The sequence below is a fragment of the Equus caballus genome, chromosome 4 (genome assembly GCF_041296265.1).
Source record: "Equus caballus isolate H_3958 breed thoroughbred chromosome 4, TB-T2T, whole genome shotgun sequence".
In the NCBI taxonomy this organism is placed as follows: Eukaryota; Metazoa; Chordata; class Mammalia; order Perissodactyla; family Equidae; genus Equus; species Equus caballus.
The window spans coordinates 49816041-49960219 of NC_091687.1; the positions used below are offsets into that span (position 1 = coordinate 49816041).

Consider the following 144179-nt stretch of genomic DNA (forward strand, 5'->3'; position numbering starts at 1 on the left):
TATTAGCTGTATGACTGAATGCAAGTTAACTTCTCTGAGCTGCGGCCTTCTCACCTTAAAATTGTGATGTTACTTCTCTTACAGGGTTATGTTATGAAAGGTTTGTGAGTCATCTGGCATGGTTTCTGACACATAGGTCAAATATTCACTCAAGAAGTATTTGAATGGCTGCCTCATGCTGCCAGGTGTTTGGGATCCAGCAGCAATCACAGCAGAAGTGGGTACTGTGTCTGTCCCCTGTGCTGGAAAGTGAGCTCCACCAGGACAGGGAATTCACCCATCGTTGTATCCTTAGCTCTTAAAACAGGACGCAGCACATACACATACTAAACACTGAAATATGTACATAATGAGCAAATGAATGAAGCTCAGTTTTGATGATGGAGCCAGACAAAAGTTAGTAAACAAAATAAAAACGTGAAAAGTGCTGTGAAGGAAACAAAGGGCTGAGGAACAGAAAACAATAGGGATGACTTTCTCTCGATAAAGTGGTTGGAGAAGATTTTTCTGATCTCTCTAAAGAGTTCTGAGGAAGACTAGAGGGAAAACATTTCTGGCAGAGGGAACCTTGTATGCAAAAGCCCTGACATGGAAAATCACTTAATGGAGTTGAGAACCAAGTGTACACCAGCATAGTTGGAACTGGTAAGCAACAGAGAGAATGACAGGATACTAAGTTGAAAGATTAGAGTAAAACATTTATCCAGTCTGACAACTGGCTGGTTTCTTTCCCCTTCACAAACCCCCAGTACTTGGTTGTCTATCTAGTTGTAAGTCCTTCTAGTTCTTCTGTATGAGCCGCCATCACAGCACGGCAACTGACAGGTGGTGTGGTTCCATGACCAGGAAATCGACCCGGGCTGCCGAAGCAGTGAGAGCACTGAACTTTAACCACTAGGCCATCAGGACTGGCTCTAACAATTGTATCTTTAGGGGCCAGCCCCATGGCCTGGTGGTTAAAGTTCAGTGTGCTCTGCTTCAGTGGCCTGGGTTTGCAGGTTCAGATCCCAGGTGCAGACCTACACCACTTGTCAGCTATGCTGTGGTAGTGACCCACATACAATGTAGAGGAAGGTTAGCACAGATGTTAGCTCAGGGCTAATCTTCCTCAAACAAAAAGGGAGGAAGATTAACAACAGATGTTAGGCCAATCTTCCTTAGCCAAAAAAAAAAAATAAAAAAGAATTGTATCTTTAATGAGAGTATTTAGTTTGCTTTTATTTAGTCTTTATATACCTAATTACAAATTATTACTATTTGTGTTTAAACCTACCATAGTATTTTTTCACTTGACCATTTCTGTTTGTTTTTAATGTCCTTTTTTTCCTTCTTTTCCATTTAAGTATTTTTATTTTTTTCACTCAATTTGCTTCTTGTAAATTCTTCTATTCTTTTTGTTGTTGCCATAGTTACAACATACATGCTTGATTTACTGAAGCCTAATATAAATCAGTGCTTTTGCCACTTCCACTTTTTGGAAAATACAAAAACATAAAATTTTTAACTTGTGACGTATGACTATTTATACACATTAAAGATCTTCTAAGACATGCTTGCTTACTTATTTATTGCATAGTTATCATTTCTGCTCTCTATTTTTTCTTGAATCTCTTGGGGTGTAGTCTGGGATCATTTCCTTCTACCTGAAGAACTTCCTTTACTGTTTTCTCTAGCGTGATCTGCTGGCAAGAAATCTTTCCATTTTTGGTTTCTGAAAATACTTGTTTTGCTTTTATTTATTGATTTATTTATATTTTAAGATTGGTCCTGAGCTAACATCTGTTGCCAATCTTCTTTTTTTTTATTCCCCAAAGTCTCTCAGCACATAGCCGTATATTCTAGTTGCAGGTCCCTCCAGTTCTCTATGTGGGACGCTGCCTCAACATGGCTTGGTGATGACTGGTGCTAGGTCCATGCCCAGGATCTGAACTGGCAAAACCCTGGGCTGCTGAAGTGATGCGCATGAACTTAACCACTCGGCCATGGGGCTGGCCTCTGCTTTTGTTTTTAAAGGATGTTTTCATTGGGTATAGAATTTAGGTTGGTAGTTTTTGTTTTTTTAGCACTTCAAAGCATGTCATTCTATTGTCTTCTTGCTTCCATTGTTGTGAGTGGGAGGTCAGTAGTGAGTATAATTTTTGTTCTTATGAAAGTAGTATGTCTTTTATTCTCTGGTTGCTTGCAAGATTTTTCTTTGTTGTTAGTTTTTCCAGTTTGCCTATGTGTCTAGGGATGGTTTTCTTTGTATCTCTTTTGCTCAAGAGTTGTAGAGCTTCTTGAATTTATGGCTTGAAGCCCCTGTCAGATAACACCAACATCTGGTTATCTGTGAGTCTGTTTGTCTTCTGCTTTTAAATCAAATTTCCCCTATTGTATTTCTGGTTTTCTTCTGACTATCATACATTATAAATAAAATTTTAAGTGATATTTGAGTCTTTATAAATGTCATCATTTCCAAAGAGAATTTACTTTTGTTACTGGCAGTTAGCAAGGGTTAGAGTAGATCATCTCTCTGGCTTTCCTTTTTCTTTTGAGCCTTTTCCCCAAATCCTCAATGTCTGTGTAGCTCTCTGATCCCCTTGAATAGATTTAGAAACAAAAATTGTCTAGCTTTTCTAGTTTCTCTTACTAGAAGGTTGGTCTGAAGGGGAATACAAAAATAGATAAATTTTATTCTAAAAGCAATGGGAAAGTATTAAAGAGTTTTAAGGACTGACATAATCTGATTCCCATTTTAAGATGATCTTAAATTATTTATTTTGTCATCTCTTCCCTGAAAATGGCTCTAAAGTTGCCTTTTGTAATCGTTTCCACTGTTATCATCCTGGTCTCATCTCTTTCTAATTACCAGCTTGGAAGGATGCTTTTATCTCACTTTCTTGGTCCCTGAAGGCCATCTAACATATCAATGGTAGATTCTTTTTCCCCCAAGCCCTGTTTCTTTTATGTCTAGATTTGGAACTTAAAAATACCTATGTAGCCTTTAAGTAAGTAGTTTTACTAGTCACGTTTTATAGAAGAGTCAATCCGCTTGAGGTAGTTGAGGAGCTTGCTCAAGGTCACTCAGTCAGGGGGAGCCATGCGTTCAGTCTAGGGCTCTTGGATGTCAGGAGGCAGATCCATTATTTTGTGTTATAGAGAGAGGTTCTGTTCAGATTATATTTACTATAAACGTAGCAGCATTTATATTCTGTTGCTGCTACAGACAAAACTTAGTTAAAATTTAAATAAAAAGGTAAAACTTTTATTGTTGTTCATATTCACTGATGTTGAAGTTGCTTGAGCTCAGCTTTTTTTCAGAAATGTTCAGAGATGTTTAACACTGGCCTATGTAATTGTTTGTAATATTTTAGAATATGAATCCTTTCTATTTATACATAAACAGATTTAACGTTATTTCACATACACACACAACACACACATATATATATGCACACACGCATGAGTTTAAAGTTTAAAAAGAGGGTATAAGATATAATTTAGTGCTTTGTAATTCCTTATTATCTAATCAATATTTTTTTAAAGGATTGGAGAAATTTGTTTCCTGGACTACAAATTCTCTCTTTAATTTGATGTTGCCTAGGTAATATGGTATTCTCATTTTGGGGTGTTTTTAGATACATTATGTGCTTAAATCACCTATTTCATCATATATTGGGATACATGTATGCCTCTAAACCTGGGCATGCATTAGGGGGTGTGGGGAAGCAGAGTTTTTGTCGTTTTTCTAAAAAATAAAATTGGTATTAATGTTCTCCTTAATCTATGCTCTGATATCTACCATTTATAATTATTAGATTAAAGCTTCAATTCCATTTCAAGTATACTTTAAATTCTAGATATCATTTGAATTTAGTTAAGATATTTTGAACAATAACTGGATTCCCATCTATCCTAGAGACTATTTTCAATTACCTAGATTTGAAATGCTATAATTTCAGACCTGATAGAATAGAAAAAGTTTGACTAAAATAGTGGTGGTGATTACTTGTAAAGCTCTCTAAGAGAGAGGTATGATATTATTGTTATGAGCTTGGGTTCTGGAACCAAACTGACTGGGTTCAAATGCTAGTTTTACCATTTATCAGCTGTGTAACTTTGGATAGGTTACTTAACCTCTCCGGGCCACAATATTATCAACTATAAAGTGGAATAACAATAATATGCCCTTTTAGAGTTGTTATGAGGATTACAAGAATCATTACATGTTAAGTATTTAGAATCTTGTCCTGCCCTTAGTAAGCATTCAATTTATTATTATAATTATTATTAGTTTACCAATAAAATGTTCTCTGAAGTGCCCCAGATATAATAGGATTTGCATAGATGATCTCTGCAATCCTGGCATTTGTCAGTTGATGTAGTTTCAAAGATTCTTCAGCAGCTGGAATGAGCTATGGTTCTCTCCAATAGGACATTGTTTATATCTGTACCAGTTCTATAGATGGCAATCTGCGATCTGTATCATAATAAGCAAATGTTTATTTAAAACTCAGTGTTGGAAGAGGGAAGCGTTGATTTTGACATAAATAAACATGAGAGAATTAGAGGTTTTTCAAGAGGCAGCACTAAAATTCTGCCTCCTGGCTGCAGAGACGAGTGTTCAGGCAACTCTGCTTTGAAGAGATGGGCAGCAGCCAGCCACAGGTTTCTCCGGGTTCAGCCTTTATTGGGCTCCTCTGACCCCACCTGTAATGAAAGTCAGGTGGACAGAGGGCTTCTGATGCCTCCTGGAAGTCACCAATGTTTCTAGGTAGTAAGTGGTGCCACTTTAATTACACTGCCTTCCAAAATGTTGGTGACCTGGGGTTTCACAGGTGTATTGTCATAGTAAATTCGCCATGACCACAAACAGGATGTCACTGTCATTCCTTTCAAACTACAGAGCAGTGATTTGGTAATGTGCGAACACCTGGATTTGCACCTCCTTTAACCTGAAATAAGAGAGAGAGGAATAGCCTGAGTCTAGTTTTGTCTTTGTGAGATCTGACCCGTGGCTCTCTATCCCTTTATAAACATCGTAGTTGGATATGGGCCTACGTCTACATAAGCTTTTATTTTTTAGAACAGTTCTTTGAGGGAACCATTACTTTAGCTCTATTATGGATAACAATGTGGGTGCTAGATCAATGCTAAGTGCTAATAATGACAATGCTAGTAATTCACAGGTGAGGCACTTGGTGAGTCACCATATACTGTGTGTTCAGTGTTTAAACTTGGTTATGCAAATATATCAGATTGTCTCTTACATGAACTTGACTATTAGGATAGTCAATCCCTTGAGTCATAGTTAAAGAATAGCACTTTAATTTTTTTTTCACTTTTAATTTTGGAACAATTTCAAACTTGCAGAAAAGTTGCAAGAATAATACAAAAACATTTCTGTATAGCCTTCCCCCAGCAACTTCACCGAAGGTTGGCCAGTTGTCTCAATAATGTCCTTTATGACACAGGATGCAATCTAGGATCAGTTGTGGTACCTGGTTGCCTCATTTTTTCTGGAACAGTTCCTCCTTCTTCCTTTAACTGTCTGGGCCATATCATTCTTTTCTTTTCTTTTTTTGAGGAAGATTATCCCTGAGCTAACATCTGCTGCCTATCCTTCTCTTTTTGCTGAGGAAGTCTGGCCCTGAGCTAACATCTGTGCCTGTCTTCCTCCACTTTATATGTGGGACGCTTGCCACAGCATGGCTTGATAAGAGGTGCATAGGTCCACACCCAGGGTCCAAACTTATGAACAGCAGGCCGCCAAAGGGGAGCGTGCAAACTTAACCACTATGCCACCGGGCTGGCCCCTGGGCCATGTCATTTTTGAAGATTATAGGCTAGTTACTTTGGAAACTGTCTCTCAATTTCGATTGTTTCTTCATAATTCTATCCAGGTCATGCACTTTTTGGACAAAATCTCACAGAAGTCGTGCTTTGCTATTTTCCTTGCATCCAATCGTGTGGCAGTTAGTGTCGATTGTTTTCATTACTGATGATGTTAACTTTGATTGCTTAAATAAGATGGTGTCTTTGAGGTTTCTCTACTGTAAAAGTATGATTTTTTTTTACATTTTGGAATTAGTAATTATTTCCTGGGGAGAAATTTTAGGGCTTGTGAAATACTATTCCTCAGCCCACACTCACTCATTAGTTTTAGCGTCCATTGCTATTTCTTGCCTTATTAATTATTACCATATTGGTTGAGAAATGTTGATTTTCTATTTCTTTCACTCCTTCTAAATTCTTAGTATTAAACAGTAAGAAAGAGCTTTCCTTTCTCTCCATTTATTTATTTATCAATATCATTGAGGATTCATGGATTCCTGTTTTATTCAATGAGCTATAATTTAGTATTATCATTATTTATTTTGATGCTCAAATTGTCCCAGATCTGACCAGTAGGAGCCCCTTCAGGCTGGCTTCTGTGTCTGTTTGTCATGTACCGGTCATTCTTTGAGTACTTCCTTACTTTCTGGCACAGTCAGATGATCCAAGCTCATCTTGTTCTTTTGTTGTTCCAGCCCTGGCATCAGCCATTTCACCAAGAAGCCCTGTCTCTTTTAGTAGAGTGGCATTTAGAAACCAAGATCTGGGTGCAAAACATGCTCATTGCTTGGATACTACTGCTTCTAGCCTCCTCTATTAGAAAAAGGAAATTTATACACATTGATACCACTGTTTCTCTCTCTCTCTCGTTCTACGTATGTATATATGTATATGTGTGTATATGTGTGTGCGTATATACATACGTATATATACATGACACACATATTCATTTATAACCATGAGTACACACCAATACCTCCAATTCCCATTTCCTGTCACAGAATTCATTATATCTTTCTCCCTTTCCATATTTGTACCTTCCTTCTCTGACCATAAGAAATCTGGCTTCCATTATCTCAATATATTATTCGCTCAGTCCTCCTATATGTAGCCAGTGTTACTGGGCTGCCTTCCTGCCCTCTTGGGCCTGCATAATGGCTTCCACTGAAGAGTAAATAAGAGACAGGATAGAGGGAGGGAGGAAGGAAAGAAGGAAGAAAGGAAGGGAATAACACATTTTTAAATTTAAAAATAGATTCTTTTGCAGATATTGTTTATGTATAGGTATTATAGAAGTGAAGTTATGGAATTGGAGTTTATTAATTTTTCTCAGATCTTGAATGAATATTCTGTTACTTTGTGTTTATATATTCATTCACAGTACTTAATGGTAACAGGCATTGGGTGTCAAAGACAAATGAGACATAGTCAACAAAGAACTCAGACTTTGATAAGGCAAGCAAACATGTTAACAATTCCTGTCATAGTGTGATAAGGGTTACAGAGAAGGACCATCAAGAGTTCCAGGAGCACAGAGGAGACCAATAGCTTTGGACAGAGGCGGCTGAATGATTTTCTTCTTTAAGGGTAAGAATCGACATGCTAGAAGGTTAATTTCCAGTTGGCCTTTGGAATTCTGTCTTTTTCCTTAATCTTCTTTTTTCTCTGCCCTATCTTTCTCTAGAAGGCCAGAGAAGGTCAGAAGACAAAGTCTCCCTCCACGGGCAGTTAGGACAGTTACTGAGCAACAGGAAACACGGCTGTTCCTTCAAGGCCTGGTGTCCTCCCAGCCCCGAGGGTGGGAGCCTTTGGCATATTTTGAGTGTAGCTTCTGACTGCAATGGATCAGAATTTTATCCTATTTAACACCATATAATTCTTTTGAATACTATGTATTTTTCAGTGATTTTAAAGCCACTATTATAAAAGTTCTTATATTATCAAATAATGCTAATATTCTAGAATTTTTGTGCAAATCAATTGTCATTATATATAGTTAATGGACTTATAGACAGATCACGTCAATTTTTATTTTTTTCGTTAAAGTGCTCTTCATTGTATAAAGTCTCTTTAAAACATGCTTATTAGTTAAGCCTCTCAACAATGTGGAAATGTGGGTTGGTTTTATTATTCTCCAATTAAAGCTACTGCTCCGTGGCTTCCAAGGAAGGAAGTGAAGGCATTTGGAGAACTTGACCCAGTTTTACATGATGCAAGTGGAATAAATAAATCCCCATGAATGAATCTTGACCTGCTTTCTGCCCCAAGTCATCTGAGAGATAAATATACCCCCTGCTCTAATAATGAGTCTCAGATTCTAGCTCAGAAAGCCATTGTGCTTTCTCAGCATTGGCCTTCAAAAACTTGGAAAGCTCAGTTTTCAAATAAAATCAATTTACAAGGAAAAAAATATTCTTTGAGATTACAAAAAAGGCAATAGTAAAGTAATAAAAAATCTGTTAAAACTACCTTTCTCCTTGTGTTGCAGAAATCGACAACTCTTTAAATATATTAAGCATATTATACCCCCCATTATGTATTTGACAGTATTAAGATATTCCTTACAACTGCAGTTGTCTGTCTATATTTGATGTGGAGCGTGGTTGCTGAATCACATCTTGACAGGGATCTCAGGCCTGTTGAAAGCTGGTTGAAACTCAGGATGGAGTCTGCATGAGAGGCCCATATCATTATGTCTTGCACACGGCACAGTGACACTTTCCTTATAGCTTACAGGTTCACAGAGCACATTCATGTGTCGCTTAACGACAGGAATACATTCGGAGAAATGCATTGTTAGACGATTTTGTCATTGTGCAAACATCATAGAGTGTACTTACACAGCCTACATGGTATAGCCTACTACACACCTGGGCTATATCATATAGCTTATTACTCCTAGGCTACAAAACTGTACAGCATGTCACTCTACTGAATACTGTAGGCAATTGTAACACAGTGGTAGGTGTTTGTGTCTCTAAAACATATCTAAACATAGAAAAGGTACAGTAAAAATAAGGTAGAAAAGATAAAAAATGGTACCCCTGTAGAGGCACTGACCATGAATGGAGCTTGCAGGACTAGAAGATGCTCTGGGTGAGTCAGTGAGTGAGTGGGGAGTGACATCACTGTTCCCTACATTAGACTTTATCAACACTGTACACTTAGGCTACACTAAATTTATAAAAAAATATTTTTCTGGGGCCAGCGTGGTGGTGCAGTGGTTAAGTTTGTGAACTCTGCTTCTGTGGCCCAGGGTTCGCCAGTTTGGATCCCGGGGGCGGACTTACACACTGCTTATCAACCCATGCTGTGGCAGGTGGCCCGCATATAAAGGGGAGGAAGGTGGGCACAGATGTTAGCTCAGGGCTAATCTTCCTCAGAAAAAAAAATATATATATTTTTCTTTCTTCGATAATAAATTAACCTTAGCTTACTGTAACTTTTTTACTGTATAAACTTTTTAACCTTTTGACTCTTTTGTAATAACACTTAGCTTAAAACAGAAACACATTGTACAGCTATACAAAAATATTTTCTTTCTTTATATCCTTATTCTATAAGCTTTTTTTATTTTTTACTGTTTAAACTTTTTTGTTAAAAACTAAGACACATGTTAGCCTAGGCCTACACAGGGTTGCGATCATCAGTATCACTGTCTTCCGCCTTCACACCTTATCCCACTGGAAGGTCTTCAGGGGCACTAACACGCATGGAGCTGCCATCTCCTGTGATAACAATGCCTTCTGGAACACCTCCTGAAGGACCTGCCTGAGGCTCTTCTTGAGGAGGTGTCACTCTTTTCAGAAATATGTCCATGGTGGTTTGCTTGGTTTCTTTCTTATCTTCATCATAGATTAGCTTGTAAGCAGATAATGTGCCATAAACATTCCTCTCTATTAATGAAGACATATGGTGTTATGATGGCTGTGACATCGCTAGGCGATAGGAATTTTTCAGCTCTGTTATAATCTTATGGGACCGCTGTCATATATGCAGTCTGTTGTTAACCGAAATGTCATTATGTGGCACGTGACTGTAAACTCAAAATCTCTGAGTAGTCACATAAGAGACTATTGGCATGTTGAGAGCACCCAGGTCTCAGTTTGCAACTCATCTCTGTATGTCTAGAACCTGCCACAGTCATCACCTTAGAATCCTGTCTTAGTGTAGGTACGATGAACTCCCATTACTTACTTTTGATCTGGGTGATTTTACAACCAGAAAGTCACTGCTACTTTCAAAACTAGAAAGTCACTAAGTCCAGCCCAGTCAGCTTGTTCATTCTTTTGGAGTTTTCTTCCTATTCACTTTGGTTTCACTCATAACTCTGGTAAAAATGATAAATGTCGTGTGAGTAGATGATAATTTTTGAAAATCTGTTTTCAAGCTCTCAAAGGAAGCTACTCTTCTGAAATTTCCCTTCTGGATTGCTTTAGTCAGAAGAATACTATGATAAATATTTTCACAATTCTTTTTTCAAGCATAATTATTCAGCAAATTATAATACTAACATTATTATAGAGAGTCTTAGGAAATAGGTAATAAGGCGTAGTATTTTGTATTTAGTGATAGAAACATTAAGGCTGACAACAACAAGTGATTTTAAAACGATTAAATTCCAGCTCAACTAGTCTTTTGGCAAGCATTTACTAAAGGCACTTGAGGAAACAGCAGCAGTAATGACAGCAATAATAAAACATAGCAGGATAGACTTGCCTCTTTAATGGCCATGACTCTTGTGCAATGTGTATAATTAACAATCCATCGAAACCACTGGAGGAACATCCTGTAAATGGTTTAGGGAGACCTTTGTCCTCAGATTTACTAACTAACGATGTTCTGTAATGATTTGGTAAATCATTGTTTTCTATTGATTTTAAAATATTTGGAAATATAGAGTTAAAAATATAAAGTCTGACAGAGGACTTGGAGTTGGTACCTTTTCATTTAAATTCTTTGCCATAGCTCCCAGCGTGTTCTCAGCATCCGTGGAATGCTGGAGGGTCTATCTCTCAGTGTATGAGAGAAGAGCCAACGATAAATTTTTGTTTTGAAATCCAGCAATTTCATAAGCCTACTGAAACTGTGTTCATCATTACTAAACTCTACTGGTATAAATATTACATGACAAATAAAATTATGGCTTACTGGTAAATCAATTCATTCGTTTGAACTTTTGTAACACAAAGATCAAGAAACAATGCAGTGTGCATTTCTTTCTGCTAAAGAATATCTAAAGTAAATGTCTTTTTAAATTATAATATCTGCAATCGTATAAATGTTATAGGTCTTTAAAAATGTAAAATTTTGAGGAATAAAATTTGTATGAGGTGTACCAACTCACAGTGGCAGTAAATATGACTGCTAAACTGAAATAGGAGAGTCTGGCTGAGGACTTGTTGAGAATAAGTTTGTAAAATATGTTTTCAAGAAAAAAAAAGTAAAGATAGATTCAAAGTAGTTTTTTTTGGTATGGTTTCAATTTAAATAAAAAACAACAAGAAGCCACGTCTTAGTACCTTCCCCCTGAGATATTGTACACACAGAGGTTCATTTAAGGATGTTCCTAGCACAGAGATTCTCAAACATATTTGGTTCATGACACATTTAGTGTCCCAGTTATTTTTTCGTGGAGACCCTAGGACAAAAGAAACATCTGATGGTTCTGTTTATTGAGTAGCCCCAAATTTAATAGTAGTATTGTATTAGTAGTTTGTGTAGCGTCTGGCAGATGCACCTGTGCTTCCCTCAAAATTTAAAAAGATTCCGTGACCCTCCTGTATGTTTACAGCAGCCAGCACAGTGTGGGATCCATGGTCCAAGCAGCATTAATGGCAAAACACTGGTAATGACTCAAATGCTCGTTAATTGGAGGATGTTTAAAGGATAGTGTGTCTGTGTAATGGAACACTATGTAGAAATTAAAAAAAAATTGAGGTGATCTATATGTACTGATTTAGAAAGTTCTCCAATACATGTCATTGAGTGAAACTTGGAAATGTGCAGAGGAATAGCTATATAATATGGTACCATTTAAAATACATACATGTATATGGAAAGCCAAACTGTGTATATCTATACAAACATACACACGAATATATATATCTATTTTGTATATACACATATTTTGGGCGTTGTGGGTGGCACACACGTTTTGTACTGGTCCTTGAAGCTCCCTGCTGTGTTCAGAGTGCTCCCACCCTGTGCAGGCCGCTCTGACATTTGGAGTGGGTAGCCCAGGCTTCCCCCTCAATAGTTGCCTTTTCCCTTTTTCCGAAACTGCTATGTCTGCCTCTGCATATTCCATTCGCTTCTCTTCCCTACTTTTTTAAATAATTAAGAAAATGTTAAAAAGGAATTAAATTGTAAAGGAAGTAAATTTAAAGTTATGCTCTGTAGGACTTTCCTGATGATAGAAGGAAATCACTTAAAATCTTAAAACCTTCCCAACGAACCCTCAGTTTGGAGCCTCCTTTCCTAACTCAGTTTTCCTGACCTCAGCTTCACACTTTTCTCTCAAAGAACCGCCTCCTCCTTCCAGCCTTTCCTGTGAGGGTCTCTTAATATGTTACACAGGAAACTCCCAACCCTGCTGAGTATGCAGCCTGATTCACTGCAGGATCTCTCCTCCCTCCACAGTCCATCTCTCTGTTCTTCCTTAGTGTGTTTTCCATATGCCAGGCCTCTTGTACAAGGCGGGGAAGGGTTTTCTTGGTCAATCATTTCCATCACAATTTCTCAACAATGGATTTTTGCACATGTTCTCCATCTACCAGGCACACACACTTGTTTCTGCTTTAGGGCTTTTGCTGGAGCTTATTTCTGGCATGCTGTCAATATCACATTCTCGCAGAGGCCTCTCCCAGCATCCCCGTTTAAGAAGTCTCCCAGGTAGGGTTGCCAGATAAAATACAGGATGCTGAGCTCAATCTGAATTTCAGGTAAGCAATGAATAAGGTTTTGTAAAAGTATGTCCCAAATATTGCATGAGACTTATTTATACTAAAAAATTATTCGTTATCTGAAACTCAACTTTAACTCGGTCTCCTGTGTTTTTATTTGCTAAACCTGGTAACCCTACTTCTAGTCATTTTCCAGTGCAACAGTGCTGTAATTTTCTCCTTGCACTCACTACTAAGTGATGTTCTCTTGTTTATGTAGGTGTTTGTGTGTTTAACGCCCCTCTTCCTCCACAGGGATGTGGGGTCCATGAGAGCAGGAACGCTGTCTGTCTTGTTCCCCACTGTGGTCCCAGCACCTAGGACAATGCCTTCTGTACCCTAGATATTTAGTACACTCTCTTGAGCGGTTGAATACACATCTTCCAAAGACAAATGTTAGTTCTCAAGGATAACGCTTTTTAACTGAAATATTTTCTTTCTGCTTTGTATTTTGTAAGGAACCTGACCTTTCATGGAGTTCTATTGTCACGTAATTATAGACAGCACAGTTTATCCTTTACTGCTCCCAATTGTGCCTTTCAGAACTTCTAGAATAAGAAAAGAGTCATGTAATCCTGTTACAGAAAGAAAAGCTTTGAAAAAACCATTCTAAAAAGCCCCCTAAACCCTATTATGTTAAGTAATGTTGATGAAGAGAAGGGAAGTCGTGTACTTTACCAATTATATATATTTTAACCATTTTTTAAAACTTTAATAAAAAACATTCAAGATTGTATCAAATTTTGATTCATAGGAAACTGTCAACACATTGGGTTGCCCTGGGGTTAACTTTAAATGGTTTTTGGCAAAAATCTAACAATAAAGCTTCTCTTCTCTATCCATGCATATTTTGAACTTATTTGTGAATGTGGTATTCTATGAAATTTATGAATTTTTTAAGAAAGTAATCGGCTTTCTGGTTGTTTAAGGAAAGGTAAATTAATTGCGTTTGTTGTTCATCGTAGCAAATAATTTTTTTTCTGAGTATATATTTCCTTGGAATATAAGTTCCACAGAATGTTACTCTTATTGATAGAATATAAAGCTCTATATGGTCTTTTTCACAACAAGTTTCCACATCTTCTTTGGATAAAGTTGACTAAGTGGTCTTCAGACAGAATGATGAGTAAAATTAACAGTTGAGTAATTATGAGGGGAATCTAATCAGTATGACCTGATTTTGTGTAATCCAGACCTCCTTTTTCTTAATTCCAGATATAGGGATCAGAGTATTTTAAATTACATAACAGTTTTTGTCTTTGGGTTTTTTTGTGTGAAGAAGATTGGCCCTGAGCTAACATCTGTTGCCAATCCTCCCTTTTTTGCTTGAGGAAGATTGTCTCTGAGCTAAGATCCATGCCAGTCTTCCTCTATTTTTTGTGTATGGGACACCTCCACAGCATGGCTTGATGAGTGCTGTGTAGGTCCACACCCAGGATCTGAACCCGTGAACCCCGGGGCCACCAAAGCAGATAATGTGAATTTAACCACTACAGTACTGGGCCGGCCCCCTAAAATGCACTCTTTATTTATATGAAGTCTAAATTGGTGGTGGTAGTTGTGTGTATGTATTGAACTAAAAAAGTACATGATTGAAATGTTTGATAGATTTTTAACTCTCCAGTTAATTTGTATGTTGCAAATGTGTAACATATCAATATTTTGCTTTCAAAACACAGATCTCTGTTGGACACTGATAGTCAAAGCATCTAACTATCACGATAGTCAGAAATCCCAGCCAATATTAACTGGGGCTGTCTGATTTTGCAGCCTCTTTCCGAGCAGCTGCTAAAGGTGGGTCAGCAAATTAGAGGGCCTCCCTTCCTCAGTTTGTGAGAGCAAGCAGGTTTTGATCGAAGGAAACAAGGAAAAACAGGAGGCTGCCCAGATATTGTGAAGAGTGACATTGGTCTCCAGCAGAGTTCCTCATGGGCGTGTCTCATCCTCTTTTGTGCTTAGTGTGTGTGTGTGCGAGTGTGCACACTGGCTGATGAAACCCCCTTCCTGTTGAACTGGGACGGAACTAAGTGGGGAGGGTGTAGCTTTGGAGGGTTCTGAAATCTAAGAACAAGCTTCCTTTCCCACCACTTTCCGCTGAGTCAGTTCACTGCAGAGTGCCCCGCAGGATCTAGAGGCCTTTGTGTTCTGATGATTTTACTAGCTACAAAAGCCACACCCTCGTGCTACACAAACAGAACACTTTGTCCTTCCAGGAGGTCCGACTTTGACCACAGCCCCGTGATTTCAAAGCTGCCTCACGGTGGCTTGCCTATTGCGATGTAAAGTGTTGGGCCAGTGCGTGTCTCCAGTTATAATGCAGATTCTTACCCTTGCTAGCTCTGGGGCTCACAGGCTAGTGGAAGCTTTAATCACTTAAAACAGGCTCAGAAATCTGTTTATTACAACACACACAAAAGAAAAAGCCCAATGACAGTGAGAAAGAAATGGAATAACGTGTTTTGATTTAGAAAAATTCATGCTTTTATTTTTTAACAACACGTATTCATTTATCACAAATACGCACTTATATGTTAGGATCGTACATGATCCATGGTCTACAGGCAGCTATAGGAAAGAAGTGATGGAGTGGAGGAGGGCTGAGCCTGGAGACTGAGCTTCAACTGGCAACCTCAATCTCCTGCTTCGCAGCACAGCAACAATCCTCTTTATGAGATTTTAATCATATTCCTATTCTCCCCAAACCCTACTACAGGCTCAAATGCATCTTACATAATATTATATTCTGAACTCAAGAGGATAGATAATATAAAACTCCCTTCTATTGAATGGTGACTACAGGCGCTCTGCCAAATGCCATGTTCATTTTCGTGTTTAATATTAGACATAACTCTGTGAAGTAACTTCTATAATCCTCTTTTCACTAATGCGGAAAAGGAGCCTTAGAGGTGTTAATCTCTAGACATGGTCACTCAGTTAATAATGGGAAGAACTGGGGTTCTCACAAGGCCCAGTAGACTCCAGAGCTTAGGATCTTAACCACAATGACATTCAGCCCATTAACTGCACCAGCCTTTGCATTAAGAAGAGCTTGGGGCTGCGGTCCCATCAAACTGGGGGCCAGAGAGGAACGATGTTGATAAATATTACCAGGCAGCTAAGCACCTCCCCACATTGGCCTAAGAAGCCCTCTCCTACCCTTGGCCAAATCAACATTGCCTTTTCTATTGCTTTGCAGCCTTCATAAAGCAATTTGGGATGTCATTTTTGCTCCAGCCAAGCAGACCCTATGAAGTCTCCCTTTTCACTATCAGACCCCCCTCACCATCGTCCATCAAGCTATATCCTAAGCCTTCTGCAAAGTGAATCTCACAAAAATGTATTATTGACGTTGTTCTAAAGTCTCACACTTAGACTAACTCTGCCAATTTCAGTCATTACAAGAAATATTGTAAAACAAACTACTCTTGCTTTTTTTCTTAATGAAACCAATTCAATCTGAGGCGTTTTAAAAAAAATTTTGGTTTATGTATGCTTATGTTTTTATTTTTTATTTTGATATGTGACTTTAACATCAGCCAAAAAAGAAAACAATACAAATATCGTCCATTTGGTGAGCCCTCCAAATAAATACCAATAATTCTATTTTTTCATTTTGTTTTACTTTTTGTAAGATTGAGCCGATTTGATGGTTCCTTCTGGAAGCACTGTATTCTTGTGGCTTCTGCAGCACACAGTCATCTGGTTTTCTTTCTGCCTCACTTGCTCTCCTTTGCTAGTTTTTCCTTCTCTACTCAACTGCTCGGTGCTGGGTGGCTTGGATTTGACTTTGATCTCTGTCTCCATCCATTCTCTATCCCTTTCTGACCTCATCCAGCCCCATGAATTTAAAAACCATCTCTATGCTGATGAGTCTAAAATTTCCATCTTCAGTCCAGACGTCTTCCCTAGTTCCAGATGTCTAGTCCACATCTCCCTCCATATGTACAATTACAATGTTTGTCACATGTATAAGGAGGGACTTTTAATTTTCTTTCAAAACTATTTCTCTCCCAGTCTTGTCCATCTTAGTTAATTAAACTACTGTCTACCCTGTTGTTCAAACTACTTCATAGTTTCTTGTTTCTGTACCTCTCCACATCTCTTTCATTCTTTTCTCTTTCTAGAGACTAGCTCTTCTGCTATATATTTCTTCCCAGTGCTTGCAGCCAGGAGAAAGGAACTGAAACTTCTGAATCCCGACTCCAGCCCTGGCTTGGGAAAGAGGGTCATTTGAGTGAGCTCTTGTTAGCTGTCTGCCCTGATCCACACAGCCAGAATGGGACTAAGGGCATATTCTATAATCAGGCCTCAGGCCTGGTTACGAGTAGGGTGATTTCCAGAGAAGGGGATTTGTGGTACTTGGGTTGGGCAAACATCCTAATAATGTTAACTGTACAGTCTTACCAAGTTTTCAATAATTTTTATATTCATGACCCCCTTGACTTGAACACTCATGTACAGAAGTAGAAAGAATCATGGTTTTATCAATGATTGTAGTCAAAAAGACTTCTTTTTCTGCTCCATCATTTCCTCTTTTTCCTAATTGATTAAGAAAGAACTCAGACTATATGATTTCCTGACTCTCCTTGACATAAGCTCTTCCTCTAAGCTCAGCCCAGCAAGGTTTGTTTCATTTTATTTCTTCACCAAATGTGCATGCCTAGTTTAGTCTACCAGCTCTTGCCAAGTAGCCTTTTGGGGGTAATCAAATGTACTAAGAGTGCTGGTGACTAAGTATCCTTGAATTCAACCAGAGTCTGTTAAAATGGACTTAATTATAACTTTTATAATATGATTCTGAGTAATTGGGAAAACATGCCTAACTACTGGAATTCCCCAAAAGAAAAGAAATCTAATGAGAGAAAAAAATAGAGCAAATACTCTTAATTTTGACAATTCAATGAGAGTCTGGTGGATGGTATTCACATTTCCTTCAGCCAGGATCTTGATCCATGACAAGTCAGTGCATCACTGAAGGTAAAGCTAGATTGTACTATGATTTATCTTTCTAAAAGAATGTGGTGTTCATGCCAGAAAAGAGGGAGAGGAGCCTCTGTCTTCATGAACTAGAATTATTCACCGTATTTCTTACCTCATCAATCTCTCAATAGTAATTTTCAAACGGAAGTCTACTGGTTGTTTTTTGCTGGGATGGGCCTTCCTGTCTAGCAATGCAGCTATTTCCATTTAATAATTACATAATTGTTATGGAAATTCCCTTTTAAAAGCATTGCTTAAGAAAATTGTGCAACATTTCTCCCCCAACTTCCTAAAGGATACATAAGTCACACCAAGGATAAATGATGTGAAATTTCTTTTCTGGGACATTGTTGCCATTAGAGAGAAATGAAAGCAATGTTTTAGTAGCCTTTTGCTTCACAGAATAAATATCACCCTTGTCATTCTCATGAATTGATTTTTGCCTATTTGACGACAGAATTCTTCACGTTATAGCTAAATTGTTTTGATTACTCAAAATGTCACAATATGAAAGATGGTACAACTATAATTTCCTCACCTTTCTGTCTTTATCTGATCCAAATTATACACTAAAACTGAGAAAAACAAGTCCATGGATAATGGAGATATTCACAAACAAATTAAAACTGGAGAATTAAAAAAAGGATGAGTCATAAAATATATTTTGTGTTAGATAAGATTTGTTTATTCTCATGAATGATATTTCCACCGGTTTTCAAGCAAGCCAATTACAAATCTTTGGTAGAATAAAAGAGACTATGGAGAAGATTCAGATAGGGGTCCCTGCTCTGCCTTCTTCATTGTTTTCTTCAACTGCTATTCCATTGCTGAAAAAAATGGGGAAGCGTCACTGATAAAGCTTCAGAATTTCCCCAAAAGGAGAGAGTTAGAAACTCTTCTCAGAACACTTGCTTTGGATAAAGAGTTCTGTGATCAGATGAGTTTGGGGATCACTGTTGTATACATATTCCATGGTTTCAGCCGTGGCCCAGACCTCTTCTTCAGAGCCAGTCCCATTCAGCCAGCCTCCTTTGTAAGGTGTCCTCCTGGAAGTTCCCCAGGCGATTCAAACTGCAAAACTGAACTCACAGTTTTTTCTCTCCATATCTGCTTTCCTCCATTCATTTCCTGCCAGCAGTCTTGTTGCCCAAGTCAGAAAACTGGTGTTCATCCCATATACCTCTATATCACCCACTCCTCTCCACTCGCTTGATCAAAGTCATCAGTTCTTTTTATTTCACACCTTCTGATCTCTCTGACAGCCGTTCTTTTTCTCTATTGTCAATCAGGCCACTGTCCTGGCTCTTGTTTGGTTGGCTTGCATTCGTTCTCCTCCACTTCCTCCAATTCCTCCTTCACACTATTGACACAGATTTCCTAAGCAAATCTGCCCCACTGAGTCCCTTATTTAAAATATTTAAGTGGTTTCCCTTCAAGATAAAGTTCCTACCTCTGCTCTTTCCCTCTTAGATTCCCTATCTCCCTTACATGAACCCTGTGCCTCGCAGCTTCCCTGCAGTTGATGCTCTCTCTTTCCATTGCTGACTGTACGTACTGTTTTGCTGAAAACATCCTTCCCACCCTTGTGTGACTGGCCGGTTCCTCCTCACTTAAGGCGCAGCTCATGTGCAACTTCCCTGACACTTCTGTCTCCCCTTCTCTGAATAATGCGCCCCTCTTTTATCCTTCCTAAGCACCTAGTACATAGCTCTGACATAACACTAAAAGGCAACATGATACTCTATCACTGAAAGAGTATTGCCATTGGAGTCACATTGAATTGTGGGTCTACCATTTATTAAATATAAACCCAGAATATAGTTTAACCTCAATATACCCCAATTTTTCATCTGTAATTAATTATGGTGATAATACCTGCTATATGGAGACTATATAGGTTTTGACTAAAATAAAGTATATAAAGCATAAAAAAATAGCGCCTGGTATGATAGGCGAATGTAGTTGCATCTCCCCCATACCTGTGGATGTATTGTGTTCTTGGGGTTCTCAGGGCTGGGAACAGAATTGGTCTTCAGAAATGCCATCAGCATTTGATGCTATTGCCAACTTCTTCTAACAGATACTTTCCTGGGGCCAGCCAGTAGCGTAGTGGTTAAGTTTGTGTGCTCCGCTAAGGTGGCCTTGATCACTGCTTCACTAGCCTGGATCACAGGCGTGGACCTAGACACTGTTTATCAAGCCATGCTGTGGCAGGTGTCCCATATATAAAATAGAGGAAGATGGGCATGGATGTTAGCTCAGGGCCAATCTTCCTCAGCAAAAAAGAGGAGGATTGGCAGCAGATGTTAGCTCAGGGCTAATTTTCCTCAAAAAAGAATTAAAAAAACTAACATACACTCTCCTGTCTTGAATTTCCTGACACAGTTCTCATCTATGTTCCTCCTACCATTCTGGCTGCTCTTTTTTTGTGTGTGAGGAAGATTTGCCCTGAGCTAACACCTGTGCCAATCTTCCTCTACTTTGTATGTGGGATGCCTCCACAGCATGGCTGATGAGAGGAGTGGGTCTGCACCTGGGATCCGAACCGGTGAACTCCTGGCTGCCAAAGCAGAACATGTGGAACTTGAACCACTCGGCCACCGGCAGGTCCTGGCTCTTTTTCTACATATTTTGCTGGGTCATTTCTCATATATGAAATGGAGGAAAAACTTTTCCTCTATCCTCTTAGGTTAAATCTCAGAGGCATATGAATTAAGCTGGCAAGAGACAGATTCACAGGAGAAAAGGCAGAAAATCTTATTTTTAATTTTACATGCATGGGGGCTCCACAGAAAAGAAGTGAAAACTCAAAGAAGCAGTTAGACTTGGGGGTGTAGATACCATTTTAATAGAGGGTGATAAATTGTGGGAAGGTGACAAGGAAAAGTATGGTAAATCAGGGTTGATTAGTAAGGTTTGTTACGCAGACTCACCTCGTGCTGTCTCTGGCCTTGCTGTGGGAGAGGGGAACACCTTTACAAATGGAAATTATGCCCTGCTTTTAGGCAGAAAGGGCTAAGGCAGAGAGCTTTTTCTGTGTTTGCTATTTCTCACCTGCCTTCAGCTCAAAGTAATCTTTGTGCCAAAGTAGCATATTTTGTGGTGGCATATTCTGATCCCCTTCATTTACTTACCCTTTTAAATGTTAGACTTCATCAGGCCCTGTCTGGATCCTCCTTCTTCTTATCTCATTCTCCCCTTCTCCCAGAGTTTCTCAGAGCTTAATTGACTGCCTGTATAAGAATCACCTGCCTTCCTTTTTCTGGACACATGCAGAGGAAGAACAGTTGGGGTTGGAGGGAGATGGGATCATGGATCTGCATATTTATTTATTTATTTATTTATTTTTGGTGAAGAAGATTGGCCCTGAGCTAACATCTGTTGTCGATCTTCTTTTTTGCTTGAGGAAGATTGTCCCTGAGCTAATATCTGTGCCCATCTTCCTCTATTTTGTATGTAGGATGCTGCCAGAGCATGCCCTGATAAGCGGTGTGTAGGTCTGTGCCTGGGATCTGAACCGACGAACCCTGGACTGCTGAAGTGGAGTGCACAAACCTAACACTATGCCACCGGGCCAGTCCCCTGGATCTGCGGATCTGCATTTTTAACAAGTTTTTCAAGCAAGTCTCAGATAAAATGCATTTGAAAATTTTGCCCTTAGAAATTTCATCCTCTCCTGTGGCTTTAATTACCACACTTTGCTAAAGACTTTCAAATTTATCTCCATAAATTTCAAATTTGTGTCTTCAGACCTCACTGTTGGACTCCCTACCCATATAGGCAACAGCCTCTTCGGCATTTCCCTCTGGAATCTTGTCGGGTGACATGTTCAAAAGTTAAATTTTCATACTCCTCTGCTGAGTGTTTGTTATCGTAAAGGAAGCAACGTTTACCCAAAGGCTCACACCTAGGCTCGGCCTTCTCCTCTGTCTTCACTTCCTCTACCCTAGCACCAGAATGCATGGAGTATCTCTTGAATCTTGCCACTTCTGTCTAACTCTGTTGTCGCAGCCCCTAATCTAAGCCGCAGTTATCTCTTGTCTGAATTTCTGTGATAGGTTCCTAACTAATCTTCTGGTATTCACAGTAAATAGTAATAAAGCATGGGCTCTGAAGTCTGACTTCTAGGTTTCAAAATCCTGCTTGTCAATACCTTGCTTAGCCTCAGTTCCTTCTTCTATAAGATGAGGATGAAATAGTGCTTTCCCCGGGGGGGGGGGGGGGGGGGGGGCTTTAATGAGGGTTACCTAAGGTCACATATGGAAAGCTCTCTATATTGTGCGAGCCGCAGGGGAATCTCACAGTAAGTGTCAGTTGTTGCTGTGATCCACTCCTACCCTTTTCAGCCCATCAGCCACCCAACATTAGTGATCCTTTAAAAATACAAATCAAATCAAGTCATATTTCTACTAAAAACTCTTCAAAGACTTTGTGACATCTTTAGAATACTGACCTTTATAAGGCTTGCATGACTCTCCTTGAGCTGTCTAGCCGTAATTTAAAGTCCCAATGCCATCTTTCACTACTCTTCCTTTTGATTTTTTCCCCCAGCATTTCTAGATTTCTTTCATTACGTAAATGCACCACCCTCTCTTTTGCATCCAGGCTTTCACTCTTACAATTCTTTCTTGTCTGGCATATAGTCCTGCCCCCGACTACCCCCTAAGTCCCTCAGCCTTCCATTGTTTAAAGAATCGTGCTCTTCTATCAGATTTTAAGGAAAAAACCGAAACACAAAAACAGCTTCCTTGGAGTGAGGTCCTTCCTTTGGATTCAGTTTTTCCTTTTTTGTAGCATTCATCACAACTGTCATTTCTTTCTTTGGCCGTTTTCCCCATGTTCCATTTTGATGATGGGAACATATCTGGCTTCTTCATGGTTGTATTCCCCAGTGCATGGCATGTTGAAGACTCAATAATATTTATTAAATGAATGAATATTATGATCAAAGTATTGATAATTTCTCATTTCTCCGTTGCATATTTCTTTTCTCTTAAATCGTAAATCAAAATTTTATTTTCTCTGGAGTCTCACTTTGGTTATTGGATTTGTATTAGTATCATGTAAGAACAACTGAACAATGTTCTAAAAACCCTGAAGTTTCTCTCAGAGAACTATCTACATCTGCACAATTTTCCTTAGAAAATGTTCCAAGGAATTATACGTTTTTGATGTTCAAAAAATAAGTTATTCATTCAATAAAATTGAGTGTTTTTGATTACAAACGCATTTCTTGATCATGTACAGTTTATTCCTATTCTAGTTAATATGACAGAACTGCTTTCAGACATATTTTTACCCTCAAAAAGTGATATTAGGTTTTATTTGGATAGAACTAAATACTCTATAAAATGTGTTTTAATTACAGTCCAACTTTTTCTAGTCTTCAATATGATAGTTTATAAATATAGAATTGATCAGTTCTGTAAGTTAATGGAAAATCTGAAGTCTGTTGTATTGAAGGTATCAGCTTGTTTTATGTTTTATTTATTGTTGTTTTTTAATAGCAAAGAGAATCTTTAGCCTTTTCTCCCTCCAGACTTCTAGCAGGTCATCAGATTTGTCCACAGCTGCCCCTTTCATCATTTTGTTGCTTACTCCACCCTTCTTTTAATCCCCTCACTTGTCCCACACAGCTGAAATAAATGGGAGAGTAACTCCTTAGAACCTACCCTTTTAATTAGTACACCCCCTCAACACTGGCTGAACACTGGACTCTGAGCTCCCAAGCCAGCACCCACGTTGCCTCCAGAGTTATGGCCCAGGATAGCAGCTATAAATGATCCATTTCTATCTACACTTAAGTTTCAAAAAAAAAAAAAAAGAGGAAAATGAAGTGTTGCTATAGATAAGGTCAGAAGTAAGGTTTGGTTGAGGAATGTAATTTTAGCAAGACTGCTAACCAGCTGCTAGATAGAAAATATTGTGAGGAAAGAAAATTCGAGCCCTGGGTCTCCACTGTTTCTACCCCATCATGAGTCTTGGCAGCTATGACTCTAATATCGTTTATTTCACACAGTCGCTCTGTGCCTCAGACATTAGCTCTTTTCCCAGGATGTACATAGTGAATAGTGATTCACATATTGCCATCTTGAGTGTCTAATATATGCCACAGGCTATATTATGTCTAATTCTCTAATTATGTATTTTTTAAATGAAGAAACTATGGATCAGCATAGTAAGCTAATGTGCCCAGATTCCCCTGTACAGGAAGTCGTGGGATCTCGTGTTCAAACCCAGACCTTGCTGGCTGTAGAGTCTGTCCACTTTCCAGGGTACTCCACTGCTTATCTTCATCGTGCAGAGCACGACAGTTCTGTATCTAAGTGGCTGATTTCATAAATGATGCTTCCATCACTTTTCGTATTTGTTGCAGCTCCCTGCCCCCTCCTCCAACCAGGTAGCATCCATAGGCTCCTCCTTGGTCAGCTTTCTCCACCACTCACACCTCCCTCCACCTTTTGGGAGGTAGCCTTCCTTGAAGGTGTTGTGTCATCAGAGGACTGCTTCCATTAAGGGCTAAGTCTACTTCGAGCTGGCTTTGTTCATAATAAAATAGTCAATTTTTGTACAAAGTCTAAAAATGAGGGGAGGTTTTAGCGAAAAATATGTTCACAGAAATCTCATCAATAAAAATTTGTCCTTTTGACTTTACAAGTGACCTAAAACTATATAATTTCCCTGAGAGGGTTAACATCTTGTCACTGTTTGGCTTAAATGGAATGTTTTAGTTAATATCTTTCTTTCTACCCATAAGCTGAGATCAGCTTTCCTGAGTGAGAGTAAGTTTTAATGTGGGGTGGGGTAGGATGGAGTGAGTAGGATGGGGAAGATGGGTGGAGGCGGGTGTTAAGGTTTTCATGAAGTTCAGTTTGGGAGTAGAGCCCTTTCTAGGGAGAGCAGTTTTGGAACAAGAACTATTCTAATTGGCACAGCCAGAGGTTGGCACCTGGAGAGCAGGTAACATGAGACACAAGGAACGTGGCTAGGTCTCACCTGGAGGTAAGATGTTTCCCAGTTTGGATAAGGTCAGTCCCCAAACTCTGGGCAAGTGATATTTCATTCTCATCTTCGTCCGCCAGTTTTTCCAAAGCAAAAAGGCTTCCATACGGGCATATTTGTTTCATTCTTTCTGAGCCCTATGTATGCCTTGGTGAGAAATTACTAGGTTGCATGCTACCCACTCAACCTGGCTTATTAATTTTCTTGTAAGGGCTTGACCACTCTCATCAAAGAAGAGTGCAGGACATATAACTGGCCTCATGCGAATTGGACACTTGTCAGGAACTGACTTTGTCTGTTTTCCTCCCTTTCTCGGGCCACACGCTGTCTTGTCCCAGCTTCTCTGTAGGTGTTTGCTATATTCTTTGGTCTCTGGAGACTAATCTCCTATAAACATTTCCAGAATTTCTATATAGGAAGTGTTAGGGACAACACTCTGTGGTAGTTGTGGTGGGAGTGTTATTGGACTTGTATAGAAGCTACGAGCAAACTTGAAATTAAATTGTATATTAATTTGAATGGGTTTTGGGGGTTTAAACCACCCACCATCAAACGTCCGGTGCATTTGGCCTATCTGTGAGCATCTCAGCAGACGACTCGGTATTACTTTTCAGATTCCTGGACCAGAGAATATAGTTGCCCCAGCTTCCATTTTCATCTGGCGAAAAAAGTCAGTGTTCAACCTGTTGTTAATAATTTTCCCTTCTTCCTGCATGTATTTCAGCTCAAATCAAGAAAGACTGGCGTTGGGTTGCCAGTGAACGGCTTTCTGTAATACAGAAGACTTGGGGCTGTATGCCCTCCCCAGTCCCCAGTGTTATCTTATCACCTTGGCATTTCTTTTTGTGCATGTGAAAGACAAAGAATTTATCCTTTCTTAGCATGAAAAGCAAAACAAAAGCCCCCACTGGTAAAAGCTTGCCTCAGATCCCCTGAACCAGACATCTCCCATTTCCTTTACTTAAGCTCATTTCCTGACAGCCAGCCTCCTGCCTCCTGAACTCTTTCATTGTCGTTTACTAAAAAACAAGGAGTTCTGCGCACAGCCTCTCTGCTTGCTGACATCATCTTTGGAAGGCAGTTTCTTAGACTTTGCATCTGTGAATTCTTTGATGTGATTAAATTTTACACGCACCCATGTATATAATTTTAAGAGTAACTGTTCATTAATACTTTAAAAATTCTGTAAATACTATTGTCAGCAAAATTATATACATTTTTATTTTCAGATTATATGCTTAAACACCAAAAAAACATTAAATTCTTGCATACTAAGGAAACTGTTTTCTCTGTAGCTTCTGGAGGAAAGTAGACTGATTTATTTTTTATTTTTTAATTTGTGTCTCCGCATAAAGTTGGATATTTATTGGTGATATTTCAGAGACTTTCTTCCAGTAACAGTTGACATCCTTGGCTCCTTTTTTTTTTCTTTCATACTTTGCCATGTTTTTCTATTTTAATCATTTACCTAAACTTATTTCTGACAACATTGGACAACTTCATCCAGAACTCACTTTTTTGGGTTTTCTTTTCCAAATAAGATTCTCACCCCCACCCCACTTCTGTCTGCAGTTTAGGCCAAATGTGGGTGATCATTAAAAACAAAACAAAACTAAACCAACACATGCAGGCTACAGCTCTGGCAGGCCTCCAGGATTCCATTAACCAGACAATGGGCGGCCCCAGCCGGCAGGCGGGGTGGGGGGGCCGGAGGAAGCCTGCCTTGCCCTGTTTGGGGTGTCCGGACCCTGAGCAGGGTCAACAGCAGGTTGAGGCTGGGAGTGGGGTAGACTGATTGTTTTGCAAATAGTTGGTGATGAATATCTGACAGGGCCGGTCGTACTTATCCTTGCGTTAAAAATCAATTAAATTTGGTAGTGTATTTAAAAATCCATTTTATCAGTTTCTTTTTTTCCCTCTTAGAACAGTTCAAATAAAACTGTGACCAGTTTTGGAATAACTACAGCCGAGCAAGAAATGGCTTGGTGGGAAGCTAAAAATAGCTGTCTTCCTTTAGATAGTTTTTTTTTTGTTTATTTCCAAAAGACTTGCCAGTATATTTGAGATTGTAGTGTAGAGACTAAATTTGTCAAATAAAATAATGAAAAATGCAAGGACTAGCATTTTGTTGCATAAAAATGTAATTGATGCTTTCTGTATTTGGATTTCTGAATTCTCATAATCTCTCAGCAATTTTGTACCAATTCTTTGCAAGAAATTGCCGAAAGTGAAGAAGACTGACATATGATAAATATACAAGTCTAAAGTTATATTTTTGAGGGCACATTTTAATTTACAAAACAGCTAACACACATAAAGCTCAGCATACCACATGTTATTTCAGTCACTCCCCCAAACAACCCCCATGGCTCCTAGAATGTACAGTCATAAAGGTGGGGTCTTGGGTTACTAATCACCATATCCACAGACCACCAGGCAAGGCTGGATTCCCAGCACTGAAAGGAAAACTTCTCAGAGACGGGAAGGGAAAGAAATCACCGACTCATTGAAGGATCACGTGCCAAGACAGTGCAGATGCTTTACATTCAGAATTTCATCTGTTACCAGTGCTTCCCTCCCATTCCCACCCACCCTCTCCTTATGCCAGAGTTGGGAATTTTTATCACATTCTACAGATGAGTAAACTGAAGCTCAGATAAGACCTACCCATTCTTATCAAACATTTTTTTTTCACTCTAAACCACAACACCACAAAAATTATCTGCTTAAAGTTGCACAGCTTCCAACTGACAGATCTAGGACATCTATCCCACGTGTCATGTCTCCAAGTACAGTCCTCTTTCCTCCCAATATCACCTGCTTACTGTATTTTTTTTTAACCTCCCCTTTGGTAAACACTGACGAATAGGGAGACATCATAAGACTGTGTTGGGATAGACAGGAAGAATTTAGGTTTTGCCTTGGGAGGTCTGGCAACGGTCTGGAAGGAAGGCTCACATCCCTCCCCGGTAAGATTGGAAAGGGCTGGAAAACAGCATATAGTCCGCAAGTTAGCAGGGCTCCCAACAAGGTGGGAAAACAGGATCCTGTGTTTCTGCTCATGCCTCCCCCACTGCTGCTCATTCTTTGAGATCTACTCCTTTGGTACCCTTCTCCTGTCTCTTTATCCTTTAAAGGGTAACTGTCTGCCTCAATATTTTAACAAAAAGCAGGGCCTGCTGGCCTGAGCTTAGACAAAGGGTGAGCATGTGGAGAGAAGGATTTACAGGTCTCATGGCATCAACAACTTGTGTTGACTTGGATATCCTGAGTGGCAGTTTAAGGATGCCCCAGGAACTCTACAAAAACATCCACTCTAGGTTATTTCTATCTTACGAATGTTGAGTCAGGCAGCAGGAAGGCAGTGCTGATACACCAGGAGGAAAACCTCAGCATGAGTAAGGCAGACTATTTTCCATAAGTAAACAGGGGCATAGGTGACCTGAGAAAAAAACAAAAACAACGAAAATTTTAGGCACAGCTTTCATTACGCTTTGAACTTACAAAGACAGGAGTTGGGTGTGGTGTGTAAGAGGAACAGAAAGGAATACTCCAGTTTTCTTCTGTGTAGTTGTTTCTAAAGGAAATATATTGAAAAATCTCAGCATCCTTACTGTGTGCTCCTTTCTCTTCATTTTTTTCTATTCTTTTATAGTTTAACGTTTTTCATTCTGAATACAAATTTGATCTAAAATATTGGTAATTCTGGATGTTCTGTTTTGAATTTTAAGAGGGACTATCTAATACTAATTGGATTCACAGATTTCTTTTTCTTTTTAATAAACATAAAGAAGTGAATGAAAACGAATGGTGTTTTTTTGGCCCTCACTTAGAACACGTGGTTTGCTTTTTTTTTTTTTTTATCAGGGGGTGACAGGTTCTCCAGCCACACCCAGGAAGTCTCTTAAAAATGTTGACAAAGCTGCCGCTGCAGACACATTCTTAGGTGAAGGGAAATCAACACATTACTAATGTTAGAAATTTATATTTTATAGAGAAAAAATTGTCTTTAAATACAAAGCCCAGCAAAATATTAGAAAATGTGTACACATTATTGCATTGATATAAAAATTTTAAAATTGCAATAACACTTTAGCTTCTGATTTTTTTCAACTTCACTGAAAAAATTTTGACTCCCACAAGTAAGTTAATTGGGTGGAGAAGTTTCTAGGCCTCATTTTGGTGAAGTAAAAAATTATTAGCATAAGTATAATTATTCAAAGGCAAGTATTCTGAAGCATCTACTATGACTAGGTTATAAAACAAGTGCAGATTAGAAAGAAATGCGCCTCCAAGTTACCTGCAGCTGCCATCGCAAGGGAAGCTTTGAAGAAAAGGCTTGAACTCAGTGGAGAAAACTGGTTAGCAGCTGGTTGTTAACTAATTGTTGTCTCTTTATTTTAACATAAAAAGAGTACATGAATCCAGTCTGCATATTTTCCAGTTGGTTTATAGGCCTACTTACACTCTTAAACTTCTTTAATAAAATACTTTCTTCACCTTTTTGACGTGTTGGTGTATTAGTCAGAGTTCTCCAGAGAAACAGAACAAATAGGATGTGTGCCTATCTGTCTGTCTGTCTATCTATCTATCTAAGAGTTTTGTTTATTTTAAGGCACTGGTTTACAGGATTGTAGAGGCTGGCAAGTCCAACATCTTCAGAATAGGCTGGCTAGGCTGAGACCCAGAGAAGGGTTGACATGGCAGCTTGAGTCTGAAGACTGTTGAGCAGAATTCCCTCTTCTTTGGAGGACCTCAGCCTATTCTCTTAAGGCCTTTCACTAATCAGGTGAGGCCCAGCCACATTACTGAAAGTAATCTGCTTCATTCAAAGTCTTCTGATTTAAGTATTAACCTCATCTAAAAAATATCTTCACAGGGGCCGGCCTGGTGGCACAGCAGTTAAATTCGCATGTTTCGCTTTGGTGGCCCAGGGTTTGCTGGTTTGGATCCTGGGTGCAGACCTACATACTGCTTATCAAGCCATGCTGTGGCAGGTGTCCCACATATAAAATAGAGCAAGATGGGCACAGATGTTAGTTCAGGGCCAATCTTCCTCAGGGAAAAAAAAAAAAAATGGAGGATTGGCAGCTCAGAGCTAATCTTCCTCAAAAAAAAAAAAAAAAAAAATTCACAGCAGCATCCAGACTGGTATTTTACCAAATATCTAAAAACCTTGGCCCAGCCAAACTTGACACATAAAATTAACCATCACTGTTGGCAATTATAAAACCATCTATTTAATCTCTGAAGTTAGATACTCAAGTTGGATTCTCTGAAGAGAGAATGGATCAACACTATAAAGGGGAATGGAGAAATTTTCCATGGATTCTATGGCAGATAATATTAGCTTGCTATCCAATAGTTTCTCCTTCTCAGAGTTGCCAGATTTAGCAAATAAAAATACAGGATGTCTAGTTAAATTTGAATTTCAGGTAAACAATGAAAAATTTTTTAGTATAAGTATGTCCTGCATTTTGTATGGGGCTTACTTATATTAAAATTTTATTTATGTTTATCTGATATTAACATTTGACTGGATGTCCTCTATTTTTTCCCTCTGATAGTATATTAAAATTTTTTTCAAGATCTTAATGTTTTAGAGCAGGTTTGCAATAAAATTGAGAGTATAGAGATTTCCCATGTACCCCTGCCCCTACACATGCATACCCTCCCCCAGTATCACTATCACTCACCAGAATGATACACTTTTTTCAAAGTTGAACCCACATTGACACATCATAATCACTCAAGGTCCATAGTTTACCTTAGGGTTCATTCTTCGTGTTATACATTCTGTGGGTTTCAACAAAAGCATAATGCCATATATCCATTGTTATACTGTCATACAGACTATTTTCACTGCCCTAAAAATCCTCTGTGCTTTTCCTATCCACCAACAGCAACCCGTCCCCCCGCTTTCCCTGGCAACAACCACTGATCTTTTTATTGTCTCCCCAGTTTTGCCTTTTCCAGAAGATGCCCTGTATTTTATTATGCAAACTTACTCCTTCTTACTTACTATCAAATCTTACTTCTTACTTACTACCAAATTTTGGAGAGTGGGTGCATCTTGCCCAATCTAAAATAGTATTTCAGCCTCCAGCTAGGCTGACTGTTGGACACACGGTTGTGGTCAGTGAAATACAATTAGGAGTCAAATGATTGACTTTTTCATTTTTGCTGTTTGCTCTTTGTGCTTTCTTACTTCTTTATGCCCAAATAAAAATACAGCCTTTAGAGGAGGTAAGGCCATCTTGGGACCATGAGAATGAGAGGTGCATACTAAAAATGGCAGAGCAGGAGAGAAGAAGGAGCCTGCCTTCTTGATGAGATTTCCTATTATGAATAGGAAATTAATTTACAATTTCCTGTTATGTGAAGACATAAACCTGTATTTGCTTAAGCCATTGTAGTTGTGTTTCTGTTACATAAAACTACATAGAAGCCTAAAAATTATAGGTTTCTGTGAGTCCTTTGGAATCGAATTCAGGTAATATTTTGGTTCATTTCTGCAAGATAACTTTTCTTTCCCCTCTTGTCTATGAAACACAATTCTTTCTGCTTCCTGATTCCTGAGTGAATGTGGAGACAGAGTTGTCTCCAAGTCAGTCCTGAGAAATGATAGCGTTTTTTCTGTTTCTTTTCTCTCTTGTATTCTCTGTACTTGTCTACACGCATATGTGCTACAGCACAGCTTACTTGTCAACTACCAAAATAAGAGGATGGTTTACACTTTATAATAAACAACCGTGGAAGCCAAAAAGCATTCCCATTGTATCTGCCCCGATCTGTGTCTGTAAATTCTGTTCCAAACTGTTGCTCTTTATCTCAACAAGTAAATCTAAGAAGCAAGAATATAGTCAGCTACTTTTCCAGGAGATATGGTGTAAAAGTAGGCATTATCTAGATTAGCAGGCCGTGAAGCTACACTTGGAACACATGCAAAAAAGAAGTATTGTTAATTATTTCTAGTGAATCAAATAGCTACAAGTAAATTAGGTGCTTGAGTGACATGGGTAAATGTGAAAAACACAATCATAGGTATTTCTTTATCTAGAAAAAGAATGTAGCTCTCCCATGAGAGCCTATAGAGTTTATATTTATCAGGCACAAAATAAATTTAGTGTACTTCCAAAGTACATTGAGAATCATAATCGCTTCTAACGTCTTTATCGTCCACACATCCCCGGTCCTCTGTTCACGTCAAAGGAATTTGTGAGTTGCCGGAGTTATTTGTGACAAGTAGAGGATTATGTCTGGTCCTTTGAGAACAATGTACAGGTAGAGGACACAGTGTTTGAGTTGTATACTACACAAAAAAGAAAACTGGAAATCACTTTTATCTTTGTTTTCATTATCACCAAGCATCCGACCTTTCTGAACCCTAATTTGTCGGGGTAAAAAATAAAGATGGTCATAAATATAATCCATTTCTGAGGGATGTTGAAATAATTAACAAGAAAAAAATAAATTCTTTGTGCAAGAAAGCAAATGTCCTATCATATAAATTGTTTCAGATTTTTCAGGATATAGGAAACACGGTTCTTTAGTGAATAATACCATATTTGACAATAGTCTGGAAGTAGGCATGTGAGTCCTGCTGCTGAAAGGAGATGCAAAAAAATGAGATGTTTTAAAAGCAATTTGTTTTTTTGACAATGTATATTGACCATTATGTTACTTATAAATTACACTATTATATATATCTTACGAAATTTTAGAGAACTCAACCTCACAGGACATGAAAATAACTGTATTTTTCACATGTTGATAGAACTACCATAGCGTTTTCAATTATAATTGTGTTTACAACATAGTCAGTTTTAAACTATATGGAAAATAACTATACTTTTTGACTTAACACGATGATGTCTACTATGCATTACTGGTGTTATTTGAAGTGACACTTAATCTTGTATAAATTCCTTCTATACAGGAAAAGAGAGATTCCTGATTTGGGAGGTTTAATTGACTAAAAGCCCAGATGAAGCTGTGCTGTATGCATAACTAGAGAATATTTTCATACTCTACTTTAAGGTCTAAGAAAATGTAAGAATATTTGATATTAAGCAGAGATTGGTATTCCCTATATGCTTCCTAATTTTTTTTTATTATTTACTTCCTTATAGAGAAAAATAGGGGACAATTTACAAAATAAAAAGCTCCTAAAAGAAGGCGTAGGGCATGAGAAACCACCCTGGCACTACTTTTTGTCACCTCACCTTTAGTCTAGTTTCTGATCCTCAGGGCCATTACTTAGGGCTATGGTGGTGGTTGGCATCTGTATCTTTACCAAGTCATTTTATCAGATAAAACAGTTCCAACTAGTGCTAAAAAGATCTGCGAACATCTGCACAGACCAGTCTGTCAGCCATTTGGTATCATCAAGGCAAAGGGGTCATGTCAGAATTTGCTTCCCTTTCTTCTGGGCACCAGAATTTATTCTGATAGAACTAGTTTGAATTATTTTCTCCTGTCTGAAGGCTTTCCTACACATTAATGTTAATCAGACTTTTCCTGTGTCTAAATGTAAGGGTTGGGGGCTAGCCCGGTGGCACAGCAGTTAAGTTTGCATGCTCTGCTTTGGCGGCCTGGGGTTCACCAGTTCAGATCCTGGGTGCAGACCTATGCACTGCTTGTCAAGCCATGCTGTGGCAGGCATCCCACATACAAAGTGGAGGAAGATGGGCACGGATGTTAGCTCAGAGCCAGTCTTCCTCAGCAAAAAAAAAAAAAAAAAAAAAAGAGGAGGATTGGTGGCAGATGTTAGCTCAGAGCTAATCTTCCTCAAAAAAAAAAAAAAATAAATGTAAGGGTGGTCCACAGTGTAACTGCTGCCTATACTTATTCAACATGAGAATACTATTCAGAAAATCTTTTAGCCCATGTTCATTTTAATATACTCAAGTACACTGAATTCCAAAGCACAGATATATTTGAGAATAATTTGAAAGTTGAAATGCTGGTTGGCAGCTATGTGTAGTTTTCAGTTAACCAGAAAACTACAATTCCTAAGCATTTCACAAATTGGGATTTTTCATGATAAAAATCAATAATTATACTCAGAGTAATTCAATTTTGTTTAGAAATAGAGCATAATCTTTCCATATGTTTAACGAAACATGTTATACCCTCCACTAACACACAGTCTGTATTGCCTTGGGTACCACCAGAAGTCGATGCTACCCAGGTCACCGATATTCCACCCCTAATATGGCCCAGTCTCCCTAATTCCTGTGATCTTTCTGCTGTGTCCTCTGTGCCTTTCCAAAGAAGGAAAATTCTTTTATATTTATTCATATTTTCTTCACTTGCCTTATGGGACATCAAACTCCCACCATTTTCTTCAAATCCACTGGTTGCTCCTTCATGATCTTTTTACTGGCCCTCTCGCTTTCCCCAGCTTCTAAATGCTGGAGTGTTTTTCCCTTTCCTAACCATACTTCCTATTTGAGTTCATGCAATCTCATGGTTTTCATACCATTTAATGCTGATGATCCTATGTTTTCATCTCCTTCCTTGACCTTGCATTTGAGTCTCAGACTCCTACCTCTATTTGTTTATTCCTTAATTCTATTTTGTCATCTAATTGGCATCTCAAAATTAACATGTGTAAAATAGAACTTTTGAACTTTGCCTTTTCACCTCAAAATTTGCTCCTCTCCCTCTCTTCCTTACTTCAATATATGATATTTATATTCATCCATGTGCTTAGGCTAAAAAGCTAGTAATCGTCTTTATATTTCATAGTCCAACCCAATCCAGTAGCCAGTTCTTTGGCTCTGGCTTTAAGCTATGTTCTGAATTGAAATACTTTTTGTACATTCTGCCATTACTGACTCATCCCAGGCCCTGCTATTTCTTGCCTGGACTACAGCAGAAGCTACCTAACTGGTCACCTTACTTGCATATTTGCCTGCCTACAATGTGTTCCTCATGTAGCAGATTTCAACATATTTGTAATGTAAATCCATTCATTTTAGTTTCCTCATCCATGCTTTCCAAAGACTTCCCATCATATTCAGGGTAAAAGCCAAAGCGCTTTCAATGACCTACAAGACCACATATGGACAAGCCCTTGCCTAATGTCTACCACTTACCCTGGCCCACTTGGCTTGAGCTTACATTGGATTTCTCGCTGCCTTAAACAGGTCAAGGTTTGCCTGTATCTGGATATTTACAGTGCTTTTCTCACTGCCTGGCACACTCACTCTTTTCCAAAGGCTTTTCGTGTTTATCTTCTTCACAGCATTCAGATTGCTTCTCAAATGTTACTTTATTGAGAGGTCTTTCCTCTACAACTTTCTGTTCCCTTCCTACCCTGCTGAAATTATATGATTCTTAAAAAATATCACATATCATTACCTAAAATTTCATGATTTATTTATTAAAAAAGAGTGGTATCTAATTTATCTTTTTCACATCTTACAGATAGCACCTGGTACATAATGACCACTCAATGAGTGTTTGTTGAATGAAGAAATGAATGTATTAACACTACACAGTTTTGTAATTTTTAATGCATGAAATTGGTAGGAATCTCTTCTCATAATGTTGTGTCACAGACATTTTGAAATTGCTTATTCAGCTTGTGTCTTTCTGTATTCTTTCTCCAGGAATGTAGTGAGAAGTGGTTTGTAGCTTTGTTGTTCAAAGGAAAGACCCAGGCCACATCCTATCATTCTTGCTTTGGTCAGGTTTATTTACCTTTCTAAAAGTCTGTTATCATTTTTTATTTTAGAAGCAGGAGTAATGCTTCCTACCTTGTTGAGATAAAATGTGAATAGAATTTATATTTAAAGGTATCTGTTATAGAAGCCAACACATGCTAAGCTTTCAATACGTGGCAGCCATTCCTACCATTGTCCACTGCCATGCGCAGCCTTTGCACACATTCATTACATTTTTTTAAAACAAGGAATTAATCTGGGCTTGTGATGGGTGTGTGATAAAGTAAAAATACACTGGGTCAAGGGTTGGGTCTGAAGACCTGGCGTCTAAGCCAAGCTCTGTCACTAACTAGCTTTGGTAAGAGGTTAAGAGCATATTAAACTCTGATTCTTAGACTCTTCCTATGTAAAATGACGAGTGTGGGGTGGGCATGGAGGGTAGAGAAGAACTGTGTTATTTTCAAATTTCCTAGGTCCCATCACACTCTGTAAGTTCCATTATTCTATGTGTACGGGAAGCTTTTTTCTTGTCTCAAAAGAAATTGTTGAGAGTTTCTTTGGTAAACTTCATATACTTCAAAATGAACATTTCTCAATGCAATTTGTATTTGTTCATCATTTGTGGGGTGATTGAGATAAGAATGTGGGATTGGAACCACTGATGAAAGAAACTGACCTTTTGAGAGTATTACCTGCACATATTTCAGGTTTCGATTCTGATTTATCCAAGATATTAACTATAAACAAGTATTGAAATCAAATGTGACTTGCCAGCTGCGTAAGGCTTGATTTTGGAAAAGTAGGCCAATTGTGATCTCTGTACATAAAATCAATCATTTTTGTCACTGCTAATGTGTTAACAGATAGGTCAAACTAATGTAAGTCTTTTTCATATGGTGTTAACTAAGTCTGTCAGGGTATTTTCCACAATTTAATTGAACTCTATCTTCCTAAAATCAGTGTGGTACACAGAATAATGGTCCCCCACAGTTTTCCATGTCTGAATACTGGGGATCTGTGAATCTGTTACCTTGCAGAGCAAAAAGAATTTTGCAGATGTGATTAAATTAAATATCTTGAGATGGGAATATTATCCTGGATTATCTGGGTGGGCCTAATATGGTCACAGGATCCTTATTAGAGGGAAGTGGGTTAGAGAGGAGAGATGATGCTTTGAAGATGGAGGCAGGAGTCACAAGCCAAGGAATGTAGGTAGCTTCTAGAAAAGGCAAGGAAACAGATTATCTCCTAGAGCCTCCAAAAGAAATAGCCCTGTGGACCTACTTTACACTTTTGACTTCTTGGACTGTAAAATAATAGATGACTGTTGTTTTAAGCCATTAAGTTTGTGGTAATTCATGATGGTGGTAAAACGAACCTAATATATTTATATTGTAAAACTGACTATATGATGGAATTTTCATTGGAAAATCTTTCCACTAAGTTCAACTGGTAGGTCAAGGTAATGACTTTAATTAAAAATGTTCAAAAATTTAATCATCTGGAAATGTTAGCATATGTAACAAGTTGCCTGTAACTCTATATAACCACAGGGAAACTGCCTAGAGTGACTTATTGTGAACCATCTATTTTTTTTTAAATTAATTAATTATTTTTATAGTGGTAAGAACATATAGCATGAGATCTACCCTCAACGGATTTTTAAGTGTGCACTACAGTATTGTTAACAATAAGCACAATGTTGTACAGCAGATCTCTAGAACTTACTTATCTTGCGTAACTGAGGGTTTATACCCTTTGAACAGCAATTCTCCATTCCCCCTCCCCCTAGTCCCTGGCAATGCCCTTTCTACTTTCTGCTTCTGTGAGTTTGACTATTCTACTTAATACTAGTAACGTAAGTAGAATTGACTCTGAACCTGTTAATCTCAAGCTTGTGTGCTGGTGCTTGGAGATGGAGAAAGATTTATTCAAATTGGCCAAAACAAGAAGACAGGAGGATAGGTTCTCTCACATCTGCCTTAACAAGAGAAGAAGGCAGGGGGCTTTCTGGAGCTAAGGGGCTTGGCAGAAATTTCATAGAAACAAAGGGGTTATAAGCCTTTGGGCAATCTGACTTCCAGGGCTGGTTATCTGGTGATCCCTGAAGGCATTCTTCTTCTTCTTCTTCTGTAAACAAGCTCATAAATCCTTGTGACCCTTGAGTCACCCCTCAGGTTAAACAAGAAAACAGCAAATTGACAAGATTAACTTCTTTTCAACTATGTTTGTTGGGAACAAGGTCTCATTGAATATTTACAGTAACCCTCAGGTACCTGGCTTCAGAATCATGTAGTAATTGTCCTTCTGTGGCTGGCTTATTTCGATTATCAGAGTGTTCTCCAGATTCCTCCATACTGTTGCATATGTCAGGATTTCCTTCTGTTTGTATGGCTGAATAATTCGTCTGCTTTTTGAGGGGTCCTTACTTTTGGATGGAGATTCGAGATATTGTGTATGAGATTGCTGAGACAGCCGACCTTCACATAGGGTTCCCCTCCTTGGTGGTTTTAACTATGTCCACAAATTCAAAAGGTTGAACCTAACAGCCCTCCCCCTGCGTGTGGGTTGGGCTAACTGACTTGCTCCCAACAAAGAGAATGTGGCAGAGATGATGGTGTGTGACTTTTAGGACTAGGTCATAAAGGCATTGCCCACTCCTGTACTCTCACTCTAGGGGAAATTAGCTTCCATGTCATGAGGACAATCAAACAGCTCCATTCAGAGGTCCACGTGGTGAGGAGCTGAGCCCTCTTGCCAACAGCCGTGTGAATGAACCACTTTGGAAATGGATCCTTCAGCCGCAGTGGAGCCTTGAGATGACTAAAACCCTGGTCTAGGCCTTAACTGCAACCTCCCAAGAGATTCTGAGCCAGAACCATTCAGGTATGCCACTTCCATCCTGACCTTCAGAAAGTGTGTGTGGTAACAAATGTTTATTGTTTTGCGTTGTTAGGATTTGGGATAATTTGTTATGCATTAAAGAAAACAAATATACTCTTTCATAGTATTTTTCCTGAGCTAAATAATATTGGTATACTCTGTAAATAAAGAAACTGTCCTAATATTATTGAGAGGGTTTACTTTTCTTTTTTTTTTAACAATACAGAGGATGGGAATTGTCCAGTCTGGATTATGCTTGCTATTTACAGAAGTAGAAAAATGAGAAGTCACATACTCTGAAAATTCCTTTTGAGAGACACACTAAAGCATTCACAGGAAAGTGACTAATGGGGGATGAAAGAGTAAAAAAAAAAAAAAGAGCCTTTTCATCTGCCCCTTTTATTCCCAGTCTGTCCTACTAATTAACATCATTTACTTTCACAGTTCACACTCAGTTCATAAAATTAGAGAAGGATTAAGCTTTTCTCTTGGAGAGGATGGTTAATTTAAACTGTTTGGAAAGCCCTTAAAGAAAACCACTGAAAGAGTCCGAGGGATGGAATCTAGATATCAAATAAAAAGAGTGTAAATGTGACCAAAAGCCAAAATGACAACTTCACACCAGTACCAGTGCCAAACATTCTAGAAATCAAATTACGGCAGAAAATATTTGTTCTCTATGAGTTTATAATGCTACCTCTCATAGCCGCCAGTGTATGAATGTTTTACCACTCATTGACAAGACATCATAATTTATTTCAGATAGTGTGATTAGAGTTAATATGACTGAATTAGTTGTTTTTTGCTTAGATCTTCTCATTCTTTTTGTATTTATTTTTGAGCACCTACAGGTATATCACCTGAGAGAGTCCCAGACGTTTCCCTTTTGACATGTAGAGTGTCTTGAAATTTGGAGTTTGAAAGAATTAGCTGCAATAGCCTACCACCCCCTGAAACTCAATTGTCATCAGAGTAACTGAATGACATTGTGAAAACACTGTCTCTCGTCCTCAGTGTGGGTATCTAGCTGCAGGAATAGATCGTCTGCAGTCTTGGTTGCTTTGTTGAATCCAAGTTCTCAAGAAAACAGAGAGGTCTTGTGATAAAAGAAAAGTCTCTATGATAAAAGCCTGAAGTTGTATGTCTGATCTAGAGGTCAGACCTTCAACAGAATGGATATTACTCACTGTCCTTCATCTGGAACATGTGATTCTTCTGGCTATGACAGGCACTGGTGAGGATATGAATACAGCTTCAGTCTAATCATGCTGCAATTCTCCCTTCTTTCTCATTCTCCATGAGTACAGGCCCCTAGGAGCTGGGCTTCCAATGGGAACAACTCGCCCTTGCATGAGAGTTTACAGCCCCATTTGCAAGAGAATCTTTGAAGGGCCTTCCTTCCGACTCCCAATCTGTCTCTGAGCCTCTTCAGTCATTTTGTTATAGATAACAGCTTTATTTCTAGCGTGAAAGAAAAGGCAGATGGGGGCCCTGTTTGGATGTCACCACTTCGGGCAGCCACCATTGCTGCACTTCCAAAGTAGAGTGACAGGACTGGGAGGAGGCTGAAAAGCTAGGGGAACATTCCCACATAGAAAATGCATGAGAAACAAAGACCTCTGTCCTACCGTCGAGACACTGTGAATGCCAGGTCATGTGGAACCCCTGCATCACTTTATTGAGAGACCTCAAGCTGCAGCTGTTTCCTTTAATTCATTCATATGGTGGCTGGCAGCTCAGGTCAAAATGCGTTATTCCGTTTCCCGTTTTCAAACCTACCTGATGTTCCATCTCCCCTCTGAGTGTATTCCAAGAATGGAAGAAGATAAACCTCATTTTATTGAAAGTACAACAGATTCACTGCTACTTATCAGTCTTCCTATTCATCCAACTTACTTAAAGAAACAAGACGAGACTGTAGTAAATAAACATCATTTTTCCATGGAAATAAAATGGAAAGAAATGTGAACGTGCCAGTCTTTGCTGGAATTTATGCAATAGTTATATTTGACTGAAATATTAAGAGCTAGATGCATGTTTTTATCAAGTTTACATGCACTCTGCTAATGTCCTTACTTGGGGATTTTTCTACTTAAAAATTCTTTGATTTTTCTTCATCTTTTGTTAAAAAAGATTACATTATAAAAGATTACAAGATCCCCTACATTTGACTCACCTACCACCATTGGTTCCTACCTGGAAGACATACGTTCAAACATATTTGAGGAAGAAGACAAACTGGAAGTCTCAGAGTTGGATCAAGATGTTAGAAATATCCTGTGTGACAGCAAGATAACTGATAAACACAAATATTTTAATTTAAAAATAAATAAATAAAAGAACAAAAACCATTAGGTGCTTTTATTTTTTACTGATCTGACCGAATTAGTCAGTCAGAGTAATTAAATAAGGCTGTGTTGCCAATATTTATTCTAGAAAACAAGCTAACTTTCTATGAGAATATTTCACCTGCTGTGAGAATTTTATTTGATTGCCCCAGAAAACACAGCCCAGTTATTAAACAGCTTTCTCAAAGTTTCTCCTTGGATAATACTTAACACAAATAACTAGCATGGTTCACTGTTAATACCCTCTATTCCCCCTTCTCACCCTGCCCCCCATTATAGAAGGCATTAATGGTTTTGTCACTGTTCCTCAGCTGCATTGATGTGGGCATATTTGTAAGACAAAGGATAGCAAGAATAACCAGAGAGTTGCTAAGATGAGATGAAAGCGAGTAGGGCTGGCAAAAGAAATGAAGCACTATTCACAGCCACTTCAGGATGTTTCATTTGAGATAGGACAGCTGTGCAAGTTAAGGAAAAAATAGAAATGAGCTAACCATTGTCAATAAATGGGTGTGCTCATTTTGATGAAATGCATCAGTAGCTAATAGGGTAAACAGAGTATGGTCTTAATGTTAGCCTTTGAATTTGCCGTTCCATTGAAAAATTAAACACTATGTATTATGTCAAGATGCTTTGCTTATTATATGCTTCGCCTTTTCAGCTGACTTGGTTACAAAACTTGTTACTCCCTCAACTAGATGTCACACGTTGGGTTCTCTGGGTAGCAGACTCTCAAGTGGAGTTTCTTGCCTGGCATGTTTATTAGGGAGTGCCTTGGGAGCAACATCTGTAAAAGAGAGAGGAAGGAAATGGGACTAGATAGAGGGAGAAATTGAACTGCTGTGGAGATCTGACCCCATGGTGAACTATGAAATTAAAATGACCTTTCAGAGTTGTCTTGGTTTGGAACGAAATAGGCTAGTTTTTTTTTCTGTGTCAGCCGTTGTATGTGGGACACCCTAGGAAGGGCGAGACCTTATTTGAGGTGCAAGGTGGCTCTCTGCAGGAGAGGCAATCCCTGAAGGGGCTGATAGCTGAAGGTGTCTGATGGCAGCACTTTCAGCAGCTGAGCAACAAGCCCTTCCTTGAAGCGACATCTGGGTGGCTGATCTATGTGTCCGTTACACCAGTTCAGTGACATTCAAAGATTTTTCACTGTGGTCCACGATAAGGAATACTTCTTACATCACCCCCAGGCATATGCTTATCCGCACATACTCAAACACATAAATCAAACAAAAGTTTCACAAAATAATATTTTAATATTTGTCCCTGTTGCATGTGACGCACTCTGATATTTTCTTTCAATTTGTTTTGTTTCAATCCATTCCATATTATTCTATTCTCCTTCACTTTTTAAAAGGCTATTTATAACACACTAATTTGATTTCAGTACCCACTATTAGATTACAATGTGCAATTCAAAAAATATGGAATTTGATTGTGGAAATTAGTCAATTAATGCTGAGCAAGTTTACACTCCAGTGTAAGTGGAATGGGCTAGTGTTCCATGATGTAGTTGGATTACTTTCATTTCCAGAAAACTGAAGAAGTGCCACAGTAGAGCTTTGCAGATCTGTGGGCCCCAAAGAGAGGGTGTGGTTCATCACAAATCTCTAAATCGTTGAGCACCTCGTTCCAGGTGGGGTGTCATTTGTGATTACTTGTTCTAACGGTATGAGCTCCAGGCAAGATTTTCAAAGAAGGATGTTAATTATGAGGGGAGGAAATAGTAACTGTCAGTGAGAACCATGATTTCCATTTACTTGTAGAGTTTTAGGATGTGGTCAGGTACAAACACCTTAGTTTTTCCAGACAGTGGATGCCTATGATCTGTTTTGTATTGTGACTTTCACAGGAAAGGAATTACTGGAAAAACATTTGGTGTTATGCTATAGAATATTGAGTTATGAAATATATAGGTTAAATGTCTGAATGGGATGGTATGGCTATAAATTAAAGTTAAGGAAAAGACTCTGTTTTTGGACAAAGATATGAAAAAGATCTTGAACATAGTGAGATAGAATTTAGGAAGATGGCAAATCAATAAATGTATTTTCTCTGGGCCAACAAGAACAAACTGAAAATACATACCCTTTGCGCTTGAAATGGGAGCAATGAGTTCAAGCTCCTTACTTGTCCAAGATTTACACTGGAACAAAGTTGAAATTTCATTACATGCATTTAAAATTTAAGATACATAAGCAGAATAAATATAGTTCTATTGGAGAAGTATAAAAGCAAAGATGTAGTAAGAAAGAAAATGAAAGATATCTATTATTTTTCATGTCTATGCTAGGAAATCTTCAATTTGTTATCATATTTAATCCTTATAGTGGCCTTCCAGATGGACTTGATGGTTACCATTTTTATAAATAAAGAAACTGAAGCTAAGATGTAAGTGTCTTAGCGAGGTCAGGGAAGTCAAGATTGAAATTTAGATCTTGCTCCATCTTTTTTACTACTACAAAGTCATATATATATTTAAATTTCTAACTTTTAAAAACCTACAGGTTAAATGTACACTAAAACCAGATATGTATTATTTACATGTCAAAATACAAGCTGAAAACTGGTTAATCAATTCTCTACCACATTTCCATTTTTTGTGTTATTGCTGCTTGTGAGATTTTTAAAAAATCATTTATTACTTGCGCAGGACTTTGGAAATTTCTTCTCACATGGTTGTATCTGTATTATATTTCAGTTTGCTGTTAAGAATCCAGAAGCCAGATTTTATGAACTCAAAGTAATAAGTATGCATATACATTGAAGACGAGTTGAGATTAAAGTGAACCAAAGATCTGGAAACCAATGGAAATAAAATGTTTTATAGATATATCCCACATCAACTACATGTCATAATGAAGGGATATTAAAGAGAATATTAGACTGTCTTTGATTTGGCGGGATATATCCACTCATGAACTTATGTTCACTTCAAATGTTACTGGTGTGTTACCAACAATGGTTCTACAAAAGGGGAAAAGAAGTTTATAAAGGACAGACTTTAAAAAGTCATTATTAACCCAGTTACCTCAAAATAGTACAAGAAATTAAGTGATCGACCTCATTAAATAGCTCACCTCACATCACTTTATTCTCTGGAAATTAGCTCTGAGAAGTGTTAGAGGGAAGATTCAACTTCAACGTTAGAGAAGAAAAATGAACCATAAAATGTGTTCAGAAGCTGATGAAGACACTAGAAAACAGAAAATATAATTACATTATCCATACAAACGAAATTTTAGCGTTTAAATTTGTTGTGCAATGGCTTTTGTGTTTCTGTGACTGGTTGTACAATAGTTTTTCTCTCTCTCTGAACTTGCTTAAGTCATAACACTTCTGGGTCTCACCTTTCCTTACCTGTAAAATGGGACAGCACTTTAAAATTTATGTTCTGCAGTACACTATTGTTTTTCTCAGATATATTGTGTATTGATCATAGGAGTGAGACTATATGCAGATTTTCAGTGTCTTGTGCTTTAGGAACAGGAGAGAGCAGTTTTCCTATTTGGATTCTGGTGGGGTTTGTCTATGTGATCTTGAACAAGTCACTTAAACTTTTTGTGACCCAATACCCAAACAATAAAATGGAGATTCTAATTTGTACTCCTCATTTCTCACTGGAATCTTCGGAGGATAGACAACCTGGAAGTACTTGAGGGGTGTAAGGCATCACAAATGTAGGATATTATTGTAGTAACAATCTATTACTACTACTGAAAAAGAGGAAAGAGTCTTCTATTAATGAGTCAGTGAATTACCATGTTCATATATGAACAAATTTCAACTCTTGATTTACCTAAGACATTTGTTAAATAATGATATGTGGAGTATTTATTTTAATGTCTTTTGAGATGAGTGTTTAATGATGCTAGACAGAATGGAAATCAAAACTTCTTGTATTGTCTGGAGGAAAGATATTTTAGATATTTTGGAATGTGTGCATTCCAAAATAGTTGTGAAAAACAAAGACTGATTTAAATTCTTTTTTGGTGAGGAAGATTGGCCCCAAGCTAACATCTGTTGCTAATCTTCCTCTTTTTGCTTGAGGAAGATTGTTGCTGAGCTAGTATCTGTGCCATCTTCCTCTATTTTGTATGTGGGACACTAGTAAAGCATGGCTTAAAGAGCTGTGTATAGGTTGGCACCTGGGATCTGAACCAGCAAACCCTGAGGTGCCAAAGTGGAGCACGTGAACTTAACCACTACGCCACTGGGCTGGCCCCAAGACTGACTTAAAACGTGATACCAACTTAAAATGGTATTTATGATCATTCTTTTCTGTTCTCTGGTTATATATTGATATAAAGAGATTTTTGAAGTGTCTGATGTGCTCTTTATGAATGCTTCACTCAGAAATTCACATTTGGGCTTCACAAATTTGTAAATTTCAAGAAAGATAAGTCAAATTTTAACAGTTGATCATGTTTTCTATTGTAGTTGAAGTGTTGAGGATTAATGACCTGCCAGTGGGAGAGTATACAGAAAGAAAAACACAGGGCCTGGGACCGTGCCTGAGCATAGACTGTGTTTAAGAAACTGTGACTAAAAATAAATCTATGAAAGAAGTGCCAGAAAAGTACTCAGAGAGGAAGGAGGAAAAATAAAACAAGACTGCATAATTCTAGGAAATAAAGGAAGAGAGAACTGTCACAACTAGTGCGTGGTTGATATAGGACAGAGGAAATTGCATACAGCTGGGATCCAGGAGCCAGACATATATAGTCACAGTGTAAATAATAGACGAAATGAATGTAATATAACATGGGGGCTTGGCAATAGCTACTTGACGGCAGGTATCAGGAACCCGGATGTGAGTACTCCTCCATGGAGAACTGGTTCCAATTCCCTGGAGGCCTTGGTGGGGATAAGTAGGAAAGGAGAGATTCAGATATGTTTGGGAGAGTATGGAAGCCCAATAATTGGATGTAGAGCTGAGGGTGGGACTAGGTGAAAGGAATACGACCGAATCAATTACTGGAAAGAGGGAATATCATTATAACAGGGCTAATAACAAAATGGACTTGATGCTCACCTCTAGAGCTCTATGGAGGTTCTTTAGATTTCTCATATTTAGGGGCCTGATTGATCCCTGAGGTTTGGACCAGACTTAAACTAACAAGTGAGAGTTCAGTGCTTAGCAGATGGTAGATGCTCAATAAATATTTTTTGAATAAATCAATGAATTATAAGATCTTTGCTCTGGAGAATGGAAGCCTTTCATTCTCAACCAAATAATTCCAAAGGTATCAATTTATAATAGTGTTTCCTAAGTGTGTTACATGAAAAACTAGTTTCTCAGGATATAAGTTTTAGGATCAAACAGTGTTTTGACCAAGTAAGTGAGAGACCTGCTGAGTTAAATAACATTAATTGTATTTCTATATTGCAAGACATCTCAGAGATTTTATCTTAATATGTCTTATGAATCTCTGAAAGATAGGTAGTATGTGGACTTTTCCAAGTTTATTTGCCCACAGAACTCTCTCCTCAACTACCACCTTTCTTTGTCTACGTATTCCCTGGACTAGTGTTGTGAAGAACGTATTATAAAGTGTTGCAATACAGAATAACATAAAAATCCATAGACGGACAAAAAAAGAGATTGATGGATTTTGATGATATTGGGGAAAAAAAGGTATCCTTTTTGGGAGTTTTAAGGATTTCAAAAGCAAACATTGAAAGAATTAGAGAATCCTCATTGTACTCCCAATGTTCATTTCCAGGTATGAGAGACCAAGAGTCAAGAATTTTTGTTAACTTCTCATCCACAGTTGGATGTTCGAATGGAAAAGTTTGGAGACTATGGAACATTTTCAGAAAAGATATATGGGATGAGGAAGATTACGAGTTAGAAGCAGTTAGTCCTTGAATTGTCTATACATTATTAAAGCTTTATGTAATTTTTTCTACTTGAATTTCCATGGGGAAAAGGAATTGTTGTCTGTGTATGGGGAGGTGGGGGTGGGATGGGGCGTTTGGGAGGTGAGATCTTGTTCCTCTCATACTAGAAGATATTATCCATTGTTATGTTGATCTCCCCCCACTTAAGGGCAGGATGCGTACCTTGATTCATTTTCATATTGGCAGCATCTCTCACTGCATGTGGCATGTAGTAGGTGCTTAGTAAACATTTGAACTGAATTGAACTAAGAGGATCTGAAGAAACGAGTCAAGGCTTGTGTTCTCACAGTGCTCATTTTTACCAAAATGGCAGGGTCATATCTCCTCCTCCAGCTTGGGTGTGTATTTGGGGTAAGGAAAATACTCGTTTCTTGAGGATGATTTTTTGTTGACATTGTCACCTGGTGTTTTGCACCATCCTTCGCCAGAGTGGATGCCAAAACATATTCTACATACAATAGCCCAAAGGCTCTTCTTTACTGCTTATAGTGGGACATAAGGGGAGACAACCTCTAAGATGACAAAGCTTACAGTTCTGGGAAAGGAGGAGAAAACCGACAGAACAACTGAGCAAGAAATTATGAAAACTTTTATTTCCAGAGAATTAGGATGTTTAGGGATATTATCAGAGAGATTGATATTCCGTCCTTTCCTACAGCTTTCCATGCAGAAGGAAGTTTGACTCGTTCCAAATCAAATCTTAGAATAATGTCATTACAACAGTAGCTGAGGAGCTTCTTACAGAAGACTCCTGGAAAAAACTTCAAAATTACTTGATAATATGAATCTTTTGTGTGAACTTCGAAGCTGGTTGAAACCGTATTATTTAATAAAGTATTATTATCAAATATTAGAAGGAGAGCATTTTAAAGATTTTTTATTTTTTCCTTTTTCTCCCCAAAGCCCCCCGGTACATAGTTGTATCTTCTTCGTTGTAGGTCCTTCTAGTTGTGGCATGTGGGACGCTGCCTCAGCGTGGTTTGATGAGCAGTGCCATGTCCGCACCCAGGATTCGAACCAACGAAACACTGGGTCGCCTGCAGCGGAGCGCGCGAACTTAACCACTCGGCCACGGGGCCAGCCCCAGAAGGAGAGCATTTTAACTTATTTATTTTATTTAACAATTGAATACCTACAGTGACAAAGCACTATGCTTGTTACTATGGTACAGAAATAAGTAAGATATGTCTTATATCTTCAACATTGTTTCTAGTTGAGTTAGAGTGACAGGTGTGTACCAGGTTAGTGAAGGGAGTGAGAGGAGACAGTGGCAGATCATGGAGAAGATCTGAATGAGGGCTGAGTGTGGAGCCCTATAGATTCCAGACTTACACACTATTGTAGTGATATAAACATGCTGACTTCCCAGCCCCGCCACTCGGTTGGCTTTGAGAATTCCAACTGGGGAAGTATCTGTGTCTTAGATAGGCAAATTCATAAATATTTAAATACGACATTATAATAGAATGACCACTTCCAAAGGGTTCCTTATTAAGAAAATAATTCAGAGAGATCTAGACATCACACAAATTCTAGCATCTCCTGACAAATATATTTCATCTCCCTCTCATTCTTAACTTTAGCATTTAGAATAAAATTGAGACAGCCACTTCACAAAATTGCACAACACAGGAAAAAGACCATGAACCCTGGCAGACCAACACTGGCTCAAATCCTGGCTCCAATATTTAGTTCCTGATTGACCTTGGGGAAAATTTCTTTTTTCTCTATGCCTCTGTTAGTGCCTGTGAAACAAGATTACAGCATCCAACTCAAGGGTTATATTGAGGGAGGTAAGATATGTACGTTCTTTTCTTACATCCTCTCATGGAAGCCTCTCCTCTTTTATAGCACATTTAGCAGTTTGTAATTCAGTAATTGTAAAACCAGCTCTTTCATGTCTGTCTCCTCTGCCGTCTGCTTGGGAGAAAGGCTTCCTGAGGGAAAGAACTACACCTGTCCTATTTACCATGGTGTCCTGGTGCCTTGCACATCCCTGAGTAAACGCTGAGTGGAGGAAAGCAGGGCACTCTGGGGCAGATACAACCCTATCAGTAAATGTTGCTTCCCTTCTTCCTCGTACTCAGAAACCTGACAGTTTTCTTTTCCTTGCTCTGTTCCTCTATGAGTGTTGGGAATGTCCGTGCTTCTCTTACAATAGCTGATCTTATTGGCATATTGCTCGCTTATAACACTGCCCCGGGGCTACTCGTATGGAGCATGGACCTTCTTAATCAACAGCAAACTCTTTCTGAACTAAAACATAATCTCTACTACTTTTACCTGATCTTAAAATAGGATTTTTCCTGAGTTGTGTCTTAGACATAAAAAAGTGATTTCTGGGTCTACTTATATTATTTCGAAACTTTTTCTTTCATTTCGCTTAAGTTTACAGGATGAAGGAAAGAGTAGGCTGGTTATTGGTACTTTTGGATCTCACTGCTATTGTAGTCTTCTTTATTTCATGTATTAAGTAAGAAACCTAAACTCTATATATCCCTACATTATAATTACCCAAAGGCAGAAGGAAAATTAAAGGTATCATCCAACCCATGGTTTGCTCATTCTACTCATTTTCATGTTGACTGACTTCTTTATGAATATAACAATTATTCCTGGATTTCATCAACTCAGGGCAGCACCAAAATTGACTACAGCTTCAGGTTTGCCTTCTGCTTGCATTTGCGACAAGGGCTCTGAAGAACTGCACATTTCCGGGAGAGGAGTTTCCATGGAAACCCGGACAAAGGCAAAGCAAAAGAATTCTTCAAGGCCCACAAGAAAAAAATTCCACCTTGCTTTTTGTTTGCAGTTCTGTGTCCCTTGAGCAGTTCAGCCTGCTGGCACTGTCCTTGCTCTCTAGGAATCCCTGTTGGAAATTTATATATAGCATTATGCATCTCTGAAATCTGCAAAATAGGATTTGATGAGTGTGACTAAAAAGTTATTTCTCAAGAGAGCTCTAACCCAGAGCTTTTTTTAAACATAAGATTAAAAAAAAAATAACAAAGCATACATTTAAGCAGCCACTGAATTTATGAATATGGAGTTGTGCTTCAAGTTATAAGATCTTTGAACTAGGTCTCAAAGAAGAGAGTTTTAGAGCAAATAAATGGAATCAGTGGTTAGAGGCAATTTGGTATTTCAAGACAATTTGTTAGTTGAAAATAAAGGCCAGGTCAAATGATTTCTGATGAATTTATGGGGTTGTGTATCTTGACTAAAAGGAAGTCCTGGGGTTCATATAAATTCCTTTGGAAAATGATGTCTCTGCCGTTGGTTTGCAAGGTTCTAAAGCAGGCTGACTGTCTTATTTGTACTGAGCACAGTACTTTGAAGTTGCTTTGGGGACGGGATTGATGCAGTGACGAGCACCCACCATGCTCTCCCACAGAGGGTTCCTTAGCGCACAGTCAGTAACAGAATACTCTGTGCTTCTGAGGCATGACTATTGACACTATTTAATAAACTCATGGCACAATTCGTACTTCACTTTTTTCTTTATTGAACTTAATTGAAATCATGTTCAAAAATATATTCACTGTTTGAGTCATTCTTTCAACAAATACCTTCTGAATAATTATTGCACACCAGGTACAATGCTGGGAACATACCCTCATGGAGTCCATCAAGGACCACCAGGTTTTTAAAAAAATGAAATGGCACAAAAGAAAAACACAGACAACAAAATGTGACAATTGCTACATGCTGTGAAATGCCATGGTACTGAGGCTTGTTCTGGGTTTTACGGCAAGCTGGAGCAAGGACATGTCTCAGCTTAGTGGTGGTGGTAATATGGGCATTAGATCAGGTAAGGCCTTTGAAAAAGAGGTGACATTTGTTCTGAGTGCTGAGGGATGATTATATGTGGATTGGGCAGACAAGTATGGGAAATACATTCAGAGGAAACAAATATAACAGCACATGGATATAGGGGGCCGGCCCCATGGTACAGCGGTTAAGTTCACGCATTCTACTTCGGGGGCCTCAGGTTTGCCGGTTTGGATCCCGGGTGCAGACCTACACACTGCTAATCAAGCCACGCTGTGGCAGGTGTCCCACATATAAAGTAGAGGAAGATGGCCATGGGTGTTAGCTCAAGGACAAGCTTCCTCAGCAAAAAGAGGAGGATGGGCAGCTGATGTTAGCTCAGGGCTAATCTTCCTCAAAACAACAATAACAACAACACAGGGATATGGAAGAATGCCACTGTTTCAGGCACTGAGCATAGGTCCTAATGTAGGGAGTAAGAGAAGTGAGTATGGAGAAGGAAGCAGAAGCCAGGTCCTCAAGTGGTTTGCAAAGCTAAGGAGTGTGAATTTGATCCTAAAGATGGGGAAGCCATGAGCAATTTCAACAGAAGAATGAAATGTTCAATTTGTACTGTTGTCCTGGGGGAAGGATTGAGGCTGGAAGAAGTCATTTATAGCAGGAAGACCAATGAGGAGGCAAAGGGGAATGTTGGTGAGAAAGGGTGAGGGCCAAAACTAGGGCTGTGAAGGCAGGGGTGGAGAGGAGAGCCAGCTCTGGAGGACGAATGGACTGGGTAACCAATCGTTTGGGTGGGGGTATAAAGAAAGAAAGATTGGAGTGGACTTCAGGTTCCAGTGCTGGTGCTGGGAAGATGATAACACTAAGTGAAATTAGTATGAGAGGCAAAAAATCTATAAAGATGAAGAGTATGGCTTTCATCCTTGTGCTGCCTGACTGATCTAGTGACTTCAGGCAAGATTCTTAATCTATTTGAGCCTCAACTCCTTTGAGATGCTCACTTGGCATTGTTTGGAGGATTAAATGAGATACTACTTATAAAACATTCACACATTCGCTCAATCTGTATTTTTGGAGCATTCATTATGTACCAAGGTAAGAGATTCAGAGATATATAAGACAAAGTTTCTGCCCTCCTGGAAATTCTATTGGATGAGTGGGAAGGTAGACATAAACAGGTTAACAAATAATTGAGTAAAGCAATTATAGATTTGGCAGAGTGCTCTGAAAGGTTGATGTGACGGAGAGAAGGTTTAGAACTCTTCTTCATATGTTGTTAGGAAAGGCTAAAACTCGTACGGGAGCCTGGGACAGCTATTCAGCTGGGGAAGAGCATTCCAGGCTGAGAGAACAACCAGTTCAGAGACCCTGAAGTGGGAAAGAATTTTGAAGGATAGTACACACTTAACATTCCTCATATATGGTAAGCATGTAGTAAATAATGCGTATTTAGAAATAAGGAGGCATCTATTTGATTTTATGCCATGGAAAATTAGCTTAACAGAATAACTCTCATTTATTACTTACAGTAGTCAGAACAATATTTTAAATGACCACTTTTACAAATGTATCTTCGTATTTAATAATGTAAATAAAATTGTCAGTGGAAAGGGGAGGAGGAGTTCTTTAAAGCAGTGTTGAAGTTTATGGACCAGGAATTCCCACTGGGCGCTTTGTGGCTAATATTCTTCTCGACAGCTCTGGAAATATATTTTTCTTTTCTTTTTTTCCAATTATTTTTTTAATTTGTTTCAACACGACTCAACCTTAACACCAGTTGATCCTTCAAAGATGGGAAACTGTTAACTACCTTTTCGAGGTCTGAAATTCATACAACCATGTATATAGAAAACTCTGTGTTAACCTTCATGCTTTTAGTAGAAATCTCTATTATTAGTCTCTTCTGCATTTTTTTCTGTGCAGCGATAGAAGATATATCGTTTAGGTGATCAAAAAATGGTTACTCCATATAGGTTTGCTGTTACATATTTTTTAAAAATTGCAAATGGAGAATGTTATATAGGGAAATTGTGAAGTGACTACACCATCTTATTGTTCAAGCATCATGACTGAGAGACTGTATTACATGGGAAGAAAAGATTATAAACAACTTCTGTAACACATCAACAAAAGCATCTGAATTGATATGAATCCTATCTAGTTAAGAGATTTTCCTACATTTATTCTACTTATCTTCTTGAAGTAGAATGTATAATAAAAATGTGTTGCAAATATGTGGTTGTAATAAATTTAAGATTGAAAATATAGAAACATTACATTTAGATAAAGATGAATGCATGGCATGTATTGAAACATGTTGATAATATAAATTAAAATTTTAAACATCCAACGAATAACCAAATAAAAGAAATAGCTAAGAAGACACCAGAACCACATAAAACAGGGATAGGACTGCTTAGAATTTGATGAATGACAGCCTCTACGCCTGTTCAGAGTGCATTCTACCCAAGAGCTAATGAAGATAAACAGTCTATTTAAGTGCTGCTGGAAAATTCCCCTTCAGCCAGCAGCTGGCATGACTTGTCATTTAAAAGGCATAAGTAAAGGTCATATAATTGAGTCATTGAGAAACTGACATGACAATGAGCTACACTCTTATTAACGCTTCTTAAAAACTCTTCCATGGGCTATTAAATAGATGATGCTTAATAATGGTATTAAGCTAAAGAAAAACTACAAGAAGTCCAAGTTTAAATAGATCCCAGCTCTTTAATGGGAGGTTCCCAAAGAAGTTGGATGTGGCTTTTGCATACCAGGTGGAGTGTGCTTCTGTCAAATGACACTGATGGGATTCTGAATCACCATCTTTTATAGACATGAGAAATACAAATTTCATGTGAGACAATGTGGTGCTTCAGTCAAGTACAAAGATTGCCATATCCTCGCATAGACATGAAGGAATGCCCTTCCCGCCTCTGTACAACAGAGGAAGAGTATCCTCACATTTTTAATTCACGTTTTTAATTCACCTGGGCCAGCAAGGTGCTCTTTGCCAGAATTAAGTTGGGTATTTTCCTTGTACCCCTATTTCCTGCTTCCTCATTTACCTCTGGCTTTCATCCATGACTATTGACTTGGGTACTTATTCATTAGTTGGCATCTTCTAGCCTAATACCGTAATTGACCTTGGCTTTGCCCCTTGATTCTGTTTTTGCCTCTTGGATCCAACTGAACTCTGTGTTCTTGGAACTAGCTCCACACCTTCTCCTGGTTTTTGTCTTGCTACCCCCTGCCCTGAGGCTGGAGTTCTGTAGGCATACCCAGCAATACCCATTCTAGGAAAGAGAATCTTTAATAATAGAGGTTTTTTTTTTTTTTTTTTTTGTAGGAAGATTAGCCCTGAACTAACTGCTGCCAATCTTCCTCTTTTTGCTGAGGAATACTGGCCCTGAGCTAACATCTGTGCCCATCTTCCTCCACTTTATATGTGGGACGCCTACCACAGCATGGAGTGCCAAGTGGTGCCATGTCTGCACCCAGGATCCGAACCGGCGAACCCTGGGTCGCTGAAGCAGAACGTGCGAACTTAACTGCTGTGCCACCGGCCGGCCCCAATAACACAGGTTTTAATGCCAAATCTCACACATCCTTCAGTGACAAACAGAAACAGTTTCTACGTCCTTCAAGTTCAAAAAGTTCATAGCATATTCTCAGAATCTTAGTGGCTACTCAGATTTGAGCTAAGTGACATAAACTATCTAGCTAATCTGTAGGAAGCAATGTCACTTTATTAAACCTGGAACTACAGCAAGGCAACCAAATAGATTGTCCTGCGTATAACCTTAATGTTTACATAATGTTCATTAAGGATGTCCATTAGTTAAGAACCAGAAAAAAGTAAAATTAATTTTTAAACATCACAGCAAGTTACATATGGTTGATGTGTTAATGGAAACCACTAAAACATTTAAATATTTAACACTGAAACATTAAAATATTTAAAAATTCTCTGGTAATTCATGAAATGATTACTGTTTTAGATCAAAATATAGTTGGGGTTGTCTTAAATATATGAAACGTGGTTATGACAGGAGGAGTCTGACTGCACAGCCCACTCATTAAGACCTACCTCCCTGTCATAGTCATATAGTAAATATGTCCAGTAGGGATGCTGTTGCTGTCCTCCTGGGTCACCCTGGATCCCCTTTACTGAGTCTGAACACCCACTCCCCAGCTCCTTTCCTAACAGTTTTGCCCCTAACAGCCGTCACCTGCAGCCCTCTTCTGAGGACTGTCTTTGGGCTACTAAGCTGCTTTGCACAGCAGCTGAGAGACTGGATTGCTGAAGCGCCGGGGAGTTCACAGCTCCCAGGGTGGACCAGGCCACGGCCCGACTGTGCTTGAGTAAAAAGTCCTGTTCCAAGACAGGACAAACTTAAGATCACTGTCATAGACACAATCCGCAGATGATTCTAAGAAGCTCACTTTTCACATTTTTACATGTTTGAAGTAAGATGCACCTTACAATTGATGTGTCATGCTTCAACTGGCAATGTTTTCTCTTTCTTAGTAATGCACTAAGAATGCATCTAAGGTTGATGGTGAATTAGAGTCAATGAAGTTAAGGACTGGAAAAGAGTGAACAAAAACTTCTGTTCGAAGACCACCAGGAAAGGATTTAGGGAAGAACTATCGTCTTAACTGGCAGCATGTGGAAGTGTCAGGTAATCGTCCCATCGTTTTGAAGGTACACTATGTGGAAGTTAAGGCCAATCATAGTTTAGGTAAGAAGTTAAAGGGAGGAAGCCACTTTTAATTGGGTCCCTACTATGTATCCAGCACAGAGGTCCTCTGCCTCAAGTCAGTCTGTCATTCTTCTGATAACCTTTTGGGTCACGAGGTAACATAACCAGAAGAAAATTCTCTGTGGAAGACAGCAATCTTGGCCCAAGCATGTGCTTGGGAATCACTGCATCAGTTGGCATCAAGATTGTTTTACAACCAACTGATTTTGAGGACTTCAGTTTTCCCAGCAGCTAGAGCCCTATTCTAGGCAGAAAAGAAGCTAGCTTTTGGAGCAGGTAGATCTGGGTCAAGCCCAGGCTCTTTGATTTAATTGTTGCATGGTGTTGAACAAACCACTTACCATTTAAAAATAATTCAAAAAGAATTACACCTATTTCTAACAGCCTGCAGTATAATATTTGAACATATGCATAATATTAGCTCACCTCCTTTCCCCTCTACTCCTTTCTTTTCATTGTAAAATATGTTTTCTTAAATAACAGTGAGGTAACTGAGGTTGAGGAAACACACCCAGAGATTTGGGGAGCAGTGGTTAAGGTCAGGGGCCAGACTTTTCACTGGGCCACAAGGACATTCTCCTGCAGTCATTGGGAAGCCAGTGGTCACAAACAATTGGATTCTACAAGTTCAGCACCTTAAATCCATCCATTCCAGGGCCAGAATGGGTATGATGTGGGAGAGAACCTGCAATTTGGAAGTAGAGGTAGAGAAATGCGGTAATACGGAGTCGGGCAGACCACCATCGGAGTCTGTAGTATGTTAGTCACATCCTACACGTCTACTCTTCTCATGAGCTGCAGTATTTGAAAGATTTTTTTTTCTATCAAATGGCATCTAATCATAAGTTATGTTCATCCAAATCATCACAATTTTATTCATCCAAAACTTTCTAGTGGAGCTACTGAACAGCATAAAAAAGCCAGGATTGCCACTTTCAGTTCGTATAATTCATCCGTCCTCTCCACAGATGTGTCTTGTTCCCTCTCTGTGTGCAAGTAGTGCATGGGTAGAGGGAATACAGTGTGAACTGCTGCTTCCCTACCTTGAGGTCTAGCCCTCAGTGGAGGCAGAAAGCAACAATAGATAGACTGTCTTGATCTCGGAATGAGACCAGGGCACTGTGGGAACTCAGAGGAGGGACTTCCTTAAGCTCTGGTGACATGAGCCCCTTCTGAGAAAAAAAATTTAAATACCTGAAATAAAACTCACAGCATTATAAAGGAAACTGATTATAATGAAATAAAATTCTACCCACGGAGACCTTGACCCTCCATGGATCTCAGGTTAAGAATCCCTGGGAGGAAGTTTGTTCAAAGCTGAGGGAAAAAGTCAGAAGGAAGTAGCCAACTGATGGCTAGGAAGCAGAAAAGCAAGAGAAACATCCCGTGGGAAGAGCCAGCAGTAAGAGGGCAAAGGTGCAGGGTTTGCTCTTCGAGCTCAAAAGTTGAGGCTGGTGTTAGTCCAGCCAAAAGCAAAGGGTTTTGTTGTTTTGAATGAGTCTGTGCAGTCACAATATAGGGACAAGAACAATTTCTATTAGGCTTTGTTATATAAACAGAATACATAAAAATCGTCTTTCAATAAAATATTCTCTACGATGATGTACTAGTGAGAAAAAATATACATGTTTTAGTATATCAAGCTGCAAATATTACTGTGCCAACTTTCAAAATGCAAATGATTTAAATAGATGAAATATTCTGATCCAAATCACTATTTATGTAAATTACTAAACAGAGAATCAAGTCACAGCTGGGGACCTAAATGTATATTTATAAGAGATTCTCTCCTCTAATCCTGGAATTTTCACTCTGAAACACCTTTGGTAGAAAAACAAAGCACATAATAGTAGGTTTCTGCTTTTTTTCTAGTTTTATAGGAGATTAGGACACTATACAGATTTTTAAAAATGTATTACATGTATCGGATGTATTCTCATCACCTGAGCACTCAATAAGTACTTGTTGGTGGAACAAGAAATGCTTTTCACCAACTAGTAAAAAAATTAGCAATGCGATAAAAATAGGCAAGAATTTAGTTGCTGTGTAAAGTCATAGAAAGAGCTACTTAGTCTTTGACATCAGAAAAAAACAAATTGAATTGTGCCCCTGTTGTTTACTTGCTTGTGTGGCTGAAAATGAGTAAAACAGGAATATTAATACTTGCACTTTGGGATTAAATGAAGTAATGTATATAGAGCGCTAAGTATCATGCACGTCATACAAACCAGCGCCCTCTTCTTCTGCCTGCAGTTTCCTGACTCGTCTCCACTCACCCCACCTACTTGCACAGACAGCTCACTAACATAGAAAGGAGTGGAAGGTTAGGGAGAACAGAGGGTTTGAGCAGAGAACAGGGACTAGAGTTTCTATGGAACATTTCCTAGGCTGTTGATTTGAAGGTCATAGCGCCCCAGACACATTATAGATTTATGAGTTAAATATGTATGAATTTTAATCATTAGGGAATCCCATATACGATGGCCGGTTTTATAAAACTATACTGAAGGGACAGTAAGATTAGGCAGATTAAAATGTCTTCTGAAATATATTTTCTAACGTGGGACAATGTAAACTAAAAGAGATAATGTATACATAGCAATTGTTCAGATGTATTTTGAATTCTTAGACTTGATCCAGTTTGATAAACCGTATTGGAGACCTATTAGGTGTCAGGCTGCTTACACAGTACTTTTGATCCCAAAGCACATGAGACGTGCTTCCTGGCCTCAAGTAAGTCTCAATGGAATTGAGAATTAGGGGTTGAGGGAAAGGGGGAATGGAGGATGGGAGGCTAGGGGACCAACATGCACAGAAATAGCTAAAAATTCAATGACGTGGATGTAAATATAGTTCCCACATAGAGACACGGATAAGTGAGCTATTTAATTCGCCTGGGGCAGGAGGAGGAGCCCGTAGGGAGGTGACAGGTTCTGGGACTCTAAAAAGAATTTCATGGACCCGAGAGGGAAGCATATACCCTCCTTTGGGGCTAAGGACAAAACCCAGTCTGAAGAGAGATGAAGAGATTTTCTCCAAAAATCAAGATGCAATGCTGAATCATGAGAGAAATTAGGAGATTGCATTCTAGCATAATAGTATTTTTTTTTTCACCCTGCATACTTTTACACACACACACACACACACACACACTCTCATATATTCCTCAGCAGTTTGAAAATTCTGTTTCTCAGCTTTGCTTTTTACTGGAAAAAATGACAAGTAACTGAATCCCAATGTTCTGGCATTCTGTTACAGAGAAAGAAGCTCTTCAGTTTGCAGGAAAACCATCTGAAGCTTTACTCACCTTGCAGTGGGCCTCCCTTACATAGGCAAACGGATTCTGGGATCCTATTGCTGATGGGCACCCTAATCTTCGTATTGAAAAGATGCTCTGCAGATGGTGCTTCTCCTCATCCACCTTCGAAGCATCTGCTTCCTAGAATTCTTTATGTGTACTTGTTAATCCATCCTGAATTCAAATGGACCAAGGCAAAAAAAAAACTACCTTTAAAGTGAACAAATGCATTTAATTGCTTAACTCTGAGGCAACCTAGAAAGGCAAAATCAGTTATGCCACACTAAACCAACAAAGACCCCTTTGAAAAAACCGTTGTCATCATAGCGATATTTATTGTTTAATTTTAATTAGAAGCTACAGTCAGGCGGCAGCCTTCTGGAGAGTGAGGAATGTATGTGAGTAAAGTAAAGTGAGTGAGGAAGGACACCCACGGATGCAATTGCTCCCGCTCTTGGCTTGTAGATTTTTTTGTTCCTTCTTTCGGTTGTTTTTTCACCCCTGCCCCTTCCCATTATCATGCCTAATGTTCCAGTTCTTAAGAGGATGTCTCGTTGGTGAAGCAGTTGTTAAGTGTGACTCCATAGACGCTACAGTCACCTGGATATTCCGACTTTTGCTGCTGGGAATCAGAAGGGGGAGAAGGGGGTGGCGGGTGAGCGGAGTGTTGAGGAATTGTTGAGCCTACTGTGGCATTCTGCCACTGTTCCTTTCTCCCCTCCTCTTCCTTTGCTGGAATCCCCTGGCACCCTTCCAGGCACCCCCACTCACTCACAGATAGCTTGGCAAGTGATAGAAAGGGGTAGAAGGGGAGGTGGAATTGAAGATTTGGGCAGACAGACTCCAGTTTCTATGTAAAATCTCCTAGGCTGTTGATTTGAAGATCTCAGTTGCCCAGATGCTTTGTGGGTTTTGGGGTGAAGTAGGTGTACATTTTCATTTTAATTGCTACAGTTGCTTAAACTTCTATGTAAAGCAGTCGCATTTAAGGGATTTTTAAAAAAGAACATGTCACTTCTGCTACTAATGGATAAGTGCATACCCTCACTGCCTCACCAACAGATGGCTATTTTTTTAATTAAAAAATTGCTAGATTGTATCTAATTCTAGTCCATGAGGCATTCTACCCCATTAACTTGTGGTTTATTGCAGCCGTTCCTCTGTTTAGCTCGGCATGTTAATCCTCCAAAGACCATCTCTTCAGGAATGTTCAGCTAATCATGCTTCTTCCTTTCCAGAACTAGATTGAGATTTAAATTGTGCTTCTAAGGAAATATAAGTTCTTGAGCTTTTTTACTACACAGAATTAGCATTATTTTTTCTCTTCTTGATTATTCATGTGCATAATTAACAAGCTGTTCTATTCGTTGGCTCTAGATATTTCGTAGTTTCCAGGCTCCACATTTCAAAATGCAATAGAGTTATCATAGTAAAATATGAGCAAGGCAATAAAGCAGGAAATATTGTAATATATTTTTGCAACCAAGGTTTTGAATGCAAAAGTTTCCAGATCTCTTCATTATAGTGCCAGCTGATAGAGTATTTCTCAGCTTTCATAAAAAAAAGAAAGTTGAGAATCTGTGATTCTGCCGAATGAGGCTGTATATAAATGAAGTATCTGCGAAACAATCCTAGGAAGCATATTTTTTGTTTCACTAGTACTTGCTTATGTTACTCATATGAATAATATGATTGATTTTTACTTTATCTCCAACTGGCAGCGTAGCCATAAATCTATCCTTGAGGTACCTCGTACAGGATAAAATGTTATTTTTCCTCAGTGTGGTCTCATTTGATTACAATGGCAGCCTTGCCTGGCCACATTCCATCCATAATTAATTGTTGCTTTGGTTTCCAGTTGCAGCGAGGCCAGTGCTGTGGCTGTTCACATCTTTAGATAACCGTCTACTATGCCAGCTGGCAAGTGAATGGAGACCTTTCACACGGAGTCTAATGGGCTCAAAAGCCTGAGTCTTTGTCAGGGGCAGCTCTTGAAATGATATCGTGCCAGGGAAGGTCCAACTTGCTGTGGCTGACAGTCTCTTTGGCTCCTAACCCTTCTCAGTAAACACCATATGCAGAGAGGTTTCATTTTGCCAATTTATTTTAGCGTCTCTCATTCCACGATAGAAAATATTCTCAGTGGTGATAGGAAAATGAATTCTTTTAAGCTTTAACCTCTGGGTCCAGATCATTTTCTCTTTCCTATGTATTGAGCTGTAATCCCATTAACATTAGTGACTGCCATTTTGTCATAACATAGATCTTTGTTTCTATCAAAATATTTCTTTCTTGGTCAGATGGTTTCACATTACTCCCAGGGAAAGAATGTGAAGTATACTAGGCAAAAAGATAGGTAATTATCCATCCATGTCCAATGCTGAGATTTATTTTTGAGCAAGAAGGCGTGTTGTAATTATTGTTACAAAGACATATTAGATGTAATTTTGGATAGATGTGTTTAGTTCCTTGATTCACTCTTGGCAATGCGACCTTAAAAAAAACTACATGGGTTAGTATCATTTGACATGAATTATGAAAGAATCTCATAAAGTATCAGAATTCTAGCCCATTTGTGATTTCTCGAAGAAGATTTAAGCCAGATTTTCAAACTCAAACATCTTCAGAAGCCATGCAGGTAAAGCTGAGTGAAGTGTATCAAGTGTGAGATTTTGAGGAAAAAAAGGGGCAGATTGTTGGCATGTGGGGGAAATGAAGAAATGAGGGAAAGTGGGTCTAGTCATGCCAGATCTTTGTTTTCTCAAAGGAAGCCAGATATCTAGATTTTTACCTGACACCTCTTGTTTTTAAATGTCGACAACTGCAATTAGTTCAATTAAAAACAACGACAAAAACAAAAATGATTCCATTTGTGCTAAGGGCTGGATCTGCAGGCTGACTTTACATCATACCAAGTCTTGTAACAGAATAAGACATTTAAAATGTGTTTCTTCCTTTAAGAAAATTACAATCAAATGTATTTTACATTGATGTATAAATGTTAAAAAAAACAGTTAATAAAAATAATAGCAATCCATTTAAACAAGTCAGTATGTTTTGAATGTCTATAAAATCCTCTCAACAAAACTGTGATCAGAAAATATGTCTTCTGTCAGCTACAGTGAAAGAATGTTAGGCTGGTCTGGAGAGCAGAAGGATTAGATTGCTTTCATGAGCTGTGTGGTTTTCTTCTTTTTAAATACACTTTTTATTTTAATTTTTGCTGAGGAAGATTCACCCTGAGCTAACATCTGTGCCAGGCGTCTTCTATTTTGTATGTGGATTGCTGCCACAGCATGGCCCATGATGGGTGGTGTGGGTCTGTGCCCAGGAACTGAACCCCAGGCTGCCAAAGCACAGAGCACTGAACTCAACCACTAGGCTTCAGGGCCAGCCCCTTGTGTGGTTTTCTTACATGTCCTCCCCACCCAGTTTGCAACCACTGCCATATACTGTGAAATGACTGATCAAAAGTGAATTTTTCTTGATATATTGCCTAAGTTCCCTGCTTTGCATTTCACAAGGATAAAAATAATTAAAATTTAAAGATTAGCAGAAAGTATGATGCTATTAATTAAAAAATGTATTCAGTAGTGCAATCACAATAAAACCTAGATTTGGAATCCAACAAATATATTGCTTTGCTCATTATTGTAAGGGAGGTTCTAAGGATGAAAGCAGATTTTGAGGGAGAGAGAGCGTAGAACGATGGTACGTGAAAAATCAAGGAATATGACACTATACAGCTTTTGTACTTTTTTTTTAAAAAGGATGTGGAAAATAAAGACATGAGTTCAGGACTTGATATTCTAAAGAGATAAGCATATGTAGATCATAGATGGAGTAAATAACTCAACAATCTTAGATATATAAAGAAATGAAATGTGTGTCGGGGGGTGGCAGGCGAAATAAGTGGGATTAAGAGGTAAAAACTTCCAATTATAAAACAAATAAGTCACAGGGGTATAATGTACAGCATAGGGATATAGTAAATAATACTAGAATAATTTTGTATGGTGATAAATCATAACTAGACTTATCGTGGTGATCATTTTGTAATGTATATAAATATCAAATCCTTATGATGTACACCTGATACTAATAGGATATTGTATGTCAATAATACTTCAATAAAAAATGAGAGATTGCTGGGAAGATGGCTGCGTAGGAGGACTCTGAACTCATCTCCTCACATGGTCACAACAAATGTATAACTCCCCTCGGAACAATTACCCCTGAGAGAGAATCAGAAACTGCATAAAAGAACCTCCATGACAATTTACAGAACTGACTGAGGTGGAAGAGGCAGAAATTCCTTTCTGGAGAGGAAAACGCTACATTCGAGCTGTGGTACTTCATGACCAGGAGTGATCTTAAAGTACAAAGCTTTTCCTGGAGGAGCAGGGGATCTGAGTGGGACAGCTTTGCCACAATAAGCAGCTTTTGAACTCAGCGCAATTGAGATGAGTGTAATAACATCTGGCTTTGCTGGCTATTAAAAACAGTCAGCAAAGGATACCTCTAGAAAAACTATCAAATATAAGAGAAAGAAAAACCTGCTCTTCAAGGGCCCATGCACAAATTCCCCCATTTGGGAAAACAACACAAAATCACCAGAAAGAAAGGTGCACCATCCTTTGGTGAAAGAGACTCACTTGATAGGCTCTGGGCATATCTCAGGGAGTCAGGAGGTGGCTGGGCCCACCTCCCCAGGGACTGAGACATTGGCAGCAGCTGTTATTGTGACCTAGTACAGGTGTGCTGACATAGACACTGGCAGGTGCCATTGGAGTTCCTCCCCCGGCCTGTTAGTGCAGGGGTGTGCCTCACCCACTAGAGCACTGATTTAATCCAGCTCAGCCAGGGCAGGCAGCTCACCCTAAGGATTGGCCCCACCAACTGGGAAGCCCTGGGGTAACTTGTAGACGAGCATAGGCCAGGTGTGTGGGACCTCTGCAGCAGGGTGAGTGGGTCTGCCTCTGTGGTGCAAGGCATGTGCGAGGGGCAGGCCTGTGTTGGTAGAGTGTGTAGGTCCTCTTCATCAGGGCAAGTGGGTCCACTTCAGGGGGGCGTGGCATGTGCACGGGACAGGACTGTGTTGACTGGGTGCATAAGCCTGCAGACGGTGGGGCTTGTCAGCTGAGGCAGACTTGTGTTTCTCAAACAGCCACATGGGTGATCTGCCCCAACCTCCAAAGCATGAAACAATTGTGTGCTGCCACACCTGGGGCTGGCCCCACCCAGCTGTACTCCTGAGAGAGCTGACAAGAGCCTCGCAGGCCTGAGGCCTACAGCAGTTGTGAGCTCCTGAGCTTAGCAATGAGCCATGCTGGGGGCCTACTCACTTAACAGCAAAACAGCAGGAATGTGCTATTAGACCTTGCACCCAGCTGTGCTGGAGATCCCCCCACCCTATAAAGTGACTGAAGAGACCATAGCAGCTGCATGCAGCTGAGCCTTACCACCAGCCAGACCAGGGAGACAGCCTAGCCTCCCTGAGCACCTGCAGCAAGAGCAACCCTGCCACAACAGAAAGACACACGTAGCCCACAGGGGGACACTCCTGGAACAATTGGAACTGGTGATGAGAGTGAAGCACATTACTGGGCATCACAAGGCATCTCTTACATAAGGCCACTTCTCTAAGATCAGGAGACATAGCGGACTCCCCTAATACATAGATATAAGCACAGAGAAAGAGGCAAAATGAGGAGACAAAGGAATATGTCCCAGATAAGGGAAGAAGACAAATCCTCAGAAAAATAATTAAAACAGAGATAAACAATCAACCTGAAAAAGAGTACAAACTAAGAGTCATAAGGATGCTCACTGATCTCACGAGAAGAATGGATGAACACAGTGATAACTTCAACAAAGAATTGGGAAATATAAAAGAGAGCCAATCAGAACTGAAGAATACAATAATGGAAATGAAAAATTCTCTAGAGGGACTCAATAGCAGAGTAGATGATACAGAAGAAGGGATCTGCAAGCTAGATGAAAGACTAGAGGAAATCTCCAAGCTGAGCAGAACAAAGAAAAATGAACTAAAAAGAATGAGGACAGTCTAAGGGAACTCTCAACACTAACATCATAGTACTAAACAGTTGAGTACTAAACATAAAGAGTACTAACATCCATATATATTTAAAGTGCTGAAAGGAAAAAACCTACAGCCAAGAATACTTTACTCAGCAAGGTGATAATTCAGAATGGAATGAGAGATAAAGAGTTTTCCAGAAAAGCAAAAACTAAAGGAGTTTATTAAATAAACCAGCCTTGCAAGAAATGTTAAGTGGACTTATTTAAGTGGAAAAGAAAAGACCACAAATAGGAGTAAGAAAATTATCAAAAAAAAAAAAAAAAAAGACTGGTAAAGGCAAATATACAGTAAAGGTAGCAGCAGATCAACCACCTGTGAGGGTAATATGAAAGTCAAAAGACAAAAGTACTAAAATTATCTATTTCCATGACAAGAGGTTAATGGATACATACACACACACACACACACGAGAGGTTAGATATGATATTAGAGGAGAGGAGTAAAGAGTAGAGCTTGTAGCAAGAAGTCAAACTTAAGAGACCATCAACTTAAATTAGATTGCTATTTACATAGGTTATTATATGTGAACCTCATGGTTCAACCAGAAACCTATAATAAATACACAGAAAATTAAGAGAAACAAACCTAAATATAATACTAAAGGAAGCCATCTAACCACAAGGGAAGAGAACAAGAGAAGAAGAAAGGAAGAGAGAAGAACTACCAAAACACCCAGAAAAAAAGGAAAAAATGGCAATAAGTACATACTTGTCAACAGCTGTCTTAAATGTCAATGAACTAAAAGCTCCAATCAAAAGACATAGGGTGGCTGATTGGATAAAAAAACAAGACCCATATATATGCTGCATACAGGAGATACACTTCAGACCTAAAGACACTCACATACTGAAAGGGAAGGGGTGGAAAAAGATACTCTATGCAAATGGCAAAGAAAAGAAAGCTGGGGTAGCAATATTTATATCAGACAAAATAGATTTTAAAACAAAAACTGTAACGAGAGACAAAGAAGGGCACTACATAATGATAGAGGGAACAACCCAAAAGAGGATATAACACATGTAAATATCTATGCACCCAACATTGGAGCACCTAAATATCTAAAGCAGTTATTAACAGACATAAAAGGAGAAATAGACAGTAACACCTTAATAGTAGGGGACTTTAACACTCCACTTATATCAATGGATAGATCATCCAGATGGCTTTAGTGGAAATATATAGAACTGCAGAATACACATTCTTTTCAGATGCACATGGAACATTCTCCAGGACAGATCACATATTAGGCCACAAAACAAGTCTCAATAAATTTAAGAAAATTGAAATAATATCAAACACCTTTTTCTGACCACAATGGTGTGAAACTAGAAATCAACTAAAAGAAGAAAATTAAAGGGGCTGGCCTGGTGGCATAATGGTTAGGTTCTCATGCTCCACTTTGGTGGCCCAGGGTTTGTGGGTTTGGATCCCTGGTGAAGACCTACACACCACTCATCATGCCATGCTGTAGTGGCATCCTATATACAAAGTTGAGGAATGTTGGCACAGATGTTAGCTCAGGGCCAATCTTCCTTCCAAAAAAAAAAAAAAGACAAGAAAATTAGAAAAGCCACAAATATGTGGAGATTAAACAAAATGCTACTGAACATCTAATAGATCAACAAAGAAATCACAGAAGAAATCCAAAAATACCTGAAGACGAACGAAAATGAAAATACAATATGCCAAAATTTATCAGATACAGCAAAAGCAGTACTAAGAGGGAGGTTTAAGCAATACAGGCCTACTTCAACAAACAAGAAAAATCTCAAATAAACAATCTAACCAGAAAAAGAAGAACAAACAAAGCCCAAAATCAGTAGAAGGAAGGAAATAAAAAAAGCCAGAGCAGAAATAAATGAAATAGAGACTAAAAACAAAAAGAAAAAATCAGTGAAACTAAGAGCTGGTTCTTTGAAAAGATAAACAAAATTGACAAGTTTTTAACTAGGCTCACCAAGGAAAAAAGAGGGAAGACTCAAATAAATAAAATCAGAAATGAAAGAGGAGAAATTACAATGGACACCTCAGAAATACGAAAGATTATAAGACAATACACTGAAAAGCTATGTGCCAACAAATTGGATAATCTAGAAGAAATGGATAAATTCTTAGAATTATACAACTTCCAAAACTGAATCAAGAAGAAATAGAGAATTTGAATAGACCAATCATGAGTAAGGAGATCAAAACAGTAATCAAAAACCTCCCAAAAAATAAAAGTCCAGGACCAGATGGCTTCTCCGGTGAATTCTACAAAACATTCAAAGAGGACTTATTACCTATCCTTCGCAAATTATTCCAAAAAAGCGAAGAGGAGTGGAAGCTTCCTAACTCATTCTACAAGGTCAGTGTTACCCTGACACCAAAACCAGACAAGGACAACAACAAAAAAAGAAAATTACAGGCCAATATCACTGATGAACATCAATGCAAAAATCCTCAACAAAATACTAGCAAATCAAATACAATAATACATTAGAAAGATCATACACCAGGTTCAACATCCGCAAATTAATCAATGTGATACACCACATTAACAAAATGAAGAATAAAAATCACATGATCATCTGAATAGATGCAGAGAAAGCATTCAACAAGATAGAGCATCCATTTATGATAAAAGCTCTGAATAAAGTGGGTATACAAGAAAGGTAACTCAACATAGTCAAGGCCATAAACAATAAACCCACAGCTAAGGTCATACTCATTGGAGAAAAACTGAAAGCTATCGCTTTAAGAATAAGCACCAGACGGGGCCTGCCCAATACTGCAGTGGTTAAGTTTGCACGTTCTGCTTCAGTGGCCTGGGGTTCACCAGTTTGCATCCCGGTATGGATCTATGCACCACTTTTCAAGCCATGTTGTGGCAGGCGTCCCACATATAATGTAGAGGAAGATGGGCTCAGGGCCAGTCTTCCTCAGCAGAAAGAGGAGGATTGGTGGTACATGTTAGCTCAGGGCTAATCTTCCTCAAAAAAAAAAAAAAAAAGGAATTGGAACCAGAGAAGGGTGCCCACTTTTACCACTCATTTAACATAGTATTGGAAGACCTAATCAGAGTAATCAGGCAAGAAAAAGAAATAAAAGGAATCCAAATTGGAAAGGAAGAAGTGAGACTATCACTTTTTGCAGATGACATGATTTTATATACAGAAAACCCTAAAGAATCCAACAAAAAGGAATTAGAAATAATAATGAATACAGTAAAGTTGCTGGGTACAAAATCAGCATAAAAAATCAGTTGCATTTTGGGGCCCGCCTGGTGGCGCAGCGGTTAAGTGCGCACGCTCCACTTTGGCGGCCCAGGGTTCACCGGTTCGGATCCCGGGGTGCGGACATGGCACCGCTTGACTAGGCCATGCTGTGGCAGGCGTCCCACATATAAAGTAGAGGAAGATGGGCATGGATGTTAGCTCAGGACCAGACTTTCTCAGCAAAAAAAGAGGAGGATTTGCAGCAGTTAGCTCAGGGCTAATCTTCCTCAATAACAAAACAAAACGAAAAACCCCTCGTATCTCCACTCTAGAATTTGATGCACTATATGCTTTTTATTATTAGGGTATTACCTCACTAATGTGGATGTTGATGTCAGTAGACAAGCATTAAGATCACTTTAAAAAGTCAGTGATTCCGTCATGGAGGCCCCACGTACACATTTACAGGATGAGTTTGAGGCATAATATTTCAATCTGTAGACTGGGTTATAGTTCCCATCATATGCAGATTAAAAGTATGTACTATACTTTGAAAATTTGACCGGAAGTGAAAAACAGATGCTGTTGAAAACTGGTGGATGACTCAATAAGCACGTCTAGTGATGATGGAAGATTCATGTAAATAATGGAGAATTGAGCATAATTGTTTCTCGAAACCTTAGATTAGAAAAGATCAATACTTTAAAAGAAACCTAGTCTTTTAGAAATGTAATTTTAAATATAGACATGTAATTAACTTAATGTATTAAATATTATAAGTAGGTCTTGACCCCTTCTACAAGTTTATCTATTTAATTTTTAAACATATCCCTGAGAAAAATGAAGTAAGATTTTTTGGGGTGCAGGGTCTTCTTGCATGCAAACATGTAAAGTAATTGGAATTAGGCGTTCACGTGCATGTGAAAATTTACATGCACCTAAACTTAGAGAATTCAAAGTCTAAGGCAGGAGTGCTTAAGCCTGGGAGGATATTAGGGAGTTTGCTAATTCCCTGTAACATGCGAAACAAATTTTGAGTGTGTGTCCATATGTGCATTTCTCTGGGGCGAGGACACTACATAGTTCTTTTTCAAAAGTATTTTAATCTTTAACATGGTTAGAACCAGAGCTCCAAAGTACCATAAGCTAAGGGATGTGGCCACTAGGCATCCTGGTTTCTCCTGAAGGGAGGAAGAAAACAGTGAGGATAAAATGGCTTGGACTCTGGAATCCAATGTAGCTATAGAGTGTATCTCCTTCAGAGTTAGAGTCCAAATAAATATTCAAAGAGCATGATTGTGAGAGAGATTAAAATCCATGTTGTGGGGAGGCACTGAGAAGTAGTAAAAGAAATTTCTAGGAAATGGTGACTGTTGAAGAGAGGTGAAACTGAGCAAAAACATTATACTGGGTTCCATTTAAGTTATTAGATCATTGAAATTTTCAGAAACATTAACTTGAAATGTAAGGATCAAATACACATTAGACACCAAAAAGGAACTTTTCTTCAAAGCATAATGTGGTAAATGACTTTTATCCATAAACAGATGAAGGTAAGCATGTATACTCCTGCTTATGTGTGGATGAAGTCTAAGCATGCCTCTAATTTTTTAATACAAAGAAAATCCTTTACGTGAGTGTGCACAAGGGTGGTCTTGATGGAGGAGGAGAATGGTAACAAAACTTTGGGTCAGGATATTTGCAGGTAATGTAGTGTGAAGACTGGTTTGATGATGCTTATGACAGTGGTGTAGAGAAAATGAGGATCGTGAAAAAGTGTGATTTAATAGGACAAAGGAGCTACTGTGAACTCTAGAAGGAAACTGGTTGGAGGAGTTTACTTTTAAAGAAAAGCGAAAGAAAGAAGAGAACAAAGGCAACTGGAGGTTTCAGGGTGGAGAATAGTAGATTGCCACTAGTTCTTGTCCCCGAAGAGACGCAGACTCGTACAGGAAGACATAATTAAAGAGGAGACTAGACTCTCCGAAGGATTACATTTCATAAAGAACAGAGGGAGGTGGGAGAATGTTCCAGGCTAGGAGTTCTGAAGAGACATCACAGCCGTTTGTATTGCTTAAAACTTGATTGAAGATATTTTTGTGACAATTGGGAAAATTTGATAATGACCTGGAACGTTGGATAATGGATTTGGGTTAATGATGATTTCTTAGGCGTCCTGATGGTGGTGCAGGAAAAACTTTTTCATTTTGTGAAGACACATTCTGAGGGATTTAGAGGTAAAGTGTCAAGATGTATGTCCCCTATTTTCAAAAGTTTTGGCAAAAAGAAGTATGTATTAATGTAGAGAGAGAGAGGGAGCAGTTGTGTACCATTTGCAGGTCCTTGAAGGCAAAGGTATATGGGTGTTTGTTATACTCTTCTGTCAAATTCTACTGGGTTTGAACGTTTTAAAATAAAAAAAATCCACATAAATAGATAACATCACCCTCCACAAACAAGCCAAAAAGAAACAAAGAACAGGTAGGTGTCAAGGAAACAGTATAGTGAGCTCATATATTTATAATTGCTTCTCCTGGTGACCACATTATAATAGCAATGAAGAAACACAAAGGGGGGTAAGCTCACAAAAACGAAGTGACTGTGAGGAATATATCTGCATTGTACTTATTTCCATAGATGTCTAGAATCAGAATGTATATGGAAAAAGGGTACTTGATGAAGTGTAGAGAAGTAAGTCAAACCTAGAATATGCATGAAGGGTTACAGGTCAGGAGAGGCCACTGGTCAGTAAGTTCTATTATATTCCCAGAGCTCTCCATTAATACTTCTAGTGTTTCATTAATTAAATGTAAACAGAAAATCATGAATCACGACATCTTGGACAAGTGCTTGCAAAATAAAAGAGAAGGTCCAAATTAAACAAATTTAAAAATTACTCCAGAGTACAAGAAAATTCATAAAACAAAAGATTAAAAACAAATAAGCAAGGCAAAAAAGGAAACAAATCTCCAAACTCTAATATGTCTTCTTAGAGAGATTCAAGGAGAATTGCATCCATAAAGCAAGAACAGAATGGAATGAGAAGAAACATTCAAAAGAACAAGAGCCCTTAAAAGTTAAAAACATAATTGCCAAATATATTAATATTAATGTTGAAAGATAGACTCGATGAAATTATCCAGGAAGTAAAACAAAAACTCAGAACACGTAAGAGAAAAAAGTTGAAGAAATAGACAGTCAACCCAAGGGGTCCAGCAGATCAATAACTGGTATCCCAGAAAGAGAAAAGAGATGGGAAAATACTATCGAAGAGACTCTAACATTACTACTAATGGTAATCATACAGCTGAGAATACCAATATTACAACTAATGATAACAGTAATAATATAATGCCCTGCTATTTTACTTAACTGTATTAAGTAATTAAATTCTCGTATCAGATGAGTTTTAAACCATTCCCGGGGGCTGATGCTAGCATGGTTGTACTTATGAGACCAGAGGCTATGCTCCTAACCATTCCTGAAGAGCATCAGTCTTCAAGTTGACAGGACCCACCAAGTGCTTCAGTCGGTTATTGAAAAACGTCCAACAAGAGGACAGAAAATAAGCAAAACTTCATAACATGAAGGAAAAGTAACAAATCTAAAAGTTTCTGAAGAGGGAAAAGAATACCAACAATAGCTGGTTATCTAAAAGGGAAAAAATATTCAGATAGGTATTATACTTCTCAATTCTAACCCTAATTTAGAAGACAATGTTCAAAGTTCTGAGGGAAAAAATGGAGTTCAAACTAGAATTCTATACTCAGTCAAAATGTTATACCTGACTAGGGGAAAATAAAGATATTTTTATGCATCCAAGGACTGTGTTCTTTATTCTTTCTTAGGGAGTATCGTTAGAATGTATTCCAGCAATATTTGGGTATGATATATCTGACAAAGAACTACAGCTAAAGATTTGAAGAATTTTTACAACTCAGTAATAAGATAACGAACCCAATTAAAAATGATCAAAAAATATTTAAAAAGGTACTTCAGAAGAAAAAATCTTCAAATGACCAATAAACACAGAAAAAGGTTTCAAATATTATTAGTCATTAGAGAAATGCAGAATAAAATCACAATGATGTGTTACTACACACCCTTTGGAATGTCTAAAATTAAAAGGGTAATAATACCAAGTTTTGGCAAGGTGGTAGAGTTGTTAGAACTCTCATTTTTACTAATAGGATTGGAAAATGGTACAAGTACTTTGGAAAGCAGTTTGTCAACTTTGTACAAAAAACCGTACAATCCAGCAAGTCCAGTTCTAGGTTTTTAACCAAGACAAGTGAAAACCTATGCCTACGCAAAGAGTTGTCTACGAATGTTTATTGCAGCATTATTCATAATGGCCCCCAAATGGAAACATTGAGAGGTGAAATGAATAAACAAATTGAAATATAGCCATATAATGGAGCAAAGTACTGATACACTAACAACACGGTTGAATCTCAAAAACATTATACTAAGGGAAAGAAGCCAGACACAAAAGAATACATATGTGTAATTCCATTTACGTGAAATTATAGAAAAGGAAGCTCTAATCTGTAGTAAAAAAAATAAAAGAGGAGGGTGGAGGGAGGACAAAAGTGGTGATTAGGCTCATGTGTGAGGGGAGGGACTATAATTAGTTTTTGGGTGGTGAACATGATGTAATCTACACAGAATTCGAAATGTATTACGATGTACATCCAAAAATAAACAAATAAATGGAAAAAATATAAAATTAAAAAAAGGGAAATAAAAAAAAGAAAGTAGTTCTCTCTGGCTGGGATTAAATGGCGACGTGCATAAGGGAATTTTTCTGGATGATAGAAATCTTCATGTTGGTGGTGGTATACATTTGTCAGCTATATATGTTTTCAGAATTCGGAGTGATGCAATTGGAAGGTAGGAAGAGGCAAGGAAGAATTTTTTCTCTAGAGCCTTTAGAGGGAGCATGGCCCTGCCAACACCTTGATTTCAGACTTGTAGCCTCCAGAAGTGTAGAGAATAAATATCTATTATTTGAAGTCACCTGATTACAGCAGCCCTGGAAAACTAATACAGTAATCATATTTGTAAAAACAGGTATGAAAATAACCACAAGAAGAACCAAAACCAGTTAAAAGTTGTTGCTTTTGGGGAGAGAATTTGTGAGAGGGAAGAGAGAAGAGATTTCCCTTGCCTTTTTTTTTTTTTTAATAAAACCATCTATATTTGATTTAACACTTACATGTATTACTGAATTAGAAATTTTTAAAAGAGTAACTAAGTTAAAAAGTTTCCAGGGTCGAATATAAGTGAGCAGATAATTAGGTAGGAGTTTACATGATTCAAAATAGGACGGCTTCCATCTGAACATAAAGATTTGAACTTCTAATAGGGCTGAGTATCCCAAAGGGCACCATGGTATAAGCTGATTAGTCTAGTGAAAGATTCAATAACTAAGTTAAATTACTCTAATTTATCTAAAGACTCTCTCATTTTGCAATAATAAAAAGAACTTTGACCTCAAAGTATGTGACTAAGTGTAAGATGTGCTAATGTCTTCTCTCTGAGGGATTAATGAGAGGCCAAAGGTTCAGCAAGGATTTTCCTTCTCCATGATTCAGGCTATTGTGGAGGAAAAAGAAAGAACTGGAGATAAGAGCAGGGCGCCTTGTGTTTGAGGACGCAAAAGGGGAATCATCCCAATTAAGACTCTTGGTGCCTTTGCTGGTTCCAAAAAAGCCTGTAGAGAGTGTAGCCTCCTTTCTATAAATTTCCTCACCTCGGTTTGCTCTGCCTCAGGATGTTGCCATGTTCTCAAAAACATCACAAACCCAAATCAGTTTAACATTGCTTTACTTTAAGCAGGAAATAGATGACTATAGATCTAGATAGATATATAGATATAGATACAGATGTACCTCTCTCTCTATGTATATATGCATGTGTATATACATATATATACTAGGAACCACCACAGATACTGATTCCACAGGATGAGCACCGCGATTCTGCATTTAAAAAAAATTCCTATCTCTAAATTCATAAAAGGGACAGGCTGATTCTTTGTCTCTAGTCTTAAACCATGCACAAGTAACCACAGAACAGATATTAATTCAGCCCTAGTCTACCAGTCCTGCCACTCCATGCCACATGGCATTCTTTGAAAAATCAGCCAATCCCTGAACTGCTGGCTTCCTCTAAATGTGACATAAATTGGGCTCTTCGCTTTGTTCAGAGAGATTGTGTTCTGTGAGCACAGTTTCCCCTTAGCAAGTAAGAAATTCAACTTTCTATTAGATATATTGGATGGTAGTCTCTTTCCTTGACACTTGTCAAATGATTCTTAAGGTTTTATTTATACAAAGTCATATTTTTTCCATAGCTGAAATATAGCACAGAATCACTGTGGCAAAATAGTAATCCTAGCCAAGCCAGTCTTCCTTTCCTGACTCTAATTCAATGGACTTTATACTCCAACATGATGGCTGCCCTGGGCTGGTCTTGGCACCTGCCTCTTTATGCAGCAAAACTTTTATTGGTGCATGGAGAAATGAGAGACACAAGGACAATATTCATAAATCAGTTCAGGTGTATTGAAGTAAATAAAAATGATCCCTGGAGTGTATAGTATATGGGGTTATCCTCTGGAATAATTCTATGAAACCATCACATTTACAGGGTATTTAAAGTTAATCATTGTAATACAAAATTCATAAGATTTATTGAAAGAAAATGTTCCACATTTAAAGCATAACTGAAAATTGTGCAGTCTAGTAAATAGAAATAAAGTATCCTTAGAAGCATATTAGAAAAATTGAACTTCATCAAAATTAAACTTTTTGCTCTGTGAAAGTGTCTGTTCAGATGAAAAGACAAACCACAGATAAGGAGAGAATACATATCTGACAAAGGGCTTGTATCTAGAATATATAAATTACTTTCAGAATTTAGTATAAAAAAATCAATTTATTTAGAAAATGGGCAAAGATAGGAACAAATGTCTCACCAAAGAGGATATAAAGATGGCAAATAACCACATGAAAAGATGCTCATCAGCAGCCATTAGAGACATTCATATTAAGACCACAATGAGATATCACTGCACACCTGTCAGAAGGACAAATGGTGATAACACCAAGGACTGGTGAGATCGCAGAGTGACTGGATCACTCATACATTGCTAGGGGAGTGTATCAATGACACAGACACTCTGGAAAATAGTTTGGCAATTCCTTCAACTAAAAATGGACTTACAATACTGCCCAGCCATTGTACTTATGGGCATATATCTCATGGAAGTCAAAACTTATTTTCACACAGAAATTTGTACATGAATGTTTGTAGTAGCTGTAATAGTCAAACACTGGAAACTACCAAACGTCTTTGAGTGGCTGAGTGGTTAAACATCCCCATGGAATACTAATTTGCAATAAAAAGAACTGGACTGTTGATATATACAACAACTTGTATGAACTTCGAGGAAATTATGCTAAGTGAAAAAAGCCAATCTCAGAAGGTTACATACTGCATGGTTCTACTTACATAAGATTTGTTAAATAACATAATTATAGAAAGGGAGAACAGGTTAGTAGTTGCCAGGGGTTAGGGATGGGAGGGTGGATGTGGCTATAAAGAGGTAGCATAAGGGATTTTCGTGATGACAGAACTGTTTTATATTTTGACTGTGGTAGTCGATACATGAACCTATACATGTGATAAAATTGCATAAAACTAAACATACTTACACAAAAGAGTGCATGCATAACTTTTGAAATCTAAATAAGCTCTATGGTTTGTTCCGATGTCAATAGCATGGTTTTCATATTGTGCTGAAGATACATACGATGTTAACTTGGGGTGGGCTGGGTGAAGGGTGCACAGAATCTTCCTGTACCTTTTTTTGCAACTTCCTGTGATTCTATAATTATTTCAAAATAAGAAGTTAAAAAAATATTAGTAATGTAGTTTGTTTCAAAGTCTGAGAAGTCATTTACAATTCTTGGAAGTTAATTCAACCATGTTTAAAATGTGTTTGCTTTGGGCAGTTTGATGATTCAGTAGTTTAAAAAAATAACTCATTTCCTCTTCAAATAATACAGTTCCAAAAGAAGTGTAAGATAGAAATCAGCTGGTAGAGATCTTATGACATAAGTCAAATATTTTACAAAACTAATTTTTTAAAATACACAATCCAACGTAATACTATAAAATGTTATTTTTTTGTCTATTCAAAACCTTAAAAAAAATCTTTTGATTTAGACATGCTGGTTGCCAAATATCTTCTGGGAAGTATTGCTCTTTATTAGGAGACTATATCTTTGCCAGTTTTAAAATTCACATATTTTATTTTTTGCTTGATTTTTATTCCAGTTTAGTTTTTAGAAAACAGTTTTTTAAAAAATGTGGTTGTTATTGAAATCTAAACAGCAGGGAAACACTGCCCTAGTGCATGTAAACTATAATTCTCTAGTAAAATGTTTGATTAACATCTCAGAAATACATCTGTTATAATGAGCAGGGTACAGCTGTGTTTAAATTTTATTTTTATGCACATGAAGTTCTGTTGAAAGGAAGACAATAATGTTGGTTCCTGTCACACAGAAAGTGTGTTCAAGCGGCACACATATTCCTACTTTTCCTCATGTTTTTGGTTAGAATTTCTAAATGCTTGGCTTTTCTTGGGCCAAATCAAAATTGGCTTGAAAAAGTTCATCCTGGCTGATTTTCTAGCACTGCCTTGAGTTTCAGTGTGGCAAATGGAATTCATTTCTACTTCACAATTAAAATGTTACAGTTCAGGAATTGATTAAAAAGAAAACACAGCCATGTCCCAGGGAATTCCTTGAGCCTAGTTTTTATGTTTTGTTTTTTCCAAGATTAGATCGAATTTGTGTCTAAATACGAAATTGTTTCCTATTTATAAAAAATTTTCTAATTCTGAAGATATTAGGGGGTCCTGTTTTGAACTATTAACTTATTTTCCGAAGAAATTTCGCAGTCCCATTGTTTCGTAGGTCTGATCATGGTCCTCATGCTTCCTACCTGAAAGCATCAGTAACCATCAAAATGACAGCTTCTAGCTTAGTTTTCCCTGTAATCCACTCACTAGAAGCCATGACATGGCTTCTGTTTCCTCTCAGAGAATGCTGGATACCAAAGGCTAGCAAGCCCACTGATAAACCTTTGTGTTCTTTTGTCCCTCTTATTCAAAGGATTTTCTCCTCTGAGTGATCTGTGGGTGCTAAACTTGTGTACCATATTTGATTGTAACTCAACCAGTATATTTAAAACATGCCTAGTCATCTTGAGCACATAGAATAAGACTTATTTCTACAATGTAGTAAAATTACTAAATTTACCTTTCTTGTTAATATTCCAAGCAACATGCAGATTGATATATTCACATGTGCCTCCAGCCAAAAAACAAGTTCCAGCCTAAACCTTCAAAAGAAATCTCATGAATTTTAATTGTACTTTCCACTAACATGTAATTAGCTTTCTTGATATTTTGTATTCTGGAGCTGAAAGTGTACGTGATTATGGATTTGCTATAGGGAGACATGTGTGTTTTCACACAGATGAGCTACATGGCCAAGATGCCTTCACATGTATTGTTCAATGTGTGTTAGAAACAGATGCATTTAGTTGGAAAGTGCAGTTATCTGACAGCTTTGACAATTTCTTGGAATTTATTTAATGGCTTAACTCTGGGTCTTCAAAGTTTTTATGTAAACATGGTAAATGTATGCGGTAGACTCAGCAGCATCTATTCCTGTGTCATGAGGACAGCCGTCAGTAGAAGCAGCAGGATCCTTTTCATTGACAAATCTAGAGACTTAATCACTTAATCGCCACACTGAATGGTGCTGCACCCCAGTAACATGGAACATGACTTCAGGTGTTAATGAGAGTACTTTTTTTTAACGGTTATATATTTATCTTAACATTTATTACCATACAACTAAACTTTAAACACACGATTTCACATATATTATTGCATAAGGTGAGTAAAGCAAAAAAATGCAAGTTTATTTAAAGAAAAAATTATGAAAAGAAAACTATATAACCTTATGTTAAGGTTAGGTGAACATAGCAAAAACTGTGAAGGAGTTTTTTTTGAGTGAGTGAATTTTGTGAAACGGTGTTTAAGGTTTGGAGGACAGTGTTTGTACCAGAACACTGGGAGGGGCAGACGAAAACAGGAAATTTACTAACACTAATTATGATAGGCAGATGTTCACCAATTCTTATCCCATTTAAACTTCTTCAAACCTATGACGTTGGTATGTTTTCCACAATTTGCGGGTGACAAAATCTCAAGTGAGTAGTGTAGCAACGATTTGAACACAGGTCTCTCTGCTTCCAAAGCCCGTAAACTTCTCTCCTCAAGGTAAGAAAAATAGAGCATAAGGCCAAATAGACATTTGGGGAGCTGTGTTTGATTTCTGGGTCTAACTCTGACTGAAAGGACTATTAATAAATTGTTGTCTGTTATTTTTCATCTTTTATGGGCCCAAAAACTGACCACTTACAGTTTGTTTTGCAAGTGCCACAAGCTAATGCCTGTAATACGGGTAGAGCTTTTCCAGTCAGAGGTAAAGGCAGATTATTAAATTATTATTTTCTAAATTTTAATCTAGCTCAGTGGTTCATCAGATCAAAATCTATGTAGAAAAAAAGTAAAATGAGTGTTTATGGGCAATGTCATTCTAACTTTATTCTGTTTAAAGTACACAGTTTTCTTTTAATCAACACTATTGTTCTTTGAACTTAATTATGAGAATTGTATTGGGGAAGGTTCACCTAATAAGAACAAATCACAGAAACCTGGTAACAAGTAGAAAGTCCAATGAGGAAAAGCAATATCAATTTTAAAAACAGCTCTTTTAAGAATGGCTAGTTTAAAACTAATCTTTATTACTTCTCTCACAAAAGAATCATACATCTCTAGTGCAACTGAGAGTCTTAATTTTTCAAGATAGTCATTGTAGGCAATACATAGCAGTCAGAGTGAGGTATTCTTTTCCCTCAGGCCTCCAACACACACCGCTCCACACATACCCGCACACCCACATGTGCGCCACACACATACACACCCCCCACTCCATACACAACTGGCACATGCACCACACACATACACACACCACTTCAAACACCACATATACACAATTCACACATGTACCACACACACACCACTTGCACAACACAAATGTGCATACCACTCTACATGAACCCACACATTCTCACACACACACCACACACATACACTCTCACACCACCACCATCCATACACACATGCCCACACAGTCACGCCTTAGAAACCTGGAAATGAGGGGAATAAGATTGCCTATTAAGATTTATAATATTTAACCCACGCTTAAAGGTTCAAGGTTGAGATATGCTACATTGCCATAAAGCCCTGTTTCTAAAATGTACCAGACTGTAAGAATCATACGGGGCACTTAATAAAAATACAGTCTGGGCCCTGCCTCAAATTCTGAACAGAATCTGCAGGGAGGGGCCTGAAATCTGTGTATTTAATATGCCTCCCCTTTGAGAGAAGATGGTTCCCTCGTTAAGACTTGTTTAACATGAGTGAGGCAGGGTTCGATTTACCTGACACTGATGAAGCTTAAGCTTCAGGACCCCCACTTGCCAGACTCCTCTCAAGGCCCTCCATATTCTTCTCTGGGGAGGCAAGAGGAGGCAATGGCTTCTGGCCCAACCTTGCGGGTAAGGAGTCCCTTCTAAGCCGGGCGAGGCCTCCACTACCAGCACTACCTCCACTTGTGCAGGCCCAGCAGCAACTTGGTGCTGGGGGACCTGGAAATATTCTGGCACTAAGTTTGACCCCAAGGGAAAGATCTGGACCAGAGGCTAGGAGACTCCGATGAGCCAGGTTCATGACTGTCTTGTCCACTTCCTGCCCCCAGGATTGCGCCGGCAGGGGTGAGTAGGGAAGTGGGTCAGGGGCTGATGTTCTGTTGGAGCAGCTGCAGCAAAAGGGGGCCTTGGGAGAGCCAGCAAGGTCAAAGGGCTGAGGTTCTCCAAGGGACTCCCCCACATTTGTCCCCTACCGCCTAAGCAAGAAACCAGGGAGGAAGATACAGATGTGGCATTACAATGACAGCTTGAGGAACTAAAATAAACTTTTCTAAACCTCTATGATAAAAAACGAAATTTTGAGGTGCTGTGCTAAAGGAAAGACTGAAATATCTTTTTATTCTCTCTGTAGAAAATAATATCGCAACATTATAGTCATATGAAAAAGGAATCAAAAACACGGGAAAAATATTAAATGGTGAATTAGGCAGTTAGTAAATAGTAATAAGAATATACCATTTTTCTAGATTTGTGATGCTTTTGATATTTACTGGCTTTCTAAATTTGTAAATGTTTGTGATTTGCTTTGTTATTCTAAATAAATAATAAATTTTATACCTAATTTTATATTCTTTTTTTTTCTCTGAGGGATCTCCAAATTATGTAAACTCCAGTACTAACCAAACCTGGATCTATCCAAAGAACTATAGAAAAGAATAATCACACAATCCTTGCCAGATTCCATCAAAGAACTCTGTCCAGGGGAGATGCTGCCTTGCCCAGCTTATGGAAGATTCCTGGTTGCTTCTCAGAAATATCAGTTGTACAGAATGAAGCCTGTGTCTGTCGATCAGAATCAGATTCCACTAAATAACCAAATCATATTCCGTGTTCACCCAGCCACTGCTTGATGATTTGGCTTTCCAGGTAGTTTTCCTAAGAATTAGGAAATTGGGACACCAGGTTAAAATGAAAAACTGTTAGGAAGCAAGGATTCCTTTTTCATTGTTCTTCTCATTAGGTGACTCAGCGATGAGTCCCTAAGAATGGTTTTACAGTTCAGAGGTCCCGAGATTTGGCTGCATGGACTTTATCATAGCACCAAAAATGATTAGATTCTTAGAAATTATTTTTTAAGATAATGATTTATGCTGTCAGTTCCCTCTCTGAATTTTATTTCATGTCAGTTTTTGAGAGAGAGAGATTGATGGTAGTTATTCTAGAGATGCTAAAGTTTAAACTTTTTTTTTTTACCAAACTAAATATAATTGCTACTTCAATTGGAATAATAATCTGAAGACCCTAGGCTTTGTAAAACTTTTGTCACTGTACTGGGTGATATGGTGGCTCCTTTGTGATCAAAGTGCTTGTTGTTTCAACTGCTGGGGGCTCCCATCTGAGTACCTCTCAGGACATTGCCCTCTGCTAAAGGGAGCTGCTTCACCCAAGTTTGCAAACTCTTACCAAGGGTAGACCATGTGCAATGACTGGTGGATGCCGGGAAGGGAGTCGTGGAGGCTCAGCCTTCTTACCTCATCCAGGACAACTTTGAAAGTCTGTTCCATTTCCATCGCACCCCGTGGGATCCGGTAAAGCTGCTGTTGCATGGAAGTTCAACGTCTGCCTGGTCCTGCTTCTCTCACTCCCTTAAAGGGAATTCATCTGCAGAGCAGCCCCCAATAAGATTACAGCATACAAATTTCTATCCTTTGTCTCTTTCTTGGGGCCCTTCACCCAAAGCAGTCATGTATGCCTATTATTTTTTGCTTTGAAATATGAGTTGCCAATTAAATTAATAGAGTTGAGCTTCTGATTTTCATCTTGTCTTTAGTAGTGGTGCCAACAAAATAATATGTCCCATTCATGATCAATGGCCAAAAAACTGCTAATCTGAAATCTATTTACATCATCCTTTATAGGCTTAAAATATATACTTACGGGCACTAATGAATTCATGATGAGTGGGATCATCCATGATATTAAATGCTAAAAGTGACATATTACCAAGTTTCTTGATGGTCTGTTTAGTGCCATTTATATTCCATTTAGAAATTCTAGTTGAGGCCTTAAGACACCATGAGAAATGTAACTCAAGGGACATTATATTTCAGTGTTCTCGTTATCTAAAAACCATGAGTACCTCCTGTGGAAACAGACTGATGATCTAGGTGGTGATGGTTTTTGCGGTTGTGAGATGTCTGATATCTCTGTGAGGAATTATATGATTAAAAAAAATCTATGAATTCTCCCTACATTTGAATTAAGGAAATCATGAGAGAAATAACATTTCTATGGTTTTGTAAATAAAATTCCAGGTTGCTTCTGCCTCATAGGCTAAGGAAACATGTGCAAACAAAGCATTGTGCTGTCTCCGCTTGCGGCGTAGATGACTGTAGCCAATTTCCTGTTACCTCTCTTACGTCAAACTGACTTAGGGCTTTTTGCCAAAGACTCCGTTGTTGATAAAAGTGAGAATAATGACATTTCTCTTTAAGTGGATTGCGTTGTCAACATCTGCTATTGCTTATTTTAATTTGTGAAAATCATAACCAGTCCTTTGTATATATGACAGTTGAGAAATATGGTAAATCGGACTTCCTGTTTTACTTATGATACCATTTACAGACCAGAAACAAAGGCTTATGAAACACAATTCTGAGGTCAAAATTCTCTCAAATGCTTTTGGAGAGGGGGCAGAAACTCATTTTTATTTAAAGGTAAGGGCCGTTCAAACCTTGACTAAAACCAAATTTTTCTTATTTCAAAAGAATGTTTTTAAGGAAGCAGTAGTAAACCTCTTTAGTTCTTGCTTTGTTTTATGGAAAACTGTAATTATTTAATGAAAGTATATTGATAGAATTTTTGTGGACTACTTAGACAAAAAAGTTCAAACAATATAAAATATATTTCTCTTATTAAATGAGGATATACTGATGAGATATGGAATTATAATTGGACTAAGAGCCTACAAGGTACTTTAAAAATTCAATTTTCTCTAGTTTTGCATGACATGAGGATATCTATTATCCAAAGAAATGTGATAAAATTATTAAAATGCAGTTATTATAGTATCCAAAGCACTAAAATGTCAAAGTAATTGAAATCACATAGTGCTCTGAAGGAAAAAAAGAGATGTTTGGATTTTAACACAGATTCCTGTCTTGCAGGAAAAAGTCTCCCTTCTCTCCCCTCCCCAACCCTCCTCTCTCTCTCTCTGTCCCATCCCCCCCACCCCACCCTGTCTCACACACTCAAGATTCTATATCCCCCATGATGTGTGGTGCACTTTAAGGATAGTTTCCAGTCCATCAAAAGTATGGCAAACCCTGAAAATCATGTCACATGAGATGAGCTTTGTTTAGGAAATTCATTCTCAGACAAGCCTTCCCTTCTCTTGTGCTGTGATTCAAAGCCCATCTGCCCCGCATGTCTTTGCCTTCAGTTTACTCCTTGCTTTGTTTCCAATGTGAGGATTGGCCCCCTGGGTTCCTTTAGCTTTGGGCCCTTCTAATTGCAGCCGTTCTTCTTGGACTGATAGCGTAAGCTGCTTCTTTTGGTGCCTCCCGAGAGCTTTAGCCTTCCATTGCCTCTCCCTGCTCCACCCCAGCACACCTGCATACCCATATCTGTGTGCTGACCTCTAAGGACACTTGAACTGAGTGAGGTCCAGACCTCTCCCATTTTTGTTCCAAACTCAGAGGGATGAGCCAGAAAAATCACACCCCTTTCCCAATCCTAGCTCTATCTCCACCACCCTGCGTGTTTTTCGCTATCATTGATGGAGTTTGGTTGTCTAAATGGAGACGTTTCTAAGGAGATGTGTGTTTGTGTGGTTGGGTGGGTGGATTGGCGTATTTGTGTGTTTATGTGTTTTAAAGGACCAATCATATAACTCAGCTATTTTAAAGAGAGATGTCAGATGTCATTCTGCCAGTTACCAGTTAGTTCCTATCCAACTTTGAAAACCCTTTTTACGTCTTTTCAAACTGTTCGAATATACATTGTAAAGCGTTAATATAAGGAAAATTATAGAAATTTATCCAAGCATAGGAGTTTGCCCATTTTGAGAGGAATAAAATAAGATTATCATTTTCCTACATATGTCTTGTGGGGCACACTGATTTTTTTAAACTTATTTAATATATCAGAGGATATAATATTTGCTCTGTGAAGAGGTACACTTGTATGTCAATGGAAATAAAAATCCGGGGTCATAGAATTTGATCAAAGAATATGACACTCAAAGCTTTGCAACATTTGAAAGTGGTCTTTGACCAAAATCTTACACAAAAACTCAAAATGTAAGCTGCTCTGATGGTGACGGTGATGGGTTGAGCGGAGGCCCAGTTGCCACCTCCAACAATGACTACTGAGTCACACCTTCAGAGTATTGAATGTTTTTCAGATCATGATTTGAAAACTATGTATTATTCAACCTTTTCATTTTACAGAGAAGGAATCTGAGGCACGGGGTTTTAAGTGACATTACCAGAATCTTCCAGCTAATTTGTGGCAGAGACGTGGCTCAAATCCTGTGTGCCTGACTCGTAGACTGGGTCCTCTTCTATCACACGAACACAGACTCTTACATGTCTGCATATGGATCATAATATAAATATTGTGAAATATGTATATTACTGCATAATGTTTATATTATGATTATAAATGAATTTTATGAAGAGACAGGACTTTTAAACTGTCCCTTAATTCCCCCCAAATTTACCAACTATCAATTTTTGGACCATTTGAGTAATTTAAAGAGGCCTAGCCAATCAGATATTTGATCAAAAAATACTTCACGAGTTAAAAGTCTCTTTTATTTAAGTTGGTTCTGAATTAAATTATTCCATGGATGGCAAAGAAAATATAAATAGCTCCCAAGTGTTTCTGCATTTATCCAAGCCCAAGTTGGCTGCTGGTTGGCAATTTTAAGCTGATAAAGAATACAGGCTACCCTATTTTAAGCTCTTTATCCAGTTAGCTGTCCGAAATGATTTCACAGCTCAGGCAGAAAGGCTAGCTGGGTAAACAGAACATTCACAAATAAGTTCTGTAGAATCTTGTGTGGAAATTGAAGAAGCTGGGAGGATGTTTGGCCTTATAACAACTGCGGAATTTGAGTCAAAAATAAAAGTACTGTTGGTGATTCCCCATTGACTTGGGGAGTGGCTGCCCAGCCCTGGAAGTTATTTCTTTGTGTTCTGTTTTTAGAGGTTTCTAGCTCTATTCTAAAAAACAAAACATTGAATGCCTATAGCAGGGCACTGAGCCGTCTTTCAAAAAAGATGAAAAGAGCATAACTCCGTAATCTTTCTTTCTTGTCACTTCCAGTTGTCCATTTTTGCCTGTGGGAAAAAGCACAGGTACATGGATTTTCTTGTTTGTGGTCTGAACTCATGCTTGCAGACTCCTTAAAACCAAAGAGGACTCAGTCATATTTGGCCTCCATGTTGTGTGTTCTTTAGGCGAACTAATCCCTAGAGGCTGATAGCACGTTCCCTTTATGATTTCCTGTGAAAGCACTATGTCTGCCTGGAGTCACTGACTCATTTAGTGCTATCAAGATGTAAATTCACTGGGAACAACATCCTCCTACCTGAGTAGGCATGGTTTTAATTTTACTGTGACAGCACACGTGTACAAAGGCAGATGCAACTGGGAGATTACCTCAGAATTACCTCCGGGTAATTCTGGTGAGCCTACAGTCCATTGACCATTGCACACTGCTGCCTTCCAACAGGAAGGAGCAGGGAAAGATGGAAGGCTGTGACACTATTATTAGGGGTGAGGCATTGCATCATTGTAGACATAATAAAATGTTTCCTTTGAAGGGTATAAACCTCAGGTACAAAGTCCATAGGCTCTGAAAAGTGGCAGGCTCGCTCAGCAAACTAGGGGAGTGGGAAGAACTCAAAGATTGCATTTAATTTCTCTTTCTGTTTCTCCTTCTCCCTAGACATTCAGCTCCTTTCTAACCTTTTATTTACCTCCAGGATTCTCCCCTTAATATTCTACCAGATAGACGTTGGACCTGGTGAAACTGATCTTCCCCTTTTATATCTTTATTTGACTCTGGCTTTCCCTGCCTTCTGCTAGGAAATTGTTAAGTTAGTTTGGGTTAAAGTGTTAACTGTAGTAGGTTAACAATAAATAATATGGTGAGGGGTGAATTGAATGGGCTTTGAATCAAAGAGGTCTGGGTTCACTGATTCAACTTGTATTTTCTGTGTGGCTTTGGACAAACTGTTTAAACTATTTGAGTCTCAATTTATCTGTAAAACATGGATTTTTTTTGAATTTTATATTATTTTGAAGATTATATGAGATAAGATATGTAAAAGGACTAGTATTCAAAAATGTTCATTTCTTTTTTCCTTTCCAATGCACTACCAGTGCTGCCCAACATTTATAGATTATCAGCAGTATTAAATCTCTGTAGTATCTGATGGTGGAAATTTTGAGCATGAAAGTCATCAATAAAGTGCAAATTTCCAGGGAAATAGCATTCTGAGAGATTTTCAGCTTGTATGTGTGAGTGTATTTATTTGTTAAGGAGCATATGTAGGCACAGGAATTTAATCATATGTGTTGAGTCTTTCTTATTGGGCCTCCATTTTTCCATCTTGATCTTTGCCCCCAGGAAGCTGACTCATTTATACGTTATCTCCTCGCTCCTGTACCTTCTGGCTTTTTTTTTTTTTTTGGTTATGTTTGGCCATTGGAGAACTCCTGCAGGATATCCAGAGGTATTCATTCTTCTGGTATCTTGTGGAGAGGTTTCCTGGAGTGGCACTGGTGACTGAGGCTATTACAGCTCCTGTTCCTTCAATGCTTGCCGTTGGGTTGTAGAACAGGAGAAGGAAAGAGAGGGACCTCCCTGCCAGATGCCCCAGTGCTGGCTGTGCTCTCCTTGGAAGGTCACTCATCCTTTCAAGGTGGACGTCTCTGCATGACTCTCTCCTTCTGGTTCCAATGAATGCTCGTTTCCTTGCCCTCACGGGCCTCGCTCTGTTAGCTCATGGTAGCCAGCTCAGCACTCATGCATTACCCCTTGTGATTCTCCTACACCCACACCTCTGTAAATAGTCCCTTTGTAAATAAACCCTTCAGATTATCCTAATTTGAGTGCAGCATCTGTTTCCTGTTGGAATCCTGGTTTATACGGCAGTAAACAGAATGGAATTGGAGAAGAGGACTAATTCCTGCAATGAGAGTTAACAATGTTTGAATATTAGACTTCCCAAATTTCTAATGTGTTCTCTAGGACAAGTTGTGACTTGAATTGTCTCTGAATAATGATTATTATTGCTTAAATCTCCTCTGTGATCTTGCTTCATGCTTAATCAACGTTGCTTAGGAAGCAGAATCCAAAACCAGAAGAGAAAGATGAGAAAAGGCCACAGGAAGAATACAGATGTGGAGTGTACTTTCTTGCAGATATTCAAAGAAATTTCTTGAAATAAATTTGGATTTTCCTTTACAATTGTGCCCTTAATTATGATGAATTTCCCTTTGATCTCCCTGAACTCAATGCTGCCTCTGGGGTACAGAGTTCCCTCAAACCCCTTACAATGGAGAGTGGAAAAGTCCCACTTCAGATTATTGGAAAGTAAACAAACATTAGTAAGATATCATTTGCCAATTCTGTGAGTCCTCTCTTCCTGTTGCATCTGGTTCCTTTAGATTTAGTTTTGGAGAGATTTGGAGAGGCAACACTAGAGAGAAGAAGAAACTTCATGAGCGTTTACAAGCCTGGGATGATGGTGGAATTGATGTAAGGCCACATTTGACCCAGACACAGAGCTGGTCAATGATGGAGTCTCTTATTAGGCTCACACTTAAAAACTCAGGCTCCAGATAGAATTTGTTTTTATATAAAAATAGAGTCCGAAAGGATACTTATTGAGCCAAAGAAGGTTTCTTATTTTTTAACTCTCTACATATTTTTTCCTTCATCAAAAGACTGATGAACATGGCAAGGCAACATTGAAAATACCAATTTATTCTCTTCCCAGGTCTTGAAAACTTTGTTCTAATTTTAACTTTAAATAACTCTTTTACCTCATATTATTCATTTGACAGCAATTGTTTCAAGAGATGGATTGCACTTCTCTGGCAAACTTCTCATCTGTTAATATAATAATAAACTTAAATCAGTGCAAATTTCACAGAGAATTGGCAATATTTTAGATTTTTGCCTTTGACTAACCTACAGTATAAGAACTCTGGTGATGGATGTACAAGTGTTTCCACTCACTAAATCTTGCATTTGCAGAGCAAATAAGTGGTTATAACACATGTGAACACAGAAGAATAGGATTAGCAATTTCACTGTATAACAAGTAATACAAAATAATCCAAAGAGAAAAGATCAGTTTCTATGTGGCTCTTCAGAAATGTTTGTTTTATAAGACAGCATAATACTTGCTATAAAAGGATGATCTCAGTCGCTATTTCTTTTACTAAATATTTATTTCCCCAAACTATATTACTTTCCCACCCAAGAAAATCTCCATTTTACATTTAGTAGGGAAGAGCTGATTATTTCCATTATTTGATTTAAAAAAATCAATCTTCTTAAAAACAACGACAAACAAACACATAGCAATAGAGATTGGATTGATGGTTACCAGAGGGGAAGGGGGAAGGAAGGAAGGTGAAAGGGGTGGGTAGGCACATGCGTGTGGTGATGGATTATCATTAGTCTTTGGGTGGTGAGCATAGTGATTACACAGAATTTGAAATATATTATGATGTACACCTGAAATTTATATAATGTTAGAAACTAATGTTACCGCAATAAAAAAAGTGAGAAAAAATCAATCTTCTTCTATGTAGACTTACTTGTGGTTGAGACATACTATATTTACATGTTCAAAAATCCTTTGGCAAGGTTTTTAACAAGAACCTACATATTTTGACTTGAGATGGACATTTCGTGGTACATAGAGACTTGGTTTAAATAGATGGTCTTAGTCTGAGTTTTACTGAGACCAAAGTGATCTGTGGGAAGACTTGACATACTCTATGAATGCCATGATATACACAGAATTGTGTGTAAATACCTTTGTACATTCGTCTCCCACCCTTGACTATGAGCTTATAGCTTTCAACAGATTTTCAAAAGGATATTTGATTTAAAAAACACTAACATCCACTCAAAAAATGTAAGCAAGTTGTAAATGAGGTTTTTTTCTATCTGTTTTTATAATGATAATGATGGAGGTGGTAACTTTTTGGGATAGTAGTTCTTTTACGGATAAATGTGAACTGTAGGGTTCTTCAGGAATCAATACTGGGAATCACTAATAAATTCATAAAGCATTAATTTATCTAACATACAAAACATGTAATGGAAACCTAGTGTGTGGGGGCAGTGAGGGATATGACAATAAATCAGATGTTATGTGGTGTCTGAGTAGGTATAAAACAAAGTGGGATACAAGCATTTCTAAGTTAACCCATCTAGAAATCACCACAGCTCGTGACTAAATCATATAGGAGTAGAACCATCAAGAAGTAAAGAGACATGTAAAAGAAACAGAAGCACAAAGGTCAGTATGGCACTTTTTGATGTAAAATCCCACAACACTTAATTGTCCTAATGTTTGAGAAGCCCACTATTCTTATTATTTCTGAAAATTAATATATATCTACATATCAAACCACTTAGAGAAGGTAAATTGGTATACCAAGAAAATACATTCTCCTGTTGTGCCAACCCTGGCATTCCAGTTTATTTTCTCAAAGATAAATGTTCTTACTGGGTTTTTTTTTAATGATAAACATTCTTTTTAATCAGGATATCTTTCTCTGAGACTTTCTTGGTGTTATACTGAACAGGGGTCTAATATCAGAAGGCTTCTTCTCAGCTATATAAAAAACCACTGCTTGGTTACTCTAGAAGCTCTGAGGAGGCGAGGTCAAATACTTTACTCCAACAGTCTCTAGAAGAGATGCTTCTGATTGTTCCAGTCTTACAAAATGGCCCTGGGAAAAGCACTGGTGATCCTTTTCTCTCTGAACGTGGACCTGGACTTTGAACTGGGCTTTGGGACTAGGAATATCCTATCACTTAAGGAGGGATCTCAAGGATTTCTCATGGTTTACATGCATATTTCCAAATGCAGTTTAACTTTTTAGACACACATGATTGTGGGATAAGTACAGACAGAGGGGTGTTATGTTTTTGTGTGTCCTATTATTTCCCAGCTAAATATGAATAACAGTAGCACGTGCAAGTCTTGAACTGTCCCACTTTAGTTATTTTGCAGAATGGGCTCTTCTTGGGTAATGACTTTTTAAACAGTCAGAAACCTAGTAGGATGTTTTGGCCAATGTCCTCCAGTTAGCTGCGACATGGCATGCTTGGTTAGTTGCATCGTTCCTTCAGGCTGACCTTTGAGGTGATGGAAACTGTCAGTAAAAGATAAGATCTGTTTCCTGCTCGCAAACACCTTTAAATCAGCTTAGATAAAAGCGGATCAATGGTCAGAAATTATAGCAGACGGCAATTGTCTCTTTAAGTTACAGTTCCTGCAATAGAGAAGGAATTAAAATATTTTATGGTCAAATATTATGTATTATTACGTTTTCAAGTGATAAATTGTTTAGCTTTAGATAGTTATTTTAATTAAAAACATACACACACTTGGTATAAATATTCAAATTGTACAAATGTGTGAAATGAAAAGACAGTCTCTCACACATCCTACGCCACCACCTTCCAACTCCATTCCAGCCGCAGAAGCGACCACTGCTAAGGGTTTCTTGTGCGTCTTCCCAGAACTTTTCATATATATAAAATATATAAATGACATCACTGTAAACATATATAAAGATATTTTCACATAAACAGAAATATACACAATATGTATGTATATATAAAAATGTATAAAATGCCATTTTTACTTATTTAATTTTTTAAATTCTCTTCCGTATCACTCTTAGGTCTATTTCACTATATTTAACAGTGGTATAATATTAAGTTATTTACTTAGTCAGTTTTGTATCAATAGACATCCACCTCCTATCTAATATATGGTTTAATAGATTCTGAAATGAATACCCTCTACTTCCATTTTTGCCTACATATATGTGCTTCTCTCCAGAATTCTTGAAGGAGATGTTTCCCTTTAGAATTCAGATAGATAATGAAGATAATATTGCCAAATTACCCTCCAAAGAGGCTGCAGCATTTTCACTAAACCAGCAGTGATGATAGTTCTTATGTTTCCACAGTCTTACCAACACTATGTATTATCAATATTTTCATCATTGTCATGTTGAAAGGTAAAGAATATACTTCATTTCTGTTTCATAGTCAAATGCATACAATCTATTTATCTTTCTTTTTTATGTTTTGGCATGTTTATGTTTTATGTTTTCCATTTGCCTATTTTTCTAGTGGGTTGCTACACTCTTGTATATTAAAGCAATTAAAACATATTTACATGTGTTATAAATAAACTCTCACAGTGTTTTATTGATCCTTTGACTTCGTTAATTAAATTTCTTGCATGTGGGAATTTGTAATGTTTGTGAAAGTAAATTTATTAATCCTTTCTGATCTAGGGGTCTGGATTTTATGTCTTCATTAGGAAGACAGGAGACTTTCCCATTCCTAGTTTTTTTCCTAAATGCCCATTTATTTCACAGCATAGTTCGTATTTTATGTTGAAATATTTCATATATTTGAAATTTATTTTTATATAAAGGATCTAGATTTTTCTTTACAAATGGCTAGCTAATTTTCTCAGTATCACTATTAATTTGCTACGTTTTCCAGCGGATTTGTAAAGCCACCTTTGTTATATACTAAATTATCACAGACATTTGGCTCTATTTTGGGATTCTGTCCTGACGATCTGTTTGTTGCTGAAGGACTATCAGATTTTAATGTACGTTTTAACTACATAAAGGCTAGTTCTCCATCACTACTCTCTCTTTTTTTTTTTTTTTGTCTATTCTTGCTATCCTAACATACTTATATTTCCATGTCTTTATTTTCCATTTCTTCATAGAATTCTTATCAGTTCCAAAATATAAAATTTCACTTATACTTTTGTTGGTAATCACATTGAATTTGTGAATTAATTCAGCAAGATCTGCAGTCTTTACAATATTGTGTTTTATATCCAAGAACAAGATATATTTCTATTTATGTATTTATTAGAATTTTCAAGTTTTCTTTACCTAGGTCCTGTTTCAAAACATTTTATTTATTTCTATTATTTTATAATTGTGTTGCTTTTTCAGAGGGTAGAGGTTTTCTTTGCATTACACACATATATATATTTTAACTTTTATGGAGATTATGATAGTTTACAACCTTGTGAAAATTCGGTTGTACGTTACTGTTTGTCAGTTGTGTTGTATGTGCACCACTTCATCCTTTGTGCCCACCCCCCACCCCCCCTTTCCCCTTGTAACCACTAATCTGTTCTTTTTGTCTACATGTTTAACTTCCACATATGAGTGGAGTCCTAGAGATTGTCTTTCGCTATCTGGCTTATTTCATTTAACATAATTCCCTCAAGGTCCATCCATGTTGTTGTGAATGGGAAGATTTTACCCTTTTTGTGGCTGAGTAGTATTTCATTGTATATATATATATATACCATATCTTCTTTATCCAATCATCAGTTGATGGGCACTTAGGTTGCTTCCATGTCTTGGCTATTGTAAATAATGCTGCAATGAACATAGGGGTACATGGGACTTCTGGAATTGCCAATTTCAAGTTCTTTGGATAGATACCCAGTAGTGGGAGGGCTGGGTCATTTGGTGTTTCTATTTTTAATTTTTTGAGAAATCTCCATACTGTTTTCCATAGTGACTGCACCAGTTTGCATTCCCACCAGTAGTCTATGAGGGTTCCTTTTTCTCCACAACCTCTCCAATACTTGATAATTTTTGTTTTGGTTATTTTTGCCATTGTAATGGGTGTAAGGTGATATCTTAATGTAGTTTTGATTTGCATTTCCCTGATGATCAGTGATGATGAGCATCTTTTCATGTGCCTATTGGCCATCCGTATATCTTCTTTGGAGAAATGTCTGTTCATGTCCCCCACCCATTTTTTGATCAGGTTGTTTGATTTTTTTGTTGAGTTTACACATATATTTTTTAATATAGGAAAGCTATTGACTTTTGTGAACTAATTTTTTAAGTAGCCACACGAGTAAGTTCTCTTATGGCTTCTAATAATTTTTCAGTTGATTGTTTCGCATTTTTAGGTAAATAGATTCTGGGATATATATATATATATATATATATATATATATGTATGTATGTGTATTTGTGTATGTTTATGTACACACATACGTGTATGTATGTGTGTGTATATATTCCATATATATATGTATATGTATGTGTGCCTATACATGGTACTTTTTAATTTTAAAGTTAATTTATTTTGAATGGATAATATATCCACATGGTTCAAAATTTTTAAAGTACAAAAGATATACAAAAGAAAAGTACAAAAAAAATCTCGCTTTCACTCTTGTCACCAGATCCCAAGTCCCCTTATATGAGTTAACATATGTTATCAGTTCTTGTTAATCATTTCAGAAATATTCCATGTATATACAGGCAAATACAAAATAAATAAATTTACTTATGGTGGTGTGCTGTACACACTGTTCTATATTTTGAGGATAGACAGGCATGGATGAAGAAAGTACAGATGTAAGACCAGAATGTTTATGATTTTCTTCTTAATAAACAGATCTGTTTTCTTCAGCTTTTACTCACAGTCTACTCTCTGTCGTAGAAATCAGACATAAATCCTCGGGAACGAGGACTGGAAGGTAAATCAAAGTGACAGAGACCACAGAGTATTTTTCTCTACCTTCCTGACCTATGTTTGGTTATCAGGTCAATTTGGTCTGCCTACTGCCCTCTTCCCTTTGGACTTTTTCCAAAGAGCTCCTCACTTCCCTGTGGGGCCAAACCAATGATCTATCAGCCATGTCCTGACATATCTGGATCCAGCTGTGGGCTTGACCATGTCAGTGTGCCAACAGGCACAAGCAAAACGATCAGTACATGTTTATGAATAACTGAATTCATCCAATGCAAAAGTGTTCTCTACTAACTCAGCCCCAAGTGTCTGCAGGAGGCAACTGCAGTGATTCAAAAAGACCACCACACTACCTTATGGCATAACGCCCCTGTCATGCAGTATCATTAGTCTTCTTTGACTTCCCTTCCAGCAATATTCTTGGCACATAATTTAGGAATAAAGGTGGCTTTTATTTTTTTTTCCCCATAGCAAAGGAGTTTAGTTTTGCTTGGTAGTTGAATAGCAGGATAATTTGTGTCTGATGCAGTAACACAGTTTTAGGGACACCAGATATATAATTGAGTTTAATTCTGTGTGTGCCACATTGTAGGATTGAGAATACAGTATCAGAATGTAAGCTTCAGAGGCAGGGCATGATGGTGTCATTTTTTCTGCATAGTTTTTTTTTTTTTTAATGCATGCTTGTTTTAAGAAATATCTTTATAGACATATTTATACACATATGCTTCACAATTGAACACGGATGACTCAATGATTTTTAGTGTAATTACATAATTTGCAATTATCACCAAATCAAATTTTAGAACATTTTCATCATCTCCCTAAAAAAGCATATACACTTTAGCAATCATTTCCCACCAGCTCCTCTTCTTTCCTCTCCCCCTACTGTTGTCCAGCCCTAGACAACCAATAATCTACTTTCTGTCTTTATAGGCTTACCAATTCTGGACATTCCATATATAGATATCATAAATACATGGTCATTCGTGACTGGCTTCTTTTATTTAGCATAATGTTTTTGTGGTTGCTCCATGTCGTAGCATGTATTAACACTTCATTCCTTTTTGTTGACAAATAATATTTCATTGTGTGGATATGAATATATGAGAATTGGTTTATTCGTTTGCCAGTTTTTGGACATTTGGATTGTTTCAACTTTTTGGCTATTATAAGTAATGCCTACTATGAACATTCGAACACAAGTCTGTGTGAACATATGTTTTCAGGTTTCTTGGGTGTATTATCTAGTATTTGAATTGTTGAGTCATATGGTAACTCTACGTTTAACATTTTGAGGAATTGCTATAATATTTTCCAAAGTGGCTGTACCATTTTAGAATTTCACTAGCAGTGTATGAAGGTTCCAACTTCTCTATGTCCTCATGAAAAATTTTTGTCTTTTTGATTATAGCCATCCTAGTGGTTGTGAAATGGTATCTCATTTGATTTTGATTTGCATTTCCCTAGTGACAAATGATGCTGATCATCTTATCATGTTCTTAGGCATTTGTATATATTTTTGAGACAAAAGTATATTAAAATTGTTTATTTTTACTTAGAATGCTTGTCATTTTTTATTATTGAGTTGTAAGAGTTCTTTATATTTTCTAGATATAGGCCCTTATCATATATATGATTTACGAATATTTTCTCCCATTCTGTGTGTTGTTTTTCTCTTTCTTTGTGATATTGTATGTACCAAAAAGATTGTAAATTTGATGAAGTCCAATTTATCTATTTTTTCTTTTGTCACTTGTACTTTCGATGTCGTCTATAGTTTTAGCTCTTACATTTAAGCCTACGATGCACTTTGAGTTAATTTTTCTGCATGGTGTGAGGTAGGCGTCCAACTTTTTTTTTCAGCATGTGCATGTCTGTATAATTTTAATACATGTAAATGAATAGTCAACAGGAAAGTAATTGCCTTCTCTTGAGGCTGCCTGACCTTTGACTTTCTGTATAGGACTGTTGTTAGTCTTGACATAGGATGGGTCAATAAGAGGTCTACAGGGATAATGTTTAGGCTTTAGGTGTTGTTTTATACCATGTAACAAGTTTATTAATTTAAAAAGTAGCTCTGAGAACGGGTTGTAGCATGTTCATTTTGTAAAGTTATAGAAAGTCTAATGCCCCAGAAGGACTTAGAGCATGGCAAGAATGGAAACCTTTTCTTTGTAAGTCACTTCTTTGTTTTAGTGCGTAGAATAACTCATTTGGCAATTACTATATTGAGTCCAGAATTCAGAGAGTTTTCTCAGCTCAAAGGGCAATAATAAAATTTTATAGCAAGCAAGAGTAAAAGTGAAAATAAGTGTCTTTGTAATGGCTGGGGAAGGTATGTTTACTTAAGTTGTTCTTATCTTTGCTTTTCTCCTGGGTTTATGACTCAAACTCTTGAATTCAGATAAAAAGAATTAAGCCTTTTTGACACGGCGACTTAAAAGGGTCCAACTTTGTGTTCACTGAAAGGACAATGAATCTTTTTAAAGGAAATGCATATCTATGAAGTGGATTTCAATATTTTTTCCTTTCAGTTGGGAACAGCATTGATACTGGGATCTGATGGAACTTCAGGTGCCAAATTTTGAAGAAAGAGGGTAATGACATTTGGATGATGCAAAATTAGTTATTGAAAAAATAAGTAAAATTTAATGTAGACAAGTTAAAAGTGGTCAATACAAATCATCGATGACCAGACCATTAAAAATGACTTCAATAGATAATTTTTGGTGAAGCAATTCTACATGAATGACTTTATGTTTGAATACATCAGAATTTACCCTCAGAGTCAATAGAACTCATCAAATATTGTGTAAATCATTCAAATCTGGTTGTCTACATGGATTCCAGAGCTATTCCAGGAAACACAAAGACACTGGACCAATAACAGCAATCCATCATGAATCAATCTAGCCTTCACTTGCCTAGCATTCAGTCTTATATAGAGATTCTCTCATTTTCTCAGTTATTGATAGCAACTAACCCAAAAAGTTTTGGTCTAGTACTTGAATAAGTTTGAATAAACACATACACATACTCTCTCTGTCATCTATCCAATTATCCATTTTTTTTTTCGTAATTGGTCATGAAGTTTCCATCCTGCTTTTACATCTGTTATAACTATGGGAGTGATTTTGCTATAATTTGTTTTCCTTTGGCTGTCACAGAGGCAAGGTGAGGTGGAGCTGATGATTATGTTTGAAATACTAGAGGATAAGGTGCAATTATGACAGGGTGGACTTCAGCAAGCTTGTGCTGCTTTCTTTCAACAGAGGATTATTTTTAGATATTAAGCCCTTTTGCACAACATTAAATTGTTCATTTAGGAGAAAAAAATCAGAAAACTCCAGGGGTGGAATCAATCTTGATGAATCAGCACTACTTATGAGAAGTAGTGAAGCAAAAAACAAAAAATAACTTAGCAAAATGACTTTTGAATGATTAAAATTAATTACAGCCTCTGGCAAGTGTTTTGCCTTAAGCCAAGGTGCTTTGCATCTCCTCTCCTTCAGTCCACCCTGGCTTACTAGTATTTACTCTCCAACTCCCCACTCTACGCTACTTCCCCTTCCCTACTACCACCTCGTTTTCCCCCGGCTGGCTGCCTCAAGTTCCTGGGGGACCCTTCGCTTCCTGTTCAGGACCCCATGTTGTTCTCATTATCCTCAAGATTATTTCAGCGCTGCTCCGTGTGCTAACTCATCTTGCTATGCTTATTCTCCAGTTGCTCCCACTGATTTTCTCAGCCATGAACTGAGTCTGGGAAAGGCAATTTGGAGCCAGGGAAGAGGGAAGGTGGTGCCATGACAAGCTCTTAGAAGAACTACTTTAGGACAGGTAATTTCTTGCCCTCCTTGAGGCCAACCCCTCTCTGCCAGGGAGTAAGGCCAGCTATACTTAGAGTTAAATAACCCACACTCTTGCTCAAATTCCTTTCTGAGAAATCCGGTAAAGACTTTTAACAAAATTACTGACAAACTTTTGCTTTCCTACAAATAAATCTTTATAAGGGAAGAAGTATACAGATAATGCCTGTGCTATCCCTTATTCTCATGTTACTTTTTAATTCCAGATGACTTTGCAACAATAGAGTTTTCTCTGACAAGACACCTATCTTTAGCAATTATGTTAGTGATTAATATCTCCGAGGATAGAGTTTTCCAGGACAGGCACAGATGTTACCATTGCAAATGTTGGCCCAAGATGTTTTCAGGGATAGTAGTGTTTCTAGGTGCATGCTGCACAGTTAAAAATAGAGTCACCAAATTATAGAATTGGAAAGGAGCTGATAGATATAACTTCCTTGTTTTCCAAATGAGGAAAATACACTTCAAGGCTTGACCAAGTAACAGTGCAAAGCAGGGACTAGAACCTAGTAATGCAATGGTAAGATTCCGGCCCTCCCTCTTTCCTCTGTGGACTCTCAGCACTCCCTGTGCACGGGCGTTGTCTTAAAGAACCCTGCTCCTCCCTCTGGGCTAAGGCGAAGACACATGGTGATTGAGAGCGCTCTAAAATTTCTATAGCAAATGAAAATTCTTATGTTTTTTTCCCCAGGAAGATTTGGGGAACCTATAGTAGCTGCTCATGAGAGGAGGACTGGTCAGTACAGAAGAATCCAGAATTCATAGTCTCTATTCTTTAGGATTAAAAAATACTGTATTTGGAGAAACCTGGGACATAACCAATAGCCTGAGTTTTTTTGTAGTTGTTGATGTTGTTTGTTTTGTTTTGTTTTAAGCTTAATTCTGGTCTTATCTAGTATCTAGTGTCTCTGTAGTAATCAGCCTTCTTTCTTAAGGCTAATTCTGGTTTCATAGCAAGTCTAGTATCTTCCTAAGAGATTTGGGATTACTGTCACAGTGAAAGCATTTTCTTAAAAATTCGAGGAGCAAATTTAATATTTTATTAATTTGGTAAATATTATTTATTGGCCTCTAATAATTAAAAATGTATTTTTTATAATTACATATGCAGTATATCAATATAAGCTCATTCAATCATTGCAGATGAAGCTAAAGTTCTCCGTGGCCCCATGCATAATCACTTCTCAGAAATGATTATCAGTTTAGTGACGATTCTTCTAGAACTATTTGTAGGCATATACATACATATATACACGCCTGCAAAATACATGATATACATGATTTTTTTAATTATAAAGAGAGTTCAAAAAATGTATTTTTGGGGGTTAATATCCAAAATATATAAAGACCTCATACAACTCAGCAACAAAAGAGCAAACAACCCAATTAGAACATGAGTAGAAGATCTGAACAGATGTTTTTCCAAAGAAGATATACAGATGGCCAACAGGCACATGAAAAGATGTTAACATCACTAATTATTAGGGAAATGCAAATCAAAGCTACAATGAGATATCACCTCACACCCATCAGAATGGCTGTAATTAACAAGACAAGAAATAACAAGTCTTGGAGAGAATGCGGAGAAAAAAGAATCCTTGTACACTACTTCCCAGAAGTAGCTACATAACTGCTGTAGCTACTATGATAAACGGTATGGAAATTCCTCAAAAAATTAAGACTAGAATTACCATATCATCCAGCTATTCCACTTCTGAGTATTTATCCAAAGAACACAAAAACAGTAACTCAAAAAAATATGTGCACCCCAGTGTTCATTGCAGCATTATTCACAATAGCCAAGACTTGGAAACAGCCTATGTGCCCATTTGCTGGTGAATGGATAAAGAACATGTGGGATATATGCACAATGGAATACTACTCAGCCATAAAAAAAGATGAAGTCTTGCCATTTGTGACAACAAGGATGGAACTTGAGGATATCATACTAAGCAAAATAAGTCAGATGAAGAAAGTTAAATACTGTATGATTTCACTCATATGGAAGATACGACAATTACAATAACAACAAACAAACACATAGACACAGAGAATAGATGGGTGGTTACCAGAGGTGAGGGGGGAGAAGGGAGGTTGAAAGGGCTAAAAGAGCACATGTGTATGGTGATGGATGGCAATTAGACTTTGAGCGGCGAACATGATGTAATCTTCACAGAGATCGAAATATAATGATGCACACCTGAAACTTATATAGTATTATAAACCAGTGTTAACTTAATAAAAAAATCTTTGAATGACAGTAACATTACTAGAATAATAGACACTGTTGATTTTTTTGCCCCAAGCGTAGCTGAATTATTAATCATTAATTGAATTATTAACTAATCTCCACATTCAAAATTAATGGTGAATAGAAATTTGCAGTATTCAAAAATATACATCAGTTTACTTTGGCTTTGGATGAAAAGAAAAAATTCTTCATACTTAAATAAGGCAAATCATTTCATTAAAATAATTAAAATGCCATCATTAGCATCACTCACTTCTTCACTTGGTTGACGAGTCTAGGTGAATTTGGTTTCATTCAGTGGCTCTGAGGGAAGTGAAGAATTGTTCAGGCTTTCTCACAATTTTGCATTTTGATCCTTTCCTTCTGTTCTTCTGGTCAAATCCTTCTCTTCCTTTCATATTCCACAAAGCTTGTTCCACATAGGAGTCCTTTGAAGTCAAAGGCAAAACAAGATTTGGATAACTTGATTTTTCCACATCTGAGTTTTGTTTTTAAGACTTTTTTTCTCTATTCAGAAGAGTTTTGCTAGATACCAGGTGTACTCTCAAGGCTCAGGTAGATATTTTCCCAGCAAATAGCTACAGGTGGTGCCGTGACTGTCTGTGATAAAAGAATAGGAGGAGGCAGGGACATACATATGTTCATACTCATATGTTATAGTTTCCAAATATGTTGCCTGTAAAATTAACAGAGGAAAAGCTATCACAAATGTGTTTTCTGCAGAAAACCTGTAGGCCAAGATAGGGAAAAAGCCCCCCAGAGCTATACATCGATTCTTTATCCTGCTAAGAATGGAAGCTCTTTTTTTTTTTCTTGGCAGGGGGGCAGGTCTGTTAAATTATTTTACCACTATTGACCATTTATCATTTTGTCTTTATTCTCAGGTAATTTCATCTTAGTCTATAGAAAGTCGATAAATACCTATGAACAACTATTTTATTATTTGTGCATTTGTGGGGAATAGTTATTAGTAACTTTGAGGAATCCTTAGTTTCAATATGAAGAACTATTTGAAATTAATATACATGGCAAACAAAGATAAATTGGATATAATTAAGTGAATTGGAATCCTGCCCACTCTATTCTAATAATTCTTTCTTACCATACTTCCCTCTCTTCCCACATTAGGATAAAAATGTTTTCTTTTGAACATTTTTATTGATGTCACTACAGAGATTTCCTAATGTCTGGGCCAGTTGTACTGCTCTCCAGAAATCTTTGGCCTGTTTGGAGCCTGCATATTGGAATTAATACTGCCATTTGTTGTAGGTTTTTTTAAAAATGGCAATGCAGATGGTTTGAGTAGGCAAACATTTATCCATCAAACATCCCAGATTTCCGCAAATTTTGTTAAAAGCAGCCAGGATTTTATTCAATCCCCAAATAATTGTTATTGCTCTTCCCCAATAGAGTTTAGAATAAAGATGTTTATACAAAATATTCAAAACTTGATATTTAAAATGATTTCTTATTTAGGTAACATAAGAGAGAGATTCTCTAGGGGATAAACACTAATTTCCTGGAAACTTGGGAAGTTTCCTTTTGTGTAAGTTTGGATCATTTGTATTAGTTACATCATTCCTATATGATTGTTTGTACAGACAGCATATATGTATGCATAAAAAAATCAAAAGATTAAGTCAAGAAGAAGCAGACAACCTGAACAGACCAATCACAAGGAAAGAGATTGAAACAGCAATCAAAAGTATCCCAAAGAATAAAACCCCAGGACCAGATAGCTTTCCTGGGGAATTCTACCCAACTGTCAGAGAGAATTTAATACCTATACTTTTCAAGCTATTCCGAAAAATTAGGGAGGGTGGAATACTTCCTAACACATTCTACAAGGCCAACATCACTCTGATACCAAAGCCTGACAAGGACAGCATGTAAAAGGAGAACTATAGGCCAATATCACTGATGAACATAGTTACAAAAATTCTCAACAAAATTTTGGCAACCCTAATTCAGCAATACATCAAAAGGATCATACATCATGATCAGGTGGGATTCATACCAGGGACACAGGGATGGTTCAACATCCGCAAATCAATCAATGTGATACACCACATCAACAAATTGAGGAATAAAAACCACATGATCATCTCAATAGATGCAGAGAAAGCATTTGACAAGATCCAACAGCCATTTATGATAAAAACTCTTAACAAAATAGCGATAGAAGGAAATTACCTCAACATAATAAAGGCTGTATATGACAAACCCACAGCCAACATCACACTCAATGGGCAAAACCTGAGCGTCATCTCCCTGAGGACAGGAATGAGACAAGGATGCCTTCTATCACCACTCTTATTCAACATTGTACTGGAGGTTTTGGCCAGAGCAATTAGGCAACGGAAAGGAATAAAAGGAATCCAAATAGGGAGGGAGGAAGTGAAACTCTCGTTGTTTGAAGACAACATGATCTTATATATAGAAAACCCCAAAGAATCCTTTGGAAAACTTTTAGAAATAATCAACAACTACAGCAAAGTTGCAGGGTATAAAATCAACTTACATAAATCAGTAGCATTTCTATACTCTAATAATGAACTAACAGAAAAAGAACTCAAGAACACAATACCATTCACAATCGCAACAAAAAGAATAAAATACCTTGGGGTGAATTTAACTAGGGAAGTGAAAGACCTATACAATGAAAACTACAAGACTTTCCTGAAAGAAATTGATGATGTTAGAAAGAGATGGAAAGACATTCCATGCATGTAGATTGGAAGGAAAAACATAATTAAAATATCCATACTACCTAAAGCAATATACAGATTCAATGCAACCCCAAGCAGACTCCCAATGACATTCTTTACAGAAATAGAAAAAAGAATCCTAAAATTCATATGGGGCAACAAAAGATCCTGAATTGCTAAATCAATCGTGAGAAAAAAGAACAAAATGGGAGGCATCACAATCCCTGACTTCAAAACATACTACAAAGCTACAGTAATCAAAACAGCATGGTACTGGTACAAAAACAGGTGCACAGATCAATGGAACAGAATTGAAAGTCCAGAAATAAAACCACACATCTATGGAGAGCTAATCTTCGACAAAGGAGCAGAGGGCGTACAATGGAGAAAAGAAAGTCTCTTCAACAGATGGTGCTGGGAAAACTGGAAAGCCACATGTAAAAGAATGAAAATTGACCATTCTTTTTCACCATTCACAAAAATAAACCCAAAATGGATCAAAGACCTAAAGGTAAGACCTGAAACCGTAAGGCTTCTAGAAGAAAATATAGGCAGTACATTCTTTGACATCAATATTAAAAGGATCTTTTTGGACACCATGTCTTCTCAGACAAGGGAAACAGTAAAAAGAATAAACAAATGGGACTTCATCAGACTAAAGAGCTCCTTCAAGGTAAGGGAAAACAGGATTGAAACAAAAAAACAACCCACTAATTGTGAAAAAATATTTGCAAGTCATATATCTGACAAAGGGTTAATCCCCATAATATATAAAGAACTCACACAACTCAACAACAAAAAATCAAACAACCCAATCAAAAAATAGGCAGGAGACATGAACAGACATTTCTCTAAAGAAGATAGATGGATGGCCAATAGACACGTGAAAAGATGTCCATCATCACTGATCATCAGGGAAATGCAAATCAAAACTACACTAAGATATCACCTTACACCCATTAGAATGGCAAAAATAACCAAAACAAAAAGTAGCAAATGTTGGAGAGGTTGTGGAGAAAAGGGAAACCTCATCCACTGGTGGGAATACAAACTAGTGCAGCCACTATGGAAAACAGTATGGAGATTTCTCAAAACATTAAAAATAGAAATACCACATGACCCAGCCATCCCACTACTTGGTATCTATCCAAAGAACTTGAAATCAGCAATCCCCAAAGTCCCATTCACCCCAATGTTCATTGCAGCATTATTTACAACAGCCAAGACGTGGAAGCAACCTAAGTGTTCATCAATTGATGATTGAATAAAGAAGATATGATATATATATATACAATGGAATACTACTCAGCCATAAAAAAGAATAAAATTGTCCCATTCACAACAACATGGATGGACCTTGAGGGAATTATGTTAAGTGAAATGAGCCATATAGAGAAAGACAATCTCTGTATGACTCCACTTATATGAGGAAGTTAAACATGTAGACAAAGAGAACAGATTAGTGTCTACCAGGGGAAAGGGGGGCTGGGGGGTGGGCACAAAGGGTGAAGGCATGCACCTACAACACGACTGACAGACAGTAATGTACAACTGAAATTTCACAAGATTGTAAACTATCATAAACTCAATAAAAATTAACTTAAAAAATCAAAAGATTCTATGTGAGAAAGTTGTCAATTGATGCATTCATTGCATCATATTCACTACTAGTTTCTTTTCACTTTATCCCAAGACTAGATAATTATACCCTTGGAGGAAACTTAAAAATTAATGCAAGTTGTAAGAATTTTGGAAAGATGCACAGGAAATTGTAAATAGTGTTTACCTCTGTGGAGTGAAACTGCAGGGTTGTTTTGGGTGAAAGGGACTTTTGAGTTTTGCTTTTTGCCCTCTGAACAGTTTGAGATTCTTACTATGAACATATTTTGCTGTTGTAATGAGATAAATTGAAAAGTGATCCTGGTGTGCTATTGAATGATTCCAGAGAAGAGAAAACATCGTATTCACTTACCATTTATCGGTCTACAAGAAACTAAGCTTAATTTTATTTTAATTTTAATAGTTGCCATTTGGAGTTTGCAAGAAGTCTGATTGTAGGTAGGAGAAAGCTCCTTCATGAAGACATTTGTGGATTTACTACTAAATGATGTCTTTCCCATTCCCATTTCCACACAGAACCAGCAATGATATGTTCAGAGGCTATGTCAGATATAGTCTATACCTCAACTGATTTAAGTGGTGGTGGTGTTTAATATTTACAACTTTTCTGGTGTCTTGCTGTAGGGGAGAAAAAATAATTTTCCCTCCACCCTTTTGAGTTGTTAGCTGAGACCCCTGTGATAAGAGACAGATTAACAAGGGAAAAACAAACAGAAGTTCACTAACATGTACAACTCATGTATACATGGGAGATGCCCGAGGAAAATGAGTAACTCAAAGATGTGGCTTAGAATTCAGGCTTAAATACTGTCTTAATAGGGAAAGGGGAGGAGGAGGATAGGTCTCTTAAGGGAGAATAAATGATTTTTAGGGAAGATGAATGGGCCCTTAAAAGAATACAGTCATGAGTTGCTTCATGATGGGGATATGTTCTGAGAAATCATCATTAGGTGATTTTGTCATTGCGTGATCACAGAGTACACTTACACCAGCCTGGATGGTATAGCCTACTATGCACCTAGGTGATATGGTGTAGCCTATTTGCTCCTGGGCTACAAACCTGTACAGCATGTCACTCTACTGAATACTTAGCAATTGTAACACAATGGTATTTGTGTATCTAAACATATCTAAACATAGAAAAGGTACAATAAAAATACAGTATAAAAGATAAAAAAATGGTACATCTATAGAGGACACTTACCATGAACGGAGCTTGCAGGACTGGAAGTTCCTCTGGGTGAGTCAGTAAATGAGTGCTGAGTGAATGTGGAGGCTAGGACATCACTGCACACTGCTGTAGACTTTAGAAACACTGTACACTTAGGCTACCCTAAATTTATAAAAAATATTTTTCTTTTTTTAATTTTTGTTTTTTTTCAGATGTACATCATATTTCGAATTCTGTATACATTACATCATGTTCACCACCTGAACACTAATTATAGTGCATCCCCTCACGTGTGAGCCTAATCACCTCTTTTGCCCTCCCACATCCCCGCTTCCCTAATGGTAACCACCAGTCCAATCTCCAATGCTATGTGTTTTTTTCTTTTTTGTCGTTTTTATCTTCTACTTATGAGTGAGATCATATGGTGTTTGACTTTCTCCCTCTGACTTATTTCACTCAGCATAATACCCTTAAGGACCATCCATGTTGTCACAAATGGCCAGATTTCATAATTTCTTATGGCTGAGTAGTAGTCCATCGTGTATAAATACCCCATCTTTTTTATCCATTCATCCCTTGATGGGCACCTAGGTTGCTTCCACGTCTTGGCTCTAGAGTATAATGCCGCAATGAACATAGGGGTGCAAGTATCTTTACGCCTTTGTGTTTTCAAGTTCTTTGGATAAATACCCAGCAGTGGAATAGCTGGATCATATGGTAGATCTAGCCTTAATTTTCTGAGGATACTCGAAACTGCTTTCCATAGTGGCTGCACCAGTTTGCACTGCCCCCAGCAATGAACAAGGGTTCCCTTCTCTCCACACCCTCTCCAACATTTGTTGTTTCCTGTCTTGTTAATTATAGCCATTCTGACCAGAGTGAGGTGACACCTCATTGTAGTTTTGATTTGCATTTCCCTGATAGCTAGTGATGTTGAGCATCTTTTCATATGCCTCTTGGCCATCTGTATATCTTCTTTGGAGAAATCTGTGTTCAGATCTTTTGCCCATTTTCTAATTGGATTGTTGGTTTTTTTGTTGTTGAGCAGTATGAGTTCTTTGTATATTTTGGATATTAACCCCTTATCTGATATGTGGTTTGCAAATATCTTCTCCCAATTGTTAGGTTGTCTTTTCGTTTTGTTGATGGTTTCCTTTGCTGTGCAGAAACTTGTTAGTTTGATGTAGTCCCATTTGTTCAGTTTTTCTTTTGTCTCCTTTGCCTGGTCAGACATGGGACTTGAAAATATGCTGCTCAGACCAATGTCATAGAGCGTACTGCCTATGTTTTCTTCCAGAAGTCTCATAGTTTCGGGCCTTACATTCAGGTCTTTAATCTATTTTGAGTTGATTTTTGTGCATGGTGGAAAGAAATGGTCTACTTTCATTCTTTTGCATGTGGCTGTCCAGTTTTCCCAACACCATTTATTGAAGAGACTCTCCTTTCTCCATCGTATACTCTTGGCTCCTGGTCGAATATTAGCTGTCCATAAATGTGTGGGTTTACTACTGGGCTCTCAATTTTGTTCCATTGATCTGTTCCATTGATTATGCTAGTACCATGCTGTTTTGGTTACTATGACTTTGTAGTATAATTTGAAATCAGGGAGTGTGATACCTCCAGCTTTGTTCTTTTTTCTCAGGAATCCTTTGGCTATTCGGGGTCTTTTGTTGTTCCATACAAATTTTAGGATTCTTTGTTCTACTTCTGTGAAAAATGTTGTTGGAACTTTGGTAGGGATTGCGTTGAATCTATAGATTGCTTTAGGAAGTATGGACATTTTAACGATGTTAATTCTTCCAATCCAAAAGCATGGAATATCTTTCCATTTCTTTGTGTCTTCTTCGATCTCTTTCAACAATGTTTTATAGTTTTCGGTGTACAGATCTTTCACCTCTTTCGTTAAGTTTATTCCTAGGTATTTTATCCTTTTTGTTGCAATTGTAAATGGGATTGTATTCTTAATTTCTCTTTCTGCTACTTCGTTGTTAGTGTATAGAAATGCAACCGATTTTTGTACATTGATTTTGTATCCTGCAACTTGACTGTATTCCTTTATTATTTCTAAAAGTTTTTTAGTGGACTCTTTAGGGTTTTCTAGATATAAAATCATGTCATCTGCAAAGAGTGACAGTTTCACTTCTTTTCCAATGTGGATCCCTTTTATTTCTTTTTCTTGCCTGATTGCTCTGGCCAGGACTTCCAATACTATGTTAAATAAGAGTGGGGACAGTGGGCATCCTTGTCTGGTTCCTGTTCTTAGAGGGATAGCTTTCAGTTTTTCTCCGTTGAGAATGATATTTGCTGTGGGTTTGTCATATATGACCTTTATTATGTTGAGGTATTTTCCTTCTATACCCATTTTATTTCGAGTTTTTATCATAAATGGATGCTGTATCTTGTCAAATGCTTTCTCTGCATCTATTGAGATGATCATGTGATTTTTATTCTTCATTTTGTTAATGTGGTGTATCACGTTGATAGATTTGCAGATGTTGAACCATCCCTGCATCCCTGGAATGAAACCCACTTGATCATGATGTATGATCTTTTTAATGTATTGTTGTATTCGATTTGCTAGTATTTTGTTGAAGATTTTTGCATTGATGTTCATCAGTGATATTGGCCTGTAATTTTCTTTTTCTGTGTTGTCCTTGTCTGGTTTTGGTATCAGGATAATGTTTGCTTCATAGAAGGAGTTAGGAAGCCTCCCCTCCTCTTCAATTTTTTGGAAGAGTTTGAGAAGGATATGTATTAAGTCTCCTTGGAATGTTTGGTAGAATTCACCAGGGAATCCATCTAGTCCTGGACTTTTAGTTTTTGGGAGGTTTTTGATTGCTGTTTTGATCTCCTTACTGGTGATCGGTCTATTCAAATTTTCTACATCTTCTTGGTCCAGTTTTGGAAGGTTGTATGTTTCTAAGAATTTATCCATTTCTTCTAGATTATCCAATTTGTTGGCGTATAGCTTTTCATAGTATTCTCTTATTATCTTTTGTATTTCTGAGGTGTCTGTTGTAATCTCTCCTCTTTCATTTCTGATTTTATTTATTTGAGCTTTCTCTCTTTTTTTCTTGGTGAGTCTAGCTAAGGGTTTGTCAATTTTGTTTATCTTTTCAAAGAACCAGCTCTTGGTTTCATTAATTTTTTCTGTTGTCTTTTTAGTCTCTATATCGTTTATTTCTGCTCTGATTTTTATTATTTCCTTCCTTCTTCTGATTTTGGGCTTTGTTTGTTGTTCTTTTTCCAGTTCCTTTAGGTGCGCTTTTAGATTGTCTATTTGGGATTTTTCTTCTTTGTTGAGGTAGGCCTGAATTGCTATAAACTTCCCTCGTAGAACCGCTTTTGCTGTATCCCACAGATTTTGGCATGTCGTGTTTTCATTTTCATTTGTCTCCAGGAATTTTTTGATTTCTTCTTTGATTTCTTCATTGACCCAATCATTGTTCAGTAGCATTTTGTTCAATCTCCACATTTTTGTGGCTTTTCTGGTTTTCTTTCTGTAGTTGATTTCCAGTTTCATACCTTTGTGGTCAGAAAAGATGCATGGTATTATTTCGATCTTCTTAAATTTATTGAGACTTATTTTGTGGCCTAATATATGATCAATCCTGGAGAATGTTCCATGGGCATGTGAAAAGAATGTGTAATCTATGGTTTTTGGGTGGAATGTTCTGTATATATCTACTAAGTCCATCTGGTCTAATGTGTCCTTTAAGGCGAGTGTTTCCTTATTGATCTTCTGTTTGGATGATCTATCCATTGGTGTAAGGGGAGTGTTGAAGTCCCCTACTATTATTGTGTTACTGTCTATTTCTCCTCTTATGTCTGTTAATAATTGCTTTATATATTTAGGTGCTCCTATGTTGGGTGCGTAGATATTTACAAGTGTTATATTTTCTTGTTGGATTGTTCCCTTTATCATTATGTAGTGCCCATCTTTGTCTCTTATTACAGTTTTTGATTTAAAGTCTATTTTGTCTGATATTGGTATTGTTACCACCACTTTCTTTTCTTTGCCATTTGCATGCAATATCTTTTTCTATCCTTTCACTTTCAGTTTGTGAGTGTCTGTAGGTCTGAAGTGTGTCTCTTGTATGCAGCATATACATGGATCCTGTTTTTTTATCCAGTTGGCCACCATATGGCATTTGATTGGAGCATTTAGTCCATTGAAATTTAAAGTAGCTATTGATAAATATGTATTTATTTTCATTTTGTCACTTTTTCTTTTTTTTGGGTGTTTTAGTAGTTCTTCTCAGTTCCTTTCTTTTTCTCTTGCTGTCTTCCCTTGTGGTTTGACGGCTATCTTTAGTAATATATTTGATTTCTTTTGTCTTACTTTTTTTCCTCCTTATTATAGGTTTCTGGTTTGTGGTTACCATGAGGATCCTATTTAATATACTATGCATATAACAGTCTATATTGAGTAGATAGACTCTTTAGCTTGACCTCTTTCTAAAAGCTCTACTTTTTCACTCCCCTCCTCCCACATTATATGTTTTTCACATCATATATAGTCTTTTTGTTTAGTGTGTGTCTATCCATTACCCTCTTATCATTGAAATAGGTGATTTTAGTACATTTGTCTTTTAACCTTCATATTATCTCCACAAGTAGTTGATCTGCTGCCTTTACTAAACTTTTACTTTACAAGTGATTTTATTGCCTGTTTTTTGTTGTTGCTGTTTTGGGGTTTTTTGATAATTTTTTTTTTAATCTCTATTTGTGGTCATTGCTTTCCCACTTAAATAAGTCCCTTCAGCATTTCTTGCAGAACTGGTTTATTGGTGATAAACTCCTTTAATTTTTGCTTGTCTGGGAAGCTCTTTATCTCTCCTTCCATTCTGAATGACGACCTTGATGGATAGAGTATTCTTGGTTGTAGGTTTTTTCCTTTTAGCACTTTAAATATGTCCTGCCATTCTCTTCTCGCCTGTAGGGTCTCAGCTGAGAAGTCCGCTGATAGCCTGATGGGCTTCCCTTTATATGTCACTTGTGGCCTTTCTCTTGCTGCTTTTACAATTCTCTCTTTGTCTTTAATTTTAGACATTTTGATTATAATATGTCTTGGTGTGGCCCTCTTTGGGCTTCTCTTGTTTGGAGCTCTCTGTGCTTTCTGAACTTGGATGTCTGTTTCCTTCCTCAGGTTAGGAAAATTTTCCTCTGTTATTTCAACAAATAAATTTTCTGCCCCTTTGTCTCTCTCTTCTCCTTCTGGGACCCCTATAATCTGAATGTTAGCATGCTTGATATTGTCCCAGAGTTCCCTTACACTGTTCTCATTCTGTCTAATTCTTTTTTCTCTTTTCTGTTCTGCTTGGGTGATTTCCTCTAGTCTTTCATCTAGCTCACTGATCCGTTCTTCTGCTTCCTCTACTCTGCTATTGAGTCCCTGTAGTGAATTTCTCATTTTGAGTATTGTATTCTTCATTTCTGATTGTTTTTTTTTAATATCTTCCAGTTCTTTGCTGATGTGCTCACTGTGTTCATCCATTCTTCTCCACATATCTGTGAGCATCCTCATGATATTTTGTTTGAATTCTTTGTCGAGTAGGTCGCTAGTTTCTGTTTCCCTTAGTTCTTTTTCTGGAGTTTTGTGCTGTTCCCTTGCTTGGAAAGTATTCCTTTCCCTCCTCATTATGCCTCTTTCTCTGTGCTATTTTCTTTGTACTAGGTGAGTTGGCTGTGTCTCCTGACCTTGGAGAAGTGGCCTTATGTATGAGATGCCTTATGAGACCTAGCAGTGTGCTTCCCTCTCGTCACCAGTCCATAAGAACCAGGAGTGACCCCTTTGTGGGCTACTTGTGTTCTTCTGCTGTGGCAGGGTTGCTCCCACTGCAGGTACCCAGGGAGTCTGATCTTCCCTTCCCCGGCCAGCTGTTTGTAAATCTGGTCTGGGGGGACCTCAGCACTGTTGGCTGCAAAAGTCTATCAGCACACTCTTATTGCAATTGTCCTCTTAATTGGGTTGGTACCCAGTGTAGCTGGTTGCTAGACTGAGGGGCTACAGTTGTGATAGGCCTGAGGCCAACAAGGCTGATGTCAGTTCTCTTAGGAGTGCAGCTGAGTGGGGCTAGCCCTTGGCATGGAGGCACTCAGTTGTTTCAGGCTTTGGAAGGTGGGCTGATCCTTTTTATGGCTATTTGTGAAGCACAAGTCTTCTGCCGCTGATAGACCTCACTCCTCACTGGACTACATACACTGCCAACACAGTCCTGGTCCGTGCACACTTCTCAACCCCCTGGAGGGTACCCCAATGCCACACTGCAGTGGCTCCCACTTCTCCCGCAATGCCCCCCACAGTTCACCTGGTCCTCACACAGGCCCTGCCCCACAGAGGCAGACACCCTTGCCTGCCTGTAGAGGATCAAGGCACTCAGTCAATGCAGGCTAAAAAGTAGCCTCAGGGCTTGCTGTTAAGTGAGGCCAGTCCCTAGGGCAGGTTGCCTGCCCTGCTGAACTGGATTAAATCCGTGCTCTAGTGGGTGTGGCAGACCCCTGGGCTAACAGCCCAAGGAATGCACTTCAATGGCCCCCACCGGTGTCCTTATCAGCATGCCTGGACCAGCTCAGAACAATGGCCCCCACCAATGTCTTAGTCTCCGGAGAGGACTCTCCTCTCACCAAGATGCCCCCAGAGCCCACCAGGTGAGTCTCGTTTCACCAAAGAACAGTTAGCCTTCTCTCTGGTGACTTTAGGTTGCTGCAATGAGTGAGTTTGAGCGTGGGCCCTTTAAGACCCGGATCTTTTCGGCTTTCGCCTGATAGCTTTTCTGGGAGTGTCCTTGCTGCAGTTAATAGCCAGCAAAGCCAGATAGTAAGACCCCCCATCTCAGTTGGGCTGAGTCCCAAGGATGGTTATAGCAGTATTGCCCCTGCTCCGGACCTCACTCCTCCAGGGAGGGCTGCGTACCTTAGGGTGGCTCCCGCCTGGCCAGCTGAAAAGCTCCACTGCTCCCAAAGGTGGCTTTTTTCCTCTCTGGCTGGAGTTACTGCCTCTTCTGCCTTCATCAGGACTGTCCCTTGTCATGGGGGTTCTTTTTATCCAGTTTTCAGTTTTCAATCCAGGGTGATTCTTCCCCAAATTGTTGTAACCTAGTTGTGTTCATGGGAGGAGGCGAGTTCAACGTCTACTCACCGCTCCATCTTGACGAGATCTCTAAAAAAATATTTTTCTTTATTCAATAATAAATTAACCTTAACTTACTGTAACTTTTTTACTTTACAAACATTTTAATTTTTTAAAACTTTTTGACTCTTTTGTAATAACAGTTTAAAACAAACACATTGTACAGTTTTACAAAAAAAAATTTCTTTATATCCTTATTCTATAAGATTTTGTCTATTTAAAATTTTTTTTTACTTTTTAAATTTTTTTCATAAAAACTAAGACACAAATACATATGTTAGCCTAGGCCTACACAGGGTCAGAATCATCAATATCACTATCTTCACTTCCACATCTTGTCCCACTGGAAGGTCTTCAGGGGCAATAACATGCATGGAGCTGTCATCTCCTGTGATGACATGCCTTCTTCTGGAATATTTCCTGAAGGACCTCCCTGAGGCTATTCTTGAGGAGTTTTCACTCTTTTCAGAAATATGTCCATGGTGGTTTGCTTGGTTTGTTTCTTTTTTCATCACAGATTTGCTTGTATGCAGATAATGCACCATGAACATTCCTCTCTATTAATAAAAACCTTTTTATGTTGGGCTTCATGTTTTGAAACTTTTTAAGGAGCTTGTTAGGGTCTCTAAAAGCTTCTGCTAAACCCCTCACTGTGAGTTTTCTTGTAGGTTCTTTTTCTTCTTCAGTTTCCTTTTCTCTTGCCTCTTCTTCAGCTGTGTATTCTTGTCCCAGTTTAACAACTCCTCATTGGTCATTTTCTCAGGAACCACCTCTAGGCGCTCCTCAGTGTCATCCTCATCCACACCCAAGTTAAAGTTGTTTGCCATCTCAACCACAGCCTTGTTAAATGGCAACCTCCTCATCTTTGGCAGATGCTTGAAGTCACAGACAAACCTCGAATGTCTTCTAGATGTCATTGACACACACCTTGGTGACAGCACCCGAAGCCCAAGCAAGGTTCTTGATGCAGTCATAGATGTTGTAGTCCTTCCAGAACTGCATCAGTGTCTTCTCAGTGTCTTTTCCTCTGTTGTAGCAATAGCCTGGGCAAAAGTCCTCATCAGGTAGTACCCCTTAAAAGCTGCTATAACTCCTTGATCCATTGGTTGGGTCAATGAGGTAGTGTTCAGAGGGAAAAACACCACTTTGATATTGGAATGATGATCGCCAATAAAAGGAGGCGCCTGAGAGCATTATCAACAATAAGCAAAATATTGAACAGTATGTTATTCTCCAAACAGCACTTCTCCATTTCACTGGCATAGCAATTCAGAAGGGTATCTTGGAAGAGGATCTGGGTCATCAAGACTTTTTATTGCTCCTGTAGTACACTGGCAGTGTGTGCTTATTGATATGTTTGAAGACCCTCGGATTCTCACTGTGTCAGATAACAAAGGGCTTCCATTTGTAGGCTGCCACATTGCCCCAAAGCAAGACTGTTACCCTGTCCCTAAAAGCCTTGAAACCTGGCATTGACTTGGCTTCCTTATGGATGAAAGTCCTTTCAGGCATCCGTTTCCAGAATAGGGAGGTTTCATTGTATTGAATATTTGCTCTGGCAAGTAATTTTCCTCCACAATCAGCCTATGTAGAGTTTCCAAAAATTCTTCAGCTGCCTTCACATCAGCACTCAGAAACTTACCACTCACTTGCACATTAAGTGATGACTTATGATTCTTAAATCATGTGAGCCATCCAGAACTAACAGTAAATTCAACATCATAGTTGGGTCCAGTCTTTTCTTTCAACATCTCAAATTTTTGCTTTGGTCGTGATCATCATGGTGCTGAGAGGGATACACTTCTGTGTCTGGTCTTCAATCCAGGTCATTAGAAGTTTCTGCATGTCTGATATAGGCCCTTCTTGAATTTTGGTTTCATTGCCTTCGATGAAGCAGATCCTTAACAGCTTCCGTCATTTTGTTCTTGTTCTTCGAGATCGTAGCTATGGTGCAATGGGACATGCCTGATTGGCACGTAGTAACTATCACTGACTTTCCACCTTTGAAGACTCTAATCACTTTTTTTTTTTCATTCTCTCTCTTTTTTTGAGGAAGATTAGCCCTGAGCTAACATCTGCTGCCAATCCTCCTCTTTTTGCTGAGGAGACTGGACCTGAGCTAACATCCATTCCCATCTTCCTCTACTTTATATGTGGTATGCCTACCACAGCACGGGTTTTTGCCAAGCGGTGCCATGTCCGCACCCGGGATCTGAACTGGCGAACCCCGGGCCGCCGAGAAGCAGAACGTGCGAACTTAACAGCTGCGCCACGGATCCGGCCCCTCTAATCACTTTCAGTTTCATGTACAGGTCAATCTCTTGATGTGGCCTCTTACTGGCAACATTAGCAGTGGACTTTGTATGATTAGGGGCCATGGTGAACAAAACAACATGAAATTAAATTAAGTGCAAGAGAAGATACAATCAAGAGATGTGGTAAACACGAGATGTATGAGGCTGCTGTTGGTGTAACACAGAATAATGTTTTACAGTAAACTTGTTTTAAGTAGAAGGAATATACTGTTTTAAGTAGAAGGAATATACTGTAAAGTAATGATAAAATCTATAGTATAGTAAAATCTATAGTATAGTAAATACATAAGCCAATAACACAGTGATTTATTATCATTATCGAGTATTATGTCCCACACATAATTGTATGTGTTATACTTTTACACAACTGGCAGTGCAGTGGGTTTGTTTACACCAGCATCACTACAAACATGTGAGTGATGCGTTGCACTATGCCATTACTATGGCTCTGACGTCTCCAAGTGATAGGAATTGTTCAGCTCCATTATAATTGGGGCCCACTGTCGTATATGCGGTCCATTGTTGACCAAAATGTTCTTATGCAGTGCATGACTGTAGACGGGAGGTATGATAGTTTGTGACAAAGTTTGTCTGGTTTGTTATGAACTTCCAGTCTCCTCTCCTGTGGTAACAGTCAATTTTCCCCAGTTAATTAAACCCCTGGGGATGGAATTTGTGGCAACTGAGCTTCTTTTGGAGGATCTGACTTTAGGCAGATAAGAGGAGACCAGAGAAGCCTCTCTCTGCATTTGCTGTTTTTCAAGTGCCTACAGCTCAAAATAATCTATATGCCAAAGTGGCACCTTTCAGCATAGTATATTGTGCTACCCTTCACTGCCCTAAAGAATAATCATAATTACTTCACAATTAGGTGATTTAATATCCTCTACTAGAGGCTACCTTCAAAGGTCAATGAAAATTTGAGTAGAGCTAACTGGCTCTCCAGTAAACAAACCCTTATATCTTAAGGATTTTTAACCTTTGTACTTCACGATAATGTTCTCTTGGACCCAGGGATTGGATTTTAACCAAAATCCAACATCTGGAAAACTTTTAGTGGTATTTAAATGAGTTGGTAATTGTCTCTAAATTGATTAATTTAATAAATAAATAAGTAAATCTAAAAGGCACTAGCTAGAAAAAATTTAAAATAAACTTAGTTCAAACAATTCTTCCAACATGTGAGCAATAACTCCAAAAGAATTTGGTATTGAATTGGATTTTTAAAAATGCACACGAATTTTCAGTTACTGTTACAAAGGTATTGCCGATGTCTAATCTTCAGATTTAGAAAACCATCAGTGTGGGATGGAAGTTCACTCATTAATACAATCTCCAGAGCAGAAGATTGGTATTAATAGTAATGGAGCGAACTTTTACTGCAGGGTCAGTGCAACCACTGGGTAGACTCCAGGACCCAAAGGGACACCTGCAGATGTCATGTTAGTATTTGATCGTCATGCAGGTCTGCATCGCTGCTCTCTTCTTGGTATTCACATGCCTACAGCAGTAGCTTGATGTGTTCTTCACGGAGTACTTTTCTTTTTTTCAGCTACATCTGTGGTGAAGGAAAATGCTGCATCTCTGAATTTGTGTTTGGGATATTGTCACAGTGTTACATGCAATGGCATGCCATTTTGTGACACCAGGCAATCTGTTCAAAACTTTAAAGAAAAGTGAGCATTTCTCAACCAAGGGACATGATCAGTTCTGTGAAAGTGTTTTTATGTTATGTTTATTTTTCTTACTGATGTTACATTTCAGAAATCTTTCCATATTTGAAATATTTTCATGTATAGTTCCTTACTTAGAAAGTACATGAGAAATAGGTCACATTTTTAAATATGGCAGAAATGCAAACTTTATATTTCACGATTGAATAAAAGAGTAGTAAAAATTGTACCTTTATTTTGGTGCTGGTATTAAAAATATGGTTCATAACGCATGATCATTATCTTTCTTTACATGGGCTTTATATCTGAGTGGCTTCTAAAATACTACAAGCAAAACAGGATTAAAATTGGAGTCATAAAATTAATGAAGACAAAAACCTTATAGTCATACTTAAAATGGCCCTGAATTAATATAAATGAAATTTCTTCATTTGCAGTAACATTCAACCACCCTCTCTGGACTTATTCCCTTTCCTGCTCCCTTCTTAAGGGAGCTATTATTTTGGCCTTACTATGTTTTCTTCTAGATTTTTTTATTCTCTATTCAGAGCTCACATGTGAAGTCTCAAAAGTCTTTGAAAAGAAGTCAGCTTGTGAAATTTTTCACCAAAGTTGTTACTTGTATTTAGATTTTACCTGGAAGTTATTTTTCTTTGAAGCAGTAAAATAAATCTTTTTCAGCATGGTAGGACTTTGCCATTTAAAAGGATTTTCTTTGGGGGCTGGCCCCGTGGCCGAGTAGTTAAGTTCGCGCACTCTGCTGCAGGCGGCCCAGTGTTTTGTTGGTTCAAATCCTGGGCGAGGACATGGCACTGCTCATTGAGCCACGCTGAGGCAGCATCCCACATGCCACAACTAGAAGGACCCACAATGAAGAATATACAACTATGTACCAAGGGGCTCTGGGGAGAAAAAGGAGAAAATGAAATCTTTAAAAAAAACAATTAAAAAAATAAAAGGATTTTCTTTGAAAGAAATAGAATCTTGAAAGTTACAATTGCAACAATTTCCTTCTTTAAGCAAAACAAAAAGAATTTTTTGCTGAATTGTAGACTCAATTTCTAGTGTAAACCCATATAAATCTAATTTTCAAAAATTTGAATGATCTGACAATAGATTGGGCATGGAATTTTTCCTCATTGTTATTTGCTTATGTAATGTTCAATAATTAAGTACAATTTGTATAAAGTAATTCCAGAGAGAAGTTTCAAAATCATAGGTTTTCCCAGAACACAGACACACACACACACATACGATCTCCAATAATGAATATCCAGGGGAAAAAATGATTTAAACTTCTTTTTTTAACAAACAAGCTACTTGTGAGGAATTTCCCACCAAAAATATTTCCTCTCTTCATGAATCGCCTCTTTTCCAGAATCCCCACATTTTTCACATGTTCCAGTAAAAGATATCATTAGGTAGTGTTAAGAGGGTCAAGATACTTAGGAGAGAGGCCGGCTTGGTGGTGCAGCGGTTAAGTTGGCATGTTCCACTTCTTGGTGGCCTGGGGTTCGTTGGTTCGGGTCCCGGGTATGGACCTGGCACTGCCTGGCATGCCATGCTGTGGTAGGCATCCCACGTATAAAGTAGAGGAAGATGGGCATGGATGTTAGCTCAGGGCCAGTCTTCCTCAGCAAAAAGAGGAGGATTGGCAGTAGTTAGCTCAGGGCTAAACTTCCTCAAAAAAAAAAGATACTTAGGAGAGATATGGAATAGAGAAACCAAATCATCCAAATATGATATTTTGAAAAAAAGGCTACAAACAACCATTTTATAAGACTATATCTACATATATATTTAAAAATATTTCTATGCATATAAATACTAATGAAATACGGCCTATCCCATAGAGAAAAATGTTTTGACCCAGTAGTTCATGCTCTGAATGGTGTAGCCAATTGACAATGTGCATAGCAACTGTGGATAATAAACTCTGGTTGCTTAGCCATAATGATAATATCTCATCTTTGAGTAGTGCTTTTATGGTTTACATAGTTCTTCCATTTATTATCCCAAATAAAAGTGACTTCCTTTTTGCACATGAGAAAACAGAGACTCTGGGAGATTGCATGTGTTCTGTGGGGTCACTCACCAAGCAAATGGCAGGGCCATGCCTGAACCCCAGGACTGTCTCAATCTAAAGCTTTTGCTCTTTGCTTTAACCCACGCTGTCTCAATCTTGCAATCTTGCAATAAAAAGCGCAGTCACTATTCCTGTTTTGGCTGCTAAATTATTGGCAAGGACTCTGATTCCTGAGATGTGTATTTTCAGCCCTCTTTCATTTCTCAGCCACTGTCACGTTTAGTTTTGTCTCTTGCACTGCCCCAGAAGCAGCAGTAGGGGATTCAGTCACGGCTTTACCCGATAACTTGAGTGGAAGGTGGGCCATCAAGTCCACTCAAGGTTTCAGTTCCTGGCTTTATATGGAGGGGAAAGAAACTGATCCATGTGACATCAGGCTTCTTCAAAACTGTACTGCATAGACTGTAGTGACTCAGAATTCTAGCCTACTCCCAACCCTTATTTTATGACTTGGAGGAATTCCATCACCATTGTTTTTTAATATTCCCCAAGAAAGAATACAAAGGGTTCTGGACGTGGAAGGCTGAGTGTTGAAAGACGAGCGTTTATATGAGAAGCAATGTAGTGCGGCAGCCGGGAGCTGACTCTGAACTCTGGGTTCTACTTCTGGCTCTGCTGTTTCTAGCCCTGTGACCTTGAAGTTACCTAATGTCAATTTCCCGTCTGTAAAATGGGGACAATAGTAGTAATACCTATCTCATAAGGCCATTGTCAAGAATAGATGAGCTAATAGCTATGAAGTGCTTGCGGTGTTGCCTGACACACAACAAGTGCTACATAGATGTTGGATATCATTTGGCATTGAAGAACTTTTTCTACACTTGAAAAAAACAATGGCACAGCATATCTTTATGGTGCTTAAAGTGATGTCTAAAGTCAAATGAGAGCACAATTATGTTAAATATACCCAGATTATTGCACACTGGAACAGGATTATGCTGTGTAAATCAGAACCAACTACGTGGACATGATCAGTGACTATACCTAAGGGATATCATTTGCAGTGGCTAAAATAGTGCAAAGAAGTATTGGGTGAATGATTTACAGATAGTTTATTAAAAGAAAATCTCTCTAATTCAATAAATCAGTCAATCAGCAAGGATGTGTTGACTTATGACTTTCAAAAGATTGTTAATTTATTATGCTGAACTCACATGCCGGAAGAATCAATTGATGAATGGATAAAGAAGATACACACACACAATGGGATACTACTCAGCTATAAAAAAGACAGAATCGTCCCATTTGCAACAACATGGACAGACCTTGAGGGTATAATGTTAAGTGAAATAAGCCAGACAGAGAAAGACAAACACTGCGTGATTTCACTCATACGTGGGAGATAAACAAGCACAGAGATAAAGAGAACAGATTAGTGGTTACCATAGAGAAGGGGGGGTGAAAGGGGCAAAGGGGCACACACATATGGTGACAGATAAAAATTAGACTATTGATGGTGAGCACAATGGAGTCTATACAGAAACTGTCAGATAACAATGTGCACCTGAAATTACATAATGTTATAAATCATTATGATCTCAATAAAATAATTGGTAAAAAAAAAGCCTAAATGAAAGAGTGGTGCTGTAAAAAATTAGATTTCTTAAAGGAACTTAAAATGCTGCATCTTTCCGTTTACCCAGCCATCTGAGAATCTAGTGGGAGGCGGCATGCCATGATCACTATGCTGTCTGTGAAAGAGCAGGGGTTGGCTTCAGCCCTATCTGAGTTTGAATCCAGCTCAATCCAGCAAGATGTGTCAGTTTAGACATTTTTAACTGTCCCACCCTCAGTTTTTTTAATCTGCAAAAGAATCATGAGGATAATAATACCTACCCCATAAGTTTTTTTCACTCATTGAATGAATAATCTACGTAAAGGGCCTAGATCTGTATACAATATAGTTTAGCTTTTTTAAATGAATTGCTCAATCTCCCACTCTTAATGCTATTTCTCTGCTGTTCCCAAGACAGAAACCTGGGGATTGTCTTCGATTTATTTTTCTCTCTTAAATCACCCCCACCTTACTTTCAATTGTATTGCCAAGGTCTTGCTAATGATACTTCCCTAATCCGTCTCATAACTAGCCTGTCATTCTGCTTCCATTATTTCTTGATGGGGTTTTCCAATAATCTCTTATTAGATCTCCTTTCCAATAAATGTGTATTGTAAGTACTTTAATTAACTATTGGGACAAGGGTTGTGTTTATTTATTTATGTTTGTAACATTAATGCCATCCCAGTGCCCAATACATAGTAGATACCAAATGTACATACACACACACATTTTTTTTAATTAGCAAAAGATTGGAATTCCAGTCACCATCATTGAAATTACTCTTCAAAATGTAAAACTGATCACATTATTCCCTGGTTATAAGCTTTTGGTGGCTTCCCATTTGCATTACTTGGGGTTCTCCAGAGAAATAGCGACACATAAAATTAATCCTCACATCATTGCTCAGAGAATAATATCAAACTGTCGGCATGGAGTCTAAGGCCTTTTATGATTTGGTCTCTGTCTAACTCTTCAACTGTATCCTCTGCCGTTCTGAACCACTCACAGTACCACTCAAGAGCCATGCATCATTACCCCCTGAGCCGTGACTTCTGATGTTTCCTCCACACCAAAAGTCCCTGTCATCACGCTATATGTCTTTACTTTTAAAAACTCATTTTCAGTATTTTTTCCTTTTGTGAAGGCTTTCATGATCTTTTTCATTTTGCCCCCTCTTGGAAGATTTTGGCTTCCACTAGTCGGTGCCTCTGCTGTTCCATGTGCATTCTCCCAGTGTGGAACTCACGGCGCCATTATAATGATTGTTGTGTAGTTTCTTCTAGGACTTCCCTGAGAGCAAGAACATACTTTAGCCCTCTTTTTATTTGCATCTCTAGTAGGAAGACAAGTTCTTAACAGGTTCCTAGTTAATACTGTTGAATTTATTCATGGGAAAATGAATTAGTGAGTTGATTTTTTTAAAATAGCACAGAAAATTTTTCTTATTTTCATTATTCTGTTTTTCTAGAATGTTTTCTCTTTTAGAACCCAGAACACAGTTTGAATTGTTGATATTACAAGGAACCATCCATCCCAAACTTCATGAAGTTTGAAATTCTCAGCAAAGGGGCCTGTCCTTTAAGTCTCTAGAAACTTCTATTTTATCACAGACCTCACCTCAGAGGGTTAACATAATATAGGCTGTTCTGTTAAACAGAATGAAATCTCAAAGGTGTGAGGAAATCCTTACGAAAAAGGGAGTCATATATAATAAGAGAATGGCCATTTTCACAAGTTTTTTGACTCGTGTGCTAGCAGCATGTTTTTTAAAAGTTTTCAACACACACATAAATGAAAACATTAATTTATGAAAGAACCATAGACTCAACTACCCAGGATAATGATACATAACCTCTGAAGAGCAGGAGGGCACAAGTGAGATTTTCCAAATTTAGCAATAAAGAAATCCCATAAATATACTATTCTGCATTTATTTACCAAAAGATGCACTGAGAATTGAAGCCATCAAGTCAAATATATTTAAAATGTAATGCAAATGAACCCAGTAAATTGAATAAATTGGTTAGTCATTTTGTGTTTCATTCTTATAATTTTTGTGCTTTTTCCTTTCTTATATTTTTGTACTTTAGCTAATGTATAATTGCTACCAGCTTTCTATTCTCTCCTCAAATTGTGTAAATATGATGCTTGAAGTCCCATTCCACTTAGAGATTAAAAGCTCATGTGAGTTACCAGAGTTTATATCAGGTCAATACTGAAAATATTTCTGTAGCTATTACAGCTTTCTAAATGAAGATTTTCTGCATCCCTGGTACTATAGAATAGGCTGAAAAGGCATGATAATAAATAGGGGTTTTTTTGGCCCTTGCAGCTAGGAGCTGGAAAATAGCTCTTGGATTATATTCTGTGCAGCTGTGGCACAAATTCAGACATTTCTCAGATGTTCACAATGCAGATGAATTAATATTAAAAGGAAGGGATGACCCCATTTCTTTTGTCAAGGTTAAGCTTCATGAAGCGTAAGAAAATTAAGAGGATTTTCCTCCCCTGAACTATTGATTCCTGCTAAGATGATCTTTGGTGAATTATCTTAAGTCATGTACTTTCCTAAGGATGTTGTGTTGCTATTGTGAAAGTGGTCTCATTCCTCAGACTTTGGGGTGCAGCACTGACTGGAAAGGGGCAGCGTGTGTGCTCGTTAACACGAGGCTTGGAGTAAGACGACCAGGTTCAAATTCAGAGCAAGTTACGGAACCTCGCTAAGATTTCATTTCCTCAGCTGGAAAATCCAGGTATTTAACATTACCGGTCCCATTGTGTTGCTGTGAGCTTTGATTGGGATAATCCATGAAACCTGGCACTGAGTAAGGATGCAACAAATGTTGTCTATTATCGTGATTAATTTATTCCCTGTTTGGTTTTCTATTTATTTTTATTAACAAACATTTTGGGAAAAATGTCAGAGCTTGGATTTTTAAATTTGGCATTTTTGGTAGTTGTATGAGCTACGACTTTCATTCCAAAGGTAAAAACCTTGATAAAGTTTGTTGTATATATAACCTACTTTAGTTTACTTGTGTAATGTCAGTTTCCCATCCTCCTCCTCTTCTCATCCCCCGTTCGCCTCCCAAATTTGACATTTTTGGTTAGGAGATATACGGAGAAGTTAGAGGCTGGGAGTGGTTCTCTTTGGCATTTCTCTCCTTAATTTCCAAAGTCTGTCTTTTCTATCAGTTATATTTTGCTCCAGGTTCACATGTGTAGGAAATATATGACGAGGCAGTGTCATCCCATGCTGTGCTTCAGACTAGTGTGTTTACCAGTAGACAGTCTGGCAGCCAGAGCTAGGTAAACACACGCCCATCAACAAAAACGCTGCATGGCAGGAAACGGACTCTGACTTGGAAATGGCATCCGGGAGTGGCCATCTTGGTGTCACACAAGGTGCCTAAGCTGCCAGAATGATGTCCAAGCTTACCGCTTCTCTTCTTTTTTGCCCTCCCTGGCATTATATAGCCTATAGCCTTTGTTCTGGTCCTGACACTTCTTGTACCAATCATTCTATCCCACTGTGTTCCTCTTCCAGAATAAGCTAATCCTAGTAGTTTTTTAATCCATTGATCAATTAATTAATTATTCTAGATAATTTATTAATGTACCTAATTTGAGTAACCTGGATTTGTGGAGTGATGAACCTAAGAGAATTATTCAGAATTATCTACTTTCCAAAGTATACAACATGGAATACTTTACAATTTTTGGATTTCCTGATGTATTAAAATATAATGCTGATTTAGGCAACAGCACACAAAAATTATGATAAAGAAATTAATTTATAAAAACAGTTGAAATAATCTAAGTTAAGGACAGCTGATCTTAGGTTCAGAGATATGTTTATAGAAGCAACAAGAATTTGAAGTCCTGTTAAAATATAAGTCAAGTCAAATGTTTGTTTATTGTTAATATACATTTATGAACTGGTAATATGAGGTTGGCTGCAAAAATTAGATTCAACCTCAGCAATCTTTAAGGTTAGATATGTTATTTGTAAGCTGAGGTAGGGTGAATTTTATTTCTGGTAATTAGTTCTTATAGGTGTGTTTACTTATTATAAGTATATTTAAATTAACAGTAATAAGGAGTTAATCATTTTTTGAATTCTCAAATATTTATTGTCTTGCAACTTGCAAACCGTCTAGACTGAATTCTAACTCTTCCTCTGAGCTTTTCTTGTGGCTAATTTTTTTACTTCAGTCAATAATTGGTAGGAACTTCCACTGAATTAAGTCGGAGGACAACAATTGTTTTTTCCTGCCTGCCACACTCCTTATCTTCTGTTGGAAAATGAAAAGCACCTTTTGTGTATTTCTATATTAACTTAGTCTTCCTGTAACCCATTCCCAGGGGCGCCTCTGTGATTCTGTATGGAATTTCCTTCTTAGTATCCTCCCTCTGTGCCACAGGAGGAGGCAGGCAACCAAGCAAAATAACGAAAGGCCTTCTCATGAATTTTTGAAGTTAGAGTTGTGGGAAAAGTTTCCTTTTACCTTGGGGGTGAACCTAAGAGAGGAAACAGAGCCTGGAATCTTCTTGGAATCTGCTGGGGGCAATAATTCCAGCCTTATTTAGAAGGTTTGTTTGAGAGAATGAAACAAGCAGGGCAAAAGAAGCAAATAGGAGAAATGGAGGGATACGAAGAGAGTAAGAGGGAGCTGGAGAATGGGAGAGCGAGAAAGTGAGAGAGTGCGAAAGCCACAGCTGCCCCAAGGCCTGGAGTTTGATTATAAGTCAATACAGTCAATGCAGTCCACATCTTGACTCAGCTAATTTTAGTGGAGTTTCTGTCACTTGAAACCAATAGAATCTTGATTAATAATAATAGCTTATAAGTTAGCAACTATGGGGTTTTATATGTTTGATTAAAATAATAAAATGGAAAGTAAAAAATTAAATATCTCTTGAAATAATTGCAAGAAAATGATTTAGTCTTGCTAGTCTTGCTAGAATCTTGTCCTCTAATTGTTTGCCTGCTATTGTATGGTATGAAATTATATATGTAATATGCACTATATATATATAATATATGTATTAATTATACTAAACCTAATTATAAAGAATTCTGTAAATATTAAGGTGTTCTATGTAAGCAGTAAGAAGATATTTCACTGTATTTTATTTCATTTTTATTTATTTTTTGAGGAAGATTAGCCCTGAGCTAAAGTCTGCTCCCAACCCTCCTCTTTTTGCTGAGGAAGACTGGCCCTGAGCTGACATCCATGCCCATCTTCCTCTATTTTATGTGGGACTCTTGCCACAGCATGGCCTGGCACGTGGTGTGTAGGTCCACACCCGGGATCCAAACCAGCAAACCCTGGGCCATTGAAGCGGAACATGCAAACTTAACCACTGTGCCACTGAGCCAGCCCCTATTTTACTGTATTTTAAATGAGTGAAGAAAAGAACCACAAAACCTTGATTCACCAGGACCATGATGGAAGGCTTGAGTGTTTAAACATAAATGTGTACTGTCTATTCTACAATAAGCCATTTCCTTCAAAACATAGAATGTTAATGTGATTTTGATCTTTGAAAAAGACAATGCAGCATTTTTGTGGTGGTGGTTGCTGCTGTTAGTAACTACGTTTACAATGGGAAAAGTGTGATGTTCGCTGAAATTCTGCTACTAAAGAATGACAATTAAGATAGCTGTTGTCAAATGGAAAAGTGCCATATTCTTTTCAGAAACGGGAGGAATGAAAGAACTGAGAATATGCAGGTATACTTATAGGATGATTGCTTATATATTCGTATCGTGTGTACATATGCAGATAATACTGATATAATACTTCAGTATTATATACTTACTATGTAATAGATACTTTATATACTTATACTTTAAGTATATATATATTAAGCATGTAATATGTAATACTTATGCTTTAATACTTACAAATACTTACATGGTGATTAGTATGTGACAGCCATTGTGCTAAACACTGTACATAGTTTCAACATATACAATATTAACTCAGAATGGGTGACAGACCTAATTGTAAACCTAGTTATAAAACCTCTAGACAAAAACATAATAGCAACTTTGTGAATATTAGTTAGGCAAAGATTTCTTAGATACAATGCCAGAATATTATCTATCTATATCTATCTGTCTATCTTGAACAAATTGGACCGTCAAAGTTAAAAGTTTCTGCTCTGTGAAGTCACTGTCAAGACATTGAAAAGGAATTGAAGAAAATATTTGCAAATCACACATCAGATAAAGCACTTTTGTACAGATCATATATAAACAACTCAACACATAAGAAAACAAACAACCAATACACAAAAATAAAAAACTAGGCAAAAGGTTAGAACAAACACTTCACCAAAGAAGACATATGGCAGAGAAGCATATGAAAAGATGCTTAACATCATTACTCATTTGGCAAATTAAAAGCACATGGACATAGCACTATAAGTCTATTAGAATGGCTTTTAAATAGAGCAACAACTCCTGGTACTGGTAAGGATGCAGAGCAACTGGAACTTCCACATGTTGATGGTAGAAATGTAAAGTGGAACAGCTACTTTGGAGAGCAATTTGGCAGTTTATCATAAAGAAAAACAATGACCCAGCAATCCAGCTTGGCATTACTCAAGTGAGATGAAAATTTCTATGTTCACACAAAAACCTGTAGGCATGTGCATATGGTAGCTTTATTTGAAATCACCAAAACTGGAAAGAACCCAAATGTTCTCCCGCTGGTGAAGAGATAAGCATACTGTGGTAAACCTGTACAATGGAATACTGCTCAGCAATACAAAGGGTGAAGAACTGGCAAATGGAACAAAATAGATAAATCAAAATGCGTTATACTGTGTGAAAACAGGTTCAAAAGGCTATATACTGGCTGATTCCATTATATGACATTCTTGGATTGGCTATCCTATTGGAACAGGGAACAGAGGTGTGGGGTGGGGAATGATTGACATTAAAGGAAAAGAGGTTTCTTTGGGAGGGAGGCGATGAAACTATTCTATATCTTGATTGTGGTGGTGAGTACATGGCTGTATGCTTTTGTCAACACTCACAGAACTGTATATTTAGGTAAATTTTATTGTTTGTAAATTACATGTTAATTTTGAAAATGAAAAAATAAATAATGGGATGTTGGCTTTACTTACAGTTCACGTCCATAAAACAAAATTTATATGGTTAGGGGTCTTGTCTCTGCAAGGCAAGGGTGGGGGGTGCTGCTCATATTATTTCTGTTGGCCACAATGCTGTGCAAGAGGGCATCACTTTGTACTTACAGTGACTGTATACTTATGGCTTTTTTACTTTTGTGTATTTGTTATATTTGACATTAAAAGTGTATAAAAGCAAAAAATTTTAAAAATTAAACCTGGAAGTAACCAAAATTCTAAGTCTCAAACTATGAAATATACATCCCAAGTTTAGTGAAATATGGACTAAATCAAGGAACAGTCCAAGAGAGAACACATATTTCTATAAATTTTGAGCAGTACACAGAGATCTGTAAAAATAGCAGCAACTGATATGAACTTATTATTTCTCACTTGAAATGACAAAATCAAGAGATGAATTCCAAATGACTCCACAAAAATGACAGGAGGATAGGGCTAAATGAGGAAACATGCCATAGTCATGAGAAAATGACTTTTGTTGTATGAGTGTGTTGGGGGAGTTTAAGGTTTTTTTCTGGAAGAGCGGATTATGTGAGCTATTGGGAGGAGGCTATGTATGCTACGTAGTGGCAAGAATGTCAGGATGGGGTGCTCTGATCTTCTGCTTATCTCCTGTGATGGACATTGTCTCAGTCATCCTGGGTCATTAGGTCCCTCTGCTTTCTGCTACAGAAGTTTCTAGAGTCTCAAAGTAGGCTGGAAGAAGCATGAAGATGAGAAGATCCAGCCCTCTCTCTCTTCTCTCTTCTCCTCAGCGTCTAGTGGAGTCTGGGTAGGGTGCATGCATGTGTTTTGGGTTTGCGTGTGGAGGTAGGTGGAGGGAGGCAGCCTACTTTCATCTTTCTTGCCAAGATATTTTCTTCACTCTCCAAGTCCTCACTCTCCTCTAGGACTTGCAAGTTTCCAGATAAAAGGCAAGAATATTCTGCATATTTTTGGTTTATCTTTCTGTTATATTCCATTCCTAAGGCATTGGGCTCAGTCCGTAATTAAGGAAAAGAATGGGGAAGATACGGGATGAAGAAAACAAGATTAATATCTCAAAATATCACATACCCATAATTACAACGTTAAAGTGCCTACAAACCTAAAAATAAATATACAATACATAGATGGAAAAACTCCAATATATAAATGAAAACAAAAATAAGTATAAAAGCTTTTTCTTAGATATGAAGACACTAGGAAAAGATCAATTCTCCTAATCAGTGTATACATTTTGTGTTCTTGGGTGTGGAGGGGAACTTGACAAAATGCTTCTCCATTTAACGGAAAGATTAAATGTCCAAGAAAAACTAAGAAAGAAAAAAATGTAAAAGATTCACTATTCCTATTAGTTTTTAAAATCCTGTGATCACTGTTATAAAGCAGTGGAAATAGAGCAGTGAAAATAGGAAATACACATGGGGATTTCATAACTGATTAAAGTGACATTTCGAAGAATTAGACTACATGAATTGTCTCAGAAATCATATTTGAAAACTAGCAGTCGACGTAGGGAAAAGGATGCTGGATTTCTATTCTCTTCTTATGTAAAATCGAGTAGGATCTAACTTTTAAATGTACAAATTTGAAACCATAAAAATACTGAAGAGAAAAATTAAAAAAAATTCTTAGAGGAGATTGTTTCCAAGCAAAAAAAATAAAACTAGAAGCCATATAAGGAGGCTTTATTTTAACTGCCTACAATTTAGAAATGTTTAAAGTACAATGAGTATTATAAACAGCACAACAAATACTAAAAAAAATAAAGGAGCAAATGCTTGCCAAATATCAACTCCCAAAAATTAACCTATAAATTTAGGTCTAAATGAATAAAAATATTAATAACTTAGCAAGAGGTGTGGTGGTTGTTGATTTGTTTGTTTTCTTTTGTTTTTGAAACCAATCAATGTTTATTGAAATAAATGTGAGGCTACTTGTACAGTTTTCTTGTCATACTGCATAACATATAAAAATGTCTTCTCATGTTTCCATTGTCTCTACCAGGTCATGCCAAACTTCAATTATGTTTTAAGTTATACTGAATAAATTAATTAAATCAAAATACAATACTTATAAAATCTAACTCTAGAGGGTCCAATGAACTGGGAATGATATATTATTAAGAATTATATTAAACCATTCAAATTCTGGAAACAGTATCTTTTTTTTTTTTGAGGAAGATTAGCCCTGAGCTAACATCTGCTGCCAATCCTCCTCTTTTCGCTGAGGAAGACTGGCCCTGAGCTAACATCCGTGACCATCTTCTTCCACTTTCCATGTGGGACGCCTACTATAGCATGGCTTGCCAAGCAGTGCCATGTCCGCACCCAGGATCCGAACCAATGAACCCTGGGCCGCTGAAGCAGAACGTGCACACTTAACTGCTGCACCACTGGGCTGGGCCCTGGAAGCACTATCTTAAAATAATTATATAAAACTTCAATGAGAGCAACTATAGCATCAATTAAGTAACTAACTAAAGTAAAAGGGCATCACTTAGAATGAATTTAAAGAATGAAAACACATTTGATATCCCACTGTGCCTGTAGATGTTGGGGGTTTGCTGTTGTAAACCTGAATCAAACATACAGGTCATTCTCCATCAAGGGGGCCTCCACCCGCCCCCCACCCCCACTGCCTCCGACTCTTCTGGGGATCTGAGGATGCAGGGATGTCCCAACCCTGTTGGGCTGCTGCCCAGGGCCTCATATAAAATAGCAGGTGCTAAGAGGCACTCTGGAAAAAGCTCTGGAAAAAAGATATCTGGATTTCGATATCTAATTCAGCCAATAAAGGATCTAATCCTTTAGCTTTTTCTTGGTCAACAGAACTGCCAACCAACTTTCTTCAGCTGTTTTCTCACGGGAGCTGATCCACCTTTGATAGAAGGAAATGGTGCTTTCCATTTTCTTTTCCTCCGGGTATTTGGCCATCTTCCTGAAGGAGTCAAGGTTTTGAGGTATAAGGCTGATGTTTGCATACACTTTGGGAAGTTCCTCCTCTATTTCTAAGCAGTAAATTCCCTTTGTCATTGATTTCCTGTGAACTGCATTTCCTGTTCTGGATATAGTTCAGGAAGGGTCTGGAGTTTCAGCTGAAGCCTTTGAACCTCAAACCTCACTTTAAAATTGTGAATGTTCATACTACTTTGATTTGAACTGTAAGTAATTTCTACATTTGATTTTCTCCACGACTCTTAAAATATTCCTGTTTTCCTCTTTCAAGGTTTTTTTAAAGTAACATTTAAGTTAACATCATGAATGAGTTTCCTCAAATTGACATCTGATCAGTAATCTTGGTCTCCATCTTCTGATTCACTCTTTTTTTCTAATTTCCTTTTGCCATCATTGTGTAATCTTCTATAAAGAGAACATGTAAGTTTATCGTCTTCAGCACAGATTCAGCCGTAGATTTTAATTGGCTCTCTTGATGATTCAAGACCTGTTTCCTTGTGTGTTGATGTTTTCAAGCACTTCTTTCTGTTCCTTCAGCTCATCTCCTACTATTAACATCTTCTTGAGCAAGAAGCTTTAGGCTTTCCTGAAGCTGAACGTTTTCTTCAAAACCATTAACTATTTCGCTGTGATGTTATTCTATATTCTTCTAAGACACTTTTGAGATATTTTTGGCCTCAATCACTTGAGATTGGAGGGATTTTGATGTCTCTGAGTGACTGTGTCTGTCCTTCAAGATGAGCCATCTTCGCTCCATGAAGTGAAAGTTTAGGGGACTCATTTTTCTGTTCTTCATGGAGAATGTTTGCTGTTCCCCCAGGGAAAAGGTGGACCTGTTCACGTCTTCACTAAGTGCTGCCAAACAGGGTTGTTACCTCCAGAGGACCGGCCTCCACTGCAGGTGACTTGAGGCCTCCAAGGGCTTCTGCAATGAGTCTCATCTTCTCTCTGATTTAGTGAGACTTTTCAGCTTGGGCAGAAAATCTTTGGCTGGCGTATTTTCCTTCACAATACCTTGGCATTTTACTGTACAATCAAAGCAGTACATACCAAAATTTTCAAGGGAAATTGAAACAGACTTTAGCCTTGTGTCCATAATTCAGATGACAATATCATTGCACAGATGCCACAGGACTAGCCAGAAGGACATTTTTGTGGCTGTCAGGAAGCTTTCCTTGGCTCCAGTGGGCACCACGGCTCCGCCTCTGGCCAGTAGCTGATGGGTTGTAACTGCTTTCCCAGAACGCTGTGGGTGTTCTACCTCAAACCGTCAAGTACTCTCAACCAGGATAGACCATTAGTGGGGCAGCGGGAGGGGTTCACACTGATGAAGTATTACTCTCTAACTTTGTTCTGGAACTGCACAAGTAGAAAGAGTTCTTATTTGTACAGTACATTGGGGAGGAAGACCAATTACAGCCAGAAAACACCAGCCCATAAGCTGTGAGCACTCTAGGCCCGCCTGACCACACAAGAAACCTGGGGACCAAGCAGTGCCACACCCTAACCAAACAATAGAGCTGAGAGTGAATAAACCTGTGTTTCCAGTCCTGGTTCTGCCTCTTCAATAACTTCATGACCTGGGCTTCAAAATTATAACCACTATCTGAGGAAAGAAAGACATGTCATAAATCATCTTCCTGTTGAGTATCTTCTTTAAGCTGACTATCCTACAAGACTGACCATCCTATAGGGTTGTGACATCTTTTTTGACGGATAAGCTTAAGCTTAGACAGGTTAAATGGCTTCTCCAAGGACAGAAAGTACTAAATTGTGGGATTGGATTCCGAATCAAAGTCCTCTGACTGCAAGCACAGGTTTTTTCCCCTTAAATATATTCTTAATGTGAACACCTCCTGCTTCCTTCCCTTTTTAAAATAAGGATGTATTAACTAATTTCTAAGGTCTATTCAACTAAAAAATCCTATAATTCCTTCATCATTCTTTTTACCTCTTACTATAATAGCAAAATGACCATTTTTGTGACATGAATTTTTTACCCATTTACTTAACCAGCTTAATGGAACAACTTAAGTTCTCATGTCTATTCTCCATTCCTTTCCAACTTCCAGCTACTAACTCTCAAAAGGAGTAGGGAGAAACATTCCATTAAATACTAACTAATAACCTGCTTTTATTTCTCTTAAAAATTTAGTCCATGGGATTATGTTCAAGAGATATTCTTTAGAAGGAATTAGAATAAGTGTTATAAGTAATTAAATATCTTGAAATTATTTTTATTTCTCTTGGGTATAAATTTCTATTTCTTGTAGTTATAATAAACTATTTTGAAGGAAAAGATTTTTATTTTCATATTTTTATTTCTCTTGTTTGCGTTTGTAAATCTGATAGAAATTATTAAGGCAAATAAATTATTACTGTGGAGTATTTTGCTCCTATCTTTCCAGACCTTGATTTTTTATTAATGGAACTTCTGTTGGGGATGAGCCCATTTTACTTTAATAATTTAATTCTATTTCAATTAACAGACATATCAAAAGCCTTAGCATGTAAAGACAGTCTATTACAGACACCAAAGCCAAAGTTTTCATCCAAATAATCCTTGATCCTTTTTTTCCATCTTTTTATTGCTCTTAAAAAAACAAAATCAGTGATAATAAAAAAACCCAAATAACAAAATCATGCAGAAATTCTTGAGTTTTCATTTAGAATTCGTATCTACAGACCCCCTCCGTATTTCCCTTTATAATGAAGGATGTTTGCGTAAAAATATACTGATAAGTGCTAAGAAAGTAGAAGTACATTCTGTTGCTTCCAAACAGCTGGGGTCAGCAGGTGGGAGGCTGGGGCACTGAAGGGAAGGGATTCCTCAAGAGACTAAAATAAGGACAACATATGGGTTTCCCAGGGACCCCTAAACCCCATTAAATTGATGCAATGTGAGTGTGTGTGAGGAGGTAAATATACTTATTTTGGAAGGAACAGGCTCTATGGTTTTCTCGAAATTCTTAAAAGCTTCTGAAACCCGCAAAGATTCTAGAGTCACCAATGTGCAGGCAGCCACACAAATTATCATTTGATTCTTAGATGCTGATCAATATCAAGTGGTTCTAAATTATTGCTTTTAAAATTATTAATTAGGGAATAACTGCTTGGTTTTTCTTCATATTCTTCATGGTTAATTTTACTCATGGTCAGTGGAAACACCAAACTCAGGGGAGGTGGGGAAGAGAGAGGGGGGAGGAGGAATGGGATCCAGACTGGTATCCATCGGCCTTTCCTAAGCCAGGCCAAATAAACAAACAAACAAGATAAAATTCATTGGCTTGCCGTGAAAATTTAATTTGAAGACAAGTCTGCTTATCTTCTCTCCCAGCTAGATTACTCCCCTAGACCCATCTATCTAGGAATTTCTAAAGCTTCCAAGGTAGTAATCAGTGCTGGCAATAGTTGAATACACTTAAGTAGCCTCTGAGAAGCAGAATTATTTGCTTTACCCTACATTTACCTTTCCACAGCACATTTGAGTTTGGCCCTGTCCTATATCTCAATTCTAAAGATCAGTGGGGACTCTACCTTTACCGTGAACCTGGCACTAGATTTTTAAATGGCCTCCTCTGTCTTAAAACACCCTTATTTCTTATGGAAAAGTAAATTTGAATTGTTCCGGATGTGATGCGTTTAGGATATCCTTTCCTTTTTTCACTTCCTTAATTGTATTCATATTTTTCTGCTGGTTTCAAACATTCCCACCATCTCCATTCTCTCTACTGGTTTTAAGCTCTTTGAAGCCAATCTTTCAAAGAATATGTTTTATTTTTCCTTTATAGTCTTCATTCTCTTGGACCAATCATTGTGCTTTTCATAGTAAAAGTTTATTGGATAAAAACAAAGAGTTGGATTACTCCCCTGAGACTAAAGCATTTTCCTTGCATCTTAGAGCATACCTTCGACTTTTTCAAAATAAAAAACAAAACCAACCCAAGCATAGGGTGGGGATGTGGAGGGCAGGAGGTTAAGAGGAGGGCAGAGGCGAGTAGCGGTGCTGAAAGTGGGCAGTGCCTTCGTATCAGCCGAGACACCGAAGGTCTGCTCTCTGGTGGAGCTTGGGCCTCGCTGAAAGATGAGACTTAGGCTACCTCCTCTCCCATGGAGCAGTTCCTGTGCCTTTCTCAGAAATGCTTCCCTTTTCTTTCATATGCCCCACTCAGGAAATGTCATGACATAATAAAAGGTTTAAGCATTTGGCATTCTATTCTGTAATGGATCCTTTCTCCTTCCCTTGATAAATTTCTCTTTCCATTTAATTGAAAAATATTCTCATGGAAGGGGTTAGAGTTTTTTCTCTCTTTCCCCTGCTCTTTTTTTTTTTTTTTTTTTTTAAATAAAAAGTACTAGATGTTCTAGGTATTTGGTCTTCTCTTTTTCTCTCTAATTTTTATCTTATTAACAACAGAAGAGTAAGGTTACTTTTACTTTCATACTCCTCTCTAAGGGAGGTAGATGCTATTCTGTTTTGAATAAGTGGAAGTATGAGTGCACCCGGGTGCAGGGCGGCTGTGCAGTTTTCAGAGAAGAGAGGCCATGGGCAGGATGAACCACTGCCTCCTCCCAAAGTGTTTGCCTCAGGAAATTAGTGACTAGAAATTTTAGGTCCTTAAGTTCATGATACTCAGGCATATGCTATTAGAAAGCTTTTTTAAGTGACTACTTTCTTTATAAAATTCTATTTCTTCAAGAGAGTTATGTAGTACAAGTCTTTTAAATTCAAATTTGCTACAGAATTCCAAAAAGTACAAAGCAATCCTTCTCAATTAAATCCATTTGTGACCCAGGTCATACCTAATTTTCCTTGGTAGTGAATAAAGTAATTCCTACTTAAAATACATCAGTTTTTGAGATGCTTTCCTCAGTAAGAAACTCCGTAACTCATTTTAATAAGCTCTTATATTAAGTAAACAGAAGGACATTCACAAGTGCTAAATATACTTTCTTACTGTCAAGATATACGATTATAGAGTAGCTTCCTTCTGCAAACACAATAATTAATTCAAATTAAACTCTTGGCAACCCTTTCCAACTTGACTCTATCACACGCAATATTATTTTGGTGTATTCCAAAGAGTCTGAGATGAAAAGGAAGATGAATTATATGTTAGAATATAATATTGTAAAGCTATAAACTTCTCCGGTGGTCTAGTGGTTAAGATTCGGAGCTCTCGTTGCCACAGCCTGGGTTCATTTCCCGGTCGGGGAGCCATACCACCCATCTGTCGGTTGTCATACTGTGGCAGCTGTGTGTTGCTGTGATGCTGAGAGATATGCCACTAGTATTTCAAATCCCAGCAAGGTCACCCATGGTAGACAGGTTTCAGTGGAGCTTCCAGGCTAAGGCAGACTAGGAAGAAGGACCTGGCCATCAACTTTCAAAAAAATTGGCCATGAAAACCCTATGAATAGCAGCGGACCATTGTCTGATATAGTGCCGGAAGGTGAGAGGATGGTGACAAAGGACTGGGCATGGCTGGCTCTGCTGTACACAGGGTCACTAGGAGTTGGATTGACTCAACAGCACTAACAACAAATAAATCTCGAGTGGAAGTAGTTTTTCTGTGCACAATCTTTAAATATATAAATTAATTAAATTTTATAAATGTAAATGCCAGCGTAAGCACCACATAGATCAAGATGTAGAATATCTCAGTACCTTAGGAAGCTCCCTCATGCCCCTCCCCACGTCAAGGCACAGAAGTAACCATTATTATAACCCTTATAATCATGAGTTAATTTTTCCTATTCTTGGATTTCACGTAAGTAGAGTCATACACTATTTCCTCTTTTGAGTCTGTCTTCTTTTGCTGAACATTATGTCCATGAGAGTCATTTAAGTTGCTGCATGTAGCAATGGTTTGTTCTTTTTCATTACCAAGCAGCATGAATAACGCACAATTTATTTAATCATTCTGCTGTGGATGGACATTTGAGTCAAACTCAGTTTTGGACAATTATGAATAAGGTTCTATCTATATTTTTGTACATGTCTTTTCGTGGATATTAGAACTCATTATTGTTGAGTACACTCCCCAGTTCAGACTTGTTGGGTCATAGGTATTTCAGTTTTACTATATAGCCAAATTATTTTTCAAAGTGGTTGGAACAATAGATACTCCCAACCAGCAATGTGTAAGAGTTCCAGTCACTCCACATTTTCACTGTCATTTTGTATTGTCAGTTATTTTCTTGTTAAACAATCCGTTGTGTGTATTGATACATTATTATAGTTTTAATTTGCATTTCCCTGATAGTTAATTTCTGAGCACCTTTTTTTTTTTTTTTTGAGGAAGACTAGCCCTGAGCTAACGTCTGCCAATCTTCCTCTCTTTGCTGAGGAAGACCGGCCCTGAGCCAACATCCGTGCCCATCTTCCTCTATTCTATACCTGGGACACCCACCATAGCATGGCCTGCCAAGTGTTGCCATGTCCACACCCAGGATTTGAACCGGCGAACCCCAGGCCGCCAAAGCAGAACATGCTCACTTAACCACTGCACCACCAGCCGGCCCCTCTGAGAAACTTTTTATATGCTATTAGCCATAATACTAGTTGTCTTCAACAGCCATAATCGCTCAAAAATTCCTTTTGGGCTTTAGTCTCTTACTATCTCTTAATATTCTTGTCACTGTTTCCTTTTTGTTAACTGTTTTCAAGCTAAACCTAGACTTGCTAAAGTTAAAAATCACTGCAAGGACAGACCCTCTCATTTCTCAGACTGTAGGAGTCAGTTTCAGAACAGAAAATGATTGTCTTTATGCTTATGGTCTGACTTTTACTAATGTTTTTCTTTTAAATAGGAGGCTTGAACCTAATTATAACTTGTCTGTCTTTTGGTAATAGTGACAAAAAGCAAAAAGAAACAAGGAAACAAAATTACCACAAATATCCTGTAGTAAAATTTTGTCAATTTATAAGCTATGTCAGAGATGGTGCTTTTTTTTTTTTACTATCATGGTTAAATGTACTTTATTAAGGCTAGAATGAGTTGCTTTCAGACATGAAGAGTTCCTATCACCAAACATATTCAAGCACAACCTGATGACCATTTGCCAGAGAATAAGAATGAATTTTTCCACTTAATTGTAAGGTAGATTAGTTGTATTTTAAGTTTCCTTCAAGGGGCTGGCCCCATGGCCGAGTGGTTAAGTTCGTGCACTCAGCTTCAGCAGCCCAGGGTTTTGCTGGTTCAGATCCTGGGCGTGGACATGGCACCGCTCATCAGCCCATGCTGAGGTGGCATCCCACATGCCCCAGCTAGAAGGACCCACAACTAAAAATACACAACTATGTACCGGGGGGCTTTGGGAAGAAAAAGGAAAAATAAAATCTTTAAAAACAAAGATTCCTTCACACTAAAAGGTAGGTTAATTCTAAAATATGGAAATTCTTCTTTATGAGACAAAAATTTCAGTCATGTGCCTTTTTAAGATGCTGAATTTTCATTAGCTTACATCATCTTTACAACTGTTACTGCCCAGGTGGTTGTCTAACCGCTGCAAGACATGCCAATAGTCAGGAGGCAAGGTGGTGGGAGACAAAGGACTTTATCACAGCTTGCTAGCAAGAGGGAAGATGGCCACCTCATGTCCGAAAGAACTATCTCCCAGAACAAAGACTACAGGCAAGTTATATACCGCCGGTCTCCAGGTGGGGAAGGTGGCTCCTCTCTGGGTGGGGCAGACATCTGGTCCCAGTTCCTGAGAGTCCTTTGTTTTACTGGATATGCATCAGAGAACGGAGCAGCTGCCCTATAGCCTGATCTTTCAGTTGTCATTGATGATGGCTATCAGCATACACTCTCTGTCCGGGGGTCATCACATTCCTAAGCAACTCAAAAGAACAAAATTATCATCTTAAAGCTGCTGGGAGGGGCCACAAAATCTACAGAGCCTGTCTGGGGTAGTTAGTCAGAGGTCATTTAAAGTTACCAGATGGTTTCTTTTCTACAATATGGCTTCCCTCATTTCAACCTTGTGTTGAGCTGGTATCACAACCACTCTGAACAATAAGCTATAAAATTTTTATTTTTACTTTATGGATGAAGAAAATGGAGCACTAACATTATTCCATCTGGTCAGTCTATAAAGTGGCAGGGACTAGATAGAGTAGGTCCAAGTTTCCCTGGCACAGATTTTGGTTTTCAGTCACCATATCTCAGGGGCTGGAGTTTATGACCCCATAGAACAGGAGTAGCAAATAGACATCCAGGTGCAGGTGCAGGTGCAAGGTTTGTCACGTGCTCTTCATTATATATGTGTGTATATATATATTCACTTGGAGGATTTACAGGAGAGGAAATATATGGTGTTGAGCTGAGATCATATACAGAATAGAATGCAAAAGGCGAAAATTGAAAAGGTAGAAATTGAAAAGTGGTAACTGCGACGAGGTTTGGGGTAAGGTGAGTATCTCTGGAGCTGGGGAAGAATCAGACGGATAAAGAAACACAATGAACATACTGTTAAGAGAGAATGAGTGCAAAGGTCTGTATAGTTAGGTGAAGGACATCTGTGAGCATCCCATCGGCTGTGTGTTGTGGCCGAGAGTGAGACAGAAGGTGCAGTTTGTCCACGGGCCTGTAACACTCTCAGTACGCACATTCGACATGCCTTTTCTCTAAAGTTACAGAGAACGTAAATATCCAGGACAAATCCTTAAAAACATAAGAAGAAATACAGGAAAAAATTAAAAGAATATAGCTACTCATTAGTCAGCTGAAACACTGTCTTTATACAGACCTTTAAATCAGTTACTTTGAATTAAAAAAGTCCCAAATTGTAAGTACGGGCTTGGTAAGGTAGGGAAATATATTGGGCTTTATGTTCAATTGTAAAACTCAGACCCCTCCCCCCCCAAAACTCTTTTGTGCTGTATACATGCACTGAAAACCAGATGGAAAATCCTTTCCATTTTTTATTGTCTTTTTTATCACTTGCCAAGTCACGGCCACCTGTGGCTCTGTCTTGGCAGCTCTGTGTTTAATAGGCCAGACATTCTGTTCACAGGAAGGGCCTCCTGAAAACTAACTGAAAAGCAAATAATTCACATGACCAAGGTTCTGATAATAAGGATTTGCTGAATACATAATTTGACGTGTTTTGTTTGAGCAGACACAGTATCCAGTGCTTTTGTTGGCATCACTGCCAAAGACTTTTGCACACAAACAATTAGTTGTAAGTCGTTTGATTTTCCACACAGGAAACCCAGCGCGGAACAGCCAGTCCTCTATAGACATATCTTCTCTTTTCCCATTGTTTTCGTTCTGTTAAACTCCAACCATTAACACATTAATGGACTAATGACTGGGACCTGAGACCCCTTAGGAGTGTAAAATTCTCCCCACATTTAGTTCAAAGGCCTTTCAGCATCACCTCAAGTGTAAGAAGGGCCTAGATGACTCAGTAAATAATCTGACCAGAGATTGTAGAAGTAATAAATAGATAAGGTGCATAATTGGCTAGCTCTTCCTGAAGATTCGAAATGATGCCATATTTTTCTCTATTTTCGGTAGTCTGAAATATGTCTTCATCTTTTAAAATGGTTTCTTCTGCACTTTGAATCCCTTACGCTAAAGGTGGCGGCCTGGTTTCTAACACTGCATCTCATTAGTCATTTAACTTTGGGGGAAGACACTTGAGCTCTCAGGTCTCCATTATGCTCACGTGTAAGACGAATAGGTCAGAGAATTGATCCTGAGGCCACTTTCTGTGGTTCTCAGTCTGGTCTGCACATGGTATTCACTTGGGGAGCTTTAAAAAACGCTGTTGCCGATGTTCTACCTCTGTAGATTTTAATTTAATGGTCTGGCCTGGTACAAAGCATGAGGAGAAGGATATAAAATCTTGACTGCACAGCCCTGAATTACCTGGGGAGGTTTTAAAAATCAATGCCTAGTCTGCAGTATTTCCTAAAACTTCCCAGGTGATTACAATGTGCTGCCAACATTGAGAGTGACTGCTCCAAAACAACATAATCTGTCATTTGACAAAAAATATTAAGTAGATACGTGGGTATGTTAGTGCTGCACAGTGTATGCTTGGAAGATTGCTCATGCCATCTAGGCTGATTAAATTTTGCAGTGCTACACAACTCTAAGCAAACTTAGTCATTAATCTGTTTACTCAGAAAACATTTACTGACTACTCACTATGTACTACTTCTTTACTAAGCACCTAGAAAATCATGTTTACAGTGTTGTCACTTGTATTAAAAGGTTTCTTGAAATCACAAAATTAGAAAAATTGCAGTACTTTGTATTATGGGAGAAAATCAAACTTCACTTCCAGACTAAGAAGCTTATAAATATAACTCACTAATTCATATGATTTAAAAGTGATCAAAAAAACAAAAACCAAAAACAAACAAGCACTATGGTAGGCAGTATAATTTCTCTCCCCAAAGACATCTGCATCCTAATTCCCAGAACCCTTGAATACGTTGTGTTACAAAGCAAAGGGGAATTAATGTTGCCAATCAGCTGACCTTGAGATGTGGCACATCTCCTGGATTATCCAGGTAGGCCCAATGTAATCACAAGGGTCCTTATAAATGAAAGAGGAGGCAGGAGAGTCAGAGGAAGGCAGTGTGTGAAAGACTTAACCCATGGTTACTGGCTTTGGGTGAAAATGGAGGAAGGGGCCATGAGCCCAAAGAATATAGGCAGGCTCTAGAAGCTGGAGATGGTAAGAAAAAATGTTTTCTCCTAGGACTTCCAGAAGGAACATAGCCTTGCTGACACCTTGATTTTAGTCCAGTGAGACCACTTTTGGACTTCTGATCTCCAGAATTGTAAGTTAACAAATTTATGTTGTTTTTGCTCAAGTTTGTGATAATTTGTTACAGCAGCCAAAGGAAACTAATACAAATGCTTGTATGATAGATAATGCGAAAAAAATACTCGCTGAAATGCTCATACTTTGGTTTGTGAGTAAACTCCTTTCTCATCCCATTCTCCACTTTCCTCCTCCACCCCCAGTTAGATGAAACTTCTTCTTCCTGTCCCTCATATTTGCTTCTAGTAACAGTGATATTGGGGCAATGGTGAAGCAGAATTTGATTTTCATATAAACCTTGGAGGGACGTGAAAGAACAGAATCCTTACTATGACATGCTGAATTGGGAAAGGATAGAAAATAATGCAAGAGATTTTATTTAAAAAAATGAAAATATTTTTGTAGTAGCTAAGGAGTTACTCTATTATTTCTTAAAATGGAAGCAAGGAAAGGGAAAAATTGTTAATATAAGAGCGAAAATTCTAGGTAATCTAGGTGAAGGAAATGATCTTCCTTATGGCTTAAGGATGTGAAAAAAAATTATGGGACTCTATGAGGACCTGCAGGTTTTGCTCTTTTGTGTTTCATTTGCTTGGTTGGGTTTTCAACTGTTAAGTGATCAGGAGAATTAGAAGTAGCAATAAGGTCATATTAAGGAAATGGCAAAATTATGAACGTGAACTCAATTCAGTAGCTATATCTAAAACAGTGGGAATTGGGTGCAACCTCTAAGGAATATCCGAATGGAGAAAATATCTGTAAAGGAGTTGGTGACTTGTATGAATGGAAAATAAACGCTGAGTTTTAGTTAGCACATCATACTCTCGTGGTTCTTTCGGAGGCAGAAGACTGTGAAACTGTCAAACACAAAATAACCATTCACATAATGATAAAGACAAGTTACATGTATGTGAGTGGCCTTCATTGCTCTGTTGTTATTAAACTAATTAACTCCTAGTAATTTGAGACCAATGCTTTAGTAGTGTTTTTATTTTTTTTTCTCTCTGAATGTTTGAAGAAGTGGGAGAGGAGTAGGGGATAAGGGTGGGAGTTGGGAGAGGGAGAGAGTAGGGGCAGGTTGAAGAGGGAGAAGAAGCTAGCAATAAGTTCAGTGACTATTCCTGTTATCAGCCAACTTTGAGGACAGTGCACTAACTATAATGGGCTATAGTGCACACTTTATCACAGGTGTTAAATTTGTTAAGATGTTGAATTATTTGGTAAATATTCTCAAGTGCATCCAAAACAAGCATGAGTTTGGAAGTCGAAATATTCATGTTCTAAATAAAGTCTGAATTGCTTCAGGGGAAAAAATCACAACTTCACAAGTGGGCTAATAATCTGACATGACAGAACCTCCAAGAGATATCACAGCAACACCTTGGCCTTTGAGCAAGTCTCTGATGCCTGATTTCATGCAGCCTTACCATGCAGCCTGGGTGTGCAGTCCAATTCACTATTTGCTAGACTTCTCTGAGCCTCATTTCTCCAATCTGTGAAATGATGATGATGACAATGATGTAATCATAATAAGGATAATCATATCAATAAAAGCAAACGCCTGTAAGGTGCCTTTTTAAACACCACATACTTTCCTTACATTAACTAATTTTATCCTCTAAACCCCTATGAAGACGATATTATTCCTATCCCTATCTTACAGATGAGGGACTGCAGTGCACAGAGGTTAAGTAGTTGCCAAATGTCACACATCTAGAAAGTGTGAGAGCTGGTACATGAACCCAGAATGCTGCCTACTCAGCCTGTGCTCCGAACCAGCGCTCTGTGATGTTCCCCCCTTCCCCATGGGCTGTCATGGAGGTTTAACTGGATAAACAAGATGTGCATATAGCAATGTCTTCTCCCTTTCCTCCTTCTCTCTACTTTTTCCCTCTTCTTCAGATGGTTTTTAAAGACAAGAGGGGAAATATTACCATCTTCTTGTATTCAACTACTCACTGGATTAATATCTTCTCACATTTTCTAATATTAAAATATAATTAAACATGTAACACAAACTAACTCCCAGTAGCAGGCTTTTTGAGCTTTGGCACTGTTGACATTTTGGACCAGATAATTCTTTGGGGTGGGTGACTGTGCTTTGCATTGTAGGATGATTAGCGGCATCCTTGGCCTCTTGTCCTCCACCTACTAGAGACCCCCTCTTCCGAGTTCAGAAAACCAAAAAGGTCTCCAGACATTGCCAAATGTCCTCTGGAGAGAAAAATTAACCACAATTAAGAATAACTGCTCTAAAGCAAGAAAAATGCAGTGTATCTGTTGTGCAGAGTATTGATTATGTTAGAAATGTTAGTTGTTGAATGAAAGTTGGTTTTAAAAAATTAACTTTTTAAATTTTAGTAAGTCTGCTCTGCAAAGTCTTATCCTTGCCATATTCTTTGAATATCAATTTTCTCATCTTTTACTGTTTGGATTGGAAAGATCTGGAAAAATATAACTTTCACCCTTAAATATAGGAGAAAGAATTGGGGAAAAAGAGTAATGAAAAACATTTCTTTAAATTATTAGGTTAGCAGCTAATTTTTCACATTTACTCTTGGAGGAAATGATTTTCTTTTATAGGACAATCACCAATACAGTGATTTGGGCAACGGGAGTTAGTAACTCAGTCAACTACCTCATACGGTTTCGCAGTTAAATGAGGAGGGCGTATCAGTGATGAGCTTTCACTTAGTCTAGAGCCATTCAGTTAAGAAAGTGGGGATCTGTTTGGATACAGCAGAGAGTGGCTCATAGTAAAGACTCCATTCCCGTTTTCTCCAGAAAAAAACACGTCTCCCGTCTTCCCCGCACTCCCCGCCCCCCGCGAATGTCGAATGCCGTAGTTTCCCTCCCTTTCACCGTAGTGCCTGAGTTACAGAGAGTGGAAGGAGATCTAGGCACGGGGTCCCAGAGGACTTCTTCCTGGCTCAGGATGTGGGATTTCGGGGTGTACATACACATAGCAGGTGGAGTTTTGTTTTTTATTTTTTTGTTTTTTGAAAATACTTGGCAAAAAGTATTTGTTACTCCCTTTCAGTGAATGAAGACTGATGTTTCACCAAGAAGTTGTCTTAAAATAATCATATGCATATCATAACCATAAGAGTTAGGATACAAAGATAATTTACATAGAAAAGTTCGTCCAAGTTTGTGAAGTAACAATGAAAAACAAATATAGGTGAGAAATGATTGACTCAAGAACAGTTTAATCGAAGAAATACAGAAAATTCTATATATCTATATATCTATATATCTTTAGATTTATCCATCCATTCATCTCTGAGGTACTTGTATTAATGATTTATCTTGCCATTCATCTATCACAAAAAAAAAAATGAATGTGAAGCACTTAGTAGAGAGCTTAACACATATTAAGACCTCAGTATATATTAGTTATTATTGTTATCTATCACTTTCTGACTGCCTCTAAGGATCTTGAGATGGTTAAGTTGAAGTGATGGGTCAGCAAAACCTGAATGTGAATAACTGGAACGTAATAACTACAGCCAAGAATATATTTGAGGATCTAAAAAGGAGTGCAATTTTAAAAGACATATTTTAAGGATATAGGAAACAAAACAAGTACAGGAGAAAAATAGGAAAA

General features: G+C 38.0%; 1 long non-coding RNA gene across 1 annotated transcript; it reads left to right on the forward strand.

Moving 5' to 3' along the window:
* Positions 1-7327: 7327 nt before the first annotated feature.
* Positions 7328-61432, forward strand: LOC111773180 (uncharacterized). The gene is made up of 4 exons (XR_011437825.1): positions 7328-7401; positions 38091-38299; positions 54857-55010; positions 58350-61432. It is a non-coding gene; the product is annotated as an uncharacterized lncRNA (long non-coding RNA).
* The last annotated feature ends 82747 nt before the right edge of the window (positions 61433-144179 follow it).